Source organism: Procambarus clarkii, chromosome 32, assembly GCF_040958095.1.
Source record: "Procambarus clarkii isolate CNS0578487 chromosome 32, FALCON_Pclarkii_2.0, whole genome shotgun sequence".
Classification (NCBI taxonomy): Eukaryota; Metazoa; Arthropoda; class Malacostraca; order Decapoda; family Cambaridae; genus Procambarus; species Procambarus clarkii.
This window is the reverse complement of record NC_091181.1, coordinates 32,594,643-32,738,821: the sequence shown is the minus strand read 5'-3', so window position 1 is coordinate 32,738,821 and position 144,179 is coordinate 32,594,643. Positions and strand designations below refer to the sequence as shown.

The 144,179-nt window shown below is 46.5% G+C and overlaps 3 protein-coding genes across 3 annotated transcripts; 2 read left to right on the top strand and 1 right to left on the bottom strand.

Annotated features, from left to right (window-relative positions):
- Positions 1-46: 46 nt before the first annotated feature.
- LOC138370619 (sphingomyelin phosphodiesterase 4-like) lies at positions 47-12,459 on the top strand. The gene is made up of 9 exons (XM_069335177.1): positions 47-241; positions 1,471-1,623; positions 1,733-1,913; positions 3,203-3,454; positions 3,703-3,960; positions 4,844-5,012; positions 8,363-8,502; positions 10,326-10,508; positions 11,843-12,459. The coding sequence occupies exons 1-9, from the start codon at positions 165-167 to the stop codon at positions 12,077-12,079; spliced, it is 1,650 nt and encodes a 549-aa protein (XP_069191278.1). The 5' UTR covers positions 47-164; the 3' UTR covers positions 12,080-12,459.
- A 3,752-nt stretch (positions 12,460-16,211) lies between these two features.
- On the top strand, positions 16,212-38,397 carry LOC138370618 (clustered mitochondria protein homolog). Its single transcript, XM_069335176.1, has 7 exons — positions 16,212-16,384; positions 27,893-28,143; positions 28,328-28,471; positions 31,831-32,002; positions 32,316-32,446; positions 32,909-33,045; positions 34,989-38,397. Exons 1-7 carry the CDS (start codon positions 16,261-16,263, stop codon positions 38,248-38,250), a joined length of 4,221 nt encoding a protein of 1,406 aa, XP_069191277.1. The 5' UTR covers positions 16,212-16,260; the 3' UTR covers positions 38,251-38,397.
- A 28,745-nt stretch (positions 38,398-67,142) lies between these two features.
- LOC123759386 (cell surface glycoprotein 1) lies at positions 67,143-135,832 on the bottom strand. Its single transcript, XM_045744363.2, has 5 exons — positions 135,310-135,832; positions 129,666-129,774; positions 103,262-103,794; positions 80,404-80,514; positions 67,143-70,248 (listed from the first exon to the last, which is right to left on the bottom strand). The coding sequence occupies exons 1-5, from the start codon at positions 135,392-135,394 to the stop codon at positions 70,025-70,027; spliced, it is 1,062 nt and encodes a 353-aa protein (XP_045600319.2). The 5' UTR covers positions 135,395-135,832; the 3' UTR covers positions 67,143-70,024.
- Between the last annotated feature and the right edge of the window lie 8,347 nt (positions 135,833-144,179).

Sequence of the window (144,179 nt, the reverse complement as noted above, 5' to 3'; positions counted from 1 at the left end):
TTGCATTTCAACCTGTGACATTTTTTATTTGTAATGTTTGTCTCAGAGCTTTTATATGTAGTCATTATCATTTATTTTTTCCTCTCCATCACTCCTTAGTAATCTTTGTTATTAAATCTCAGGAGGTGTTTGTGCCATCAAGTGATCACGTGAGAGTGGTGAGGATGCTTATTAAGCATCTTCATTTCTTTGCTAATAGTGGAAAGTCCGCACAACCATCGCCTCTGGATGACTTGCGCAAGTAAGCTAAGTTGTCTTCACATTAGTACTAAACCATAACACATCCTTAATGAGTTTGACACTTTCAGGACTACATCCCTATATAATACACAGGGAAATCACACTAACATGATAAATATGAATGAACAAATCAACTGGAACACTGAGGTGACTCGAACCCACAACCGAGAGACTCCCAGCAGCTGAAGCTAACACTGTAATACAGTATTGATATACTGTGTATCAGTTTCTCATTAATATATATCACATTAGTGTGATTTTTCTGTTTCCCCAAAGTTGGTGCGTATGGTAGATGAACTATGTTGCCCACACTCGAGTGCTTGGGGATTATATGTAAAATTTGGATTTACTTCAGTAGAGGCCTCCAGACATCCTGTAATTTCAATAGAAATCTGGTTGTATAACTTAATCAAGTCAAGGGTGGTCCAGTTGTTAGCATCAGAGGCTGGGAGTCTCTCGATCGCGGATTCAAGTCATCTCGGGCGCAGTTGATTTTCTCATTTCAATGCAATCTTAACCAAAGACTTCATTCAAACTTGTATTATAAGAGAGCTGAAGCTCTTCCAGATTTGCATTTATCTTAACTGATAGTTTAAAATTCCATTTTATTTGTTGAACTCAAATTTTACAACTTTATATTTCATTTGTCATGAATTTGCCAGATATGGATTAGGTTAGGAAAGACAACAAGGTTTAGGCTGAAGTGCTAAATAACTGGAGGATTATCAGCACTTAAGAATTGCACCAGGCTTCTGATACCCCGAATTACCAGGATCCAGAATTAGAATCTGGCTGTCTATGAAGTGAGGGGTAGCTTGGGGATCAAAGATAAATCCAAAAACTTTGAAAAACTCCCACAAGATATTCTGACTGCATAAATACTATAAAACAAACAACAGTTTGAAGAAACTTAGGTGACCACTTTTCTGAGGAATGTGTGTTTTGTTTGGTTCCACCTTGTTTTGGGTGGCGAGACAAGTAGTAGTTCAAACTTCTGGGCATCAGGCGAAGGCCATCTGTAAAAGTTGGTGGGTTTGACCTAGCTGCTATAGGATGCAGTATAAGATGCAAAGCTATAGGATGCTGAGAACTGCAAAAGCATCAGGTACAATAATTGGGAGTTGAAGCTTGAGAACTGGAACTTGTTCCAGTTAGGTAAGCACATTATCAAGATATTTTTGGCTTAAATTGTAATATTTGTGTTCCCTTTAGTTGTACCCTTTCTTTTAGGAATCTGTGGAGCATGTATCGGAAGAGCCTCTACCAGTTCCTTCGTCATACCTTCAGCCATTGGCCCTTGGATTCCTCCTTTAGACTGGTACTTGAAACTTGGCTGTCCTATGTACAGCCATGGAGATACACAGACTATTCACCAATTAATAGGTTAGTTTCCTTATTATTTTGGAACAGAGTAAAAGAGAGAGCTCATAACATTTGATATCCAGTATCATTATTTAATTTGCCGGTACACATGTATTCTTATTTTTTTTAGAAGTCCAACGCAAGGCTGTAGTGACTATGAATCACAACGTTCTGTGGAAGGAAGGTGGCAGGGTTTCATTGCTGAGAATCTCCTGTTCTACACTTTACTTTTCAACCACCTCATGTGTCGATTGTTTCGTTTGGACTTGTCAGCTCCTAAGAATGCTCAGATTCTTTTTAGAGTTACAAAGGTTAGTAGTGTATAAACATTTTATGTGAATTGATCAGCTATGTCTTGTCATACTGTATTTTATTTTATTTGGTTGGTTGTTTTACATATGAACAAATTTGTATTGCAACTTTGTGCAAATGTAACAAATTGTTGAACATAATTGTTTGTACACTTGATGTATTAGATTCAAATATAAATGGGTGTTATCAAAAGTGGTGATAGTGCAAATCCTGGTGTAATGGGCTTGCTTTGACCACCATAATCAGTCGCTTAAATCCTCCTACTTGCTTACTTGATCGACTCTTCTTAATCTTCTTGTTCTTTATCATTTTGCATGTTTGGTTTGAATAATGATCTTATAATGATCTTGAATTATGATGAATAATGATCTTCTTTGGTTTTAAATTCATTACAAATCAATTTTCTGTCATTTGTTTTGTTTAATATAGATGTGATAAATGATGGGTTATGGATTTGTACTTAAATGTGCTTTAGGTTTGACCTTTTGTGGTAAGGTTTGTGGTAAGGTCTCAAACCTTTATATGCATTTCAGTGGATGTAAAAAGTTTATTTCCTTTTCTTTTTTCTGGAGGGAGTGGTAAGAAGTTGCCTGATGAATTGGCCTCATTCTATATAGCCCATTCAAGGGAAGATACACTAATCTGATTAGATTTTAGGTTTAATGACAAAAATGCTAGTTGGCAACTTGTCATTAAGTATTGCCATTTTTGGGGGGCAGTCAATGCTGCTTGAAAAATACTCTTAGATGACTGATTTCTTTCAAATAAAGCCCCAAATGTAGCTAATAATCTAAGCTATCTAATGGCAGGATAGTGCCTGGGGTATTCCACTTAAAACAATATCTCACTGATTTAACTCTATTTATTTGAACTCTTTATTTCCTTGATATAACCTTTCAACTTAAGATAGCACCCCCCAATACCACGAGCCTCCACTTTTTCAATTAGTTTTTGTGAAGCACAGTATCAGAAGCTTTGTTTAAGGTAAGGTATGTAACATCAGAATGTTTCCACTATCAACTGCCTTGAATATGCTGGAATAGAACACCTTTTAACTATTAAAACAAAACAAACATTTTCAGAATATATTTTTTCTTGCACACCAGCTGGTTGTCATGTTAATAGAGTGACCAATGCAGGAATTAAAGATTTGCAACTCTTCACGATTCTGCTACTTTGCTTGATTTATGATTTATTCAATATATAAGCCAAGGGCTCACTTATTCTTTAAATTCTCTTGTGACCCCTGTTGTTCTTTTAGAATTTAAATGTGCATTTACTTTGGCAGGTTTTTTCTCAGATCAACCTTGGTTGCCTTATTCGTGAAATTGAGGAAGCCCTTGAGGATCCACACTTCATGCACCGCTCCTTACTTGGTGGAGCGTCTCACTCCTTAGGACATCACGGAGGATTTGCTGGAATCCACAATGATCAGTTCCCAGCACGCTCTCTTGCATCTGTTGCTCGAGGGCATATTATGGAGATGGAAGGCCCTAGTCATTCATATCATCCTATGTTTAGTGCGGACAATATTGCTACGGTAAGAAACAATTGTATTTCTATACTGTATTTATTATGACCATTTCATATCACATGTGTTCTCTTGAAGCACTTTCATGTATTTTGGCACTTGCCCAATAATGTTTTTGCATATTACCTGTTAGTTTTGTTAGGTTTTTGCAGAGTGAAAAACCAATACAAAATTTACAAACTTGATGGGATGCCAATATATTCGTAGAATTATGAGTTATAGTCCTGATTTTACGTGACATGTTCCTTTATTGACAGGTGGAATCATTACTAAAGCATATACGACGGGCACACGAGGCAGTAATTAGGGAACAACAGCAACACTTCAGAGCCTGTGCAGCTGGAGTTAGTGATGATGGAAATGACAAGGTGAAAAAAGAGAGCTGGTTGTCAAGTGTCATCAAATACATCTTTGATTCATCATCTCCAACAGAAGATGAAATATCGAGTGATGACATCAGGAAGACGGTTATTCATTTGGAAACTGCGCAGAGACAACTTTCGGGGATTTTCAATGTAAATACTGTGTGTTTCTTGTATATTATTAGGTATATAATATCTATATATAACAGTAGGCATCATTTCCTTTGTCTAATAGCCAGAGCATATTTGTATATTTTTCTGATATTCTACAAAGGAAATTCTACACTTGGTGAAATTAACATATTACTGCATGTTGATGACATTTATACTGTACTTATTTTATTCAGACTTAGTTTTGCCTATGTTAGGCAGAGTTGAGGAATAATATATGTACATGTTTAGGTTAGGAGTGGTTGTCACTTTGGTTTTTGTTCACATTTTTGTACTTTTTAATATTTGTTATAATATATTTATCAGTCCAGTTTATTTTCATGTATCTTTGCAAAAAATTGTTTTCATATGTTTATTAAACAGTCCATAACTATTAATCCATTAGTTAAATTACTAAAAAAATTGGGATTTGGTTGTGAAGACTAAACCAGATACCAGAAGATGAGGAGACGACGATGATTCGATCCATCCTGGACCATTATCAAGTCTATTGTATCAAGACAGTCGACTTGATAATGGTCCAGGAGGGACCGAAATGGCGTCGTCTCCTCGTCTTCTGGTGTGTCGTTTAGTCTTCATATCTTCAGCCACGTTATTGTGACTCGTCGTCTGCATTGCAATTTAGTTTATTAGGCAACTCTGAAATGAAGTGACAAAAATACACAAAGCACAAACTATAGACCAGTGTCATTAATATCCATTCCATGCAATTAAAATCTTTGCTCTTTTGCTTGAACATCCATTCCAGCAATTAAAATCTTTGCTCTTTTGTTTTGCTCTAAAAATTCATCACCTCACTATAACTAGTCAATAATTTTAGCTTTCATGTTCCATAAAATAATATTACCCAATATATTGTTTTCAGATACTATTGCCTCTAGAATATGGACAGATGACCAGTGACCTCGAACCAGGATATCATGGCACTAATCACTTGGATTCCTTTTACCAACCTAATCAGTTTAAGACTTCAGATGACCATGCATCTCCTCATTATGCCAACTCTCCAAAGGGTCCTGTTCTTTCTAATTATGGTGAGTTTCAAACTGTTTAGCAGTAAAGTTGAAAAAAATTGTGAAAATAAAAAATTCAGAAAAGTTACCTACATCATATTTGCCCTCCAGGGCATACAACTGGCACATGTATATATTTTGCTCATGAAATGGACAATTATATAAAATTGTATGTATGTGAGTAACTTGAGTGCTTAGTCATGAGAAGATAGTTTTTACCATTGGCTTCCATAGGTATGGGATGTACATCACACACAGATGCACGTCTCAGTGCATGCCCTTTGCAATACAAATTAAGATTTATGTCCACATTAAACGTGCCCAAAAAATTTAAGGAACAGCCTCAAATGCAAATAATAGGCAAATTAAAAGCATTTAAAAACTTAAAAGGAGTACACATTGTGTGGTGTTGCCCCTCAATCCATGCAGTTTCAGACATGAGAATTTGTTTTTAACAAATTGGTGATGTTCCACAGAGCTCTGTCCTAGGACTATCGCTGCTTTTAAATTATATTAACACTTTCGCGCTCCGTGGAAACTCGCGGTTGACAGGGGGATCGTGGCCCCTCCGTGCGGGTAAGCGCGCGGTGACACTCAAATGTGTATACTCGTTCCAGTTTTCTCACCTTAATTCTCGCGCTACGTCGCTCATTCTGGTATCATTGTGTTCGCAATTAAATTCTCTACAGGTGTGTATAAATATAATGTCCAAAAGCCTAGCGTGACTCCCAACAGCAAAGCGTAAAGTCGGCAAAAACGCACAAAATCAGTAACATGTGCATTCTCGTTCCATTTTTTTACCTTAATTCTCGTGCTACGTCGCTCATTTTGGTATCATTGTGTTCGCAATTAAATTCCCTACAGATGTGTATGAATAAAATGTACAAAAGGCTGGAGTGCCTCCCCGCAGAAAAGCCTAAAGTTACCCATGAACGAGCACCATTTTGTACATTGCAACCTAATGTTCAACTCGTTCAATTTGATAACATCAAATTTCGTGCTACGTCGCTCGTTTTGGTATCAAATTGTTCACAATAAAAAGGCGATTATTTTAAAACTAGTCCCAGAATAATAGAGCAATAACTGGATTTTTAACAAATATTTTAATTCTGGACGCTAATCATCACAAATTTATTTATATCTTTCCAGTGTTCTGACATAAATATTTGTGTTACATCTTTCATTTTGGTATCAAATTGTTCGCAATAAAAAGGCGCACATTTTAAAACAAGTCCCAAGATAATAGGACAATAAATAGAACTTTAACAAATATTTTAATATTCAGACCATAGACCTATTTATAATATTTCAAGTGTTTGGACATCAAGTTTCATGTTATATCTTTGATTTTGGTATCAAATTGTGTGCAATCTAAAGGCGCTTATTTTAAAACCACTACCAGATTGATCTGATAAAATTTAAATTTTTAAAAAATATTGTAATGAGTGACGCAGTATTGCGTCGTTGGAACACATTCAGTAGAAAAATAAATGACGAATTATTCAGTCTGTGGAACGCGAAAGTGTTAATGTCCTTACAGAGCGAGTGAGCTCCATACATGTCTGTTAATGATGCAAACTTAATGAGAGCAAGAACTGAAGATGAATGTAGTGTACTGCAGAAAGGTCTTAACAAACTTCAGGAGGGGTTAGATAAGTAACTTTTGGAATTCATTCCAAATAAGTACAGAGTAATGAAAATGGGTAAAGGAGATACCTGGAGTGGGTTTCAGGAGTTTTTCTACTCCCCAAGCCCGGCTTGGGGGCTAGAGACCTGTATTTAGCTACTATGTAAGGCAGTTACAAGAAACAACAAGAGAAAAATCCTAACATTAATACCAGAAGCTCATGTGAACAGGATAACATCAGTAGTATATGGAAAGTTAGCAAGCATAAAAAATGTTGTTTAAGAACGTAAACAAGAAGGCTTTCATGTCCATACACACTGCCTATGTAACACAATTACTTGAGTATTGAGCTTCGGCATTTAATCCACTCCTTGTAAAGCCTAAACAAACTTTAGAAAGTACAGGTTTGCAACTAGATTAGTACTAGAATTAAGAGGTCTCAGTTATGAGGACAGGTTAAGAAAACTCACCCTCACAACCATAGAGTAGAGAAGAAACAGAGGACATTATGAATACTGTACAGTAAATGCAAAATATTGAGGTGGGGAATAGAGAGTGGATAAAGAAAGTCTATTTAAATTAAAAAGAGGTAGGACAATGGGACATCGGTGGAAGCTGGATATGCAATCCAGTCGGAGAGATGTAAAGAAGGTCTCCTTCCCTGTATGGGTGGTAGGCAAGTGGGATGCATTGAAGGAAGAGGTTGTTGTAGCCAATTCCATCCACAACTTTTAAAAAGAAATATGATAAAAACATTGAAGGTGAAGGAAAGACTCATTGTGTGTGTAAATGTATTTAAAACCAAATTTTAAATTTTTATTAATTCAGGAAGCAAAATTAACTAATCTCATTAATTCACATAAACACAGACCTTGTGATGTCTAGAGTGGGGATAGAGAAAAGAATTATCAGGGGAAAGCACCAAGCCATTATGACCTACAGTATATAACACCTAAGAGTGGGGATAATGATTCCATGGAACCCTGCCCACTGTTCCCAGAAATCGGGATAATTGAGCGTTCTTCTGAAACTTTGACGTCCCTGGGAAGCCAATCACATCTAACGATGCACACTAAGTGGGGTGCTCTTTCAGGATTATAAACTCAAACTCCTAGAATCTTGTTCACAACATTGTATACAGTACCTTGAGAAAAGATATAGATTACATCCAAAAATTTCCCTCTGTCCTAATTTTAATACATATTTACAGAGAGAGCTGGACACTTTTATTTTTTAATGCTTTGTTAAATTGTTTTTTAATTGTTAATGTTTAACAATTCATAATATTGTTTGTGTTGCAAGATGTGTCTGCCATAAAAACCAAAGAGTGCTCCCTTCTATTAGCTGGAATCAAAACATATCTGGTTGGTGTATGTCTATGACTGAGGGTTACTATGTTCATGTTGAGGTTTGACTTACTCCGTCTAGTGACAGTTTTGCTTCAAGTTTTCACCATAGGTCTATATTTAGCAGGATTTAACTAGATACGTTAGTGAAGTCTGGCCTGGCCTTACCATGTTATTTTGGGTAGCAATCCTATTTGGCAAAATATTAATGATTCGGGTAAACTTTTACTCAGTTTAATTCCCATTCAAGTAACGGACAAAGAATAATTTGATCCCACAAACCTAATCTAGTTTAAACTGTACATATATGAGGATTTGTGATTTTTTAATCTTGCTTGTACAATTTCTTACCATTCCTGATTTAACTTACTTTATCAAGGTTTTGACTCACATTTCAGGTCGTTACCAATTGATGTCAGGGCTCCGGAGACGTGATTTAAAATATGAAGGAGATCCAGATTTAAGACCAATCTGCACCTTTGAAATCCCCTTCCTTGTACGCTGGTTATACTCTCTTGCTGCACTCATTAATTCCAAAGTAAGTTTGTATTCATACTGCAGTTTTTTTTTTTTTTTTTTTTTTTTTTTTTTTTTTTTTTTTTTTTTTTTTTTTTTTTTTTTTTTTTTTTCTTCAGTGATATTCCTGTACAGGCCCCAAGCCTTTAGATAGCCCGTTAAGTGTTACTCTTTTCTGTCTTAGGCAGTGGATGAGTATTTATGTCTCATACATTTGCTTCAGTAAGATTATGTCTAGTGTGTTTGACTTCCTTCTCTCTGTAAAATCTGAGCTGAAATCTTATTTCCTTTGTAACTATAATGTTAATGTTCCAGTGGTCTGTTGGCAACTTCTGCCCATTGCTGACATTTCCTCTCTTCTTCTGGAGCTTTAAACCTATTTCCCATGCATATGGATATCCAAGCCTGATATCATGTAAGTGCACTACTGTTTTTCTATTGTACCCTTTCATCAAAATAAGTGGTTAGTAGTTGGTTAATTCTTGTATCGACCCGCACAGCCTGATGTTGCAGCTTCTGCATTATGGTCACTGTCCATCTTCTGCATGCTGTATCTTTAATTTTCTTAATCTGTTCTAGACTCACTCTTAGTTGCAAGTTTTGCAGTGTCGTTCCCTTGTATTCGTACATGACTTGGCACCGACTCTATAAAGAGTTTGGCAACTTTGGTATCTGAGTGTTTGCATTAATGCTGTAACATTTGTGGTCAGATGATTGTTGTCATATAAGTATACTTGTTGCAAGGTTTCTTTGGCAGTTCTTGAATCTGTATGATGATGATGTTGTCAGTGTTCAGCAAGAGCATGTTCCAAAGTCTTTTGAATAGCTAGCATCTCTGTAAATTTGAGCACCCGTGTTAGTCTCCAACTAACTATAGAATTTCCTACCTTAACTGCAGCTCCATATTCCTGTCTCTGCTGGTCTACTGATCCATCTGTGAAGCACTGTATGTGAATTTTTCAGATACCATGTTTGCTTATATATTCCCCTGTTAAATGATGCATAGGAGATGGGGGTTAGCCTGATTCGTTTTTCCTTGTAGAGCCATACTTACAAAGTCTGCTGTTAATTGTTCTCAATGGGCTTACATAAAAAAGTCTGCATGTAATTCGTTGACACATTTCTTAGTAATTGTATTTGTGATATCAAATGCATTAATAGTGTTTATTGCACAGTGGGGCCACCTGTTATTATTGGAAGTTCTTCTGTCCCAAGTTAGTGCTCCAGTGATTATATTTTTAAGTGAATTCTTTCTTTGCCTAGTATCTTAGCATGCATGTCCCTTATCCTTTTTTTTCAACTAAAATGTCAAAGTGGCACCCCAGGGAAGGCCTAAAGTTTCAGTTGGATAGCAAATAAGTGTCTCTGGGATCCCACTCTATTGTGGGTACTGATGGCTTAGTAGGTAGAGCTGCAGGTTGTGCTTTTTGCGATCTGCAGTTTGAGGCTCCAATGCTGCAGGTAAAAAAAATTATTACAGTATATATATATATATATATATATATAATATATAATTATAGTGCAGGTTACAGTTTATATAATATATATATGGGCAGTTTATATAGTATATATAATGTGTATATAATTATTTATTACATTTTCAGCACAAAACATGAACTCTTTAATGTTCTGCCATTGGTGCAATATAAAATGTAATTTATTTGTAAAGCTTAGGATGCAACTGAGAATAGTTTACCTTTTCTGAAGATGTTCTAAAATATGCAGTGAAGTATAAAGAAGAAAATCAAGGAACCTAGAAAAAGGTTTCCTTGATTTTCCTAGATAGATTTCATTTATTTTTGTAGTCAAATTTGTATCCCTTAACACTATCTCCATTTATTACAGTATGGGAAGGAAATGGTTAGTGTTTACTCCAGGCAAGACCCAGTTGGTTATCTGGCAAAAGTGTTCCTCAAGGGTCCAGAGACAGTTTATGAGTATCACAAGAACAGCTCTGGTTCTCCACACTCTCGCATTCCTAAGACTCTTCCACCAAGATTAAGCTTGAGATTTCAGGCCAGCAAACACGTAAGGAATATTGGGCAAAATCTTGAAGTACATTTGTTTCTTGAATTAATACTGCCCATGCTAAAGTTTCTGTGTACTGTAGTAAATTTTAATTAATTTGTATTTGAATACTGAACTAATCATCTTACCTCTTTTGTATAATACACTAGATTTTGGAAGTGATTTGATGGCATTGTTAAACAGATCTTGGCCCGACTTCTCTCTAATTGTGACCATCTGTTTCCTGTTTGTCCAGTACTCCCTTACCTAGTTCAGTATCTTACTGGTTATTCTGTCTTACCTTTTCATTTTATGCATGCATTTTATGGAAAGAATATGAAATGCTTTCTAATAGTATAGGAAAATGCAGTCTTCATTCTCTTGGCACTCTGGTGACCTTATCTTAGAGATCTGTCAAGTTTTTCGTGCATGATTTTTTTCTCTAAACCGCGTATTGTTCCTCCAGTACTTTGTTTGTCTTCTCCAGTTGCTACAACATTCTCCTGGTTATTTTTTCTAGTATTTTACTAGGATTGTATGTTAATAACACTGGTCTATATTTTTTGTTATCCCCTTTTTTAATACAAGGACCACTTTTGCAAGTTCTCCAGTATTGTCTTATTGAAGATCCTAGATAGCCAATAATATAGTACTTCTGCAGCCTCCTTCATTAGCTGTGGTGATACCTGGTCTGACCCTACTTCTTTTGTGGTCATTTAGGTGGTCCTGTTATCTTTATACCTGCCTGCACTTTAGCAGTTATTACACAGTATTTTCTAGTGTTGCTTCTGATTGTCCATCTTCTCATCCCCTTAGTTTCCACCCTGGTTCTTTTTTTTAGACCAGGTAACTCTTGTCAAGTACATCACACACATCTCTGGAATTTTCCTTAGTCTTCCTCTTTTCTTAGGAACTGTCTTCACAACTCATTCTTTGCCTGGTCCCCTTCACTAAATTTGCTCACACCTTTCCACCCTACCATGGGGGTCCTTTGTTGCCCAATCTATTTCCATGATTAAAATATCAGGATATTAAGTGGTCAGCCAATGCTCCCCTTGCCATGTTATTCATGACTTTTAAGCACATTTTCATTATTTTCATTCTAGTCTTCTCCGGGCCTTCTGCTATTTAGTGGGGGATTTGTTCATTACCACTATCACTGTCATCTTGTCTCCACTACAGTATTGCCATTCCTAGTAACAGTACAGATAATAGTACTGTAATAAAGAAATTGAAAAATAGTATTATTTAAAGGATGGTGGTTAAATTCAAGAATAATTGCTAGTGTACCTATACAGTATAATATTTTTAGTGAAAGCTGTACATTGATATTACAATTTTCACATTTCTTGCAGGCCATTGGATATGAACTGGGATTTGCTCTTCTGTTTTATGTCTTGGGCATGTGGGGCTTGCTTGTGAAGATATTAGTAACAGCAGCTGCTGTTATTTCTGTGCCTGCATACATCGCTCACCGTTACATGGTTAAGCACCAGCCAGTAAGCTCAGAGCATGAAGAACACGATGAACAAGAATGGGAAGAGCAGCAGCAGCGGAGGGTTCCAACATCGTTGCCACTACCACAATTGTGATAACATCTCATTTAGTGCATGATGATGCAAGCATTTAAGTGGTAAAATGAGTGCAAAGGCTAATGTATATTGTAAATATAATGATGAAAAATTGTGGCATCTTTTTATGCACATTTGAAATTGGGACATTCATCACATTTGTTTTGTTTCCTTAGATTACAGCACATGTATTTATCATATAATATTGCCACTAACAGAACAATACTCATTGGTATTTTTAGGTTCAGCAAAAGGAGATTTTTTAATGAAAAAATATAAGTATCATTCATATTTATTGTTCTTGAAAGGAAACAACATTGACCATTGTCTTTTAAGTAAATTTTTTGTATTGTTAGAATAAACTTTTATATTATCTTTATTAATAAAGAAATATAAATTTGTGTAAACAACTTCTTTACCTTTTTAATACATAGATGTCTTCATTGTTGGAGTTCTAGTGCATAGAGCACAGGGAAACATAAATTTGTATTAATTCGTGAGAAATAAGATTTATAAACAAATTAAAGCAATTCAATAAGCTTCATTCCATTTCCTTCTAAATATATGTACTGTATACAGTATATGATTGTTTTATATCCTAGTGGGACATCTTGCATGCATAGCAGTTTCTGGATATTATAGACCTTAATGTAAATATAAACGCGTTAATCACGTAACATTGTTGCATTTTTATAGTTGGATTAAATATACAGTTAACACAATGCAACAAAAGACAGAGTTTAAATTGTGTGCAATTTATGGACTGCTTTGAGATAAATTATTATTGTATGTGAAATTAATGAACAGCTTCCTTTTTCTAACCATATTAAATAGATAATTGAACCTTAAGTTACTTCTGATCTGACTTAATAATAACCTGACTGTTACAAGGCATTACTAGTAGTTCTTATAGCAAAAGTTGCCGTTATGCAGTACTTGCACTTATTTTCTGAGTAATTGTTGTCATAAGTTGAAACATTAGCTTAAACTGCACCTGAGAAGGAAGAGATTCAATATTATTGGGAAATATATTGGGTTAGGTTGAGAGTATTCTTAAGAATAATCAAGCAAACCATTGTTTATATAATAAATTCTTTTGGGTGAAATTTATAAAAAAAAAAACGCTTAAATTTTGTCTGCAAGATAGATAATCTTGTAAATAGATTTGTATAAACACTTGTGCCAATTAATTGATTAGATGTCTCTGGGCAATATTAATGTAATTTTAACTTTGCGGCAATCGCTTCATGAAAGGTGTTGACCACTTCGATCAAATGGTCAAATATTACCAATTCACAAGGAAATGTCACAAGTGGACCAAGAAGATAACGTTTTATTTTCTGCAAATGGCTTTGCATAATGCATTTGTATTGTACAAAAACAACACAAGTGATCGCAGGAAGCTAACATTACTACAGTTTCACGAAGTGACAATTTGGTCCCTATTGAAATGGAACACGGAAGAATGGCCTCAAACAGCTACAACATCTACACACTTGGTGCATGCTCCAGACCTAAATGAAGACACAGGTCCTGCCTATGCTGCCGCCGTGTCAACACCTGGACCATCTGGTGTGAAGCGGCCTTTGTTTACTTCAACACCTCAAGCTGAAGCCTCAACTGTATCAGAACACGAGATGTCAGGTACACAGCCATTTGACGAGACGGTTGTGACAGATGAATTTGACTCAAGTCTTCCACCTCCTCAGAAAAGACAGGGACGTAGTGTTGATTCAGAAAATCGTCTGAACTACAAGCTGAAACATACAATTGTCAAAACTGCCCAAACGACGCAGATGTCACGTGTGCTCCAGGTCCGGTAAAAGGAAGGAGACCGGCATAGGATGCAAGACCTGTAATGTTGCACTCTGTGTTATTCCCTGCAACACCAATTACCACCGGAAAAGGGTGTATTGGGTGGCGAAGAAGTAACCACCCGCAACAACTTCACTCCACCTATAAAACATCTGTTGAGCAACTTCAGGAATGTTGACCTGAAGGAGGTGGAGTGGAGAAAAAATGCTCAACTTATTGTTCTACAAACATCTTTCCCTTGGTAAGTACACATAATTGGTCTAAGTTTTTATAGTCTAATTTATTGTGACTACTTTGACACCAGAATGAACACTGTATCACATAAACTGCCGTAAGTAGACTCGAAACTTCATAAAAAAATTTTTGGGTGTAGCGGGTGTGTATGAGTGTCCCAAACGGGTTACAGTTGGGTGACTTTGGGCGTTAGTATAGGTAGGGCTTCTCCAGATTTTTTTTTTATATGCATATGTCTGTGTAGGGAATTTTATTCCGATCACTGTCCAACCAAAATAAAATAGTGTGCAACAAGTATAGACTTGACAAACATGACAACAGTAACAACATTTCGTTGGTGTTTGACGCTCACGGATATGGACCAGCGTAGTTTTATATTTGGCGCCAATCTAACTTACGCTTTGTTGACCTTTTATACCTATGTTATTATAGAACATTCTATTGCGAACACATTGCTATAAAAATAAAAAAAGTATAAACTTTAAAAGCATTGCATCGCACATGTGTCATCGCGTCTGAGATACTGGCTAAGCTTTGGCCACTTCCCACACTCTTGCGGGTGGCTCGCGACCATGATTCTACATTTATAGGCATATGTCTGCGTAGGGAATTTTATTGCGAGTTCAGTGATACCAAATTTAATGCTGTAGGACAAGTGTGGAGTTGACAACTATCAAAAGAGTAGAAACATTTTGTCGCTGTTTGGTGCTCACGGCGAGTGATCTACGTAGTTCTTTATTTCGTGGTGGTATAGCTCATGCTTTAATGATATTTTATACATATGATATTCTAAAGAATTTTATTGCAAACACATTGCTACCAAAATGAAATACGTAGCTCGAGAATTAATGTCAGGACAGTGAAAAGAGTATACACTTTTCGGTGTTGCCGCTCAAAAGCCCAAAACGCCGGGCACATAATGTGAGTTTTTTTTTAATGTTTGCCGGGAGCGCGAAAGTGTAATTCTTAATTAGTCAGTCTTCCGTGTTTATTTCCCTGCCGATTTTTGTATCGTCAACGAAAATGAGACTATTTGTTTAGCTTAGGTAATTTATTATGCACCCAATTAGGGAGCCGGTCGGCCGAGCGGACAGCACACAGGACTTGTGATCCTGTGGTCCCGGGTTCGATCCCGGGCGCCGGCGAGAAACAATGGGCAGAGTTTCTTTCACCCTATGCCCCTGTTACCTAGCAGTAAAGTAGGTACTTGGGTGTTAGTCAGCTGTCACGGGCTGCTTCCTGGGGGTGGAGGCCTGGTCGAGGACCGGGCCGCGGGGACACTAAAGCCCCGAAATCATCTCAAGATAACCAATACCCATCTTGTGGGCGGTAGTGGAAAGGGTTACAGAGGCACATAATGGGCTCAGGGACTAAACACCCCAATTCATTTAGCTAAGCAAGTTATCTTGATGAGGAGACTGTACTTGTAGTCGGTCTCGCACCTATGATGTTGATGTAACAATATACATTAAGTTTTGTAACTAGTTCATCAAGACTGTAACTTGCTTAGCTATATGAATTTTGGGGTTCAATCCCTGAGCCCATTATGTGTATCTGTAACCTTTTCCACTACCGCCCACAGGATGGGTATGGGGTGCACAATAAGTGAACTAAACTAAAACATTAATAATTATTTATTATTATTAATTAATTCATATAGTTTACAATTTACCTAAAATTTACATTTATTTAAAATATCCAACACTCTCCATAAGGAATTTTAAATATTGAAACTTTATTATAAAACCTGCCTATAAGGCGGCTTTTATTAGCAATAAGAAGCATCTGAAAAGTAAGTACAAGCAATTAGGAAAAGTTTGAAAATGTACACAATAGTTGGCGGCAGGCGAGCCTGGCGATGTTTGAAGCAGACGACGCACCAGGCTGGTGCTGTGAAGGGACCCTTCCACATTCACTTCCCTACCCTCTCTCACACGCTTCTCCTCTACACATTCACTCAAATCTTATCCACGTCGTTGTTTTGAATTTTCCTATTTTACTAAGAATCACCATTACAATAATTAAGCAGGTGTACATAGGTGACAAATATGTTATATAAGATGAATGGTTGGTGTCGGTGTCCGGGAGGTCCCTGCGGCGCTCCCCGGGCGCTCTCCCACCAGTCCCCCACGTGAGAGTGTCGCGAGCAGACGATGGCCCTGGAAAATGGTATTGAATCTGGGCCTGGCACTGAGAATGAAGAAAGTACAGCTGCCAGAGACGTAGTAGAGGAAAGCAAGTTGAAAGGTGGAGTGAGGGAGAGCCAGGAGACGACGGGTAAGTGTTCAACAGGAGGCAAGAGGCGGAGAGAATAAGTCTGCCGCTGCTCTAGCAGACGAAAGCCGGCGAGTACGACGCATTCTGTGAATGACGAAATCCCTCTCAGCTGTAATGAAGGTCGCGCTCCACCCGACAACCACGCTACACATATATATATATATACCTTTCACTGTTATAGGGTTTGTCGGTACTGGCAGGTGTGTGTGACTAGTGTGTAGCAGGTGTAGGTAGAGCAGGTGTATATGTAAGGTGAGGACCAGCAGCGAGAAATCAGCTGATGGTGGTGGTGGGGCCCGCCTGGGAGTGGGGCCTTGAAGCTTGCCCCGGCTGTTACCAGGCTCAACACGACCCTCTACTCCCAGGGTTGTTTTTATCTATGTTACTTTAGGCGCTCCCTGACTGTACATTGTTAATCCACATTAAATGATTAAATTATGGAACCCAACGTCTTAAAGAATTAAGACTATTCGCCTCAGACTGGGTTTAAAGGGCTGCACAGTATATGTTTTTTGTCGGGACCCTGTTATTTCCAGGGTATTGGTTTGTGGGGCGAGTGTAGCTGCATTTAACACTACATTTTCTAGAATCAGCAAATTCAGACTTACTAAAGAAGTGGTATTATGAATTTTCAACATGCAGCTATTGGTGTATTTGCAGTTTCTATACATTTCTATGAAACAGCCGATCTATAAATCAGCGTTATACGATGAAATACTTTTCAGATAATCTTGATAGGTATAGCAAGAATCTTGATATTGGTGCGTGTCTGATTCGAGGTTAGGGCAAGACGCTTAGGCTAGCCTCACTAAACTTTACAGGGTGACTGGTCATTGTCTGGGGATGGTCATAAGCGGGTCAAGTTTGAGCCCCATACACCCCCCCCCACTTTCGCATGTAATGGTGAATAATACTAATTTCTAAACTTGCTAAATAAGGCTATCCCCCACACTAAAATTACAGGGATGAAGGCTTAAAAGGTAATGGAGGGTAGGAAAGGTGTGTAGTTAAGATGGTTACAGCGTAGAAGATTGTGTTGGGATGGTTACAGTAATGAAGATATCATAGTAAAGATGCTGCGTCCGTCACAGGAGCAACGAGGAGTACCCCAATTAGTAACATTACAATAGGCCTATTGTATATTTTTGATGTTTGGATGCAAGTATGCACATATTAATTTCGTAATAGAGAGTCGATGTGAAGTACATGCAGAATATTGGTATTGCTACCCTGATAAATTTATTAGCAACCCGGAAATCACTAGCTGTGCGTTGATTCAGGGGGGGGGGGGTCAAGGTCACCATGGCCCGGTCTCTGACCAACCCTTCTGGTTGGTCTGGTCAACCAGGCTATTTGATGTGGCGTCTCGCAGCCTGACATTTGAATCATAGCCTGATTTATCAGGTGTCCTTCGGAGGTGTTTATTGAGTTCTCTCGAACACTGAGGGTCGCCAGTTATGCCCCTTATGTGTAGTAAAGCGTGTTAAACAATCTCGGGCCTTTGATGTTAATAGTTCTCTCTCGGCATTCCTATTGCATCTCTGCTTTTCAGCGGGGTGAGGGGAGGATTCTGCATATCCTGCCATGCTTTCTGGTCTCGTGTGATGTTATTTCTGTGTGCAGCATACTATTAAGTACTTTAAGCAATGGCATCCAAGAAGGTCCTCACCCCTCCCTCCTCTCTCTCTAAAGAGTTCAAACTGTGATACAACACACACCGCACAATATATGGTTCACCTCACGGTGTCCCATAGTCGGGGCCAGGAAGTCTGTACGGTTGAGCGACGGTCTCGCTTCATGCAGGTCGGCGTTCAATCTGCGACCGTCCAAGTGGTTGGACACCATAAACCCGGTCCCATCCCAAATCCTTATCCTGACCCCCCTTCCAAGTGCTATATAGTCGTAATGGCTTGGCGCTTTCCCCCTGACAGTTCCCGTCCTTACCCCCCCCCCTTCGCCCCAACGCCAATTATTGACCTTTCCCAGAATGCAACCTATAACAATTGCCTAACTCCCGGGTACTTGTTTACTGTTAGATGAACAGAGGCATCAGGTGGGGAAAAACATTGCCCAAGCACTCGTCCTATTGCGGGAGTCGAACCTGGGACCTTTTGGATGTAACCTGGTATGATAGGTTCGGTTTAATTGGTTAGTGCAGCTATGACACAGAATATGATAACGTTATGCCATCTTTAAATCCATCTTGCTGTGAGGGAGATCACATTATCAGATAATGGGCGTTGGGTGTAGTCGGGTAACGGACTTAGGCTCTTGAGGCAATAACAATGGAGGCTTGCGTGCATCAGGATTAGCATGTTGGGAAGAAAGGTGGGTTGTCGACCAAGGTTACATTATATTCCTAAGAGTTTTGTTCGTGTCATCTGAGGCCCTAAATATAAAATTTAGAAGGGGGTTGGAATTGTTTTGTAACGTGTTATGTTCTATACTAATAATTATTGGATTTTATGTCCGTTACAATGAAAATTGGTTTTAATATATACGGGATGAGTGACGCTGGTCAATGAACTAGCTCTCCAGGGCTAAAACAAAATACAAAAAGTACCGTCATTCGTCATAGGCGGTGGTGGAAAGAGTTGGAATTGAACCTCAATATTCGTTTAGACAAGCAAATTACATCACTGATAAAGGCTAGCATATGCATCGCCAGTTCATTTAGAGTTTAACTTATAGGTAGCTTACAGAGCCACACATCGGAGCTAGTCATGTACCTTCCAGCCAGTGGACTACAGGTTATCCTACAGTGGCACATAACGGGTTCATAGACTGAAAGCAACATTCAACAGCGAGCAAGTTGCAACGTAGATGAACTAGTTTTTAAGCTTGTCACACAATGTACGCGGCCACTACAATGGGTTTCATATTACAGTTGGCTTTTTTCTCGATTAACAATTATGGATCCCGGGAGGGACAAATGTTTAGACACGTTTCCTTTCATCTAATGCTTCTGTTAACCTAGCAGTATATAGGTACCGGGAGTTAGGCAAATGTGGGGGTTGCATCCTGGGAAGGATCAGAGTAGTTCCATCTTGCGTGGTTGGGGGTGGGGGGGGGGAGAGGGAATACAAGTGTTGTATACATGTGCAGATGATGAGTCACTAACGTGGGCTGAATACTGCGTATGATGTGCAAACCATACATCAGAAAATGAAGAATCGACAACGTTTGTCAGTCCTGGGCCGAAACGTTGTCGACACAACTTAATGATACAAGATGGGCCTAATCGTCGGTAGTTTCTTAATTTTCTGATGAAACATGCGCGGATGCGCACTTGCCTAGATGCGAATGTAATTACCTAAGTGTAGTTACGGAATGAGAGCTAGGGGTCGTGGTGTCCTTTGTTGCTAACTCATAAAACGTTTCTAAACTACTTAGGGTTTTGGCCTCCACCTTCTCTACCACTGTGAAAGTGAATTTTCTTACATTTCTTAGACAGCTTTGTTTTAAATCTACAGCATCTTGTTCCTGAAGTTCCAGGTTTCGGGAATTCTTTCTTCAAAAGAATCTTTTGAATTCTAATCGAGTGGATAGAATTAATCCAAAGTCGTAATGGAACTGGTAGATGAACTGTGTCAGCACGAAACTATCGAATGATCAATGTAACCTCATATATCTGTATGTTCATGGAGAGAATCCTAGGGAAGAGGAATTACATTTGCACAATATAGTAAAATAAACATAATCTGGTTTTGTTAACAATAAATCCTTACTCACATTTTTGGAGACGGTAACCAGCTATTCATAAAGTATTTTCCAGCAGACGTAGTGTATGTGGACTTCTCCAAAACTTTTGATAAGGTACAACACTAGACAAGGAAATTACAAGTACATGGAATAAATAGTATAGTACTAGAATGGACAAAACGGGTTAAAACAAAGAAAGCAATGATTTCGTCCTAAATGAATCTGACTAGAAAAATATGGTAAGTGGGGTACTGCAAGGTTCCAACTTAGGGCAACTCATTTTTTGTTGATTACATCAGTATTATAGATGAGAATAGTGTACACACATTATTTAAAGCCTGGCCTCAGGCCGGGCTTGGGGAGTAGAACAACTTCCGAAACACGTTCTAGGTCACACTAAGATTTATAGTAAAGTAGGAGGCGAAAATGACATTGATGCCTTACCAAGAGATATATCTACATGAACTCCACAAACTGTCGGAAGACTGGTCAATTCTTTTTAATATTGAAAAATGCAAAACCTTGCATGTAGGGCGTAAGAATGAACATCACAACACTATCATGCAGCAGATTGAAGAAAAGAACCTTGAAGTCAGAATCCACCAGTCATTGAAAGTTGCATAACAAGTGGAATCTACAGAATAGCCCGCCAAAACCCTAGGAATAGTCAAGCGGACATTTCTTTTGAAGGAAAAGAAATTGGTTATTCAATTGGACAAATTTCTGGTGCGCTGCTATTCGACGTGGGGGTTTATATTCAGCATTTTAAGTCAAGTCTATGTTGACTAAGTTGGAGGATCTTTATCCAGAAAGGGCGTATGTAAAATACAAGGGGTCAACGGCTTCAAGCTCGATAAGTCACATTGTAGGACAGAAAACGGGAGATACTTTTTTACCCAGTGTTACAAACCCGTGGAACAGTCTGCCCGTCGAAGCTGTAAATGTCAAGTCATTACTATACTTAACATCTACCTGAAAAACATTGCACGAAACACGTTCCCTAACCTGCACATTAAAATAGGGGGGGTTCATTTGTCAAGCCACCTGCTTCCTGCCCCCCGTCGAGACCGCTAGATGGTGGCTCTCGGGGTAAATTCACGTAAAATAAATATTTACTGCTACGTGAACGAATTAAGTTAAAGGAAAGTTGCACAACCATTTCTGTAGGCTTGGAATCCTGTTCACAAGTTGATTGGATGTTGGGAGGCAGGACCAAAGAGCTGAAGCTCGAGCCCTTCAACTCAATTGGATAAAAACATAATGGGCAAGAGAAGTGTATTAGCACGGTCACAATTAGGGTTGCCATGTTGTCGGCTTTTAACAGACCCTGTGACCAGGCTGCCCTCAATGACCTGCCGGTTTGCCATACAAATATTATTTGTATTTTTTATTTTATCTAGGAAATGTTTGTATCATGACTACTCATGGGTATGTAATGATGTTTCAATATCCTGGTAAAGTTTCTAGGTACAGATGAAGCAAATAACACTAGTGTGAAACGCGACAAGAACTGTTCAGTGTTTATGCTGGACGTTATTCCACCACTAACGTAGCGTGCTGGTAGCAAATTACCAGGAGTATACCTGGAGAGGGTTCTGGGAGTTTTACCCCCAAGCCTGGTCTGGAGTCAGGCTTGACTGCTTTTGCAGATTTCATTCTATGCTGTTACGGGTGCTATAGTGACTAATGAAAATAGTATAATATAACAATAATATCTGGTGATCTACCAGTAACCCAGCCACTAATTTGTGTAATAGGGCTGACCATATATTTACACTGTATAGTCTAACAATCCCTCCATCTCCTGTAGACTAGGCCCAGCCACCAGGGATAAGCTATCACAATTTCACCCATCTAGAGATACAACCATCCACTACATACTGGACACGGTATTTATAAAGTGGGGTAATATAGTCATTTATTATCATAATGTCAACTCCACATAACTCCCAGCTGTTGACATATACTCTACTACCAATATCTCCCTTTGATAGAGATAATATAGGCGTAATGGCTTGGCGCTTTCCCCTGATAGAGATAATGATTTACAAACTAAAGCTCGGGCACGCCCACACACTTATGATGGAAGTATAGTTTAGGTCTACTTTCGTAACCCCAACAGGTACACTAAATCCTCTCCAAGTTTACTCCTACTATATAAACAAAAACTTAAGAGCACACCTGGAGTTGCACATTAAAATAGAGAATATGTAATAAAACCGGTATTCAAAAGAAACGAACCTGACTTAAAAAAAAAACCCTCTGCAGTGACACAATGATCTCCCAGCTCAGCCGCCAGCTACAATTGAATCTCCGTTGCCTCAGGCAACGTCGGAGCAAAATATCGTACCATAACTGCCTAAGTTACCATTTTATTAATTTCCACAACTTTTTTACCAAACACAGTTTATAAATGATATAATCTCCTGGCTTGTTTAATACTTTATTTACTAACTTGTATCTCTTCAAACCAACCAGTAACTTACAAGTTATACATTCTTCATACTCAGCCCTGCAGGCTATCTGTCTCATGCTCCAAAACCTATACTTTTTGGTTATATGCAAATTACATTTTTTTCTTTTTTTCCTCAAAAAGACAGACCCCTGGTCATAATATATGCAACAAGTCGAACGTCATCATGTGTTAGAATTGGTATATAGCAAAGTACTGTACTGCTTTACATGCAGAAAATGGCATTGTTAAAATTCTTGTAATCTTTACATTCTTTTAAACTTCCTTTTTTTTCTCTTTCTCTCTTGCCTTATATAGACTTGTATACTTGCTACGTCACCACTTGATAAGGGTCCTAGACGGACCCAAACGCTGTCATTTTCATTTCGCCCGTGGCAGCTGGGTTATGCTATTTTACATACGTCCACGGCAATTTGAAGCCTTCTATTGAACTGGTACACTGTTGAAGTTGAATTTACTTCACAGAGATGCCAAAGGAACTAAGCAGTTGCATGCTTTAGCGGTCCGCTCCAATTTTAAGACTAGCAGGATGCTTTTTACTTTTCTTTCCAAAAGACTTTATTTTAATGCCTGAACGTAAATGTGGAAAATATTTGTACAGTATTTATTATGCAAGTGACAACCCTGGTCACGATTCATCGTTAATGGAAAGAGATTTATATCCTCAAAAGAAGAGTAATAATAGTAGAAAGGTCATCCAGCCTCTCCATAATCAGAAAATATGCAAAGCTAGAGCGATTCGGCGTTCTTTGGTTATAGCGAGGAAAATCTCCAAGCCTGAAGGTAGCTTTCGTGGAGGAGTCGACGTGGGGGTTTATAGTGCAAGATAGCTTCCTAGAGGATTTGCCCAGCCACTTGGGCTGAAAGGTAGAACGACGGTCTCGCTTTCTACAGGGCGGCGTTCAATCCCCCAACTGTCAAAGTGGTTGGGCAGCATTCCTTCCCCCTCCCCCCCCCCCCCCGTCTCATCCCAATTCCTTATCCTGATCCCTTCCAAGTGCTATATAGCCGTAATGGCTTGGCGCTTTCCAGGAGGATTTATTAACCTGCCGATGCTACTAGTCATCCCAGCTTGGCGCTTCGTTTGATAATTACATGTTACGCTGTCAACTTTTAGGCTATCCTTAAGTGCTTTATCACAACGTTCAGATGTTAAGTCTAAAAGGTTACTGTGCCGATAAGGCTCGTCATCGGAAAAGTGATCTTCCTGATTAGGACTTGCCGGCAGAATGACTGTCGAATATATATTTCAAGTTTACGCAAATGCTGAATTTGAGTACATACACATATTCGCAAATGAGTTTGTTATAAGCTGCTAGAAAAATAATGCACCTACTCGGTAGAACGTCTACTGAGCTTGTAAACTGTTTAATGAATGTAACCAAAGCCGTCAAAGATTGGAGAAAGATGTACACGTTCGTAAGTACTTGCGTAAACCGCTTCATGAATCTGGCCCTAGGGGTCTGGGTGTGAACAATGAGAAGGTAACTCAGGACATGTGGAGGATAAGACACACAAGTGGACAGAAAAGCAGTGAGGGGGAATGTAAAAAGTTTGACTAAAGAATATCATGGGTCGACATAAGTCAGGGTAACTACCCAACACAACTAATACATAACACGTACTACTCATAGAAGTAATTAAAACAAAATAGACGATTTAAGTGCTCTTGTGTGCACAAACTACAGTATATTGCATTAACCGAAACTTAGATGAATGTAGAAGACGGAACTAAATGAATGTAGAAGACGGAACTATGGCTGAAAATCAAATTAAGGTATTCAAATTAACGTCAGATAAGGGGGGTGGGGGGAGAATAGTATTATGTCGGAGAAAATTTAAAATGTAGTATCAAAAGGGGGAATTAAAAGTACCACAAACTGTTTGGATAGAAATAAATGGAAAATAATTATAGCCTAATAATAGTTGTACATTGGCCACCAAATCTCGACAGAACAGAGGAAAGACATATATTGGCAGATAGATGCTGTATACAATAGGTGACTTTAATTTGAGTAGAATGAACTAGGACTAATATAGTACATAAATCTGCTATTCTGGGCCTAGAAATATTTAACTTTTTTTAAATTTAATTTTTTCCGGACTATAAGTGAATACTGCCAAACTACCATCTTATTGTCTATTACATAGACAATATGTAATTGTCAACCAGATCAACCAGGCTGTGACTCATACGTCAGGCTGCGAGCAGCCGCGTCTAACAGCCTGGTTGATCAGTCCAGCAACCAGGAGGCCTGGTCGACGACCGGGCCGCGGGGACACTAAGCCCCGGAAGCACCTCAAGGTAGCCTCAAGGTACATCATATGTACGATGGTCCACATAGTTACAAAACGTACTAATTAAACAGGAGGATGAGTTTTCTTTTAGTACTCAAATATGCTGATCAAATAGCCAGTCGGACGATGTTTATTTGTGAGTTAATTATACGACGCGAACCTTAACCCTATGGCTGACTTGGCGCGGAGCTCTGACATGTGCTACACGATGAGGCGCAACAAATCTTTGACTTTATATTATAGAGGGAAATAGTGGTTTTAATTAAGAGACGAGAGCGGCGGTTGTGTGTAGATAGTGATGGCGCTGGTCAAGTCATGGGAAATAGAGTGTGTGTTTGTCGGTTCATGAGCAAGCAAACTATAGTAGTTTGGTGGGACACTGGGGTGGGGGTGGCACTCCGAGCCTTACACACTACACGCCCACGGTGGCTTTATTCTCTCTCAGCAGTAGTTAAAATTAGCTGCCTAATATGTCCGCTCGCACGCGCACCTTGACTCTATACTCCCAACACTGCACAGTCTGTTATTATAATACTTAAATGAATATTTAAGTATTATGAATACTTAAATGAGTATTTAAGTATTATGATATATTAAAAATAATTTATATTTAATACTTAAATTTATAGTACTACTTCAGTATTATTTAAGCCGGCGGACAGGAAGTTGCCGGCTTCCTGTTCTCGTAAATCAGGTATAAGACCGCTGCTTCAGACACTCTGATTGGCATTCTAAATATGCGTGTTAGTGGTTTTTCCAAGACTGTTCCACTTAATCACCAACATAGACATGTTCACTACCCATGATATCTTAATGTATTTACAGTATATAATACATATGTATGAAGATCATTACATTATTTTGTAATAATCTCCCATCTCTTGAAGCCCATATATTGATGTGGGCTTCAGGAGACAGGTTCGGTGTAATATCAACTCCTAGATCCTTCTCTGCCTTTACATTTACTTGAGTTGAACTTTAGTAGGCATTTGTTGGACCATTTCTTCAGTTTGTTTAGGTCGTCTTATAGCCTCTTGCTATCTTCCTGTTTTAATCGTCCTTATAATTTGTGCATCATCAGCAAACATTGGGAAGACACGGTCAATTCGCTGTGGGAGAACCCTCTGGGAGATCGTTTACATAAACAGTAATGTATAATATATACAGTATAATGTATATTATTTATATTATATATATATATATATATATATATATATATATATATATATATATATAATATTATATATTATATAAAATAAATAATGCGAATAAGCCTGAATGGTCCCCAGGCATACATGCAACTGAAAACTCTCACCCCAGAAGTGGCTCGAACCCATACTGCAAGGAGCCCTTTGCACTTTGTCGAGTTGATTATGTGCCCTGTACACCAGTTGCATAGTGCTCCTGACTGTCTGGGTTCGAGTCATGTCTGGGGGTGTGGAGTTTTCTGTTGCATATTGGCTTGAGGGACCATTCAAGCTTCTTTGCATATGTATTTATATAATATGTATTATTTATATAATATGTATGATATATATAATATGTATTATATATATACAAACATAAGCATGACAACCCATACTTATCTGTTTGTATAATAGATAAGCACCTCTCCACACCCACCCAATAGGTGGGGTTAAAGGGTGCACCCCACACCTGTTTGGTGGGTAGTGGCGGTGTGCCCCACACCTGTCCCATCCATATTATACCTATCCATTTTTAAATTTAGACAGGTTTCACTGGATATAGCTGCATATTCCGTATTGATTATTTTCTTGTTTAGGGCTTCTCTCCCTTTAACTAAACAGTAAGATGCTCTTGCATCTTGGTTTAATTGGAAGAGAATTTGTAATGTCATAATTGTTTGAGGGATATTATTTGATAAAGCCCTAAATAGGAAAATAATCAACATAGAATATGCAAACATATTCAATGTCTAAATGAAAACTTGCTGCCAGTATACACCGTATTTTAATATGCATGTACAGGAAGGGTGACAAAGTATGCAAGTGTTTATAAAACACAGAAATCACATTAACGTGATATATATGTCGTACCTAATAGCCAGAATGCACTTCTGAGCCTACTATGCAAGGCCCGATTTGCCTAATAAGCCAAGTTTTCCTGAATTAATATATTTTCTCAAATTTTTTTCTTATGAAATGATAAAGCTACCCATTTCATTATGTATGAGGTCAATTTTTTTTTATTGTAGTTAAAATTATCGTAGATATATGACCGAACCTAACCTAACATATCTTTATAGGTTAGGTTTGGTTAGGTAGCCGAAAAAGTTAGGTTAGGTTAGGTAGGTTAGGTAGTCGAAAAACAATTAATTCATGAAAACTTGGCTTATTAGGCAAATCGGGCCTTGCATAGTAGGCTGACAAGTGTGTTCTGGCTACTAGGTACGACATATATATATATATATTGATGCAAAAATCCACTGGAATTTTAGGTGGGCGTGAACTTACAACCCCGGCATTGCCAAGCCACATACTCTACCACTAAACCACCGTTACTTGTCAAAGACATACAACCGGAGTGCTACCGAAATCACCGGAAGTTTGGAGGCCCCCCTACTGATGCCAGTTCAAGTGTTTACGTATGACCCACAAGCACTCGGGTGGAAGGGCAAAGTAATCCTACACCTTACATCCCAACTTCAGAAACACACAGAAAAAACTTGGTTTTCTAACTTGTAAAAGTCAGCGGTGGCTTAGTGGTAGAGTAAGCGACTGGCAATGCCGGGGTCGTAGATTTACACCTACCTAAGTATTTATATTACTGTGTTCTCTGTATGCAAGAGATCCCTGGCATAGGAGCCAGGGATGCTGCCATTAATCTGCTATGAGCTAAACATACAGTAAAGTACAGTAATTGTTTAGGAATTTAATAAATTATAAGTTTTCACATCAGGGCATATGTATTATTTATTCTTTGTATGTTAATATATTCATCATACAGTATTTTATATCAAAAGATATGGAAATTAAATAAAAATTGGGTATTAGCTAGTGCTTTTCTTCTTTCAGCAAAGGCTAATGATTGTGAAGCTGGGGATGGCTTTGAAAAGGCAGAGACAGAGACACAAGAAAAGTCAGGGGGAAACACAGATTGTAAAATTGTAGCAAAGTGTGATGATGATGAGGATGATGATGAAAAGGTTCAAGATGATAAAGAAAAGGATGACAAAAACAAGGAAGAAAAGGATGGCTCTTTATCACAAGAATATGGATTTACAGTCAAGATTCGACCCCCTACTGGAGATCAATTTGAAATCCAGGTAGGTAAAACTATTGTGCGAGTTTGCCAGTCTGTGATTTCTATAACATTTTTACTATAATTCTTTTGCAATGGAAGGCATTCTTACACAAGTGGACTTCACTGTATCTAAAAAGTGACTGTTGTGCTTAAAATAGTTTAGCAATATCATGATGCAGAATTGACTTGTTTAATTTATTAAACAGGTGAGCAGCATGGAACTGGTGTACGAGATCCACCAGCTCCTGATGGATCGTGAGGATACCTGCCACCGCACCTGCTTCTCACTGCATTTAAATGGTCAAACTCTGGATAACTTTGCTGAGCTAAAAAATGTTGAGGGTCTTAAGGTAAATAGCTTAAATGACGTAGTGTATCACAATTATACATCATAACTGTTAAATACTGTAATGCATGTTTATAATGTTTTGACAGCTTTCCATATGAAATGTCTATTGGTACCATCATTGCATAAAATATTCATAGATTTTTTTAATGTAGGCTTAAATTTGGATTGTTGCATGTGCATTGTGTTAAATCTGTTACACTAGGTAATCACACGCTTTCATTAGCATCTCTAATGCTCGCAAGCCTTTGAAATGATTGATTTTCCATAATTTTGCTTTATTTTGTGTTGGGTTATATGTCATACTGTATATCTAATGTATATGTTGAATGTAATAAAACTCCCTTTTCTGGTCATCTCTTGATAGCTCCCCAAGTGTAGTGCTGGTACAGTCATGATTTTGGAAGATGCACTATTCCTCACTCACCTTATTTCTAGAGTCAGAACCAGAATCTGACTTTCTGTGGGAGGAGGGGACTTTAAAGATCATAGATCAATCCAAAACCTAAAAGTCTCACAAGATATCACAAGTACTGTACAACAAAGCAAGCATTTGCTTAAAGAAATTAATAAGTACCCCAGAGATAAACACTAGTGGTGTGCTCATCCAAGTCCTCCAGAACTCTTGTCAGCCTGTCTCTTCATTCGCAAGCCACCTAAACCAAACCCTTCCAACCACATGAACAAGAAGGGAACAGGGAAGCTACTGAAATGTCAAGGAAACCAGCCAAAGCAGCATGCAAATAACCAGCATAGAACATCAGTTGCTAGAGTTCAGCTTGACCTACCGGAGACCAGAGTCAGAGCCTGGTTTCCTCATGGAGGTGCAGTGAGCAAATGACGTTCTGCCATTTCACTGGGAAAGCATCTAGAAAGTCGGCTAAGCTCGAGTGATACAGTTGAGGGACAATCATCTTGGCGATCATTTTGCTTATTTCTGTGTCTGTTGTCTTTCTCCAGTTTTTGTCTTTTCTTTGTTATTGATGGTTGCTTTGGCTAGGGCTGCATCATTTGTTGTGTCCAGTGGTGGCAGTTTGTCGCTGCCTGCATTCCTCCAGCTACACTCGCACACAGAAGTATCGAGAGACGAAGTGAAAAATGCTCAAGTAAGAGCAAAGCAGTTGGCCCAGATGGAGTTTCACCATGGGTTCTGAGAGAATGTACACCTGAGCTCAGCATTCCATTTCAACTGATTTTTCAGGCATCCCTGTGTACAGAAGTTGTAGCAGATGTGGGGGAAAAAGGCTAACATAGTTCCAATCTACAAAAGTGGCAGTAGGCCCCCTCAATTATAGACCTATGACATTGACAAGTGTTAGTCAAAATATGGGAAAAAATAATTAAAACTAAATGGGTAGAACACCTGGAGAAAACTATATAATATTAGACAGTCGGTATGGTTTTCGATCTGGAAGATCCTGTGTAACGAATTTACTAAATTTCTATGATCGAGCCACAGAGATTTTACAGGAAAGAGAAGATTGGGTTGACTGCATCTATCTAGACCTAATAACGGCTTTCGACAGAGTTCCACATAAGAGGTTGTTCTGGAAACGAACATATTGAAGGGGTGAGAGGTGAGCTTCTAACATGGATGAAACATTTTCTGATAGAAAAAGGAGGGCAGTAATCAGAGGCAATGTATCGGACTGGAGAAATGTCACAAGTGGAGTACCACAGGGTTCAGTTCTTGCACCAGTAATGTTTATTTCTACATAAACGATCTACCAGATGGAATACAGAATTATATGAACATGTTTGCTGATGATGCTAAGATAATAGGGAAGATAAGAAACTTAGATCCTTGTCATGCCCTTCAAGAAGACCTGGACAAAATAAGTATATGGAGCATCACTTGGCATATGGAATTTAATGTGAATAAATGCCATGTTATGGAATGTGGAATAGGAGAACATAGGCCCCACACACCCTATAAATTATGTGAGAAATCTTTAAAGACTTCTGATAAAGAAAGAGATCTAGGGGTGTTTTTAGATAAAAAACTATCACTTAAGGATCACATAAAGAGCATTGTGCAAGGAGCCTATGTTACACTTTCTAACTTCAGAATGGCTTTTAAATAAATGGATGGGGAAATACTAAAGAAATTGTTTATGACTTTTGTTAGACCAAAGTTGGAATATGCAGCGGTTGTATGGTGCCCATATCTTAAGAAGCACATCAAATGTTCCGGGTTCGATCCCCAGTGGAGGCGGAAACAAATGGGCAGTTTCTTTCAGCCTGATGCCCCTGTTCACCTAGCAGTAAATGGGCACCTGGGAGTTAGAAAACTGCTACAGGCTGCTTCCAGGGGATGTGTAACAAAAAAGAGGCCTGGTCCAGGATCAGGCCGCGGGGACGCTAAGCCCCGAAATCATCTCAAGATAACCTCAAGATATCCAGCAGATAAGCTGTGATTACCAAACCACACATCAGAAGATGGAGAAATGATGTTTCGGTCCGTTCTTGACCAATATTAGGTCGTGTGTGATGTCTTGATAATGGTCAAGTCGTCACACACACCTGCCTTGATAGTGTTCCAATATGAACATAATACTCATATCTTTATCTTCTGAAGTGTAGTTTGGTCATCATATCTTCAGCCACATTATTGTGACTCATCATCTGCAGTAGATAAGCTACTTTAAATTAAGGAAGTGTTTGCTCTGTATACAGTTCAGTATAGCATTTACATGCATTATATTGATTCATTATGGTACTGTAAACCAAGTGCTTATAGTATTGAATCGTTGTATACATTTGGGTGCATTAAAGGGTTATTTAAGGGAAGTATATATCTGGCATGATGTAAAGTACAGTGCAGTGCAACCTCGTTTCAGTGAATCCCTGGTTGCAACTTGCAATTTTCAGGCTGGATTTACTCGCCCACTTTACCACATGCACATTTGATTTGTGCTTTGCCAAAATGTGAAGATGCTCAGGTTTGCTTAGGAAGCATGGCCTGAATTCACAGACCTGTGGGAAAGTTGCCCATAATATGATTGACATTAAAATTTGGTTAGATGAAATTTGCCCATAGAGTATGGGAAATATTAATGTACGAGTGGTAATTCTGAATGTAGTTCTAATCATTTTTTTTTAATATTTGTAGAAGGAAGCAACAGTAGAAGAAACAATGTATATTTCTTGTACATTTTGTAAATGTCTCACAGATGACCCCTGAAGGCATTTTCTAATTGCAACGAATCCCTCACTCAAATGAATAAGAGTTGGTCCCATATAGTTAACTGAATCGAGGTTACACTGTGCACATAAGGAAACCTCAATTTTTTTAAAGAAAAGATATGATGAAAGTTTTCTTTTGTAATACTTCATGCTTTATAACATTACTTTGCATTTCAGGAAGGGTCAGTGATAAAGGTTCAAGAAGATCCTTACACAGTAAGAGAGGCCAGAATTCACGTTCGTCATGTACGAGATTTACTGAAGTCTTTGGATCCCATAGATGCCTACAATGGTGTCGACTGTGCCTCTTTAGCTTTTCTTAATGCTGTCACTCAGGGAGATATTTTGGGTGAGTCTGTTATAAATTATAGTACAGTACATAAAGGACAAAGGGGATAATGTTTAACCAAAAGAGTATAACTTTGTAATGAATTTGATAGTTTCCTGGAGATTTGGGTATGTGAGGGCTAAATTAGTGATTGGTCAGTGTATAATCCTGGCTTGCCAAGGCTAGGATTTTTCTTCTTACCAAGGCTTCCAATGCTCCAACCTCTTTCCTAACCTAGCTACTACATTTTAGTTTTGCCACCACATATTCCTTTTGTCAGTCATGTATCTGAAGTATTTAAACTTCAGTTAATTCTAGATGTCTGTCTTTTCAGAAAAAAAGAAAACTCCAGTAGAATCGGTGGACTGTACGCCTCCAAAATATATCTTGCCAGGCTGCAAAGATCATCCCCTCACCCCTCTGCAACCTTTTGCTAAGGAACAGAAAACTCCACAGTGCCTGAAGGTAAAGAATTGAGTATATATGTATAGGTTTCTTATTCATCACTGAGTGGGAGTGGCAACATATAGTTCAGAGGTCCACAGGAGTTTACCTGTGGACTATCCTCTGTTCCTAATAAAGAAATTGGTTTGATAAACAATGTTAACCATGAGCCAAAAGGTTTTCAGGATAGGATGACTGGCCATACTGGACATTCCCTTTCTACTGAGATTGGTTCCTTGGTTACGTCTGAGACTGAGTGGCAATGGCTCTGGCACTAAGTGCATTAAAAATAATTATATGGTAAAAAAAGATATCTGAAAAGAGTGATTTAAGACTAGTTGAGCATCTTCTTTTTCTTGTGCCTGGGTTATTTTGGAGCTTTATCTGGTTTTAGAAAAATATTTTTGGAGTCTCACTAATGCATTTGTGAATAGCACTCGCTTTTATCACACTGTTTTGTTTATAATCCGGTCCATTTTGCAGGTACTTACGATGAGTGGGTGGAACCCTCCTCCTGGCCCTCGTAAACTGCATGGTGATCTCCTTTACCTGTATGTGGTAACATTAGAAGGAAAACATTTTCACATTACTGGTTCCACATGGGGTTTTTACCTAAATCAGTAAGTGTAATTTTGATTTTGATTTTTCTTCTGCCACATGTAGTAGTATTTCTTCAAATGAAGTGTATAGTGGTACACTTGTACTGGAAAGACCCAGTACAAGTGTATTAAAACCAAATTTTCAGATGCAGACTACATACTTTCTCAGGGTGCTTTAAACTGTTCAGAACAAGATTGTAGGAGCTTGCATTTATATGTCTGGTATCTATCACTAGACGTCGTTATGATTACGCTACCCAGGGACTTGCTAAGGGATGCTGCAGTTTCAGATGACTGCTCAATTGTCTTGGTTTCTGGGAACTGTAGGCAGGGCTCTGTGGAAATGGTATCCCTGCTCTGAACACCACAAGGTCTGCTTGTATGAATTAATGAGATAAATTTAGCTTCATTAAGAATAGTTTTATAGTTAATCGGATCTACTTTACAAAACGTTTACTGCCCTTTAGTGTCTCTCTAGAATCTCTAATTACTCCCTTCTATTAAGCATCTTTGATATTTTAGCAGTTACATACAATTCTACTATTGAAATAACTTGCTATAGTGCTTGAGTGAAGGTGAAGGAAAGATCCAATATGTACAGTATGTGTAAATGTATTAAAAACCAAAATTTTCAGAGGTAATTTACATCCTTTCTCAAGGTACTGTATACAATGTTCTGCCAAGCATTATAAACTGGGTCTTTCCATCACTTTCACTCTTATTATTATTTATTAAAATGCCAACAATGGTTAGCAATGTCATTATTCCTATCAAATTAATTTTGTAACCGTAATTTAGTGTTCAACTTTTTTTTGTGTTTTCCCCTCTTCAATAAACCATGATCAGTCTATTTTATTATATAAATTTATCAAATTAAAAACTGTTATCAGGATGGCGCTGTGCCTAAAATTAGGGACATGCATAGTATATCGTGACATTTTTCATAGTCTGCTGGTAGTGTGTGGGGACATTATGCTTCCTTTGGATTTCATTATCACACCCACCTTTGTGGCTTAGTGGTTTGTAATTGTGGAAGAAAATGTATGTAGTTATATATAAAGTGTGTGTATAGTATAATAACACCAAAAATTGAATATTTTGTTCTAAGCCAATAATATAGTAAGCATGATAGTGAATGCCCAAATATATTTGGGCATTTCGATGTTCTGCAGATTTTATTATATAAATTTCTCAAGACACACACACTATTGAATTATATTAATGTAGAAAAACAGAAAATACTAATCAGAAACATTGGAATACAGGTAAATATTTACAAAATATATTCACATAAACTCAAGAGCCTGGCTCAGGGCCAGCATTACAGGATGAGAGCTGTGCTGGTGGTGTCCCAGTCTTCCCAGCACTGTCATATAATGCTTTGAAACTACTGGGGGAACTGGTGGTTACCTTACCTTGAGGTTACCTTGAGGTGTTTCCGGGGCTCAGCGTCCCCGCGGCCCGGTCGTCAACCAGGCCACCACCAGGTGGTGGGGAAGTGAAGCTATGTAACTACTGGGGTCTCATTCTCTCCTTTGTTTATTCCTTCCTGTCAGTTTTATCTTTCTTACCTTTCTGGTGGCTATTTCCTCAGAGTGATCTAATACCTGCTTTCTGCACCTTTTTGAGAGGCACATTTAAGCATTTGATCTCCAATAGGTAGTTAATGACTCATAAGGGCTTGGTGTGATTTAATAGATGTGGAACTATGAGTGGCTAGCAACAAGGACCCAACAACCTTGGACTCGCCAGAAAGAGGCATTTCATTACATTCAATGCTGGGATTGTAGTGAATGTTTACAGTTTTTATACTTTTTTGTAGTTTTTTCTCTATAGACCTAAGAATTTTTCTGTTGGTATGCACTCATTTTGGGTATTGCTTAGTTTTTTTATTTACTGATTGGAATTTTCTCTAATTTTTATTAAGCCATAACTATACTGTACCTTTTCCATGTATGTTTCAGAATAACAGAGGAGGAGTTCAACCCCAAACCAGCAAACCCTTGCTATCTGTGCCACTCGCTCATTGATCTTCTCAGCTTGTTGTCTAATGCTTTTAAGCGCAATTTTTCAAACTTGCAAAAAAAGCGAACATCCAGACATCCCTTTGAGAGAGTGCCTACCTCTTACCAAGTATATTCATGGGTATCTCCTTCCTTGGATCATGGTATTGATGCTCTTCGGGCAGAAGATGCTTTCAGTAGCAAGTTGGGTTATGAGGAGCACATCCCTGGTCAGACAAGAGATTGGAACGAAGAGCTGCAGACAACCAGGGAACTTGCTCGTCGCACACTACCAGAGCGTCTGTTGAGGGAACGGGCCATCTTCAAGGTACACAGCGACTTCGTTGCAGCAGCAACAAGAGGTGCCATGGCTGTTATCGATGGCAATGTGATGGCCATTAATCCAGGGGAAGATCCCAAGATGCAGATGTATATATGGAACAATATTTTTTTCAGTCTTGGTTTTGATGTTAGAGATCACTATAAAGAAGTGGGTGGAGATGCAGCAGCTCATGTGGCACCACGCAATGATTTGCAAGGTGTGCGTGTCTATAGTGCAGCCGATTTAGAAGGCCTGTACACCTTGGGGACGGTTGTTGTAGATTACCGTGGATATCGTGTAACTGCTCAGTCCATCATCCCTGGCATTCTTGAGCGTGAACAAGAACAGTCTGTTGTTTATGGCTCGATTGATTTTGGCAAAACTGTAGTTACTCATCCAAAGTATATGGACTTGCTGCAGAAAGCTGGTCAGCAGTTGAAGATACTTCCACATAAAGTTCTGAATGAAAAGGGTGAAGAGATTGAGCTGTGCTCATCGGTAGAATGCAAGGGAATCATTGGCAATGATAGTCGTCACTACATCCTTGACCTTTTACGCACGTTCCCTCCAGACGTTAATTTCTTGGTTTCGGATGATATTAATTTAAGTGCAGCTTCACGAGAAATGGGTTTCCCTATTGCTCACAAGCACAAGTTAGCTACCCTGAGGCAGGAATTAGTTGATGCCTTTGTGGATAATCGCTATGTGATGTTCCTGAAGTTTGCTGCACTTCACCTTCAGCAACTTAGTAATAAGAAGAAAGAGGCCAACAGACTTGCTGCAGTTAAAGAAAAGGAAGAAAATGAAAAAGAGAAGGAAAAAGAAGAAAATGATAAAGGTAAAGATAACAAAGACATAGAGGCTGAGGAAGCAAAGAAAATCGTTGAGAATGTGACCGAGAGCATTGCTGCCGAGAAACAGGTAGAGGAAAATACAAAGGATATTATTAAAAAAGCTGCTGCAGCTGTAGGATCCTTGAAAGAGGCTGACTTTGAAGTGAAATTTAATTTGGATGCTTTTTCTCCAGGGATTTTGCATGTTGATCCTCAAGGTGAAATGCTGAAGAAAGAAAGACAATTGATATGCGATGCTGCAGGATTTTTAGTGAGTGTGCAGTTGCCCAGCCTCGTCCATGATCTAAAGGACCATACTTCGGCTCCTACTGATGGCACTACTTTATGCGAGGCCCTACATACACGAGGTGTAAACATCCGATACTTGGGGAAAGTTGCTGATCTCCTGGCCAAAGTTCCTGGGTTGGATTATGTATATACCATTGCTGTAGGGGAACTCATTGCGCGGTCTGTCAAACATATTTTTACAAATTACCTTCAGTGTGTTGAAACTATTTGTTTATCATCTGCTGTTGCCCACTTTCTTAATTGTTATCTCTCATCTTGTATCAGTCCACACGCATCTAACAAAAATGATGAGCTTCTCTCAAAGAAGAAAAGAAAGAAACACCCATTTAATAACAACAGCACCTCACAATGGGCAGCGTATTCGCCAAAATCCCTCTGGACTCGCATTAAATTGGAACTGAAAGAATATTATGATTGGACCTTGGAAACTGACACAGTAGATAGCACGATTCAGAAGTACGGACTTCAGAAAATTGCTCTTATGAGAACTTTTTGTATGAAATCAGGTGTTCAAATACTACTTCGTGATTACAACTTTGACACCAAATCTCAAGAAAGTTTCCATGAGCAAGACATTGTAAACTTATTTCCAATTGTAAAGCATATCAATCCCCGAGCTACTGATGCTTTCAACTTGTATACAGCTGGTCAGAGCAAGACGCAACAAGGATTCTTGAAAGATGGTTATGACCTCATCAATGAAGCTTTGAACCTCTTAAATAACGTGTATGGAGCTATGCATCCAGAAATAGCACAGTGCCTTCGTATGTTAGCTCGCTTAAATTATATCATGGGTGAATATGTGGAGGCCATGTCTTTCCAACAGAAAGCAGTACTTATGAGTGAGAGGGTGAATGGCATAGATCATCCATACACCATCACAGAATATTCCCATCTGGCACTGTATTGCTTTGCCAACCAACAGGTGAGTGTAGCTCTAAAACTGTTGTACCGCGCTCGCTATCTGCTCTTGTTAATCCACGGTGAAGTTCACCCAGAAATGGCATTGATTGATTCTAATATTGGCTTGATTCTCCATGCTGTAGGCCAATATAATCTCTCTCTCCAGTTCTTGGAAAAGTCTCTGGAACTCTCTATCAAATTTTACGGTGAAAGAAGTTTAAAAGTTGCTCTCGGTTACCACCTTGTTGCACGGACACAAAGTTGCATGGGCGATTTCAGAGGTGCTCTAAAAAATGAAAAGGAGACTTTCACCATATACAAGACTGAACTTGGACCAGAGCACGAGAAGACAAAAGAAGCGGACGAGTGTTTGCGTCACCTGACTCAGCAGGCAGTTGTCATGGCAAAAAAAATTAGTGAAGCATTTAATGGTCGCAGTACTCTTGGTCTCCCACCAATTCAGATTCAACCACCCTCCATGAGCAGTGTGTTAGAACTTCTCAATATCATCAATGGTATTCTCTATGTTCAGATCACTCCTGAAGAAATTGAGCGTGTACGTGCAGAGTTGGAGAAGGGTCAAGCAAAAGCATTGAAAGAAAAAAATACGACTGAAACTCTATGTGGAAATGACAAAAATGGGGAAAGTGATGGAAAATGTGAAGAGAGTGATACAAAAAGTGAAGAGAGTGACACAAAGAGTGAGAAATGTGCAACAAAGGATGAGAAGAAATGTGAGGAGAGGGAGACAAAGAGTGAAGAAAGTGATGCCAGAAGTGAAGAAGATGAAAGTGTGAAGGCAAATGAGGAAGTTGATGTAAAAAGTGAAGAGGAGGAAGAAGCGGCAAGCAGGTGAAAATTAAATGTAATAAATTTGTTTATCAAGTTATTATTCACTCTTTGAATTATGCATAATTTTACTGTTGAAAAAGAGGGCTGCAAAAGCACAATTTGGTTGAATTAACTAGCTCAAAAACAATGACCTCTTGTACACACAGCTGCTTCATGCAACGTACCAATGCCTCATGACAGTTCCTTAGTGTGTGGAGGTAGGCTGTGATTGAATTCACAGCAGAACAGACGGTTCACGTCAAACGTAGTCAAATGTTGTAGTTCATATATTAAGTTTTTATTTTGTATGAAGCCTCTAGTTTTGTATACATACTTAGCTGCAATTGATGTAATATAGTAGTATTGGTACTTTATGGTCTTGTTTGGTCGAGATGATAGAAATGGGTGACATTCCACTGTACAGTATGAGCCAGTATATGCAAGATATTGGACAGGTGTTTGGGTATGCCTACATTGCCTGTTCAACATCATGCAATATTTATGAAACTCAGATATGTTTTCATTCTTTTATACAACCATTTTGTCATTAAACCCATTGTTACTTTTGTTGAGGATAGCTTTTTATATTTGGTCTACACGGGTTGTTAGAAGTTCGCAGTTTTCACACATTTAAATATATTATTAAATTTCTAAATTGTTTAGTTTTGCATTGTAAATGTTTTCTTTATGCAAAACACTTTCAAATACTTTCCTCCTTAACCATGTAAGTCATTGGTACCGACTTTCAGGCATTGTGGTTGAAGGTCTCGATGTTTCTCTGGTGCTGAAACTGAATTATTTTTTAATAAAATGTTTGTGCAATAATTTGTCCTTAAAATGACTGGCATGTAATTATTGTAAATAATTTAGCTGGCTTTTGACTGAAAATTTTATTAAAGAAGTTAAATGAGAGTAACTAGTGTGACTGCTAATCTCCACTGTTAAGCACAACCCATGGCTACTGTGTTTTGTATATCAAAGTGGTAATATTCAGTTATAAAAAAATTTAGTACAAATTGAGTGCTTCATAAGAGTTTGTTAGTGGTATTAAGAGCAGGGTGCAGCATGTTGAGGATTCTTGTACAAGAACTTTCAGAATGTTTTGGCCAAACTGGTGAAACCACTGGAAGGATGTTCTGGTCTTGTCTGTAGACCTGAAGAGTTTGAACTTATCATTGCAGATATAATCACTGCTTTGTTGGGTCATGTCTAACTGCATTTAATCAAAAATTGTAATTGTTTTTTTTTTACATAATAAATTTGTATATATATGTGTACATACACTTGCCTTAAATTCTCATTTAAAGTGAGGTTGGTAAGTGAGGGTAAAGACAAGGTGAAGGGTCCTTAATTTCCTGCAGCTTTTAGAGTGCCTTGTTGTATTTTGAGTTGCAGGAAAATTGTGCTTAAAGCAGTGAATTATCACTTTAAGCTTCCTTTCTAAAAATTGATTAAGCTGTACGATAATGTTGTATAAAGAGCTTCGTGCTCCTGTAATAAAGAACTGTAGATAATAAACATTGTTAATAGCCATATTTTGCAATCTACCTTACAATATAACTAAGACCAAGATTTTTAAGAAAAAGTTTTCTTCACAGCTTGTGGATTTATTAGGTTGTAGAAATTAGTTGAACTTTCCCGAAAAAGTTTTGAATTGGTCAAGAATGCATCATTATATCTTTGCAAAATCAATTTGTAAATTCTAGTGATAATTTTAATATAATGACATATAGCATGTTAAAATATAATATAAATGCATATAATAAAAAATGTAAATTGCTACTTCCTTCCCCCTTTTTTTTTAATAGCTATATTTTTGAAAATGTTTCTCCCTTAAAGGGTGCTGCTGTCTTGACTTGGTTGAGGGGGGGGGGCTCATGTGCACTGCCCACAGGTAGGTGTGGGGGGGTGGCTCCTGTTTCCTTCTGCCTGCCGTGACGGTGCACAAGCAAATTATACCCCATGTATTTCCCATGCACTTAGATCTATGTATTCCCCACTGTTCCCTGGTGTGATGTCGAGCCTATCCATCAGCTGCCGCCCGTGGGAGGGCAACACGTCTTTGGTGGGAGATGGGTTACAACAGGGAGATTGCCAATAGCAGACTATTGATACTCTGAACTAATAAGATTATGATGTTTTTGGCAATTGTAATGCATATATGAGCATTTGTACCTGAATGGAAGAATTGTTAGTGGTTGTTGAAGTCATCTGAGAGTGTTTGTGCCTGTCTAGGCATTTGGTTGTTGTTGGTTAGATTTTTTATGTAATATTCGAACTAGTAGGTTTGGGAATGCTGTCAGTGTTAGATAACTGGCTGTTTTTGGAAGCTTGTTTGGTTTTTTCATCATTTTCTTGGTCTATTTTCTTTTGGGGCATTTAGGAGACTGCAATGGATTTGTCCCGTACAGAACACATTTAATATTTCAAGTACAGTCCTTTAATTGGTGGGTGGCTGAGCATATACTACATCTGCAAATTTGTTCTATGCATTGTGTAAATGTTATTTTTAAAACACTTGTATGTTACACAGTTTAAAATTTTGATATTTAGTTCGGTGCAGAAGCATTTTGAACTCCTTTCCTGCTTCCTTGGCTTCTTCTGGTGTCTCAGTGTAAGTTGCAGTGTGTGGGCATTGATTTATCATCAATCTTGAGGACTCATGACTGTCTTTTTCAGTAGGCTATCAGCTTGGAATCACTGGCAGAATTGGTGAGATGTTAGCATTATGCAGTGCAGCCAGTTTTTCTAATTTAGATAATTGGAAAATATTCATTAGGGAGCAATATTACTGTACATCACCAGTATTTGATGGCCACAAAAATATATACTCATAAGCCTTCGATAACAAGTGCAATTAGGGAATCGATTAACAAATGGAGATCGCTATTTAGGAAGCACTTCTTAAAAGAGGCTTGTCACTTTTGGAACACTATAGGATTTAGAGAAACGCTCTTTAACACATTACTCTTAGCACCTTCTTTTGAAAATTACTCACTTTAGCAAATACTCGAAGAAGCAAGCAGGGTGAGTATCCCAACCAATAGACAGGAGCCTAAGTAATTACGGAAGTTTTCAAAAGGAAATCTGGTGGAACCAGAAGCAAATCATTCATGATTACTTCAGCCCTGACCCATAACAACAATTCCTAAATCTTTCAACAACTATTGCAGTCCAATATTAACTAGCCTCCTTGGAACCTACCTGAGGTTATCTTAAACGACTCCAACTTATCCACCCACATACGGCGTCACATATTTGATACTCAAGTAATCTAGAATATCGAAGAATACAGTTTTTAGAACATTTTCCCACATCATGCAAGTAGGAGGTGCAGTTTTGCGTCCTGCTCACCAGAGGACATCACTGCCAGTCACGTCTCTACAAAAGTGGTAGTCCTGGTTACAACATGCCTTTATTGGTTACTAGTTGGAGCACCCGGGTTTCACTTTCCCCCCTCTCCCTCCCCTTTCCTCCAATCGCCTATCTTTCCCCCATCTCGTCTCTTCTGTGCCCTCATAAGTGCCCTGTTCTGTGCCCTCATTTGCTCATAAGAACAAGGTAACTGCAGAAGGCCTATTGGCCCATACGAGGCAGCTCCTATCTATAACCACTCAATCCCACTCATAAACATGTCCAACCCACGCTTGAAACAATCGAGGAACCCAACCTCCACGTTACGCGGTAATTGGTTCCACAAATCAACAACCCTGTTACCGAACCAGTATTTACCCAAGTCTTTCCTAAATCTAAACTTATCCAATTTATACCCATTGTTTCGTGTTCTGTCTTGTGTTGATACTTTTAATACACCATCATAAGCATCAGTTCACACTCCTTTGATGGTGTGAACTGATGCTTATAACCTGTCGGAAGAACAAAGACTAGGTTTAGGTCAAAGACAGGGCAGCACTGACCCAGATAATCAAAGGGTCAGTGTACACAGCCGACCAGTCGCTGTCAGACCATTAAGCTGCCAGTTACCCCTTGACCATCATGCAAGGCGGACGTGGCCTGTCCTCAAGACATGTATGTTTGTGAGTATTATATACATGCATATATTTATTGACTTGTGGTAAATTAATTTCGTTACAAAATGGCTTCGACTAGATCCAAAGACAAGTTGTATCTATTGGTTGCCTAATTATTGACTCCAAATTGCCATATTTTGAGCCTAGTTTTGCATTTCCACCTGAACAAGGAGCCTCTTGCCAGACTTGCTCATTTCTGATTCAACGTTTGGAGACAATTTGGCAGCGAAATTTAAGTTCAGCAAGACTAGGTTGTTAAAGTTAATTCTTTTTTTTCAACGTAGACTGGACTGTAGCGTGGTTCATGTGGTGTTGGGTGTAATGGTTCTGTGACAGTCACAGTCGGGTGAGACAGCCCCTTCTCATAAACAAAGCCTAATGCTCATTAACCCACCCGCCAAACCCCTTGTTTATGAATGAAAAACTGCACATTACTCAGCTGATGACGTCCAAACAATATCGGAACAAGTGCTTTGTTGACATCTGTTCAAACCACAATGTTATAAATACTTCACCCACGTACTACAAATACAAATAATCGCCAACAGAACCTAAACACCTAACGTAACCTGCGCCTAGTTATACATAGAATTGTAATGCATAATAATATTAATTTACAAGAACAAACCAATTTTTAATACACTGTTAAAATTAATGAATGCGTCTGGGGAGGACGACCGCTGTTTCAGCCAGCCTAATGTTGATTGAGGGATGGGTTCAGTGTAATTAGTCAGGTGAGAATTCTTAGTATAGTTATGAGACAAGAGGTCATTGGATATAATTATGGTTAAATAAGCTATTTCTGGCGAGGTTATACTAACACCCATGGCCGTATTTTTAGAACACTAACCAATCTTGATTCTTGTAACTTAAAATATTGGCTCACGCCTCATGTTGACTCGAACTGTTTTCTGTGTTGCTGTTTTCCATCTTCCTGCTCCTAGATTACCGGGCCTTTGATGATGTACTGAATACCGACCTTTTCCCCATTTTTTTGTTTGTCCCTTAATTATTTTCCTGCCCCCCTTTTTTTCCACGGTGGAATTTTGACAAGTATCTCTTGACATTTTTTGCCATCTTCGCCTATATTCCGTGTACATCTGCCCTTCTTCAGGTGCCCTTCTCTCCATTCGTCACTTTCAACTACACGTATTTAATGCTGTCCGCAGCTCAATCCCGCGCTGTGCCTCCTTTGGCACAAGAAAGTACTTTCCTTGGTAATTATTATTATTATCATCATTGAGAAAATCCACTTTGGCAATGAGGTGGACGCGAACCTGCGACCTTGGCATTGCCAAGCCACATACTCTACCACTAGACCAGCGATGACTTGTAAATACCTTACAACCGGATTTCTACTGAAATCACAAAGTTTGGAGGCCCCTACTGAAGCCAGTCCAGGTTTTACATATGACCCACAAGCACTCGAGTGGAAGGGCAAAGTGATCCTACACCTTATCATTAATCTGGACTGTGTTGGAGGTGGTGTTACTGTGCAGTCTGTGAATATACCCGACACACACTGACGTGCACCAGAATCTTTCATCTATATCTATAAACGGAATGTTTGTTTAGCTGTCCAAGATTGCAGGCCCAGACGCCTGAAAGGGTAGCCTCGCCAAATTTTTCACGATGACAAATGATCAGTTTGAAAATGTCATAGGGCAGTCGAAGCTGGTCACAGTGCCCCTCCCTCCCCCCCCCCTTTTTTTTAAGAAGGATCAGTTTCTATTCCAAATTCCAGTAACCTATGAAATCTGAAAATGGGTTTCATTTTGCAGAGTTTTTAAGTTTTTATGTGGTCATATTATACCAAATCACAACGTTTTAAAAAGGTGTTACAATTTTGTTACAGCGTTGCATGAAAGCACTAATTGCAAAAATAACGTTGTGGTAATGTGTGGTTATTGGGACTATTCTGAGAAAAACGGGAGGGAGGAAATGGGAGATGTTGCTGGGAAGGGAAGAAGAGGGAGGAGAAAGTTGTTGTTGTTGTTATAGATTAAGCTACTCGGAACAAGTTTCAAGTAGCACGAGCTATGGTGAGCCCGTAAGGAGGAGAAAGTGGGAGAGGGGAGTTAAATTGGAGAGGAGGAGAGGAGAGGGAGGGAAGCGAGGAGAGATTGGTGGAGGTGGGGAGGGGGGAGACCCGGGTACAACTGGGTACCCCATCTCGGAAAACTTCATCCTAAAATTTTGAGTGTCTTAACAGAAAATGAGAATATATAGAGGAGGTAAATGTAACGGCACAATTAAGTGTATTTGTGTACTATGTAGACAGTAAGGAATGTACTTATTATATTTAGTATTAAAACGTACTGTCTGATCGGAGGATGCGATGCCCATCTAGTTCTGTTAAAAACAGCCAGCATTGAGGCCGGCAGGGTGCGCCGTGCGGCCGGACAGGAGAGTTGGTATCTCCACTGTCAGTGCCGACGCTCCTCTCCTCCTTATTTGGGGGAAAATTCAGAAGAGTGTGGATGAAATTGTTCTTAATGTTGTTCCGGACCTTCATCTTCGTGGTTCAGGTGGTACAGAGCCGGTGTCAGTCGCTAATTAGTTACATCGACACTTGTCGGTCATTAGCATTGGTTCTCTATAGTATACGTCCTTACCCATGAGTTCCATGTCGAGTCTTGCCCTTTGGGAGGAGGGGTGTTGCATGGGCGTGTCGTGTGCTGGAGGGCGTGGGGGCGTGCTGTGGGGCGTGCTGGAGGGTGTGGGGCGTGCAGGAGGGCGTGGAGTGTGTCGTGTAAGTGTTCATTTATCTCTCACTCTGCCTGATTCCTGGTTACCTGGTTATAACCTGATTCAGGTCCTCGTTTATCATGGACTCTCAAGCAGGAACACTCCCAGCTCTGGCAGCTGACGCAGTAATCGCGTCAAGTCACCGACTTAGCCCTCTCATCCTTGCATAAAAGTCACTTGTGAACGCCCCTGAACTTGCAAACTTTTACGCCAGTAGGTAAACAAAATTTGGTTCTGAAAAAATTAAATTTGAACGAAACGTATTTTTACTGAAACAAAACTGTGTAAACATGTAAATGAGAACGACTGACATACTCCTCTTTTGTTGATGTTTTGTTCGTATTTACAAACACTACGAAACGCCCAAGAAACTTTAAATTTAAAATTAGTTCAATCACATAATCCATGTTGCTGAAGTCATGCTCTCCTGTCATGAAGTCAGTACAGCCAGAAGGCGCCGCCCGTCCCTTCTACGTGCTGACGTAATTTAAGACAATGTATCGTAACGTGTCGTAACAACACTGCACGCTGAAACTCACTACGTCATTGTGCAGCGTCGAAGCGCTTTTGGCTAGATGTTAACGATGTGTCAACTGTACTCCAAGAGCAGGCGATGAGTCACAATAACGTAGCTGAAGTATGTTGACCAATCCACACACTAGAAAATGAAGGGACGACGACGTTTCGGTCCGTCCTGGACCATTCTCAAGTCGATTGTGTACAATGTACTCCATTTTGTCAATGTACCCCAAGACCCTTATCTGTGACCATTACCTTGACTCCGCCCAACCTTGACCAGACTGCTGTCGAAGACGTGACATTAATGTGGGAAATGTCTTTGTTTACATGTTGTTGCCACAGTGCTAAAAAAAAAGGTGTTATGAAAACTGGGAAGTTGAGCAAGGATCGGTGTTGCACCACAAATCTGTTGTGGTCGGAGGTGATCAGGAATCATGACCATGCGAGCAAGCGTTATATATCAGTGCAAGTCTACCTTAGGAATCTAATTCAACATTACATGACAGAGCTGGGCAGAATAATTCATTAGGTGTTAGCGTGCAGGAGAGTGGTGGCGGGGAGCGCTGTGGGGCAGTAAAGTTGGAGTGTAGCAGACCTGGGTGTCAACACACCTGTTTAACACACCACGACATAAAATAAACGTCGCCGACACTAACGCCATCGTAAAGGATCCAATTTAGATAAGATTTTGGCAACAATGACCATCAGTGTTGCATACGACCAAGATGCTGCAAATTAACAGCGTTGAGAGTAGCGGCCGCCCGGGGACTCTGGTCAGAGGCGCGTCTTCACGCGGGGCGTTGTCTAAAGGTAAATGTACGAGGTATTTGTTATTTAGCGTCAGTCTCGGCAACAAATACTTCCTCTGCGCCAAGTACAAAATATATATACACTTGTCTTTAATGGTTTACCGCAGGAATACTGGCCGGCCTTAGCCCTCTGCGGTAGTCTGCCTGGTGGTCACTCTAGCAGCATGCCGTAATACGAAGGGTCGTATAATTTTTATATTCATATAAGTATACCCTTATATAAATGTTTCGAGGAGTTGAGAGACGGTCTTGGACTTCAGAAGAATAGCAACATTGTTTTATAGTTCCTTATTTGTTTGTATTATTTCATTCATGGGAACTAGTACTACAGAGTTGAATTGTCCTTGTGATACAGGCTTTTGTTGCGTAGAGGTAGAGAGATATATAGATGGATAGATAGATGAATTGATAGGGGGATAGCTAGCTAGAAAGATAGTTAGATGTTGGTATTGGTGGCCATGCTACCATTGCTTACCTATAGTGACTGCTGGGAGCTGAGCTTCAGCGACTGAAGCGCCATCTACCAGCCTTGTTGTACCTGTTGTATCCTATTTTAACTTTCCTGACATTTGTCTTCTGTATCGACTCTGGACCAGTTGTGGCCAGAGGTGGCTTCCACAACTTGTTTCGATGCATTCCACTTGTTGACCACCCGTACAGGTTACCAGTATTTCCTTCGACTTGTTTACGTTTCCTGCTTCCACCTGTGTCCTCTTGTCGGATTTTCTGTCGGTTCAAATAAGCTGTCTACTTTGTCTATTCCCCCTCGGTATCTTGTATATTGTGATCATATCGCCTTTCCTCCAGAGTTAGGATTTCCTTAATCCAAACCTTAACCCATTTAACCCTTAAGTTTCTTCTCCATAACCCATCGTCGCAGCTCTCTTTCAGTTCTAGCTCTAATCTTGTGGTCAACTTTTGCATGTTTTCAATTTAATCTTTTGGGTTTCCCGCTGTGCGGACTGTAAGATAGTACCTTTGTATTCTTGGTCTTACACAGGCTGTATTGTTTGTCTTTAAAGTTGTCATTGAAGTTTCGGGCAGACCAATCCCACAAAATTAGAAGAGCAGTAGTCCCAAGCCTCGTGGGACCCCACTCGTGGAACCCCCACTTGCCACATCCCTCCTGCTTGACACACACACACACTCGCATCCCTCTCACTGTGACCCTTTGTTTTCTGTTCTACAGGTGCTCTCTTAACCCGTCGAGAGCTTTCACCGCTTGTGTTCCCATCTTGTACACCAAGCTATCACGAGGACGAGTCTCAAGGACTGACTGTGCCACGAGTGAGGAACATTTCCAGCCGTCGTGTTTCTCGAGTTTTGGTGATCATGTTAAAGAACTCGATCAGGTGAGTCAGACAAGACTTTCCCTTCTGAATCCTCGCTGACCTGCTGGTGAGTTTACTCTCTCAAAGTGTTCCTTTATTATTTCCATAATAATGTTTTCCTAGTTCTCTACACACAGAATACTTGTCATGATACTGGTCTGTAATGTACTGCCTCCTGTCTGTGGTTGTTGTGGTGGAGGAGGCAGTTGTGGTGGTTGAGGCGTTGGTGGTGGTTAAGATGATTGTTGTGGAGGTGGTTGGTGGCGGGTTGCCTGTGGCGTGCCAGGAATGTGCTCATATATGCTACTGATGCCTGCTATGTCATGGCAAGAATGATACAGAAATAGAGGCTGAGAGTGGGCGACTTGGCCGGGGGAGTGGGCCAGGGGTGGGGCAGGCCAGGCCAGGACTATAGTGGGGGCCAGGGGCGGGGCAGGCCAGGCCAGGCCAGCACTACAGTGGAGACCAGGAGTGGGACAGGCCAGGCCAGCACTACAGTGGGGGCCAGGGGTGGGGCAGGCCAGGCCAGCACTACAGTGGGGGCCAGGGGTGGGGCAGGCCAGGCCAGCACTACAGTGGGGGCCAGGGGTGGGGCAGGCCAGGCCAGCACTACAGTGGGGGCCAGGGGTGGGGCAGGCCAGGCCAGCACTACAGTGGGGGCCAGGGGTGGGGCAGGCCAGGCCAGCACTACAGTGGGGGCCAGGGGTGGGGCAGGCCAGGCCAGCACTTCAGTGAGACAACACCGCACATACCCACCAGGCTGTAAGCCGCTCCTGTACTAAGTACAAGTCGTACAATGTCACTTGAATGGTCCTTCCCAAAGGCCTCACTTTAGTAATATTACGACACTGTGTACAGTTAATGGCTTGGCACAGGGCCAGGTGGGAGGGCGCGGGGTCTGGGCGCTGGGGTGCCAGGCAGTGAGGGCTGGGGTGCCAGGAAGTGAGGGCTGGGGTGCCAGGCAGTGAGGGCTGGGGTGCCAGGCAGTGAGGGCTGGGGTGCCAGGAAGTGAGGGCTGGGGTGCCAGGCAGTGAGGGCTGGGGGTTATTTGGTGGGCAAGCGCTGGGGCAGGGGGCCTGGTGGAAGGGGAGGTCAGGTGGGAGAAGTGGGCGGGTGCTGGGGGCCTGCCGGGAGTGTGATGTGTCATCAATCAAACCAGAATATCAGCATACCTCCTGATGCTCCCAGCGAGAGCCATCACCATGCACTGTACGAAGGCCCGGCGAGCCAACACATCAAAGGAACAGTCTGCAACAACAACAACGACGCCCCATTAGAGGCCCCAATATACAAGCACCACAGCAACATCCCCCCCCCCCACACACACACACAGTGAGCTTGGTCTCGAAAACGACGCTAATGACGAAACTCGCCGCACACACACATACTCAGGGTGGACCACTCGTGCACCCAGGACTCGGGTAGTCCCCGTCAAGACTGAATAGTTTCCGACGTTAGAGGTTCATACGGTAGATCGCAAAAACCCTTCAAGAAAACGTACTGTCTAAATTACTGTGATCCTTCAACCACCTCCAAGATCTGCGGGCTCACCATAGCCCGTGCTACTTGGAACTTTGTTCCAGATAGCGAATCTTTAACAACAACAACCTCCAAGATGTTCTTTACGCCTTCTTTATGTCAATACATTTCACTAAGAGTCAAACCCCTCCACCCCCCACCCCCCACACACACGAACGCAGAGTGATAGACGGTTGGAACAAGTTAAGGTAGACAAGGTAGAGTAGAAGCACACTTGCACTCCAGCATCCGTGGTGAGATGATGGAGGCTGGTTCAAGAACACAAACCAGATATAATAATATACAACTTATAACACACAAGGGACGAGCGCGAGAGACCTCGGAGGGAACTTGAGGACGACTTGCAGCGTTACTGGAATACCCTGGCAGCCAAGGGCCGCCAGATTCACGAAAGCACTTACGAACCTGTACATCTTTTCTCAATCTTTGGCGGCTTTGTTTCCAATTATTAAACAGTTAATGAGCTCCGAAGCACCAGGAGGCTGTTTATAACAATAACAACAGTTGAATGGGAAGTTTTCATGCTTGTAAACTGTTTAATAAATGTAACTAAAGCCGTTAAAGATTGAGGAAAGATGTACACGTTCGCAAGGGCTTGAGTAAGTGTTTTCGTGAATCTGGCCCCAGGAGAGACTCGTCAACGAGGCGACAACTGAAGTCATAAACGACCTAAAAAAGTAATGGAAAATAATTATACAAATTTCAAAATAAATAGTCCATTATCTTCGACAATCACCCAATTTAAAAATGATTGTTGGCAGAATATTGGGACTCAAGATTAACAGGAGTAAAAAATGACTCGAGTGACAATAAATATAGAAGAGCCGCATACCCAATACCCTCCAGTACTCCACATACCCAATACCCTCCAGTACCTCCACGTACATTTAAGAAACCCAACAAGGAAAAATTACAAGCCGCGCAAAACATGGTACTAAGCAGAGCAGCAAAACACCGTCTGCCATATGACGAGGCAGTTCAGGAACACCACGAAGCCCTGAACAGACAACCCGACGACCCACAAATCTGAAAATAATGGAATTGACTTTTCGATCGGTTAAGGACTGTTATCAAGTCGTGACCGATAAGTCGTCACTTCCATTACTTTTAGATTAGTGGGTTGGGCGTGCAATTCTCTGCCCCCTTTATTGTAACTTGTAGTGTCCAGTGTGTGCTCAAGACACCACACTGCTACACCAAGCCTCAGGAATGTAGATTACCATCGAAATGTTAGAGAGACCTTTGTAAGATGATTCGCCACACTGCCACAGCTTGGATCACACAGCCCAAGAGCTTGGATCACACAGCCCAAGAGCTTGGATCACACAGCCCAAGAGCTTGGATCACACAGCCCAAGAGCTTGGATCACACAGCCCAAGAGCTTGGATCACAGCCCAAGAGCTTGGATCACACAGCCCAAGAGCTTGGATCACACAGCCCAAGAGCTTGGATCACACAGCCCAAGAGCTTGGATCACAGCCCAAGAGCTTGGATCACACAGCCCAAGAGCTTGGATCACACAGCCCAAGAGCTTGGATCACACAGCCCAAGAGCTTGGATCTACTCGAGGGCCATCAAGGTCCACAATACATTATTCCAAGATGAAATACAAACTAGAACCCCTCCCGCCCCCAAACAAGAATATGAAACACATCAAAACATATACACAAGGTTTTGAATGTATGGGTGAATGCTACACTATTCATCTATATAGACACTCGCATGTTGAAATGCATAAAATACACTCGCAGCTCCCTGAAAAATAAGAGATCAAGCTCAACTCTATATTTCATATATCTTCCACACACCAACTTTTCTTTCACTTGGAGGAAGCTCCCTGAAAAACGGTAGACGGTAGAGTGACGGTCACGCTTCGTGCAGGTCGGCGTTCAATCCCCGACCCTCCAATGGGTTGGCCACTACTTTCCCCGTCCCATCCCAAAATCATTATCCTGATCCCTTCCAAGTGCGATATAGTCGTAATGACTTAGTGTTTTAACTTAATATTACCATACCTTCACCTCTCAATCTTGTTTATACCCCCCCCCCGTCCCCCAAAGGGAAGGTTGGTATCAATGAGGCGGGAAGGGAAGTGTAACTGCTCCTGTGCCAGGTAAGTTACGGGCTCACCATAGCCCGTGACTTACTTGCAACTTGTTCCGAGTAGCTGAATCTATAACAACAACAACAAGGGACGTGTAGATGCCAGAGGGCTCCCAGCTGGTGTGGTGACCCTTGTCTGGTTGCGGCCTCCACAACATCCACGGAACAGGTTTAAATTCACACCTGTTCCACCCCCCTCTTCTCCCGCCACCTCCATCTTCCTGTCACGTCTCCCTCATCCTCCAACACACACACACGCAGAAAAGGGAGATTCTCTCTCTTACGTGAGAGCTAGAGAGTGCCTTGGAAATGTACAATGGGAGATATGGGCTGATAGGGGCATGCTGGCTGGCCAACCACAGTAGGGGCTGATCTAGAGTGGGGTTCCACCTGTGGTAAAATATATGCCACTGGGGACAGATCTGGTGTCGATTTACCTGTTTACACCGGCAACAGGTAAATCCCGCGACATGACACCTGGCTGTGTCACCTGGCTCTGGCCACCCTCAGGCAGCAAGGTGTGCCACTTGGCACTACTGAGACGATATACTGGAGAGCTTCAGTGATCATCGCTGACGCAGACGCTCTGGGACCCGAGGACCCTACCTATGAACCTCCCCGACCACAGTCGTGTGAGCGAGGCATCCCAAACATTCGCCACGCCAGCTTCCAGACTATGAATGAGACACGAACCTGCGCAGTCACTGATGCCCGAACACACACGGACAAAATATCCTTGCACATTAATATACAAATGAGAATACTTGCAATACAATCTAGACATTTATTATGCACCCCATACCCACCAAGCAATACAATTAGATGTTGAACATAACATTGTGTGAGAGCTGCGGTGGGTGCTGGCCGGCATGGTCCCTGTTGGACAATATCAGCACACAATATGACCCCTCTGGACACATGGTGTGTCCACTGGTCACACAACTCTGTTGTTTGTGCTTTTCATTGTTTAAAAAGATATTTCATGTTTCACAAAAGTCTAAGTGAAGCTGTCTGCGACTCTTAGTAAAGATGCATCATACCTAAGTGTAATATCCTGAAGTATCCCATGAACTTATTCCTCACCTGAGAGTCGTGTGAGGACAACTCCCTCACAAGTCTCCTGCCTCACACCTGCGTGAGATGAGCTGTGTGAGGCAGGAAAGCTTTGCTGGCGTCAGCAATTTAAAGATGAATGAGAGGATCAGTGCTTTAAATATTTTTTTCCCCAGTTTTTTAATCGTTCCTTCGAGTAGAGCTTAGTGTCAAAACCTGCTTTAGCTGCAGACAAGCTTAGTCTGGGAGGTAGGAAGTCCGGGCTTTCAGACCTACTTTGCCTGCAGCGTCTGGCGGGGAAATGTCAGCAGCTGGTCCCGTTGCCGAGGCCTGCAGAAAACCTCGTCTCTGGAGGGAATGTTGATATATATGTGAGGGACTCGAGGAATGTACTGACGGAGCGGCCCTGGGGACGCTGAGTGCCGGCCGGGGCCACAGACTCCCCTGGTATGGTGGGCGAGATGCCGCGTCAGACACTGATGAACGCGACACACCGGCAACAACAGCAGCAGCAGCAGCAATACAGTAGCGATACAAAAACAGCAGCAAGACAAAATTGGAAAGTGTTGCCGCCAGACTTAAAACCAGGGGGCCAGTAGTCGTGAAACAAGTGCAGTATGCAACTGGCTACAAACATGGGTGTAATACACTCTACACCACGGTCGGCAGTGGGGGAATATTGTGATTGATGAACACCTATGTTAGTATTCGCCTTTATCTTGATCTTGTTAGGTTCCATTTAGATTATCCTGTACAGTTTTGGTGGCCATACTCCAGCATGGACATAGGTTCACTAGAGCACGTGACACAGGGACACGGGTTGTGTGTCCTGCAGACACAGGGACACGGGCTGTGTCCTACAGAGCTTACCACCCTCTCCAAGCCCAGCCGCTGTGTGTTTACCTAAAGATAACATAAGAGTCAATTTCCAGCACTACAACACCCGCGCTTCGTGTAAATTAACATTAACTTGTGGCATTAATCACCCCAAACAAAAATATATGTCATTAATATTTTAGATCACGAGTTTAGCTTAAATGTTTCCATGTGTGAAAATATGAAAACTTAAAATATTTATTTCTTTATATATTAATAACGTTAAATAATAATGATCTCCGCCCAGTTAGCTTAACATGTCAGTGATAGTGATATTTTATCAGTTTATAATCGAAGTCAACGATGCGAGATGAATCTTGTAATGTAAAAAGTACAGGAATTGTAATATTCCACACACAACTTTTATAAAGGTATATTTCAGGTGTTTTATATATTTCGGAAGTCCTGACGTCCACTGAGCAAAGCTTAGACGGCCGACAATGTCCAGTAAGAACTCTGGTGAAGTTTACTGGAGAGATGAAGGTGGTTGGCTCTCGTCTCTTCAGTTCAGTAAGTGCTTGTTTACACCTTCTGAGCCCTGACTTGTAGCTTAACAGTCTTGGAAGACAACTTTGGGGTGGTGGTCTTGGAAGGTAGATATTGGGCCATTAGTAATGTTTTCTTAGTTGAAACAGGATGTTTGTGTTAATATCTTCCTGTCAACAGTATTATGCTTTATGTAGCTGCAGGGAAGGTTCTAGAACACGAAGGGGACGAAGACGACGACGCCTGAAATTTGGCGGGAAAGCAGTGTTGTGGAAGACGGTGACCTGGACGGGGCCAAGCTGGTGCTCGGGACTCCTCGCTGTTCCGGTGGGTGGCGTCACTTGGGGAAGACTTGGTCCGCCCTTGTCCTGGGGAAGGGGGGGGGGGACACAACTTGAAAATGTATTGGAGAGGCTATATTTTGTAAGACTTAGTCCTGGATGGAAACTGTAGTTGTGCAGTTGTCTTGGATGGTAGGTATGGAAATACCAATCACTGGTGAGGGAAGGACACGAGTCTTGAACTATGTTACAGTGTTTTGTTTCTTTACGATAGGGTCTCAAACAATGGTGGGAGGAATTACGTTGTCGGTGGTGACTGGTTTGTAATGGAGACGATGCCAAGGATAGTTGAAGTCTGCTCAAATAGCTGGAATAGTGGGAAAATATCCCGACTAGAAACTATCCTGTTTTTATATCCCCGATGCATCGGGTGTGGAATTGTTTCCGTTCCATTCCCAGTACAAGAGAAGACTCGAGGCCGGGGGCGGGGGAGGGGGAGGGTGATAATCCACATGATGGCGTGGACTGTGGCCATGTGTGTTTACTAGTTGTGTTTTTACGGGGGTTGAGCTTTGCTCTTTCGGCCCGCCTCTCAACTGTCAACCAACTGTTTACTAACTACTTTTTTTTTCCCCACACCACACACACCCCAGGAAGCAGCCCGTGACAGCTGACTAACTCCCAGGTACCTATTTACTGCTAGGTAACAGGGGCATTCAGGGTGAAAGAAACTTTGCCCATTTGTTTCTGCCTCGTGCGGGAATCGAACCCGCGCCACAGAATTACGAATCCTGCGCGCTATCCACCAGGCTACGAGGCCCCCTTTGTGTGGGACTGTGGCCATGTGTGGGGCTGTGGCCACTACACGGTCCGGTGTCGTCCCCACGCAGTACTCAAACACCACACATGTAAAAGTTGTTTGCCTCGCGTTCATGGATAAATGTCGTGTTTAGCAACCCTGTCGCACATGTGGGAGACGTCGGTCTGGGGGAGGGTGAGGGGGTGAGGTGGCGGAGGTGGGGGGGTGGGAGAGAAGAGGGGAAAGGGGAGATGGAGGGAGGGACTGAAGGGGGAAATTGGGGTTGGGGAGATGAGAGAACTGAGATGAAGGTGTTGAAGTGAGGGAGGGAGGGGGGGGGGGCTGATGTAGAGAGGCGGGGGTGGGGAGGGGGTGATGTAGTGGGGAGGGGGTGATGTAGGGACGTAATGGAACAGACAGACACGCACCAGGTCCGCCATACAACAGTCCGGACTCAGGTGCAGGAGAGTACTACGTCTCTCACGTTAATAATGAACACATTTAGCGCAGAGCTCAATATAAAATTGTAATGAGGTAATTAACAGCGATTATTTATGCGTGGCTGTGATTTAGTTCTCTGTCAGGTGTTAATGAGTGACCTGCCGCTCTGGACACGGGCGCCGACCCCATTAATTCATGAGGTTTTCCCCGGATTAAAACAAAAAATCTCCACTCATGCTTTTAGAGTAATCCGTGAAATTTTCATGAGATTGATTTACTGGTGGTAGTAGTAGTAGTAGTGGTAGTAGAAATAATAATACTGTTTTAATGAGAAAATCAGGAGCAGTGAAGAAGATTCGAACCTGCACACACTTGGTAATAATAGCAACAGTAATCAGTCTTTACGGTAATCAGTTTACTAAACTGGTTGTCACTACGTTACTCAACTGACTGTCGTCGTGTTTACTGAGCTGGGTAGTCTGGTGGCCTGCCTCCGGAACTTTCTCGAGCTTCGATTTTGTTGAAAAAGATGAGGCTTGGAGAGTGAGGCTTCATGATGCGTGTGGTGGAGTGGTGGTGGTGGTGGTGGATTGGGTGGTGGGTTGTGGTGGTGGAGTGGTGGTGGTGGTGGGGTGGGTGGTGGCGGGCAGTTCCCACGCCCACTGGGAGGGCTTCCAGCAGCCACCTGCCCGTCCACACCCAACACTGGCTCTGAGATAATGACTGCCGCGTGCAGACCGTGTTTGGCACTCGACCTAACTTACGACTGGTGATCGTTCAGTGACTACGCCAGACGCAGGCGAGGTGAGAGATCCATGTACCTCCCCGCCACCCGTACGACCCTACTTGTGAGAGGCCAGTACGACGCTGCTTGTGAGTGAGAGGGCAGGTTATTGTGGCGGGTGACAGGTGTGTGTGTGTGTGTGTGTGTGTGTGTGTGTGTGTGTGTGTGTGTGTGTGTGTGTGTGTGCGCGTGCGTGCGCGCGTGTACTCGCCTAATTGTGCTTGCGGGGGTTGAGCTCTGGTTCTTTGGTCCCGCCTCTCAACCGTCAATCAACAGGTGTACAGGTTCCTGAGCCTTTATCATATCTACACTTGAAACTATGTATGGAGTCAGCCTCCACCACATCACTTCCTAATGCATTCCATTTGTCAACTACTGACACTGAAAAAGTTCTTTCTAATATCTCTGTGGCTCATTTGGGCACTCGGTTTCCATCTGTGTCCCCTAATGTGTGTGTGTGTCGCCCAGTCTGGCTGGTCGCTAGTGTGCTAGTGGTGGTCGACGCTCCTGTTGCCCACTGTCTTCACCGTAACCACCACCTTCACTACCAGCAGCCATCCTCACCATCTTCACTACCCTGGCCCCACCGGAGACCTCACCGGCAACCATCCCTACACTCCCTACCCTCTCCAACCTTCCCGTCATCACAACCTCTCTCTTAATCAATAACCTATCTACCTTGAGGTTACCTTGAGGTGCTTCCGGGGCTTAGCGTCCCCGCGGCCCGGTCGTCGACCAGGCCTCCTGGTTGCTGGACTGATCAACCAGGCTGTTAGACGCGGCTGCTCGCAGCCTGACGTATGAGTCACAGCCTGGTTGATCAGGTATCCTTTGGAGGTGCTTATCCAGTTCTCTCTTGAACACTGTGAGGGGTCGGCCAGTTATGCCCCTTATGTGTAGTGGAAGCGTGTTGAACAGTCTCGGGCCTCTGATGTTGATAGAGTTCTCTCTCAGAGTACCTGTTGCACCTCTGTTTTTCAACGGGGGTATTCTGCACATCCTGCCATGTCTTCTGGTCTCATGTGATGTTATTTCTGTATGGAGGTTTGGGACCAGCCCCTCAACCTACATCAGACAAAAACATTTAATCATGTAGAAAATCGGGAGGATGGAGTCTGGTGTGGAGCGAGAAAGGAAATTTGTATCATTTGTTACTTCGCGCGAACAGAAGGCGTAGGGGGGCTCGACCCCGACCTGCCTGTGAGCCTCCGCGAGCCAGCACCAGTCACCCTGCAGTGTTGTGTGAGGCTTCTGCCCGCCACCCTCGAACGAAGAAGGAAGGAATTATGAAGGGAAAATGCCAAGCCATTATGGCTATATAGCACTTGGGAGGGGTCAGGATAAGGATTTGGGATGGGACGGAGGGAAGGAATGGTGTCCAATCACTTGGACGGTCGGGGATTGAACGCCGACCTCTGCATGAAGCGAGACCGTCGCTCTACCGTCCAATGTAGGAATGGACATTCACTTTTACAGGTATAGCTGTCTTCCCTCGTTATAATGTTGCTGGCATTCCAGTGTGACAAGATTAGCATGAGGGTCGGTGTCCTTGGGAAGGGGGGGGGAGGAGGAGGAAACCGCTGTGCTGGCAAACAGGTGTTGCAGGGGTGAGTCAGCTGTGTTTCTTGTTGACTGTCACCTGCTGGCGTCCCTCCCCCAACACCCCTCCCCTCCCCCTGCCCCAACACCCCTCCCCCCACCCTGCCCCATCACCCCTCCCCTCCCCATCACCACTCCCCCTCCCCATCACCACTCCCCCCACCAGCCCCGACCAGGACTGTATGCAGTAAACAAAGACGATAATGATGCAGGTCTTGGGTTATGGGAAGCCACAAGACGCACCAGACTACCAGGGAGAACATCTTCCTTCTTTGTGTATAGTGTTGAGACAAATTGTAATGACATTGATAAAATGCCAGGGTGAGGGCCAGGGGAGGGGGCGCACGCCAGGGTGAGGGCCGGGGGAGGGGGCGCACGCCAGGGTGAGGGCCGGGGGAGGGGGCGCACGCCAGGGTGAGGGCCGGGGGAGGGGGCGCACGCCAGGGTGAGGGCCGGGGGAGGGGGCGCACGCCAGGGTGAGGGCCGGGGGAGGGGGCGTACGCCAGGGTGAGGGCCGGGGGAGGGGGCGCACGCCAGGGTGAGGGCAGTATGAAGAGAGAGAGACGGGAGCAACATGGCGGCGGTCAGTGTGCTGGTGAAGGCGAATAAAATAAGTGTGGGAATGAAGGAAGTTCTGAGAACCAATAATGTCACCGGGCGTGGATGGTGCAGGTTCCGGGAAGGTGTTCCGTTGGCGACGCTGGTGGCGACGTTGGTGACAGTAATATAAGTAATCTTGATTGCTTTACCTTTCCTAGACTAAAATTATCTTGCCCGGCCCTGAGGCGGGTCGTCTTGTAGTTGCATAATCTTGAAGACTCGCGCTTGAAACGAACCTATTAACTATTAAAGAGCTAATTGCCTTGTAGGGATAATAAGTTGGCCGTCTTGACCAACCCGACGCGAGAACAGCCAGCCCTTGGTATAAGGTGCCGTTCTTAGAGTGGGTTGTCATATGGTGACCTTTGTACCTGAAGAATGACCGTGTATGAAAAGGTGTCGTCTTTAAACAATTATTGTGAGATCTGGAGATCTTTCCTTGTTAAGATTGCTCAATAGCTCGGTCAATAGGGCTTCGGATTCACACGCGTGGAGTCCCCGGTTCGAGACCCCAAGTGAATCGAATAAGGAAGGCTTCTGACTCTTTGGATTAACCTTTACATTCTCTGTAGACGTTCAAGGGAATTTGTCCGTTCTCTAGTACGGAGACTAAAACTGAACTGCATGATCTAAATGGTGCCTCGCAAGCACAAGATGGAGCCGAGGAATAATATTAGGCGTCTTGTTGCAAGCTAAACGTCTTAGGTAAAAGGGGGGGGGTAGGTATTCTTAATAAGTTTTCATAGTTAATGTACACTGTAAGTAATGGGACTAGAGCGGCGCGACAAGCGTGACAGAGCCATGACACATGACAGCATCACATGTCAGTCACACATGGAGGTGTGGTCCCGGGCCACTGTTTACATCAGACAGCTGGGCTTCCAGGAAGAGTGGCGGTGGCCTGCAGGCTGTGATCACATATATTCGTGTCATTTCTCCTGGCACCACTTTAGTTATGCAACAACGGAACTTTTAGTCAACCGAATATAAATGTAATTTATCTTAATTCGTAGAGAAGTTTTATGGTTGATTTAAAGGATAGAAGAGTCGGTTGGCAAAGAGAAACCTCCCCTAGAGAAATATTTAAGGTCGGTGATTGAAACGCGAGGTGTTGACGGCTGTCACTCTGCCGTCTCCTTGATGGCTTCCCAGAATGGTAGGTGGTGTTGGAGGGCGACGTGTTGTTGGTGGGTCGAGGACCACCAGGTCGTCCTCCTGCGCTCTCAACTTGCCTCTCGCCAGGCAAGTATTCACAGGAACTGACGCAACACGCCATTCTTTCTCGTACTGTGCATCATAACTCTTTCTCCCTTGTTTAGACAGGACCAAACGACTTCCGACTCCTGTTACAAGACTTGGAACTTTCCCGTCCCAGAGCTCCTGGTAAGCCTTGCTTGCTAGTCTTCCCTGGAACACGACCCGCCAATTGGTTGACATCCAGGTACCCAATTTCTGCTGGTTACCTAGATGTTAACTCCTTCACTGACCTGCGCCGACGGCTGCGTCACTGACCTGCGTCGACGGCTGCGTCACTGACCCGGTGGTAAATACTAATGTTTAATGCTTCTCCTGGGTCGCGGGAGCGGCCTGCTTAATTATGCACACTTGATCCTGCCTCCAAGCAAGCTACTCTCGTCTTGCTTCGCGTTAATGAGATTGTTGCGTACTAATTTCTTCATGTACAATACATAGCTATTCGATATACTTGCTTCTCACACAAGATACTGGCCCTGCGTCACAAGCACAGTACTAATGTTGCGTCACATCAACTACTTTTCTGGTTCGCACACCGCTTGTTCTTGCTTGACGCACACTGCCTGTTTTTGCTTGATGTACACCGCCTGTTCTTGCTCGAAGCACACCGCCTGTTCTTGTTTGACGCACATCCTGTTCTTGCTTAACGCACATCGCCCGTGCTTGCTTAACGCACATCGCCCGTGCTTGCTTAACGCACATCGCCCGTCCTTGCTTGACGCACACTACCTGTTCTTGCTTGACGCACACCCCTGGTTTTGCCTCATGATCACCAATTTTCCCACATGCTACAAGCATGCACTCTGGCCGCCTCTCTGGAGGTTACGGGGTCAAATACATTCTTATCTATGATGTGCGATGATAAGAATCCCTTTATAGACCAGCAGAGTGGCCACCCACCCCATTTTTTCCCCTATTAACATAGTCTAGGGTAGCTACATGTTTCTCTGTGGACGAGTAAGGGTGTTCTAACACATTTACGTACATCTGCCGTATATGCAACTACCCTAAACTATATAAATCCCCCATAGTTTAGTTATAGTATTAGGATATTAAGAACAGAATTAATATTGTGATTAAAAAAATGCTTCAGGCACCTCATACCGGCAGGTGTGAAGGGTCTAATGACACGGGAGACATCCCCCGTCACGCAGGGTGCAGTCGCACCTCCACAGATCTCTAGTATCAGCTCTTGATACTGGTAATGGCTGCAAAGGGCTACCACTTACGGGCTATTCATGCTCGTGCCACCTTTAGGGTGGCTTAATCTTCATCAATCATCGGGTCTAATGACTGGACATTCAGTAATGTAGTGCGAGAGATCATGCCGGAGTTCCTGCTCACGGAGGGTTGGGAGGTCCGTCACCTGTAGCCACCTGCCACAGGTAACGGTAACCCATCCTGATTCCTGGCAACCACTGTGTCGCACAGTCTGGTGCACGTTTTGTGCTGCTCATATACATAGGTTTCGAAGGTGAATTGATCATAGCTTTTTTTATACTGGTGTAGCTGCACTCGGCCAGTCTAGGGGCTCAAGCTGCCACATTTGACTTATATACAACAGAGAGGCATTCTGAGGGGCTGTGGAAGACGCCATTAAATATAGAGATTACCTGGTTTTCGTTATATTATTAGCCAGCAATAAATCAATTTCGGTAAAAGTTCTCTTTTGCGCTACTGTAGCGAGGGTAAGTGAGGGTGGCAAGTGTTCACCTCACTACTGTAGCGAGTGTAAGTGAGGGTGGCAAGTGTTCACCTCACTACTGTAGCGAGGGTAAGTGAGGGTGGCAAGTGTTCACCTCACTACTGTAACGAGGGTAAGTGAGGGTGGCAAGTGTCCACCTCACTACTGTAGCGAGTGTAAGTGAGGGTGGCAAGTGTTCACCTCACTACTGTAGCGAGTGTAAGTGAGGGTGGCAAGTGTTCACCTCACTACTGTAACGAGTGTAAGTGAGGGTGGCAAGTGTCCACCTCACTACTGTAGCGAGGGTAAGTGAGGGTGGCAAGTGTTCACCTCACTACTGTAGCGAGTGTGAGGGTGGGAAGTGTCCACCTCACACAGGTGTTACACCGGGGCTCCTCAGTGAATGTTTGTGGGGTAAATCGAAAAATCGCTGAAAACTATGTTAAATATGAAATATTTCTTGGTGATTCAGGCCTCCATCAGGTCCTCCTGGGCGGGAGGGAGGGGGCTGAACCCTCCCTCGGGTCCTCCTAGGCGGTGGAGGAGGACTGAAGCCTCAGTGGTTCCTTTCTGACGTCAACACGTTGGAAAGGATCCACTCTCAACCTAAAAATGCCGCGGCACTTGACAAATGACTGGAGACTATTAATGATGGTCCATGAACATAATTAAAACAAAAATTTGGAAAATATTTCAATGTAAATAGCAGGAGACTCCATGCACCGCCCTGGACCCCTGGCAGTGTTGATTTATTAATGCGTGTCTCGCAACTGTGGCCGCTCTTCACTTAGACGCGTACAAAAGAATGGTGGCAAATGAAATCCCAAGAACTAGGAACCTTGCATATTCAAAAATAAAACAGAAAAGTTAAACTTTCAGTCTCGAGCAAGAGTCAGGAGTGACATGACTGAAGTGTGTAAATGAATGAAAGGCTTTAATGTTGATATCAATGAAATTTTTAACTGTCTTCACAGAAGTAGAACACGGAACAATAGACAAAAATTGGTTTAGATATAGATAGCCCTGGGTATTTATCCTTTGGAAATAGGGTTGTTGATGTATAGAACAGATTACCGAATAACGTAATAGATGTGGGATCCTGTGATTGATTGAGGCTTATGATAGCCTAGTCGCTATCCCTCATTCGTGAGTGAGTTTGGGGCGATGTGTACACGTAGCGGGCGACACACAATGGGTGGGGCCAATACCCATTTATTGATCCTGTTTCCTGAAGTTTTGTATTCTTTTATTTTGCTTATTTTGTCGCAGATCTTTTTCATCTTGCATATAGATCTTGTCACACTGACTCACGGTCGACCATAACAAAAGGAACAGAATAAATGTTGTTCTGTTGTGGAAACTTTCGTAGTTATCAAGCTGCATTGGTTTTGTACTGACGTCCACTCTGGTTCCTGCATTGACATCAACTCGACGTCACCGGAAGACCAGGTCTCCGGTGACGTCTCACCTCCGCACCTGTTTGGAGGACGTCTGAAAAAAATTAATCTAGGTATGTACAGGAAGCCTAAAGCCATATACAGGTATTTTATTATAGTGATACACTTTTCTGGAAGATATTGTCAATGAATATTTTTTATAATTGGTGATTTGCCAGTGATATACATATTGGTACCCCTGTGTAGTGGCCCTCGTCACTGGTGTTGATACCTCCGTGTAGTGGCCCTCGTCACTGGTGTTGGTACCTCCGTGTAGTGGCCCTCGTCACTAGGTCTTGAGCGAGGCTTCAACTCTCACACAGAGGAGAAGACTCGAGACTTATTTGTGATCTAAAAACGTTCCTGCTAAGCAGAGAGAAGTGTGAAATATGCGCCATTGTTACACAAGCCACAGTGCTCATGTTCGTGTAAGGTGCGGTGGCCAGGCCATGCGCATCACAAGCTTCTCCTGCATGATAACAACACACTACAACAACAACAACAGATAACATGGCGGTCCGTGTGGCTTGCTTAATACATTGTATAAATGAACCGCCGAGGAGGAATTTCTTTTAACTTTTTATGTTGATGCCGGGCTTAAGCGAGTGTGTTGACATGTTTCTCATGGCGTGCGGTCCGTCAGGCTGTGGCACTGTGCCAACATTCCGTGCCACTGGCCGTAAACTCGTGCACAACCTTATTAATGTATATATTACTTTCATTTTGGTACAGTTGAGCCCCAGTGAGTAGAGGCGCCGGGTGCTCGCTGAAGCCCCCCGACGGTAGCAGGCACCGGAGGGAGCGTGTCAAGACGGTAACAGGTACCGGAGGGAGCGTGTCAAGACGGTAGCAGGTACCGGAGGGAGCGTGTCAAGACGGTAGCAGGCACCGGAGGGAGCGTGTCAAGACGGTAGCAGGCACCGGAGGGAGCGTGTCAAGACGGTAGCAGGTACCGGAGGGAGCGTGTCAAGACGGTAACAGGTACCGGAGGGAGCGTGTCAAGACGGTAGCAGGTACCGGAGGGAGCGTGTCAAGACGGTAGCAGGTACCGGAGGGAGCGTGTCAAGACGGTAGCAGGTACCGGAGGGAGCGTGTCAAGACGGTAGCAGGTACCGGAGGGAGCGTGTCAAGACGGTAGCAGGTACCGGAGGGAGCGTGTCAAGACGGTAACAGGCACCGGAGGGAGCGTGTCAAGACGGTAACAGTCGAAGCACTTTTCACTTCACTTAACCCAGAGCTGTGTTCTGCCAGTGGATTCTCCTCATTGTGCGTTTAAGGGTTGAGCTGTGGCTCTTTGATCCCGCCTCTCGACTGGTGTATAGGTTCCCGAGCCTATATGGTTGTCATATCTCAATTTGAAACTTTGTATGAAATCTGCCCGTTGCATTAAATTTTTTTCACTAATCTGACACAGACAACAGAAATTCTTCTCTCTCTCTGTGGCACGTTTGAGAGTACTCCATTTGTACTCGTGTCTGTGAGCACATGATCACAGGCGCCATATTTACTCTGTCCACGGAGAGAGTAATATATTGGTGTAGCAGACGTGTGTTGTGGCGAGAGGGCGGCGAGGGAGAGACACACAAGATCCCGCAGGCTTGTATGGACTTAGGTGGGATCTTCCCATGACTGTCACAGCTCGGCTTCCTGCCAACATGTTCGTACCTCTTAACTCTCACCAGGTGGGTGAGGGGGGGCCCGCCAGGTGGGTGAAGGTGGGCCCGCCAGGTGGATGAGGGGTGCTGGTGAGCACCCTGGATCATCACATATTCATGTTATCTAACAACATGTACATCTAACTACCTTCACATAAGAGACTTTAATCATCCCTTGATAAATTCTAAGAACCTCGCGAAGACGCAGGAACATGGAGAGAAAAATGAATGAAAGCAGCAAAGAGAAACTGTCTTATCTAACATGTCTTAAGTGTCCTCATGAATGAGGCGTAATGATGCAGTCTAACTGGACCCGACTGTCACAGTGTACAAGTCGGATGTATGGAAGACAGTGCTAACCCCTCTTGGGAATGTTGTAAACAGGAATGACGGAGTCATGACGGGTCAGAGAGTTGATGGCTGACTCCCCCAACTGGGAAGCTGAGTGAATAATAGGCTTTATGTCACGAGTACAATACAACTATGAACTCAAGAGGGAAGATCACACGAGATGTGATGAGAGTTCACGTCTAATGAAGTGCAGTTTTCACCGAAGAGTTCATATGATCTTGGATGTGTGTTCAGTCACATGACGAGTGACTGAGGGGTAATTACTCGACCAAACGTACACACCCATACTTGCACACTGCTGTGCACTCCTGTTCACTCCTGTCCATTATGTACGTTAACCTCTCGGGTCGGAGTACCATCGTGTCCGGTGTCTCTGGATAGGAAGTCGCATTTGTAGTTCAGATAAAGTATGCGGGCAACTACACGATGCCTATACTACGAGATACAGGAGGCATCATTAGACTTGAGTGTAGCATGGATGATGACCACCATTTTAGATGCAGCGACGTAGTGCAGAAGATGGCCAGAGGTCACCCTGACCTCGCCTACCCAGGCTGGGAGGAGCGCCATTTTCACACTCCCCATTGACGTCATGCGAGCCCAGGGAAGAACCAGTCATTTGATGGGCCAATATAGAGGCTACATTTTGATTGGCGGATTCTTATAGGGGTTCAGGGAAGTGAATGAGCAATATTGGCGCAGTGTGTAGGGTTTGTGTGCTAGCAACTAACTCACTCCTCGGCTGCCGTCTGCGCTAGACGTGTTCCTCTCTTGGGTCCACGCGGCAAGCGGCACAAAGTACATTGAAATGAGGTAATAGCGAGGGCAGTCGCGGTCCTGTCGTAAATACACTGAAGCATCGGTATGTTCGTTCTCCAGTAATTCCTGCTCGTGTGGTCCCTGGAGCGCAAGCAGTCCAGATGACACTGTTGCAGTGATGAGGTCGCCTGTGGTCACGGTAGCGTGCTGCGTCACCGTGTCAGCTACATAACTATGTCAAATTTCACTGTGTAGTGTTTGTCTGATATTCGTGGTGCCCATCTAATTGAAGTAATTCATCTTTGTTCCGGTAATATTTCTAATGCTTGCTGAGCGAGTATTGAACAACCGTGGGGACCTTCTGATGTCCATACAGTGCTCTCTGATTGTGCCTATGGCGCACCTAGTCCTCACTGGTTCTATGCTGCATTCCTTCCGTATTTTTCGCTCTAGTATGTTGTTATTCTACTGTGCAAATTTGGGACCTGGCGCCTCCAGTATCTTCCATGTACAGGAAGATATTGGAGCGTATTATCAGTCGGATATTATTTGATACCTCTACTCTTCTCTCCAGAGTCCATTTTGAGTTTAGAGTTATTTCCCAACTGAGTTAGAGTTTGAATTATTTCCCATTAATTTAGATGTTTAGATGTGTGCGCGCGCGCCGTATATATTCTCTGTATTCCCTCTAATTCAGAATTTGTGATTTAGATAGTATTAGCATTGCTGTGGGGGGGGGGGGGGTCTCTGGATTTGACCGTTCTCATAATCCGTTCTATCATTTTCCTGGCCGCCGTTATATTTGTTCTGTTATGTTTACTAAATGTAAGATCGTCAGACATTATAATTCCCAGATCGTTTACATGTTGCTTTCCTTCTATGAGTAGGTCTGATTACGTCATGTACTTTGCATTTAGTTTAAGTTCCTCATTTCCACCATACACAAGTACCTGGGACCAGATTCACGAAGCAGTTACGCAAGCACTTAGGAACCTGTGCATTTTTTCTCAATCTTTGACTTGCTTTGTTTACACTTATTCAATAGTTAATGAGCTCAGAAGCACCAGGAGGCTGTTTATAACGATAACAGTTGATTGGGATGTTTTCATGCTTGTAAACTGTTTAATAAATGTAACCAAAGCCGTCAAAGATTGAAGATGTACACGTTCGTAAGTACTTGCGTAACTGCTTCGTGAGTCAGGCCCCTGGAACATATCACCGTTGAAAATCATGTTATTTTCCGTTGCCCAGTGAAAGAATTTATTAATATCTGCTAGTAATTTTTCAGTGTCTTCTACAGAGGTAATTTTCATGCTGATTTTTTATCATCTGCAAAGGATGACACGAAGCAGAATCCAGTATTTTTCTCTATATTTAATATGAGAATGAGAAAAAGCAGCTGTACAAGAACTGTGCCCCGAGGCACAGGGATTTTTCACTGTGCTTTGACTTGACTTTATTTTCTCGATTGTTACTCTTAGCAATCTGACAGAGATTTGAAAACCAACGTCCCACTTTACCAGTTATTCCAGTGGAATAACAGGCAAAGTGTGCCTGTTATCCCACTGGAATAACCTGCTATTCCAGTGGAATAACAGGTAAAGTGGTTATGTTTAACGGGTAAATTCATCAAAATTGGTTATAGTATGCCAGTATGTCTATACTGGTGGCCCATGTAGAGTGTGTCAAGAGGATGGACCTTTAACCGGTTGTTGTCTCACAGTTGCTACCGGTACTGTGTCCCGTGTGGCTGCATCAAAGGCAAATGAAACACAGGAATAAAATGTAAATAATTTATTGTGTAGTGGTACATACAGGAGGGGAATGGGGGGAGGGGGAGAGAAGGGGGTGTTAGCACCCGCTGGTTACTGGTGTGTGTGTGGACCCTTGTCGGTACCCTGCTTCCCTTGGGGTCCTTGTTAGTGAAGGTGTGGTCCTGGCCGACACTGTTGGCCCCTGGCCGACACTGTTGGCCCCTGGCCGACACTGTTGGCCCCTGGCCGACACTAACACACTTCGCATGTTGCAACAACCGTCACAAACTGAACAAAAATAAACACTGAAATGTTCAACAAATCCTATAAAGCTACCGAAGATCGAAGTGGATTCTGTAGCGAAGGATTCAACAACTATTATTTTTTTGGGGACAAGCTGACCTGCCTGTTGCCCCCAGGGGAGGGGATGAGGGGGGGGGAGGGTTCACCCTGCCTCCAAGCACTCCAAGTTCACTCACGGGGTAAACATTAATCCACAGTATATCAAAATATATTAATAAGTATATTATAGAAAGGAGTATGCTTTTGATACTAAGGATGGAGAACACTGAGGTGGCTGACCTTAGAAATGAGAAAATATAATGATTTAGTGATAGTTAAAGTTCACCCATATATATATATATATATATATATATATATATATATATATATATATATATATATATATATATATATATAATATACATGCATATCTCGACGTCCATGTATACATAGGAGTTTCCAGAAGAAAATATTGTTCACAACTTTGAACTATTAAAAACTCATCACCACCAGATTTTTAGTATACAACTTTGTGATAAGAACCTTCCTTAGTTCGGCATACAGCTGGAGAGAGAGGACAGGGAAGGGTAATATTGTCATAAATCTACTCTATAAGTCTGGTCCAGTGCTAGTCACCGGCAATGCTTCATATAGTGACCATTAACTAAAATATATATATATATATATAATGATTACAAGCGCTAGGTTAAACATGAGATGAGATCATGTATGTATATATTGAGAGTCCGTGGCCCAACCCCTTAGTATGTGACGGGCGCCCACGGCGGTGACAAGACTGTGTGTGTGTGTGTGTGTGTGTGTGTGTGTGTGTGTGTGTGTGTGTGTGTGTGTGTGTGTGTGTGTGTGTGTGTGTGTGTGTGTGGCCTATTTTCTCCTATTCCACACTCCATAACGAGGCATTTACGCATATTAAATTCCATCGGCCAACTGTTGCTCCATACACTTATATGTCCAAGTGTTCTTTATTCGTGTTCGAGTACTGTTGGCTGCCTTAACCATATAATGTACTCATCTCTTGCTAAAATGTTCTTCAGTATGTGAGTAAAATTTAGGTTTCAGTCCACTTTGGATGAATAGCTATGAGCAGGACTGGCCCTGATCGGGGCCGCTAGTTGTGATGGCCGCCAGCTATGTTTACACTACAATGTTGGAGCTATGTGACTGTAGAGGGTGTGACTGTAGAGGGTGTGACTGTAGAGGATGTGACTGTAGTGTGACTGTAAGGGGTGTGACTGTAGAGGGTGTGACTGTAGTGGGTGTGACTGTAGTGGGTGTGACTGTAGGGGGTGTGACTGTAAGGGGTGTGACTGTAGGGGGTGTGACTGTAGGGGGTGTGACTGTAGGGGGTGTGACTGTAGGGGGTGTGACTGTAGGGGGTGTGACTGTAGGGGGTGTGACTGTAGGGGGTGTGACTGTAGGGGGTGTGACTGTAGGGGGTGTGACTGTAGAGGGTGTGACTGTAAGGGGTGTGACTGTAGGGGGTGTGACTGTAAGGGGTGTGACTGTAGGGGGTGTGACTGTAGGGGGTGTGACTGTAGGGGGTGTGACTGTAGGGGGTGTGACTGTAGGGGGTGTGACTGTAGGGGGTGTGACTGTAGGGGGTGTGACTGTAGGGGGTGTGACTGTAGGGGGTGTGACTGTAGGGGGTGTGACTGTAGAGGGTGTGACTGTAGAGGGTGTGACTGTAGTGTGACTGTAGAGGGTGTGACTGTAGGGGGTGTGACTGTAGGGGGTGTGACTGTAGAGGGTGTGACTGTATAGGGTGGTGGTGAAGGCCTGTCAGCCGCCGCGAGGTACCGCCACATTACCAGGTAGTTGTAATGCCCTCTACACCTGCACACACACAAGATAAATACGTCACACTTGGACCAAATGTATTATTAAACGTACTATAATATTTATTCAAAAGTAATTATAACAGCTCTGTTCCTAATCAAAATAGTATTAACAAACAACAATAAGATTTTGATCACAGTTATATACACAAAGCAATATATACATAATGTATGTACAGAATGTTTACAAATATATACATTAAATACATCGCATATGCCAAAAATGCAATGATTCGCAACGTGTTGCCAACAAGCCTAAATACAAGAGAAGAATTGAGATTGTTGTGGTGCGATAGCGTTGGTAGGGACGAGCCTCTTCCCTAGCAGTAGGGAGACTTGTTCCCGCCTCCACAGTCCTAGCCAATCTCGCGTCTAGCACATATGTGGTATACCAACCATGGCTTGTGCAGCTGTCCTAGGAACCCTAGTGCAGCCTCACATAATGAAAAGTCTTTCCTAACGTGCTGTGCTTTTCCGCAGTGCGGCGTTCCCCAGCGGTGCAGCAGACTCCTTATGGCGCTCAGGAAGGTGGCGATGGCGTGTCCTTGACGCTCCCTGCCGCCCACCTCCACCCAGAGTGTTTGTGGGTGCTGGTGGGCGAGTGTGGTGCAGGTGGGGAGGTTCCTGTGTGCCTGGAGCGCTGATTACACCCACCCACGCGCCCTCACCCACCAAAGGCGTAGAACAGATTTAGACTTGAATGGAATAGATGGTCGTAGCGACGCCACGTGTACACCTGAAGAGTTTGAAACAGGAGAGGGCGAAGTGCTCACGTAGAGATGAGGCGAGGCGCTGGCGGCGGCGGCGAGGAGCGGGTGGGACTCGGCCGGCTTGCCACACCACCACTACCGCCGCCCAAGCCTGCTCCGCCACTGCTGCTGTTCCCGCTGTTGCTGTTGCTGCTACTGCTGCTGTTGCTGGCGGTGGAATCGCGACGTTCTGCCTGCAGTTTGACCCACGTCTCCCCCAGGGCCTTGGCGAAGTGGTCGTCAACTGCAAAGAAAAACGAGGGAATCAGTAACAATCAGAATCCACTCAGACGGAGCACGCAAGAGCGCTCTCAGATTAATGACCTGGTGTCTCAGGTTGTTCAGTTTTCTCAGGGCTTGGACAAGGTGGTGATCAAGGGGTGGCCCAGGATCATGCCCAGGGCGTTGCCTAGGGCCGCTCCCACTTCCAACACTGCCCCCCCCCCACCCCATCCCCAGTGCCCGGCCTGCCGCGGGCACCACTACCACAAGGTTCACTCCGTCCTCTTATTATGCCCGGCCCGTCATTACTCTGCTCTCAACTCATTGATTAAATGTAAAACTGCCCTAGCTGCTGCTGCTGCGTTTGCTGCTGCTGCTGTCGACTAAACTAGTACATCGATGTGAATTACGAATCTCTGGTAAGGATTGGGGGGTTACACTTGCTGTGGCGCCCGTCTCGCTACTTATACCACACTCCAGGGTTGCAAGATTAATTATTGGTTATCTCACTTGCAGAGACGACTGTAAAGCTTTCGTTCGACCCGACAAGTCTCCATATATAACACTTCAATATCCAGTGTGGCGTTTAGAGGACAGCAGCCAACAAGCCCTCCAACACTACGTTAGAAATTACAGAGAACCATTCACCACGAAATAGCCCGTGATATTAGTGATCCAGCGACAGGCAGGAAACCTAAGTTGGGGTTATCATGGGTTCCACAACTTGATGTTCTCATAACACCGCAGTAGCGGGGCCGCTTCCAAAAAAAAAAAAAAAAAAAAGAGCATCTCGGTGGGTACTTTTTGGACCAGAGGCACAGAAAATATTTTAAGATCAGATTCATCATTTAGCGTTAAAATAAACTTCTAACAAAATATGTTGAGTGTAGAATATGGTTGATATAAAATATGGGGCCATAAATACAATTTTAGAACACTGTGGCTGCATCAGGGTTCCTTTACACCAGCAACTGCCAGAAATATTATCGGAACAAACAAGTTTCAAGAGGGAACTCGACAAGTTGGTGAATGACGCGGTGTATCAACCAGGTTGTAGTGGGTGTGCGGCCTTGCAGTTATCAAGGGAAGCCAAGCACTAAGAACAAGCATACGTTGACAAGCCACTAGTGAGATGGTGGCCCCCTCACGTTACCATCCATAACCAGCTGCATTTTCAGTAACAAGATATGCGAGTGAAGTTGCAACATTTGCAAGTCATCATAACATTACCTCGGCGTGTTTGAGCAAGTCTCGCCCACAACCAACAAGAAGGCTTCACGGGGAATAGTCCATGTGAAGGTGTGTAAACGTGTGTAATAATGGTGCTAGAAGCACCTGGTTCTTTGGCTGGCCTGCACCCGTCACCTGATCTCTAACTGCATTATGTCGTTGCTGAAATGTTAGTTTCTTCGCCAAGAACTGTTGTTATTAAGTGTTACAATAGCTATTTAATGAGCAAAAGTGAAGGTTGCTAGGAACCATGTTTTCACAATATTCATAGTCACAGATAGTCACATACGTCACAGTTGTTACAGAAGCGTACACACCGCCTACAGAAAATTGACGGTTTTCGGTGAATTAAGCCACTTTGTACTTAATGCACATAAACATATTTAAGTATACAACTACTAGATTATCTTAAGTTGACATACAGATGGAGGAGAGAACAAGCAGAACACCGAGGTAATATAGCAGAGTGACAGGCTTGTGAGAGATAAGTAATTCCAGTGATTGCAGCTCAAGGCTACATAGAGACCCGTGGGGCTGATGACCCAGTGTATGAGATATTACACCGAGCACGTTGCAGAAACTATTTGTATAGCGACTGACGATCTCCAAATAACATACACCAGACTCAACACGTCATTCACAGAAGACCAACGCCACAGGTCCTGGATGTCGTAGTTAAGATGATTGAGGAAGATAAAACTGAAGAGGACATCGCTGTGTTTCGGATACAAGACAGAGGCGAAGAATTGCACTTTCCACTGAACCACTGGTTCAAGTGGAAGGTATTAACCAGTGGTTAAGAAATCATTCACATGTGCTAATGAAAGACATGAGAGAGTATGGAATAGGAGGACCCGGGTGAGGGTAGAGGAGGGTGTACCTGAGGACAGCCTCCTGACGTTCCCTGGTCCCCCACACCCAGAGCCTCACCTGAGGACAGCCTCCTGCCGTTCCCTGCGTCCCCGCCTCGACAGCCTCACTTGGCGTTCCGTAAGAAGCGGGCCGGGTTTAGTGTGTAGCGGGGGTGTGGAGAGCCGTGTTCTGGTGTCTCGCACAACACGGTCTTCCAAGCGACTGTGATGTAGTTTTCACTAGGGGAAAAAACTGTGACTTCGCCAATGTTTCTTCATTGTTTAAACACGCCTGGGGAAAAACCATGAGCTGTGATCAACAAAAATAGCGAGAGGCTGGTCCACGTCTGTTGGTGGTGGAGGTCTTGGTCCCTGTGGTCCCTGTGGTGCCTTGCACACGGGCGTGGCGTGACGGCTGCCGATGTTCACGCAGCATGGTAGTTACCCTTGACCAGGAGTTGTCTACGAGCCAGTAACGTAGTGTCCCTGCGAGTTGTCTCCCCGTCACCTCTACATCTACCAATTTCCTCGTCAGCGTGATAACCACATGAGGAGGATGACGACGTGGAAGATAGTGACGAGGCAACAAAGATGATGGTGATGATAATGGAGAGGGGAGGAAGGAGGGAGGGGGTTAGATATTACATCGTAAACGGTAGGTACGTGTTGGTATGGTGGGGAGAGATTAGGGTGGGTGGGGAAGCAAGAGTAGGAGAGCAGGCAGCCTTCCGCCAGGGCCGCCAATGCCCTACACAACCCTGGGAGTTCCGACCATACACGCCCGAGGTGGAGTGATTCCCCGCCCGCAGCGCCGCTCCGGGCGAGTGGCGTGAGGAGGAACCATTTTTTAGGGAGGAGGGTAAATGTAAAGACGATGGAGAGGCACAGGTGAAGGGAAAGTTTAGAAATGGGAAATATGGTGTGAGTTATGAAAGCAGGCGGACTGTCCGCCTTGCTGACGATGTCTGGGTGTTGGCAGCTAAGCTAAGCTTGCTCTCTCTTGTGTCGGGGAGCTGTGAGTGTGTGAGAGGTTCTTTACATGTATTTCAGCATATATAGATGTCTATAGATGAATGCTGTGTAGCATTTACATATACACACGCCGAAGCTTAGCGCCCCCCCCCCCCCTCTCAACTGTCTGACAGCTGAGTGGACAGCGCTTCGGATTCGTAGTCCTGAGGTTGTGTGATGTTCTCTGTAAGATTCTTTATTGTATTTTTAGTTTTCTCTTCTATTGGGGGAGGGAGTTCTGGTCAGTATTTCATCTGGTCATTATGTACTGTGGGGCTGGGATTTCATTGCTTAGATGGAGGCTCTTGGGCCACCAGCTGTGGGAGCGGGGCGTCTCATCTTGGAGTAATCTTTCTAACATTTGGTCCTCTAACATTTCGATGGTGTTCCACACCCTGATGGCTTGGTGCTGTAGTCTTATATCTGGTGGCTGTATGTTCAGGAGTTCATGGACCTCCTGGATTGTCTGATCATATGGTGGCCGGTGTTTTGCTGCTCTCCTTAACGCCTTATTTTGCACTGCTTGCAGTTTTTTGCATGTTTTCTTTTAGCTATGTAGTGGTACTGAAGGCTGAACCACCGCCAGCCTCCCACATCCGGACCATCACCTACCCTCATACACCACTACCCCCACCACACCCCCCCTCACACCCCGGGGCAGTCGACGGGGCCAGGACGCACCAGCCCGGGGTAATATTAACATAATGTGCCCAGGTGAGAGGAATTAATTTGTGTTGGGGTGAGAAGTTGGTGAGGGCGCGGCCAGCCTTGCTACCGCCCACGGCAGGCTCTGTACTCGCCTAGTTGTGCTTGCGGGGGTTGAGCTTCGGTTCTTTGGTCCCGCCTCTCAACTGCCAATCGACTGGTGTACAGGTTCCCGAGCCTATTGGGCTCTAATGGTGACGCCCTCTACATTTGAAACTGTGTATGGAGTCAGCCTCCACCACATCACTGCCTAATGCATTCCATCTGTTAATTAATGACACTGAAAAAGTTGTTTCTAATGTCTGGGGCTCATCTGGATGCTCAGCTTCCACCTCTGTTCCCTTGTTCGTGTATGAACGTGCTAAATAATTTGTCTACCCTGTCAATTCCTGAGAGAATCTTCTAGACGGTAATCATGTCTCTCCTAACTCTTCCGTCTCCAAGTGACGTGAGGTTTAATTCTATTAGTCTTTCCTCGTAGTTCATGCCCCTCAATTCGGGTACTAGTCTGGTGGCGCCCTCTGAACTTTAACTAACTTCGTCTTGTACTTGACTAGGTACGGACTCCATGCTAGAGCTGCATACTCCAGGATTGGTCTGTCATATGTGGAATATAAGGACCTGAATGATTCCTTGCAAGTGTCTAAAGGCAGTTCTTTTGTTGGCCAACCTAGCATATGCTGTTGATGATATCCTCTTGATGTGGACCTCAGGGAACAGGTCCAACATAAAGATACCAACATCAAGATTTAAGATACCAACCCCCAGATCTTTCTCTCCTGATTCTTGAAGGATTTTATCACCAGAGTTCATCACTTTGTATCTGGCCTCCTGCTCCTTACACACATTTTCTTTACTTTACACTTGAAACAGGTCATCCTGTTTCATTCTGTTCCTGTCTTAATTCTTCTCATAATTTTAGCATCGTCAGCAAACATAGTCTTCAGCCTCTTGGGGGACCATTGACATACATCAGAAACAGGATAGGCCCGTGTACAGAAGCCTGTGGGACTCCGCAGGTGACACCACGCCATTCTGAGGTCTCAGCGCTTACAGTAACTGTTTTCTGTTGAGGTACTCCTTCATGTGGGTGCTCGTTGGGGGGAGGACGCCTATGAAGGGGGAGGCGACTGTGGGGAGTAGGAATCTTCTCCCTCGCTACAACACACAAACCAAGACATGCTTCTCAAACTAATAATGGTAAATAATATTGTTAAAGCATTACTGGTAGATCATGTCAAAGTGAGAGGCGTCGCTACGCCACACCTCGCAGCTCTCAACAGTATAAATAGAGCGTAACACGGTGACGATATTAGGAAAATAAGAGTCGGAAACAATGTAATTATCTATTCAAATCTCAACTATTTTGTTATACCACCAGTGTATATTAATCTAAGTATTAGGACTGTTGCTGGTCGTACCCGCTGGGAGGTGGAGGACTACACCGGGCTGCTTCTGGACTTCTTTATCGCAGGAAACACAGATCTACACAGCAGAGGTCCCACCTGCTCTGATCTCTGCTGTGACATGAGGCATCGGCCTACATGCGCGCCACTCGCGGCTCTGTAGTTATGACGTCAGAGGCTTAGCTGCTTTGTGATTGGCAGACGTTCGAACCGTCTACAGTTTGAAGGCTTGACATGAGCATGTCACACTATATGCTAGGATATTATATATAGTGAATATATTTATGTTCTTATTTGCTGGTATCAAGTGTTTAGTACAATAAGAAGCTATCAGGCGAGGCATCTGCCCTGGTGATGGCCTGTCGCTCTAAAAGTTGGGAAGCCCAGTTACTCTGGCGGTGTGTTTATCCGGGAGGGCCCAGCCGGCCGGGCGACACCCGCCTGGCGTCTGGCTCGCCCGCCACGGGTGTGAGGCTGCCAGCGATCACGATGCCAAGAATGTGTCGAGCCTCAACCGCTTCCCTCATGCTATTTGCCACTTCAAACATATTTCCCGGAGGAGAGGGTGAGGGAGGGAATTATTTGTGATAATTAGCATGAGAGGGTTGGGTGAGTTAACCACTGACTCACTTCCTGTACAACCTTTTATATAACCTGTGAGACGAGCGTTTGTGTCTCAACCAGTGAGCACAACTACGCTCTCACATTATCCATTCCTGTACTCGTCTAATTGTGCTTGTGAAGGATCAGCTTCGGCTCTTTGGTCCCACTAGACTGTTTATCAACTGATGTACAGGTTCCCCGAGCATATTAGCTCTCTTATCTATAACTGATACTGTGTACTCGACGGAGGCGCTCTTCACAACCTGGTTTCTTATTGTATTCCAGAATAGAACCCTATATGTGTGTGTGTGTGAGCACGTACGTACGTACACTTGTACGTGCGCACGCGCGTCGAGGCCCACACCTGTACAAGAGGTGCGCCGTGCCAACACGCAAGCACAACACTGGCTGGGACCGTGTCACCAGGGGTCCGCTGGCAACACTCCCCCTTCACTAAGACAAAGAGCACACATCCATTTTCCCATCTCTTGAAACGTCTTCGAGAAGCCGGCAACACACCAAAGTATTCCGGCTTAGCAAGTCTTAAGTCATCGCCTGAGTTTAAGGTTGCATGGCTCGGCGTATGGTTCTCCATGGTTGGGGACAGGAAGCCTGGTAGGCTTATTGTGGTCCCCTCTAAGCCAGCTATTGTCCTTTCCCGCCATGCAACCCATCACAGTTCTATAAAACACTTGAGCAGAGGTGGTGAGATATATCTCTCATAATGAGTTTGTTTCTGTAGGTTTAAACCCTTCAGGAATAATTCCTGTCCGAAGCCCAGGCACAATTATCATTGCCATAATAACTTAGGGTAAGTCTGGAAAGTCGTATACCAGTCCTCTTCCCCCAAGTCTGAAAAGTCTTTTCCTTAAAGATTATAACCTTCAAGACAGCCGTTCACCCGCTGCTGTTCTATTTATAGGGGGAGTCTGCTGTTCTATTTATAGGGGAGTAAAGTCTGCTGATTGGATGACCTTTCGTTATCTGTTATTTTTACTGAATTGAGTATTTCTATTGCAGAGCTTCATATGATTTTGTCTGCTCTACGACAGTTACTTTTCATGTGGCAATGTTTGATTGTTATTGTGGTGGGCTCTCCCGGGGCTCTCGCGGGGCTCTCCCGGGGCTCTCCCGGGGCTCTCGCGGGGCTCTCCCGGGGCTCTCGCGGGGCTCTCGCGGGGCTCTCGCGGGGCTCTCGCGGGGCTCTCCCGGGGCTCTCCCGGGGCTCTCGCGGACCTGCGCCTTTGATACTTTACAATTCGTTATCAAAATCCAACATTGACTGTTTTTCATCTTTAGCAGAAGGCAAGGTAATTATGAGGAGAAGGCGCTAGGCCAGTATGTGACTATACAGCACATGGAAGGAGCTGGATATTAACATAAGACAGTCGAGGTTTGCCAGCCATCTAGACGAAACCTCCGGTGACATCACGGATGTCGCTGGTAAAGAAGCCTGTCCCATCTCCCAGGAACCAATGCCTTACTCGGATGTCTACTTTCATTCTTAACGCGATCTGCAACCGTCGGAGAAATTGTTAGCTGTTCCTATTATGGGCTCACCATAGCCCGTGCTACTTGGAACTTTTTGTTCCGAGTAGCTGAATTTACAACAACAACAGCTATTCCTAGTAACCAATTACTCACCATTAAGGTGACTCCTCCCCCACCTGGGCTTGTTCCCGCCATCGGAACAGGTTGGAGAGGTAGGGCGGGGGAACTTCTCTCACTAGGCTACATATTGTCATCACACGATTAACTCGCCGGCACTTAATGACAGAAGGCCCCGGAGCCCTCCGTCGCCCGCCGTCGCACGCCGTGGTGGCGCCAACACTGGCCGCTCCTCCTAGAATGTCCGGTTTTCAGGGAGGTGACAAATTTTCCTTTCCCGCCATACCTTTGGTCGGTTGTCCCTCGATAAAATCGTCTGAGAATCGGATTCCTTCGACAGGGCTGATCTTACCTGAATTTACCCGCGAGTCACATCTATCTACTCGCCTCGACGGGGACAGGAAGCAGGTGTGTTGTCAAAGGCCCCCCTTCCCCACACCCCTGTTTTTCCTGAGGCTCTTTTTTTTTTGCCTTGTGTTTCTGCTCTCAGTATTAGCAGAATACCGAGAGCAGAAAGGTATGTTTGACCTTTTCCATATTGTGTGACAGAGAGAGCGCTGTGGAGCCTTCCGGGCTCGGCGCTCTCTCAACATTACTCATCTGGCAAGTGACCTTTTTCATGATATTCACTTGACCGGAGTCCCATGTGGACTTGACGGCACCTTGTCAAGCTATTCTTATTTTTGTTTCATATTAATGTATTGTTTAATTTGTTAATGATTTTGTGGTATAAATAGAAAGAAGAGGACCTTTTATTCATATAAAATAGAAATAGGTAATTTACCCACCACGAAATAGGCCGGATGTTATCGGCTGTTTTTATAATTATATTGACGTGAACGTTTATGGTCGGGGGACCCCAGTGTATGGTCGGGGGACCCCAGTGTATGGCCCGGGACCCCAGTGTATGGCCCGGGACCCCAGTGTATGGCCCGGGGACCCCAGTGTATGGCTCGGGACCCCAGTGTATGCCCGGGGACCCCAGTGTATGGCCGAGGGACCCCAGCGTATGCCCGGGGACCCCAGTGTATGGCCGGGGACCCCAGTGTATGGCCGGGGACCCCAGTGTATGGCCCGGGACCCCAGTGTATGGCCCGGGACCCCAGTGCACTGTAATATGTGGAGAGTGAAAACTTATCTTAGTGCCACTTCCATTGTTTACCATGAATGTCTTATATTGCCACTGGGTAAACCAGGTCAGTTCTTTCTATTCATGAAAGCAAAAATACAATTCTTATCCCCACGTAGACTGATGGAGACAATACTGGGAGAAGGGCGAGTGTCGCAGCGGAAGGACTAAGCGCTCAAGAGAGTCTCAGGACCACGACTCATAATAAAAGTCAAGTCTTTTTGCCAGATATTTTACTCTTGTGTGGCCGGGTTAAACTTCTGACTCTCGTCCTCAGCTTTTCTCGGACAATATAACAGTACTTGGGACGAAAGCACCGTCTTGCTCCGCCCTCGACAGCTCCTGAAGAAATGGCGCCAAAGTAAAAAATTGTGGTAGATCAGTGTTGGAGGTGGTCCTTGAGGCGCGCGCGCGCAAACACAGCTGCTGTGGTTATCTGTGGACAAGATAAGAGGAGTAGGTGAGGGCCGCGGTGGAGAGCTCTTATCTGAGTGGCTCATCCACACGGAGGACACCCCGTGGCCACACTGCCCCAGGGGACCCCGGGAGGACACCCCGGACACAGTTCCTTAATGAACTAACAAAGCTGAGGCCGGGCTGCGGCTAGGTTAGGTACGGGTGTTCAAGTACACCGTTTCCTGTCTGTTGTGGCAAGTCTAGAGGACGGGCGACGCTGGTAGTGCTTGCACGAGACTGTCTTGGTAACCGATGGGTAATGGGTGCATGATAACTGCCTGCGTGATGGCTAAACGAAATTAAAACTGGCATTTAACCAGTTTACCGTAAATGTAACTGGCTTAGCGTGAAGAAGACTGGGGGTTGAAGCGACTGTGTGACTGTAACCTTTCCGCCGCCCCCACGGGACGAGGATGAGCCCCGTAATACTCTAATTCATCCAACTGGTGGGTTTCTGCCCGTGTAGTGAAGCACCATTAGGCTGCTCTGGACCAGCTCCCGGATAACGGTGCGTGTTTACCCGTGTGATGGAAGACGCTGGCCAGGTGTGGACATGTGGCCCCTGGCCCACACCGTAGCGGCCGGAATGTCCAGCACAAGAGTAGCAAGCAAGCACTGTGCTACCGCCAGTGTTTCTTTTTGTTCACACCTTCCATAAATGGCGTGCGGGAATGCACAAAGCGGAGCCGGAAAGACTTTAAGTGGGCGACAGGTCTTTTGAGCGGATGATGGTGAGTTGTGGCGGCCGGCCAAACACTGTCTCAAGCTACGCCACCACATCCCTCCACGATCCTCGGCTTAGCCCGACAAAAACATTTCTAGTCCACTCGGAATTCGAAAGGTTTCAGGCAGCAGTGTTGAGGCGCGAGCGATGCGGGCCACGCGCGTCGGTATAACAAAGACGGAAAGAAAGACCAAGACGAGAGGTGATTAAGGACGGTGACGTCAGAGGGAGGGAGGGAGGTTAGGGGGGAGGGGGGAGCCTCTTACGCTGCCCCAACGTTTTTTAAGAGAGTTATTTTAATAGGATGGGCGTTGTAGCGCGCGTGAACAATGTTCAAGAGACAATTGGGGGGGGGGGAAAGCCTGAGTATTTGAAGTAAGAGTTTAGGCAGTGTGGCGGACGAGGCGAGGTGAGCTGCACAACACAGTAACATCAGCTGGGATGTGCTAATTACCTGAGTCAGTAGAGGGCGGTGACTTCGGGGTGGAGGAGGCGAAGAGCTGCTGGTAGTCCTTGCCCAGACTGCGGCGGAAGTGCTCGTCGATCTCCGGGTCCACCGGCCCAGCTGAAACAACCACACAATAGTTAGGGGGCGAGAAGTGTCACATATATTTAAATATGATACGTTCCTTGATTTGAGTCTTAGATTCTCGATCAAGGCGGAAACAAATGGGCAGTTTCTTTCAACTGATCTTTCTCTTCACCTAGCAATAAAAAGTACCTGGAAGTTAGAAGACAGCTTCTACGGGCTGCTTCCTGGGAATGTGTGTACTCACCTAGTTGTGCTTGCGAGGGTTGAGTTTTGGCTCTTTGAGAGAGAGAGAGAGAGAGAGAGAGAGAGAGAGAGAGAGAGAGAGAGAGAGAGGGGGGGGGGGGAAAGAGAAACGAGTAGTAGATATGATATAGGAAAATAGGTCGGGAGTCGGTACATTTTTTTTTTTTTTTTGAGATATATACAAGAGTTGTTACATTCTTGTACAGCCACTAGTACGCGTAGCGTTTCGGGCAGGTCCCTGGAATACGATCCCCGCCGCGAAGAATCGTTTAAAGAGAGAGATTACATTAGACAACATTAGACAACCAATGATTAGAAAGGCGGGGCCCAAGAGCTAATAGCTCGATCTTGCAATCATAAATGACAAATAAATAATATGAATAGTACACACACACAGGTATTGCGAACGAGACTTGGCAAGAGTGCATTAGAAGAGTGTAAGAGACAAAGGGGCGCGGAGGGAGGATGGAGAAGGGAAGCAGCCTGGCCAGTGTAGGGAGGGAAGGTCGCTCCCAGGACTCAGGGACGCGCCACACCTGCAGGAATGTTGGCGTGACCTACAACCACCACCACCACCTCCACACACACCCCCACCACCACAACCAACAGACAGTACCACCAGCAGCAGTACCACCACCAGCAGTAGCAGCAGCAGCACTAGCAGCAGCAGCAGTAACAAGCCCAGGCCAGCAGGTAATCACAGTCCCACCATGGGATGCGTATTTGCTAGCAGCGATGCTGATGAATCACGGATGATGGCAGCCTTCATTTTCTGCTGAAGGTTGAGGAGAGCGGAAGCAGGAGGTGTCGGGCTGCTTCTCGCCCAACCCTCCCGCCAGCTGGCCACCACGCCGCCAGTCACACTCCACCCCACGCAATGGCTGGAGTTGTATAATAACGTTCTCTCACCCTCCTTTGTGATAATTAAAGTAGAATAAGGGAATCTGAACGGGACTGGTCCCGACAAGCAAATAACTCTGGGATTATTGATGTTCAAACATCCGCTGGCTCCCGTTTAGTGGCTAGGGTTGGCTGCCAGTCAGGGATAGGGGGAGGGGGGGGGGGTAGGCATCAGAACCTGTACACCAGTTGATTGACAGTTGCGAGGCGAGACCAAAGAGTCGAAGCTCCACCCCCGCAGGTATAATTAGGTGAGGAGTGACCTCAAACATGCCAAGAATGCCGCGACTGTCAACATCTGCGAGATATTTGCTCTCGGGAGGGAAATAAGTGTGTGCTTATCTAACAGTTGTTACGTAACAGAGTTTACAATAACGTGTTGAGTGCTCGGTCCACGTCATTCCAACTGACTGTTGTGTAATGCAGTCAGTCCTGACTCTTTCTTCTTTGGTCATATCTACTTGTAAAACTACGGATGGAGGCAACCTCTGCTCTTTCTCATTCTTGTTTGTTCTCCTTGCATAGGATTTACACTGATCCCATATCTGTTCATCTGGGTCATGACGACCAAATCTCACGTCAGAAACTGAAGAGACGAAGTTACGACTATTGTAACTGAGAAACAACCCGGGTTCGGTCATACAGTTGTCTAAAGCATATAGTACAAATAAATGATGAGGAAAGCTTAGGAGGGAAAGGTGAACTGCACATTCTTAGATCTTGAGAAGGCTGTTGATACAGTCCCCATAATATAATTTTAAGACTGAGAACTGCGCTGATAAACAAAGTCGTATGGTGTGTGCAGTTACCTACTGGGACGAAGAGGGTCTTTGCGAGAGAGAGACAGACCCAGGACGGAGAGCGGTAACGAGCGGTGCGCCGCAGGGCTCTGTAATGGGTTGCCAGAGGTGGTAGTGGGCCTGGCACACCTCTCCAGGGCCACCAAGCGTCCCCCGCGACGCCGCCTTCAACACACTAACAGCAACTTCATTAGCATTGGTAATATTGAGATTCTGCAGCAGCTGACTTTGCGTCAGGCTTCCCGAGTCACTAAGACTGGTGGCGTGGCGAGCACAGGTGGTGCTCGCACCTGAAACAAGTCCCACTAACAACACTCATTATAAGAGCAGCAGCAACAAGACCCGCCGCTACAATATGTAAGTTGTGGTTACGTTATTCATTGTAACTTTCAGGCTGGGGAGTAGGAGGCCGTCTGGGTGAGGTCAGGCAAGACGTAGCAGCGGCAAGGAAGAGCACCTGCTGGATACCTACTTGATAGGGTTCTGGGAGTTCTCTTACCCCCCAAAGCCCGGCCCGGGACCAGGCTTGACTTCAGAGGTTGGTCCAACAGGCTGTTGCTTGGAGCGGCATGCAGGCCCACTTATCCACCACAGCCCGGTTGGTCCGGCACTTCTATACAAAACTATCTAGTTTTCTCTTGAAGATGTCCACGGTTGTTCCGGCAATATTCCTTATACTCGCCGGAAGGATGTTGAACAACTGTGAACCTCTGATGTTTATACAGTGTTCTCTGATTGTGCCTATGGCACCTCTGCTCTTCACTGGTTCTATCCTGCATTTTCTTCCATATTGTTCACTCCAGTACGTTGTTATTTTACTGTGTAGATTTGGGACTTGGCCCTCCAGTATTTTCCACGTGTATATTATTTGATATCTCTCTCTCGTCTCCTTTCTAGCGAGTACATTTGGAGAGAACAAATCCACAAGGGCCGTGACGAGGATTCGAACCTGCGTCCAGGAGCAGGTTCACAAGTCACATTTGGAGAGCTTTGGGATGGTCCCAATAATTCAGGTGCTTTATCGCGTCTATGTATGTCGTAGCAGCAGGGAAGAGTAGGAGCAGGGAAGAACAGCAGCAGCAGCAGGGAAGAGCAGGAGCAGCAGCAGGGAAGAGCAGGAGCAGCAGCAGGGAAGAGCAGGAGCAGCAGGGAAGAGCAGCAGGAGCAGCAGCAGCAGCAGCAGGGAAGAGCAGCAGCAGCAGGGAAGAGCAGGAGCAGCAGCAGCAGGAGCAGCAGCAGCAGGGAAGAGCAGCAGCAGCAGGGAAGAGCAGGAGCAGCAGCAGCAGGAGCAGCAGCAGCAGGGAAGAGCAGCAAGACGCAGGGGGCTGCGGCCGACCCGAGCTATGTCTGGTATGGCGCGTCTCGACCCTCACCTCCGCCCTACGACTACGTCACTACTTCAGAAACGACCCGCCAACCACATCTACCACTCTCCTCAACACACACACACCCGCGACACACATTATCGCTAATATTAACCATCCATATACATCTTCCTGTGCCTAATAAGGAAATTATCAATCAGCTTAAGGGCAACGATGTTGAGGTTAAGGCGTCCAGTGAAGACGAAGCAAGAGCCACGTGCAGGGCCCGGGAGGCGGGGCGGCATCTTGGGCACGTGGGAGCCCGTCTGCCCACCCCCCCAACGCATGCCGCCTCCCTGCACCAATAACCAGATGTATTCCTCCCTCCTGCAGGGGAACCCCTCACTACCACTGTCATGCGCGGCCACACGCCTCACGCACGCACGCACACACACACACACACACACGCATACGCATGCACGCGCGTACGATTGTAGAGAGACTTAGGGACATAAACAGCAACATGGGATCAGGGAAGAGAGGGAGGGGAAATCTTGCCTAATAAAGCAACAAGAATAAGGCAGGACAGGGAAGGATGGGTAGACTGCATATTTCTGGACTGCCAAAAAGCCTTTGATACAGTACCGCACAGGAAATGGCCATTGCAGTTCAACACGAGCAAGTGTAAAGGTATGGGAATGGGACTAGGTGACGGGCGACTAAAGGGCCAGTACGCATAAATAGGATATCGACAGCAGCGTACTCTACGCTAGTTAAAGTTGCATCGTCATTCAGAAACCTAAGTAAGGAGGCATTTAGGGCGCTTGCTTTGTGTTTGCGTGTACTCGCCTAGCTGTGCTTGCGGGGGGTTGAGCTGGTGCTCTTTGGTCCCGCCTCTCAACCGTCAATCAACTAATGTACAGGTTCCTGAGCCTACTGGGCTCTATCATATCTACACTTGAAGCTGTGTATGGAGTCAGCCTCCACCACATCACGTTTGTGTGTGTGTGTGTGTGTGTGTGTGTGTGTGTGTGTGTGTGTGTGTGTGTGAGTGAGTGAGTGAGTGATCACCGTGCTCTGTGTATGATCTCCAGATGGCACGATCCTTGACACACATAAAACACCGCCTGCTGCTCCCTCGCCTCTACTGCTTGTTTATGCCTCTTGCTCCCCTCTCATTGCTTTCTCTTGCTCTACTTCTCCTTCACACATCTGTATTCCTCTCTATTTTCTCCCTCCCTGTGCTCCTGTTTACCCTCCACCACTCGCTTGACCTTTCCTCGCTGCCACTTGCATCGTTCACACCTCACACTAGTGCTTAGACCTGACACTCCACCGGGACAGTCTCGTCCCGGAACTGAGAGGTATGAGCTACGAGGAAAGGCTAAAGGAGCTGAACCTCACGTCCCTGGAAAACAGAAGAGTAAGGGGAGACATGATAACCACCTACAAAATTATCAGGGAAATTGACAGGGTGGATAACGACAAACTCTTCAGCATGGGTGGAACATGAACAAGGGGACACAGGTGGAAACTAAGCATCCAGATGAGCCACAGAGACTTTAGAAAGAATTTTTTTCAGTGTCAGAGTAGTTAGTAAATGGAATGCATTAGGCAGTGATGTGGTGGAGGCTGACTCCATACACAGTTTCAAATGGAGATATGATAGAGCCCAGTAGGCTCAGGAACCTGTACACCAGTTGATTGACAGTCGAGAGGCGGGACCAAAGAGCCAAAGCTCAACCCCCGCAAGTACAACTAGGCGAGTACAGTTGGTAAACCCTCGATCTAACCAACTGTCTGAAAGGTGGGTCTTAGTGGGACTCCCCCCTAGTGTATGACTTTTTTTTTACCCCGTATGTCTGTGTGGCTCCCCCCCCTCCGTTTGTCCTTAAATCTATACCCTTCCCCCTGTATAGTGCTGGCTCCCTGTCCCGCTGCTCCCTGTACGGTGCCCCCCCACACTGACCCTCGTCTGGCTCCTCCCCCCCTCCCTCCAGAGGCAGTCAGGGTGTGCCAGGAACGCCGAGGGGGGACCGCCCCAGGATCCCCCCCCCCTCCCTCACGTATCTACACTTGGGCCTAAGATCAGGCCAGGCGCGCCACACATCCAACTTGGCCCTAATAAACCGCGCGCCTCGCATCGTTCCCTTTTCCGTTCCTGACACGAAAATCGCCGAAGCGATCAGGCCGGATGCGTTTAATGTTCGTTTTCGCGTGGAGAGTGACACGGGGAATGCTGCCTTTGTAGTCTAGAGGGCCGTGTTTTACCGGGTGTTCGGACCGGGGACTTGGGCTGGCCCTGGGGAGGGGAACTGTGTAGTGATCCAGAGTTAGTGCCAGACATCTCCCTCCCCCCCCCCCACTTAAGGGCCAGGGTGCCAGCGCTCCCACAGTGGTTGGTTGCTGCTCAACCCAATCCTTAAGTCAGTTGTTCACCCCTCTATGTCGGCCCCTACACCCCTCTCTATACAGGTTGGAGTGTAGTGTAGATAATTCTACTCCAGTCCCCCTGGTTGATAACTTAGTCGGTCCCCGCCCCCTTACTCCTCGGTCCCCGCCCCCTTACTCCTCGGTCCCCGCCCCCTTACTCCTCGGTCCCCGCCCCCTTACTCCTCGGTCCCCGCCCCCTTACTCCTCGGTCCCCGCCCCCTTACTCCTCGGTCCCCGCCCCCTTACTCCTCGGTCCCCGCCCCCTTACTCCTCGGTCCCCGCCCCCTTACTCCTCGGTCCCCGCCCCCTTACTCCTCGGTCCCCGCCCTCTTACTCCTCCGTCCCCGCCCTCTTACTCCTCCGTCCCCGCCCCCTTACTCCTCGGTCTCCGCCCCCTTACTCCTCGGTCTCCGCCCCCTTACTCCTCGGTCTCCGCCCCCTTACTCCTCGGTCCCCGCCCCCTTACTCCTCGGTCCCCGCCCCCTTACTCCTCGGTCCCCGCCCCCTTACTCCTCGGTCCCCGCCCCCTTACTCCTCGGTCCCCGCCCCCTTACTCCTCGGTCCCCGCCCCCTTACTCCTCGGTCCCCGCCCCCTTACTCCTCGGTCCCCGCCCCTTTCTCCTCGGTAAGCGTACATGAAATGAAACACAATACGTACAGTGTACGTATGAAAGCGTACAGTGTACGTATGAAAAGGTAGTGTCAGGAACTGTCAAGTTACGTGATACTGAAACTCTCCATCTCACAGGATGGTTAGTCAAGAGCCATGCGATCCGTAGTCGTCACTTGCAAGATTTAGATGCCTTGTGAGGTCCCATCTTCCACGACACCAGAGTGGATAAAGTCATTGCCAGGCTCCTGCAGATACCTCATGCCTGGAGCCCAGCAATGGCTTTATCCACTCTGGTGTTCTAAATCATAAACTCGTAAAACCTACGCCATAATCCGCTATCGAGGACCACCTCCAACTGTTTCAATTAAACACTCATTTAAATCGGCAGCGCCGCGGCCAGTGGCAGACAGGCATCTCAATAGCGGGGATGTGTCTTACTGACGCCTGGCTGCCCACGGGGGCTGAGATAGCCAGATACCCCACACTCCTCCTGAATGGTAAAGCACCCATTAACCCCCTTCCACACTACAAGCCCCACACCCCCTCCCCTGGGAACCTATCTTAGTTTTCACACTGTGGTCAATGCTTCGCCCCTTTGTCAGGACCAAGGGGGCGTTGTCACCAGACAACGAAGCGCCCCCACACCTCAACAGGTGACACTCATGACACCAACACACTTAAGTGTAGATGAGTGTAAGTGAAGACACACTTAAACGCGGGAGACTCAGATAATGGGGGCGGGAATGACACCAAGAGATAATTGACCGACTCGCAAGAAAATGATAATTCCGCGCAGTTTCGACATCACAAACTAATCTGCCGGGGTTGTTAAGTGGGCCAGCAATTACTCGACGGTTTGCAAGTGTGAGCCGGGGGTCGAGTGGCGGGGGGACGGCAAGTGGAGGTACTCTCTGAGGCTGCCACAAAACCCCAAAGCACTTGAGGGGTTTATTACAGGTAAACTGAGCGTCGGGTGGCGGTGTGTTAAGGAGGCTGGGAGACCGTGCGCACCATCTTGGGTTTACGGTCTTCACTGATGGACGTCACTGTTAATGATGTCTCTCATGGACTTCCTAATGATGTCTGTCGTGAACACTTCGTGTAGCAGTTGCTTCATATTTGTGTGTATCTCTGACACTTGTGTTCTTTGTACACACATTCTTATGAATTCAATTATTATTATAATAGCTACTACTAATCTGTGCTTCCTGGGATTCCAAGCATTGGTTGGGTTTAGGTTTAAGGCCTCTCAACCGCAGGAGGGTGATACGACCACCACAACAGCTTACTGAACCAACCAGCTAGTATACTTTACTCCTGAACATTGTCCAGGACTAAACTATACTGAGTGTACATACACCGAGAGGCGGGATACACAGGTGTATATATTCCTGGATGACCTGATGGGATAATATCCAGAACACTGATGCTAACATTGATAGTTGATGATAATGAAGGCTGATAATATTAATAGATGATGATGATGGGAGAGGCAGAAGGAGACACGGGAGGAGGAGACACAGGAGGAGGAGGAGGAGACACAGGAGGAGACAGCCAGCAGGAGGGGGGGGGGGTGGTGGTGGGGACCGCAAGCCAGGCGTGCCAACCGCCAGGCCGGCCGCATGCCACAAAATCTTCACATTACTTGGCTTACATGTAATTTACCTGTAGTGGTGTTCGAGAAGCCTGCGCCACCATCCTGGCCAGGCTCGTCTGATGGTAACTGTTGCTTGAGAATGTCACCCATATAAGGCAGCTCTTTATATTCACCCAGACTGGTACATAGGTCTAGCCTACGCTTGAAACAATCAAGCGTAGGTTGATTGTTTCTAGGACAGTGTTAAGAGATTTGATACTTTTAACATTGTCCAGCTGATACCTTAGTAACGCACTGTTGTGTTCGGGTCCAGGCTCTTCAACCCTAGGGGAGCCGGTCGGCCGAGCGGACAGCACGCTGGACTTGTGATCCTGTGGTCCTGGGTTCGATCCCAGACGCCGGCGAGAAACAATGGGCAGAGTTTCTTTCACTCTATGCCCCTGTTACCTAGCAGTAAAATAGGTACCTGGGTGTTAGTCAGCTGTCACGGGCTGCTTCCTAGGGATGGAGGCCTGGTCGAGGACCGGGCCGCGGGGACACTAAAAAGCCCCGAAATCATCTCAAGATAACCTCAAGATATCTCAAGATAACCTGCGAGGTGTGGGGTGCCAGGTGTGGGGTGCCAGGTGTGGGGTGCCAGGTGTGGGGTGCCAGGTGTGGGGTGCCAGGTGCGGGGTACCATGTGTGGGGGTACCAGGTGCAGGGTACCAGCAGTTGGGCCAGAGGCAGGAGTGGAGTCCCCCTCTGATTAATGGTGGTAGTAGTCAAGTGTACTCACCTAGTTGTGTGGTATAGATCATTACCCAGGGAGGCTACCAGGTGTTGGCAGCGGCGGTGCTCCCACTTGAAGCTATACCTTCAAGCTATCCACCGTCCCCCCCCCCCAGTACCTCTCATTACACCCATTCATCTAGTGCTTTATCTGCTGGCCGCTGCTCCCCCAGTTCATCACACGCGTGACCAGTTCTCATTAGAACTCTGCGCCCGTCTGCCTCTTCACACCTGACACTTGCCCGACACCTGACTGTGGATATACTGACCATATACTCCTGTGGATATACTGGCCATATACCAGAGTACTGGACACAATTCGGACGTTATTAATACCTGGCGGCTTTTCAATACAAGGGCAGCAAGCACGGGGAGGGGGGGGGAGAGGGTTCGGACCATGACCAGGCTCACAAGTGTTTGTCTTGCGGCCGCCAGCAGCGTGTTGTTGTGATGACGTCACGGGGCGCCATTGGCTGGAAGCTGGGTCCACGCAATTTGTTTAAATTTGTATGCAAGTCTTATGTAGATTTTACGATGTCTGCAGTAAGCCTTAACATTCTGAGGATGCAGGCACTTCTTACATAAAAATTACTGTGAAACTTTAATGTAATAAAGATACTGGAAATATCTCTGGTGAATTCCACCAGTGTTTGTGCTGCTTAGTGCTAGACCAACGGGTGGACTCTGGAGACACATGATGGTACTGTCCTGGTATATGATCACACGTCCACTAATACCAGGATTTAACCATTAATACAGGATGAAAACGTATTAATATGATTATATTGAGATTAGTGCCCTTAAACCAAAAACTAGTAACCATATATATATATATTATATATATATATATATATATATATATATATATATATATATATATATATATATATATATATATATATATATATATATATATATATATATATACGTATATGCCTTATATATACACGTATATGCCTTATATATAACTAGTGTATGTTTTCTTTATATGGAAATATTATTGTCATTACGATTACAAATGATAAACTGATCTCTTCGCATTATTATTTAACAGCAATTAAAAATAATGCTAAGACGTGGCCACTTCCAACTAGACGTCATGAGTGTGTATTTTTAGTTTAATATATACACCTCAAGATGCCTTTAAGGACATAAATGATGGCATGTGATGCCTGGCCCCGGCCTCAGTCTCCAAGACCTCACGCCTCGAGTATACTCTCCCAGGCAAGAAATGTTAAGCTTCCACTTCTTAACAGAACATTACTGGTGAGTGCTGCGAGGAGTCGCGTCCCCTCGGCACCAAACACATTCAAATATTAGTCTCTGGTGAACTGACTTCAACAACAGTATTGCAGTCCAGTTGACCAGACCACACACTAGAAGGTGAACGGACGACGGCGTTTCGGTCCGTCCTGGACCATTCTCAAGTAGATTGTGCAGTCCAGACCGATGGGGAGGAAAATGATCAGAATAGAAAGACCAGCTCGCAAGATCTCCACAGAGAAACGTTTCCTTTTAGCAGAGCTAAAACAATTGGTCTTGCAAGATTTAGTTGTAAATTGACTGACTTTGGTATCAAAATGTATTGGAAATGATATTGCAGTTAAATGGCTTTTAAGACGCCGAGATGATGGCTGCAACTGGTGGTCCCACTGTGTAATGATGTCTTGAGGCTCGTTGACGCGAGGCACCGGTCAACTTGCCTCTAGGGACACTCACCACCCGCTCACTAAAATGTTGTTATAGATTCAGCTACTGGGAATAAAAGGTTGCAAGTAGCACGGGCTATGGTGAGCCCGTAGTGGACTTACCTGGCACAGGAGCGGGGTTATAACTTGTGTGTTGCACTAAAATGACTATATTGACTATGTGTAGTCAATGGGTGTGGTGGGTGTTATTCTCCCAGGAACCAATACTTCTAATGTTTGCTGGGAGAGTATTTAACAACCCTTGATGCTCTCTGAGTTTACTTATGACAACTCTACTCGACGGTTCTATTCTGCATTTCCTTCCGTATCTTTCACTCCAGTATGTTATTCTACTGTGCAAATTTGGGACCTGGCCCTCCAGTATCTTCCATGTATATATATTGCTTGATATATAGCGTCGACTTTCCAGAGATTACGTTTTGAGAGCGTTGAGACGGTCCCAATAATTTAGGCGTTTTATAGTGTCTAAGCGTGCCGTATATGTTCTTTGTATTCCCTCAATTTCAGCAATGTCTTCTGCTGTGAAAGAGGAAGTGAGTACCGAGCAATACTCAAGACGGGACAGCACCAGTGATTTAAATAGTATTAGCATTGCTGTGAGATCCCTGGATGTGAACGTTCTCGTCATCCTTTCTATCATTATCCTGGCCGCCGCTATAGCTCGGTTATGTTCGCTACATCTCGGGTCCTCAGACATCATAATTCCCAGAACTTTACATGTGTTTTCCTTCTATGGGTTACCTACCATGATTTCGGGGCTTAGCGTCCCCGCGGCCCGGTCCTCGACCAGGCCTCCTCTTTGATGGACTGGTCAACCAGGCTATGTGGTAAGTGTGACTGTGTCGTGAGCCCTGCGTGTCGTATAAGCTGCTCGTTCCCACCATCCCTCAGGTGGTAGTTACAGTAGCCGGGGTGAAGGGGATAGGCCTAGCCACAGACAAAGGCAGGAGTGCGGGCTGCTCACACTCCACAATGTGCAGGTTGTGCGAGCGGGTGGAGGGCAGGGCGGAGGGCAGGGCGGAGGGCAGGGCGGAGGGCAGGGTGGAGGGCAGGGCGGAGGGCAGGTCGGGCCCGGCCGGCGTAGCACAGTAGCTGCTCATAATACCCGGGACAAGAGAGAAACACTACTGCATCTATAATACTATCTCGGGCCTGGGGCGGACGCCAGTATCACTCTTACGCTCCCTCCACCATAAGGGTCATTATACATCCCCCTCCAGCTGCGGCAGCTGACACTCTTCCTCGGAGGCCCTCGGCGTACACCTCAAGATGGCCGACCCGAAGTTATCGCTCGCTGAACGAACCAATTCGGGATGCTTTTTATCCCGGGTTCAGGGTGGTAGGAACCACAAGGCGAAGCAAACAGAGAGCGGACTAACGTCAGTGGAGAGGAGCGGTGGTCACAGGTGGGGGCTGTTTACAGGTGAAACGTTGCCGGCGGCCATTGGTCGAGACGGAGCCACGCCTGAGGCCTCGGCCTTACTGGCGCCTCCCTCACTCCCGCCTCGCCACACTCGCGCCCTTGGGACAGGTACACCCACGGCTGCTTTTCCAGCACCACCAGTGGGAGGCGAAGTGTGTTATTACGAACCACCACTCGATGGTCCACATGACGCAATTGGAGCTGTGATTATGAGCTGTATGTGTGGGTGGCGCAGGTGCGCTTGGCCGCGTGCGGTGGGATGCGTCCCTGCGCACCGCGAGATGGCGCAGACGTTCAGGGGGGAGGTGGACGCATATCACCCCCCCTCTCTCTCTTTCTATCCACCCCAACCCACCCAAAGTTGTTGTTAGATCATATAACTGTGGAGTATAGTCTCCCTGGGCCAGCCTCCCCCTGGGGAACCTCACAACCTCTAACTCCTCCTCCCACGCTTCTTCAGCAAGTCTGTTGACATGATTCTCCCAACACGTTGCACCTACCAGTTAATAACGTCAACCCAAGCCGACCCAAGCAAGCCACTCCAGCTGCTGCCGTGGGCGACCCAAGCCACTCAGCCCCCGGTCCAGACTCATAGAATATTATATTTAAATAGAAGTGCATAGTGTCAGTAGCCCAAGCACTCGAGTATAGCGTGGCGAAAACGCTTGGGCACTTTACAGATACCTGAAGTGCTTAAATCCGCAGATATAGCTATATATATATATATATATATATATATATATATATATATATATATATATATATATATATATATATATATAATATATATATATAATATCTCTCCCTCCCCAAGAACACCCCAGATCCCCCCATTGTATCCTATATTGTTTATATCCTTCTGTCACGTCTCCATTCTTAGACGACATCGTTTTTCCAAAACTATCGCTCTCTATGTATGTTCCCCCCCCCCCTCTCTCTCTCCCTCTTTAAGTTCCCCTCTCTACCCCTCATCCACCCCCTCTCTCTACCCCTCATCCATCCCCCCTCTCTCTACTCCTCATCCACCCCCCTCTCTCTACCCCTCATCCACCCCCCTCTCTCTACCCCTCATCCACCCCTCTCTCTCTACCTCTCATCCACCCCCCCCTCTCTCTACCCCTCATCCACCCCCTCTCTGTGATGTATCTCTCTCTCTCTCTCTCGAGAGAGAGTGGGGATCGTTGTAATGGTGTGTGATAATTGCATTTTTATTCATGCAGGCATCTTGCACACGCGCGTGCACTCAGGCACGCAGGCATGAGCGCACACACGCACGTATGTACAAGTTTATTTAGCACAGGGGGCACACCACAAGCGGACACAGGTGGAGACTGAGTACCCACATGAGCCACAGGGACGTTAGAAATAACGTTTTCAGTGTCAGAGTAGTTAACAGGTGGAATGCATTAGGCGGTGATGTGGTGGAGGCTGACTCCATACAGTTTCAAATGTAGATTTGACGGAGCTTAATAGGCTTCAGAACCTGTACACCAGTTGATCGACAGTTGAGAGGCGGGACCAAAGAGCTGAATCTCATCCCCCGCAAGCACAACTAAGAGTACAAGATTCAGATACACCTCCTCCTTCGTCTTTGTTCCCTGAGCACTATATGTTCTACCCCCCCCCCTCCCTCCCCTCTCTCTCTCTCTCTCTCTCTCTCTCTCTCTCTCTCTCTCTCTCTCTCTCTCTCTCTCTCTCTCTCTTTCTTTCTTTCTCTCTTTCTTTCTTTCTCTCTTTCTTTCTTTCTCTCTTTCTTTCTTTCTCTCTTTCTTTCTTTCTCTCTTTCTTTCTTTCTTTCTTTCTTTCTTTCTCTCTTTCTTTCTTTCTCTCTTTCTTTCTTTCTCTTTCTTTCTTTCTCTCTTTCTCTCTTTCTTTCTTTCTTTCTTTCTCTCTTTCTTTCTTTCTCTCTTTCTTTCTTTCTCTCTTTCTTTCTTTCTCTCTTTCTTTCTTTCTCTCTTTCTTTCTCTCTTTCTTTCTTTCTCTCTTTCTTTCTTTCTCTCTTTCTCTCTCTCTTTCTTTCTCTCTTTCTCTCTTTCTTTCTTTCTCTCTTTCTTTCTTTCTCTTTCTTTCTTTCTCTCTTTCTTTCTTTCTCTCTTTCTCTCTTTCTTTCTTTCTCTCTTTCTTTCTTTCTCTCTTTCTTTCTTTCTCTTTCTTTCTTTCTCTCTTTCTTTCTTTCTCTCTTTCTTTCTTTCTCTCTTTCTTTCTCTCTTTCTTTCTCTCTTTCTTTCTTTCTCTCTTTCTTTCTCTCTTTCTTTCTTTCTTTCTCTCTCTTTCTCCTCTCTCTCTCTCTCTTTCTTTCTCTCTCTCTCTCTTTCTTTCTCTCTCTCTCTCTCTTTCTTTCTTTCTCTCTTTCTTTTTCTCTCTCCTTTCTTTCAAGGTCAAGAAGGGTCAAGGGTCAAGAAGAGACCATGTGAGCCAAGGCCTTCACTATGCCGCCACCGGTGCCGGGGGGGGGGGGGGTGGAGGGTGAGTGCCAGGGGGGGTGGAGGGTGAGTGCCAGGGTGGGGTGGAGGGTGAGTGCCAGGGTGGGGGGTGGAGGGTGAGTGCCAGGGGGGGGGTGGAGGGTGAGTGCCAGGAGTGGAGGGTGAGTGCCAGGGGGGGGGGTGGAGGGTGAGTGCCAGGGTGGAGGGGTGGAGGATGAGTGCCAGGGGGGGTGGAGGATGAGTGCCAGGGGGGTGGAGGATGAGTGCCAGGGGGGTGGATGAGTGCCAGGGGGTGGATGAGTGCCAGGGGGGTGGAGGGTGAGTGCCAGGGGGGTGGATGAGTGCCAGGGGGGGTGGAGGGTGAGTGCCAGGGGGGGTGGAGGGTGAGTGCCAGGGTGGGGTGGAGGGTGAGTGCCAGGGTAGGGGGTGGAGGGTGAGTGCCAGGGAGGTGGAGAGTGAGTGCCAGGGAGGTGGAGGGTGAGTGCCAGGGGGGGGTAGAGGGTGAGACAACACCCCCACGCCACCATGACTCCTCCCTCCTTCCACCCTGGTGTGCTAATTGGTACTCGAACACACACACACACACACCTGCCTATACATATGCAGGGGTGTATGGAGTGAGCAGTTATAGCTGCCTTACGCTGGACCTGCCTCCCCTCGACCCATCCAGGATTGCGGAGACACCTGCTGGAGCAGGAGCCCCGAGGGAGACGTGGCGTGACGACCTGGACCACTATATCTGGCGCAGGTGCGGGGGTGAGGTGAGGGGTCAATTAGTGGCGTGACCTGGCGGGCCATATTAGCATCTCTCACCCCCCCCCCCCCTCACACCCAGCTCTCGTCTCCACACCCAACCCTGCTATCATCTGACACAAGATGTGCATTGTTGACCAGACCACACATTAGAAGGTGAAGGGACGATGACGTTTCGGTCCGTCCTGGACCATTCTCAAGTCGATTGTGCAGTTCACAATCGTCCTGGACCATTCACAATCGACTTGAGAATGGTCCAGGACGGACCGAAACGTCGTCGTCCCTTCACCTTCTAGTGTGTGGTCTGGTCAACATTAGCCACGTTATTGTGACTCATCGCCTGCAGGATGTGCATTGTGTGTGTGTGTACAGATTCTTGAGCCCAGAAGGCTCCAGAATCTGTACGCCAGTTTATTGGCAGTTGAGAGGCGGGACCAAAGAGCCAAAACTCAACCACCGAAAGCACAACTAGCTGGGTGAGTACAACTAGGTGCGTACACGCACACCAGCAAGCACAGATAATGTGTGTCGACCCACAGACAAGTCAGGTGGGGGACTACTTTAAATTGTAACACCTCAACACGGGAGACTTCGACGCCCTGGCCAGTACTGATCCAAACACCCTTCCCCAGGCCCACCCCAGGAGGACCCACTGCTGCCACCCACAGTTACTGTGACCCGCGGCCTCCCACAGTTACTGTGACCCGCGGCCTCCCACGTGTAATGTTCTCCTATAATATTCTTTATTCTCACTGTGGCCACGTGAGGACAGATACGGATGGATTCATGGGTGTATTTATCAGTCAGAAGGGGACAGTTTGGGAAATACTGTCCCGGAACCTCTTCTTCACTTTACCTCTGTTATCCACCACCAGGAGACCTTCCTCTGTGACCCACCGTTCTTCGTGACCCACAAGTACTCGGGTGCCCCATCACCCTACACTACCCCACCCTCCTCTGCCCCCACACTGCTCCTATCACCCTACACTACCCCACCGTCCTCTGCCCACACACTGCTCCTATCACCCTACACTACCCCATCGTCCTCTGCCCACACACTGCTCCCATCACCCTATGCCGTTGTGCTCACTAACCGAGTGCACTATATGTAGTGAAGCATACAGCCACCCGTGTCCACGGAGGACAGATGAGGCTGTATACACACTGGCCGCCGTCATAAATGAATGGCCGCGTCTGTGGTAGAAAATAAACTACACGAAAAAAGCTTCTCCGACTTGGGATCGTGCGTGGGCCAGGTGGGCGGCCCACCGTGTGCCCGGTGGTGGGCCGCCCTAGCCTCGCACCGCCACCGCGGCTCCCACCGCCATATTTGGCTCAACCTGCTGCCCCTCCCCCCCCCACCTACCAACCCCTCAACATTTACGCCATTACTTGTTTTTCCGATCTTTGCAGCTTTTTAATGTTTGGGTGTTGTGGTGGGTAGCGTGGGCGGCCCGTATGGGTGGCGGGCGGCGGCGCCGGGCGGCCTCCACTCGCTGGTAACTCAAATAATAAAGAGGAGACTGAGCGGTGTGGGGGCAACAGCTCGCTCAGCGCCGTCATGAATGGACGTAACCTCTCACGTTGTCGTCGCTGCCCGTGTCGTGGCTCCTGGCTCCTTCCCGCCATCACAACTCCCCCTTCTCACCTTTTAATTATTCCACGGGATTGACGCGAAACAAGGCGGGATGTGTTGAAGGGCAGGAGGGGGCGCAGAGGGGGCCCTCCAGGGTCCACCCTCCCTTCACCCATGCCCTTCACAATGGGATCATGAATGGATGAGACGCGCGTACACTCCGCACACTCACCCATCTTAACTTCTGCCCCCCACCACCACCAGCCTCCTCCTGCACCTCTCACCGTTCATGCCACACCCTCCAGCATCTCCAGGTGAACCTTGTGTGTGTGTGTGTGTGTGTGTGTGTGTGTGTGTGTGTGTGTGTGTGTGTGTGTGTGTGTGTGTGTGTGTGTGTGTGTGCGCGCGCACCCTGTGTGTGACCTCTTGTAGCGCCTGGCTCCCTGCCTCCACCTGTTGCTGCTGCAGTGGGTGGAGGTGCGGCCCACGCTGCCTCCCTCTTGACACGTAATGAGACCTGCCCGCGGCCTGAGCATGTCCCTGCAGCAGTCGAGTCCCCCGGGGGCATGAGCCTTGGCAGTCCTGCCCCAGGCTGTTGCTCAGCGTGCACAGTTCGTCGGGAACACAGGTGCGCTTGCACAGTGCGCTGCTAACTCTGCCGCAGTGGGCCAGGTGTTCACGCATCACCGTCTTGTCCAGTCACAGGGTCGCATCCCTGTGAAAGGAAGAACCTGCCAGGCAGCTCATCTCTAACTCTTTGGTTCTTGTCGGTATAGTCATGCAACCCTGACTACCACTACTAGCCACTACTTCCCCCACCTGCAACCCTGACCACCACCACCACTAACAAACTATCACCAGTTGATTGACAGTCGAGAGGCGGGACCAAAGAGCCAAAGCTCAACCCCCGCAAGCACAATTAGGCGAGTACAAGACAAATGTAAAGGTCCTCACAATTACCCAAGCTACCCGAAGCTTCCTATCATTATGTAAGTAATGAAGAAATATGATATATTTACTCACTATAATGTTGATGCTGAATGTAGAAGATTTTTTTTTTTGTTTTTGTTTTGTTTACTCTGAATTAATATAATTTTATAACAAAATTAGACGAAACTAAGGGGGCAGGTGACGCCATAGAAAGTCGACGATCCGAGCGACAATGTTGTGGAGCGACTTATCCAAGATATATTGTTGAATGTAGATTATATTAGATTTGGTCAGGTACAGGAGGCTGATATGGCAGCACACACACACTCCAGGTAACAATTATGTTACCTGGAGTGTGTGTGTGCTGCCATATCAGCCTCCTGTACCTGACCAAATCTAATATAATCTACATTCAACAATATATCTTGGATCAGTCGCTCCACAACATTGTATAGCTTGGCTCATCTACTTCCTATAGCGTCACCTGCCACTTAGATTAGGATAATTTGGTTATATAATATTTCAGAGTAAAAATATGTTTTTTCCATGTTCTACATTCAGCACCTACATAATAGTGAGTAAATATATTACATTTCTTCATTACTTACATAATGATAGGAAGCTTTGGATAATTAGACGGACCGAATGAGAGAGAACAGGAAGGGATAATAACAAATAAGATGATGGCATTCGTAGCAAAGAAACTTGCAATGCAACACGGCTGTTGCTCTGACTCCTGAAGGAGGTGGAGGAGGCAAGCAGAGTCAATCTCTGGTTCAACAGACAGTGCAGAGCAGCAAAGGAGAGGACCAGAAAAGTGTGGACAATGTACGGAGAACTAGGAACGGAAGACAACAGAGATGTTTGGCCAGCCACTTGGGCTGGACGGTAGAGCTAGACGGACTAGCCCTCACCTACCCTGACAGGCAAGTACTGATAGGAGAGTACTACCAGTTTTTACAGCAATAATTAAAATACTTGTTTAGCTCGTGATGTGGTCATGAGTGTAGCTTTCTTGAACCATGCCTCGGATGCCGCCGCGGGCGGTGACCTCTCAACCCAGTTTCTGACCTCTAGCATCTCCTGGCCTTGCTTTTGTGACCCTCTGCGGAATATCCTGGTATTATCCTGGGGACGGGCGGGAGAGGGGGGGAAGGGGGGCAGACTGCAGGTTCGTGACCCGACGCGCCAAGAGATTTGTTGTGTGTGTGTGTGTGTGTGGAGGATTGGAGGGCGTCCGGTGCAGCCAGCGTGGTGCGGGTGCTCCCCCCACCCCCTAACCCACCTCACTCACCTCCCACGCAATACTCGTCTTCAAATACACACACACTAGTAGTAGATGAACCGCCCACGCTCCTGTCTCCCGAACACCAGTTTGTGTGCGTTCAATAAATTAACTTAGTCGTGTTCTGGAAGCGTTCTCATGTTGACATTAATCCCCTGTGGATGCAGTTCAAGCATGTTTATTGAGACAATAAAATCTCGAAGGGATAGAGTAGTTTAGGCTATTTCTACCCTCCTTAAGATGAACTCTCTCTCATCACCAATGCTCATAGTAATGAGGTTTGCTTTCGTTTCCGATTTAATTGTCATTGACCTTCCTAGTCTCAGCATTGCGTACTAAGCTCCCAGGAACTGAAGTTACATCTGAATAACGAATATACGAACGGTTAAGGAGGCGCTGAGCGGCCCCACGGATGTCTACCCTCAGTAGAGGTAACCCAGTGGTCCCAGCCGGTAAATAGTCCAGTGCTCTATACATGTGGCTCCATACACGTGGCTCCATACACGTGGCTCCACACATGTGGCGTGTGAGCGCATTACCACAGGACGTAAGGAAACGCGCCGGTGCAGAGTCCTGTGCTTCACCAGGATATTTAGAAGTAAACATTAAGTATTTTGTCAACCACATTATCGCGGAAATAAACATTTCACTCACTTGGGCACTAGGAGACTCGAACTCTCGACCCCCACTAGCGTGACGCAAAAGCTCTACCTCTATTGGAGCCGTGTGTGTGGTGCAGAGGTGGCGCTTTTGCCTCACGCTCGTGTGGTCGAGAGTTAAGCGTCTCCTTGTGTCCAAGTGAATGAAATTGTCAACGTAACTTGTTCCATGTAGTGCGTCAGTGTACCGTGCTGTAGTGCGTCAGTGTACCGTGCTGTAGTGCGTCAGTGTATCGTGGTGCAGTGCGTCAGTGTACCGTGCTGTAGTGCGTCAGTGTATCGTGGTGCAGTGCGTCAGTGTACCGTGCTGTAGTGCGTCAGTGTACCGTGCTGTAGTGCGTCAGTGTACCGTGGTGCAGTGCGTCAGTGTACCGTGCTGTAGTGCGTCAGTGTATCGTGGTGCAGTGCGTCAGTGTACCGTGGTGTAGTGCGTCAGTGTACCGTGCTGTAGTGCGTCAGTGTACCGTGCTGTAGTGCGTCAGTGTACCGTGGTGCAGTGCGTCAGTGTACCGTGCTGTAGTGCGTCAGTGTACCGTGGTGCAGTGCGTCAGTGTACCGTGCTGTTGTGCGTCAGTGTACCGTGTTGTAGTGCGTCAGTGTACCGTGCTGTAGTGCGTCAGTGTACCGTGCTGTAGTGCGTCAGTGTACCGTGGTGCAGTGCGTCAGTGTACCGTGGTGCAGTGCGTCAGTGTACCGTGCTGTAGTGCGTCAGTGTACCGTGGTGCAGTGCGTCAGTGTACCGTGCTGTAGTGCGTCAGTGTACCGTGCTGTAGTGCGTCAGTGTACCGTGCTGTAGTGCGTCAGTGTACCGTGCTGTAGTGCGTCAGTGTACCGTGGTGCAGTGCGTCAGTGTACCGTGCTGTAGTGCGTCAGTGTACCGTGCTGTAGTGCGTCAGTGTATCGTGGTGTAGTGCGTCAGTGTACCGTGCTGTAGTGCGTCAGTGTACCGTGCTGTAGTGCGTCAGTGTATCGTGGTGTAGTGCGTCAGTGTACCGTGCTGTAGTGCGTCAGTGTACCGTGCTGCAGGTGGTGGTGGTGGTGGTGGTGGTGAGTGTGTAGCGGCCCGGCCCACCTTGCCAACACTGGGCTGGTGGGTGGTGCCATCTGACTTAAAAGGGTGTGGGCGTGAGGGGTTTGTGAGGTCTTCCCGAGAGGGCGGGCTTGGGTGGCCTGGGCTTGTGTGGGGTTGGGCGGGCTTGTGTGGGCTTGGGTGGGATATGTGGGCTAGGTTGAAGCGCCGACTCCCAACCTGCAAGACGAACCACAGAGTATGACAGCACGGAGAAAGAGCCAAGCTGTTCTCCCGCTGACAAACTGGACTGGACTTGCTCAGGGGCGCAGAAATCACTAGAGAGGGGTGTGTGTGATATTGGTGCTGTTGTTGGATGGTTACGAGAAGCCGAGACACACGTGCAACCTCTGGTAATGATAGGAGCCAGTTGCTACAACCTTCCCCCCTCCACACACACACACACACACACACACACACACACACACACACACACACACACACACACACACACGCGTGATACACCATAGTCAGTTGGTACAGATCTGATGATGATCTGTTCTGCTCAGTCAACAATTTGTAAGTGTTGGCAAGGCAGAGGCGACACCCGGGCTGGACTAGCGGCTTCACCACAAGAAACAGACGTGTATACAACTAGTACAGAGTCTTAAATGTTGGTGATGGCCGGCGCCGCCAGAGTGCGGCCTCCCCAACCGCTCCCACGCTGCCTTCCGCACTTCATTTGCATCCCGGAATGGAAAGAGGAGCGTTACGGCGGAGGTGGCACCTGCAGCCGCGCTGGCCAGCCTTCCTCGCTCAGGTCGCCCTCTCCCCCAGCTTCCGGAGCAGGCTAATAAGGCCATGTGGGGTGGATCTCACCTGCACGGCCAGTTGAACCAGGACGCGTCTGCGCACCACCGCCGCCGCCGCCAGCTACACTCCCCGCACCATCACCACCACCCTCATGCTGCACTTGCTGGCCCTCTCAGACCCGCCCTCACCCCCAGGACCTGCTCCTGCGTCAGGCCCCTCATGCTGGGGCGGCCTCCTGCATCACACACACACACACACACACGGGATCCAAGAGTCAATGTTCGATCCTGCAAGCACAAATAGGTGAGTACACACACACACCTCACAGCCAAGTACACAGCGCTCTGGGGTCGAAAACCTAAGGGCCCGGGTTCGATTCCTAGCCGAGGCAGAAACAAATGGGCAGAATTTCTTTTACCGGATGTACCTCTTCACCTAGCAGTAAATGTGTACCTGGGAGTTGGACAGCTGCTACGGGCTGTGTGTGATAAAGAAATATGTCAAAATATTGATAAACGAAAAAATGTCAAGAGTCAGTAAATTAGACAACCGACGGTTAGAAAAGTGGGATCAAAGATCTAAGAGGTGGATCCAGTAGGCAGAAACAGTAAAGACGGTTCAGTTGCTATACCTATAGAGAAACAAGACCGGGCAACGATCTCCCAGAGATAATGGACTCATTCTTCTCGATGTTTTCTGGTGATGTGAAAATTATGATGAGGGATTAAGACGGGAAGCCGGCAAGACGCTACAAGACCACCTGACAAACTGAAAGAATCGCCCAACAAATGGCTACAAGAGTTTAGCTCGAGTAAATGTAAAGTAATGAAGCTAGGTGGAGGGAGCAGGAGCCCAGACACAAGGTATTAAATTGTACAAGGACTAGGAGTCGATATTACACTGAACCTGCGTCCTGAAGGTCATACCAAAAGGGTATCATCAGCGTCGTATGCGAGGCTGGCTAGCATCAGAGCGGCCTTTATTAATTTTCGTAAGGGAGCATTCAGAATCGTATACCACATGTCAGACCAATCCTGGAGTATGCAGCTTCAGCAAGGACTCCATAATTAGTCAAGCAGAGGATGAATTTGGATAAAGTTCAAAGGTATGCCACTACAATAGTTCCAGAACTACGAGGTTTGAGTTAAGAGGAAAGGATAGGTGAATTGAGCCTCACATCGCTGGAAGAGAGAAGAGTCAGGAGAGAGACATGACTACAACACACAAAATCCTCAGGAGAATTGATAGGGTGTAGATACAGACAGTTGAACCCTTGGCCTTATGATCATTCTCTTAAGGTGGATTATATTATCAAAGACCAAGACACAATCATCACTAGCTCCTAGTTGTATTTCATATTCCAAGTTCTCGATGTTTTCCTCATTCTGGGTGAAGATCAGGTCGTGTGTGTGCGTGTGCGTGTGCGTGTGCGTGTGCGTGTGCGTGTGTGTGTGTGTGTGTGTGTGTGTGTGTGTGTGTGTGTGTGTGTGTGTGTGTGATGTTGAAGAACATATGAACAGAGCCAACATTGACACTCACCTTGGACCACCTTGCGTAGCGACGGCGTCTCCTCAGCGCGAGGGGCGTCCCTGTGGGCGGGGCTGATGGGCGTGGCGGGCAAGAGTGGGCGTGGCATAGACCCAGATTCCCGCGCCCTCTGTTGGTTGAGGTGGGCGGTAGCCACGCTGTACGGGGGCGGCAGATGGCGTTCAGAGTAGGCAGGGGGCAGGTCCCGGTGGGCGTGGTGCGGCTGCAGGTGGGCGGGTTCTGCGGGCGGGAGGTCGTGGGCGGAGAGATAACGGGGCGGCCCACAGGTGATGACTGTGGGGCGGGCGCGGGCGGGGGCAGGCAGGTAGGTGGGGCGGGGGTGGTATGGGGGCGGGGAAGGGGAGTTGGAGGTGGGGATGTGGTGGGGAGGGCGGCGGGCGGGTTGGGGTGAGCGACGCTTGGTACTCATGTCCAGGGGGACATCGTCGTCCATGTGGGCGTAGTAGGCGTGGGCGTAGAGGGGCGCCGGGGGCGGGGAGTCCACCACGTTGATCTCGTCTTCGCTCGAGCACCCACGTTCAGGACTGTGGGAGAGAACACGCCCATGATAACACTCACAATACACAACCAGCAGGAACAACACGACACAAGAGCTGAAGCTCAACCTCCCCGTCAAGCACAACTTAGGCGAGTACACAAGAAGTCATCATATGTTACTTATACTAGAGACGTACAGCAATAAGGTCAACCAGCCTTTATGGAGCGGTCACCAGTGGACCCCATAAGGGATATACTCCACCCGATAATATTATCACTTTAAAATAAATGGAAACCATATACATACACGAGACTGTCAACACAACCTCGGGGGGGAAGTTTAACTCAAGACCTCTGACATCAACACGCGGGAAACACTCACAGCTCAACACGGGCAGTGTTGTATCCGCATACAACAGCCAGTGTTGTATCATCATACAAGAGCCTACATCACACAGGTGTCGGCGTTAATTACACGAGTGTCACACCTAAGCCGACCTAAGCTTACTGTTCTCTTCCTCCGTCTTGTATGTGTATAACTCCTGAGATATTACGGGCGTGGGATGTTGTGCTGGCTGTGAAAGGAACACATACAATAGTACACTTTTATGTACAGCAAAAATACAATTTGCTGTAGGATTTACGAAGGTTCTTGACACTCCAGGGGGCCTCGCTGGTCCCGAAGGTGTTATCGTTCATATGCAATTGAGACACTCATTGTGGTGTGGTGACGAGGTCACATGTGTGAGACGGCCTCCTGGGCGGGGTCACGGGGTCAAGGTCACCGCCAATATGAGCAGTGCTTGCAGTCGTGGAGGAGAGGAGAGCCCCACTCCCAGTACACGGGGAGGGGCCCCCAGTACACGGGGAGGGGGCCCAGTACACGGGGAGGGGCCCGTGTAACAAGTCACTGACCTACTTGTCAGGGGGGAGGGGAGTCGTGAACCATCGCCCCCCCCCCCTCCACGGCTGAGGATGTCCCCCCCCTCCCTCACACACACTCCCCCTCCTCCTTGTCTTTCTCCTCCCTGCCCCCTAACTAAGCTACATGCTACTACTAAACACACACACATATATATATATATATATATATATATATATATATATATATATATATATATATATATATATATATATATATATATATATATATATATATATATAATATCAACTGACAAGTAGATCCCAGCTAAGGTATTGGTGTCGTCTCCAGCACACACTAGCAGCCAGGGCTTACTTCACGAGGCTCCATGAACCCTTCCAGGTCAGAGACGGGGTACTAGGCTCCGTGAACCCTCTCAGGTCAGAGACGGGGTTCTCGGCTCCGTGAACCCTCCCAGGTCAGAGACGGGGTACTAGGCTCCGTGAACCCCTCCCAGGTCAGAGACGGGGTACTAGGCTCCGTGAACCCTCTCAGGTCAGAGACGGGGTTCTCGGCTCCGTGAACCCTCCCAGGTCAGAGACGGGGTACTAGGCTCCGTGAACCCCTCCCAGGTCAGAGACGGGGTTCTCGGCTTACTACGGAACAACTGACTTCTCAGTTGGGAGGCGCAGAGCCCAGATGAGATGAGGGCTGGATGCTGGGATGTGATGGCTGACTAAGTGGTCCTGGTCGGCAGCCTCTCACCCGCCTGCATAATTACACATTGTTTCGTGCTTGTGACACTTGATGGTAACTCTTAGGGGCTTCAGGTTTATCCATACATGTGAACCTAAACACCCTTGAGCGTGTGCACGTACACACACACACACACACACACACACACACACACACAGTTGTAGACAGTTGGAACAAGTTAAGTGAGAAGGTGGTAGAGGCCAAAACCATTCGTAGTTTCAAAGCGTTATATGACAAAGAGTGCTGGGAAGACGGGACACCACGAGCGTAGCTCTCATCCTGTAACTACACTTAGGTAATTACACTTGGGTAATTACCTGCAGCTACCCACACATCCACCTTGAACACAAGTGCCACTAAAGTCATGTAACTTGCAGAGACAGAGGCTGGCCTTGCAACACTAACCACAGGTATCTCTTGCACGGAGGTCAATACCAAAGGTATCTCTTGCACGAAGGTCAATACCAAAGGTATCTCTTGCACGAAGGTCACTACCAAAGGTATCTGCAGGGGAACACTGAACACTGCAGATCCTGTCTGGGTGAACACAGACATACACATATTCTAACACCCGGCTGACTTATACACAGAGATTCTAACACCCGGCTGACTTATACACAGAGATTCTAACACCCGGCTGACTTATACACAGAGATTCTAACACCCGGCTGACTTATACACAGAGATTCTAACACCCGGCTGACTTATACACACACCATAAGAAATAACGAGTATCACCTGTAAATTGCTAGAGCGACTGGTCCAAAGCAGGGGCTAGATTCACGAAGCAGTTACGCAAACACTTACGAACCTGTACATCTTATCTCAATCTTTGGCGGCTTTCTTTACAATTATTAAACAGTTAATGAGCTCCGAAGCACCAGGAGGCTGTTTATTACAATAACAACAGTTGATTGGCAAGTTTTCATGCTTGTAAATTGTGTAACTAAAGCCATCAAAGATTGAGGAAAGTTGTTCCCATTCGGAAGTACTTGCGTAACTGCTTCGTGAATCTGGCCCCAGGTTCGTACCCCACCTGGAACAAGTGTATTTAGTCTCCAAACGTATTCGAATGCTACGCTATGGCAGAAATCAAGAGAAAGTATATTCCTAGATTATCATGGAGTATTTGATATTGTTCCACACAAGATATTCCTACTCAAGCAAGAAAAGCCAGCTGCGGTATCCGCAGGAGTGGTAGAGTAACCATTGACTTCCTTTCACTCGGGAAGGAAGCAAATGGTGACATTGTGAGTGGAAATAAGAAAGTGGAAAGAGTGAGAACGAATGGCGTTGCAGAGTGGTCAGTGGTAGGAGCCATCCTGTTTCTATTATATGTTGAGGCCTGGCGGAGGCTCCCTCATGTTAATGCTTGCCGATGACACAATGGGCTAATGTGAGGGGGAGAGACGTCCCAGTGAGGGAGGGAGACGTCCCAGTGAGGGGGGGGGGGAGAAGACCCAGTGAGGGGGGGAGAGACGTCCCAGTGAGGGGGGGAGAGACGACCCAGTGAGGGGGGGAGAGACGTCCCAGTGAGGGGGGGGGGGAGAGACGTGACAGTGACAGACGTCTCCTCCACACCTAAGTAGACACAATAGACAAGACATGATAAGGACACTTTTCCTCGGGAAATAGACAGCGTCAACTGAGAAAGGAGGCGTGTTTAACACTCCCCAGCCAGCACACGCACCGTAAATCTGGGCACAGATGAGTCACGGGGATGTCAGGAATGTGTTTATGGTGAAGATGGCGAGGTTATCAGGTGAAGTAGTGAGAGGGGGAGATAGCAGGCGCTACTGCTCCAGCCTCAACACTCTAGTATCATTACACACACACACACACACACACACACACACACACACACACACACACACACACACACACACACACAGTCTGAGGGAGGAGAGGTAAACAACGATAGGCAGAGACGGAAGGAGTAATCAAAGAGAGCTAAGGACAAAGAGAGAGAGAGAGAGAGAGAGAGAGAGAGAGGGGGGGAGGATGGGGGAGAGACAAGATGTGTGACTCACCACACACACACACACACACACACACACACACACACACACACACACACACACACACACACACACACACACACACACACACACACACAGTCAGCTACACTTGATCTGACAATCTAGTTACCGCTGTCTCTCTCTCGCGTTATCTCCCCACTTGACCAGTCTCTAAAATGTGACTCATTGCTCCTCACTCCCCCACCCCCCCCATCTCCATGGCAACCCTTCCTATGCCCTCTTCTCAAGGCTCAACTGATGTTTCCTTCTGTAAACACCCTGATAGACAGATAAGTTGTCTAAATGATCTAAATTAGATTCTTCTGTATATGAAGGCTGACTTGACGAGTTAACACACTATTATACTCGAGAGTAGTATAGCTTACACACACACACACACACACACACACACACACACACACACGTAAAAAGGTAAAAAGGAAAAAGATACAAAGGCACGCTACATGATGACTCCCGGAACTGAAAAGCAAGAGTTACGAGGAGAGACTAAGAAGCGTTATACATGCCAAAGCTAGAAGACAGAAGAATAAGAGGCGATATGATCACTACTTACAAAATCCTAACGGGAATTGACTAAATTGACAAAGAGGAATTACTAAACCTGCACACAGAAATCACAATAGCGTATGCATCAAATGAACAAATCGAAATGAATCCTCGTCACGGCCCTTGTGGATTTGTTTCTAAACCTGGCCTGACGAAACTATTGGATAAGTCATATAGACCTAAGGGTAAAAAGCAGTTAAGGAGCTATAGTAATGAGGAGATACACAAAATGGAGATCAAGAGATCTCCATTTGATTTGAAAGAGATCAAAATGGAGATCACACACAAACTCAAACCAAAATGGACATCAGCTACGGGGGGCGACAAATGGTCATAAAAGAGAGAAAAAGATGAGAACTGGGGAGAAGGTAGACGAAGAAGAGACGGAGCTGAGGGAAGCGAGGCAGCAGCACCAGACCAACACTGTCTAGGGTCTCTAACACATCGCTAAGGAGCGCCATGACATCGCGAATGTAGTCTTGTATGGGAGAGACGAGTGGCTCTGAGCCTTGGTGAGCTTGAGCCCAGTGTGGCTGGCGTGCACCACACGAGGAGGGATGCACATAGTTATCAGAAGCCACGGGTGGAGTGGACACACTTTGTAACCAAGATTAGACGAGGCTCGGTAATGGTACATCGCTCTGTCAACAATTGGGTAACTAGCTTCACAAGACTTGTCACTTGCTTAGCTAAACGAACTATCGGGTTCAGTTTCTGAACCCATTATGGGTTCAGGAACGGGGCCAGGAATGTGAGGGGCCGCAAAGGTACCTCTGTAACCCTTTCCACCACCGCCCACGGGATGGGTATGGGGTGCATACTAAAGAAATGAAATGAAAATGTACCGTCAACAAACTTCTGCTTCTCCCCACAGAAAACGGCTGTGGGGAGAAGCTGTGGGGGGCTGTGTTATTTCTAAATAACATTAAATGCAGGTTGACATATATGGGAGACGGCGCTGGACTACCTTATACAGAACACCAGACCAGACAAAACCGAAGGGTCATAGAGAAGAAACACGAGGACGGAGAGGTGTGACAAACGCAGGTCCCTCAAGACTCGGTTCTTGGATCCCGCCTCTTCTTTATTTTCATGAATGGCCTTTCTGAGGAGCCAAGATCTTGTACGGTAATTTTGTAGATGCTGCCAAGCTGATGAGTAGTGTAAGACATAGTGAGATAAGACTACGCGATATTACATAAGAACCTACACGAATTACGCGTCTGGGTAGGCAAGTGGCTACTAGAGTTTAAAAATAACAAATGTAAAGTAATATAGTTTGTGAGAAAGGAAAGGATGCCAGTAGCACACTACACTGTGAGAAGACAGCAGATGCTGGGGGAAGGACCTGTGAGTGGACGTAACACTAGTACATGTCAAACGACCACACCCAAGCACGGCATTTAGGAACCTGGATAACTTATCTTTTATATCATTATATACAGCATACGTCAGACCAGTTCTAGAATATGTATCGGTGGTGTAGAAAACCCAGCAACTTGCTCTAAGATTAATGCCGTAGATAAGATAGCTATGAAAAAAAGATTAAGAGAATTTGAAATTGATGTCACTAGACATGTTTGATGACAACATGTAAGATACCGAGGGAAAAGGATTAAATGCAGAGAGACGGACTTTTTCCAGATGAGAGGGGAAGCAAGAACTGGGAAGTATAACAGATGAACGCTGGAACCCGGCCCGGGCTAGTCTGGGATACTATTGTTTATTCTCATACTTTGTCGCTAGCAAGACACTGATGCTGCCTTTACCCTGTCGTAGCTCAGTTGATTAAGGCAGTGTCTGGGAAGCTCCCGGACGCAGGTTCGAATCCTCGTCACGGCCCTTGTGGATTTGTTCATTGATGCTGCTCTCCTAAACCACAGAGAAACTATACCAATGTTATACCATTCCCGTCTCCGAGGACACCGTCCCATACAGAGGCTGGGAACCTGTCACACATCACCAGCAACCCGTGGACAGGTTGAGAGATCAACAGGAACGCCAGAATGAATAAAGCATGTCGTCTGCAGGTGTGTGTGTGTGTGGTGTTGGGCTCATGGGGTCCAGTGACTTGGCAATGCAATAATGTAATGTTATGGAGTGTGACCCAAATATCAGAGTTTCCACACGAGAGTTGAGGAGTGAGAGATGCGTTACTGGCGCCCATCTGTCACAGGTAACGGCAACTCCCCTAACATGATCCTAGTAATTACATTGTTCCGTGCGCGTTTAGTGCTGCCCATGCACATAGGTGTTAGATGTAAACACAGCACAGCTGTGTGATGTAAACAAAGGACAGCTGTGTGATGTAAACAAAGGACAGCTGTGTGATGTAAACAAAGGACAGCTGTGTGATGTAAACAAAGGACAGCTGTGTGATGTAAACAAAGGACAGCTGTGTGATGTAAACAAAGCACAGCTGTTAGTCCTGCTCATCTTGCTGGCGGGTACACTCAGGAGCGAAGGATGATGATCTGTTATGATAATGACCCGGATGATGATCTGTTATCATAATGACCCGGATGATGATCTGTCATCATCATAATGACCCGGATGATGATCTGTCATCATCATAATGACCCGGATGATCTGTCATCATCATAATGACCCGGATGATGATGTCATCATCATAATGACCCGGATGATCTGTCATCATCATAATGACCCGGATGATGATCTGTCATCATCATAATGACCCGGATGATGATCTGTCATCATCATAATGACCCGGATGATGATCTGTCATCATCATAATGACCCGGATGATGATCTGTCATCATCATAATGACCCGGATGATGATCTGTCATCATAATGACCCGGATGATGATCTGTCATCATAATGAATCGGTCACTCCGTAGTGGTGTACTTCGGTCTACAACAGATGTGGCCATACAGTGCTATCCAGCATGCATATTACTGATATAAATTTCACATTTTCGGCTGTCTCACATAGACGGGGTCAGAGAGTAGCTATATTGTAACACAGTAACTGGACGTTAATGAGCACTTATCTTGGACCTTACCTTGGACGTTAATGAGCACTTAGCCACAAAAGGTGATTAAATTATAATTACGTCACATATATATTACATAATTGTTACATTACGTGGTCAGTCTTGGGTACAATATGTCATCGAGTGTTCCTTTATTCAGATAAAATTTACAGAGTTCGACATATCTTAACTCGTGGGCCGGAAGTCAGTCGATATGAGTCATTATACAATGTCGTTCAAGGGAATGTATGCGATTGTACTGAAAAAGTTGACACATGGTGTACTCGATATTTTGAGTTTTGAAAGAGCTGCCAGATACGTCTATATCCCAGGCGTATTCTGGCCACTATAATATCACATTGCCGAGTTCTTGCTTGATTAGTTCCATGTATAAATGTCTCCTCACGGTATATACATCATTATGTTTAATGCTACAGCTTGCACCTCTCTGTGAATTCGTTTAGTAAGATTTTCATCTGATATTTGTTTCACTGCTCTCTTTGTCACTGCTACTGTGAGAGGCCGCAGGTGCGGTGTTGGAGGTCGGGGGCCAGGAATGTGAGAGGCCGCAGGTGCGGTGTTGGAGGTCGGGGGCCGCAGGTGCGGTGTTGGAGGTCGGGGGCCGCAGGTGCGGTGTTGGAGGTCGGGGGGCCAGGAATGTGAGAGGCCGCAGGTGCGGTGTTGGAGGTCGGGGGCCAGGAATGTGAGAGGCCGCAGGTGCGGTGCTGGAGGTCGGGGGCCAGGAATGTGAGAGGCCGCAGGTGCGGTGTTGGAGGTCGGGGGCCAGGAATGTGAGAGGCCGCAGGTGCGGTGTTGGAGGTCGGGGGCCGCAGGTGCGGTGTTGGAGGTCGGGGGCCAGGAATGTGAGAGGCCGCAGCTGCGGTGTTGGAGGTCGGGGGCCAGGAATGTGAGAGGCCGCAGCTGCGGTGTTGGAGGTCGGGGGCCAGGAATGTGAGAGGCCGCAGCTGCGGTGCTGGAGGTCGGGGGCCAGGAATGTGAGAGGCCGCAGGTGCGGTGCTGGAGGTCGGGGGCCAGGAATGTGAGGCCGCAGGTGATAGTAACGCCGCCTGGTGTTAACGGACTTTTCCCTTGCGTGACGCAACCAGCCCGCAGGTTGCGTCCTTCCAACTCAGCCTAACCGAACAGTTATGGATTGGTTCCTAGTCAATCCTCCCCAGGTTGTCACGTGGTGAGTGTATCATGAGTACGGTGTTTATATGTGTGTACTCAAGTGCTTGCGGAGGTTGAGCGCCGGCTCTTTGGTCCCGGTCAATTGGGGTAAAAGTGCCCGAGCCGATTGGGCACTTTCGTATCTACATTCGATTGAAACTCATACCACTCCCCCTCCTCGTGTCATACCGCCCCCTCTTCGTGTCATACCGCCCCTCTTCGTGACATACCGCCTCCTCTTCGTGTCATAACGCCTCCTCTTCGTGTCATACAGCCCCCTCTTCGTGACATACCGCCTCCTCTTCGTGTCATACCGCCCCCCTTTCGTGTCATACCGCCCCCCCCCTCCCTTGTGTCATACCGCCGGCAGGAAGCCTCGCCAATTACTCTAAGCGACACACCAAGGTGGCGGCGGAAGGCAGACCGCCAAACACAGGTGTCAAGTGTGCCGGCGGTCAACGGGAGCCGGTTGTGGCGGCTTTCCCAGAAGCTGTCCGGTAACCTGGCCGCGGTGACGTCAATCAGGGTCCGGCCAGGGCGGCCCTCGGGTCTTGTAAACACGCGCGCCAGACCCATCATGTGCCAGGCATTTCCCCAGCTGGTGCGTCGCCGCCCACACCCCGGGTGTTGCGTGGGTCGCCGCCCTCACCCCGGGTGTTGTGTGGGTCGCCGCCCACACCCCGGGTGTTGCGTGGGTCGCCGCCCTCACCCCGGGTGTTGTGTGGGTCGCCGCCCACACCCCGGGTGTTGCGTGGGTCGCCGCCCTCACCCCGGGTGTTGTGTGGGTCGCCGCCCTCACCCCGGGTGTTGCGTGGGTCGCCGCCCTCACCCCGGGTGTTGCGTGGGTCGCCGCCCTCACCCCGGGTGTTGCGTGGGTCGCCGCCCTCACCCCGGGTGTTGCGTGGGTCGCCGCCCTCACCCCGGGTGTTGTGTGGGTCGCCGCCCACACCCCGGGTGTTGCGTGGGTCGCCGCCCACACCCCGGGTGTTGTGTGGGTCGCCGCCCTCACCCCGGGTGTTGCGTGGGTCGCCGCCCTCACCCCGGGTGTTGCGTGGGTCGCCGCCCACACCCCGGGTGTTGCGTGGGTCGCCGCCCTCACCCCGGGTGTTGCGTGGGTCGCCGCCCACACCCCGGGTGTTGCGTGGGTCGCCGTGGTGTGGGCGCCGCACGGCACACGCTTCTTACCTAACACATGTAATCTCTCGCGATGATTCATAAGACTATTTTCATCCATTCCCACCCGAGTGTGTTGGTCTCCCAGCCGGTGTAAGCTGCACGTGTTGTTCTCCCTCAGAACTGACACTTGCTGAGTTGATTGATGAAGATTAAGCGACCCAACAGGTGGCACGGGCATGAATAGCCCGTAATTGGTGATTTAACATCTGGCTCTTATTAGGGCCCTAAATGACCTGACTATTGATTGTTGCCCTCGAAGGCGGCTATAGTTTATTGTGCACCCCATACTCATCCTGTGAGTGGTAGTTTATTGTGCACCCCATTCTCATTCTGTGAGCGGTAGCGCAAAAAAGATTACAGAGGGCACAAAAGGTCTTTATCAGACCTCAACGGAGATTATTACATTAACAATTACATCTTATCTTGCATACCTTATAAATATAAAGTCAACTAGTTACAGAGATTGTTCCATCTCAATAGCTATGTATTTACCGCAGTCTTAGCAAGGGCGTCAACTTTTATCATGTTCCTGCAGGCTAATGTAAGAGGGACTCCACAACATTTATAACCCCCTTATTAAGTGTGCGTATATCTATGTCTGGCTTCGGAGACGAGCACGTTATTACTTGACTGTAAACTATTTAATGCTAGTGGTGAGGAAAGCGAGTCAGAAATATTTATATTTATGTATATATACAAGAGTTGTTATATTCTTGTGCAGCCACTAGTACGCGTAGCGTTTACATTTAAGCTGTCTACTTCAGTGTTGTCAATAATGTTGAGTGCTACCAGTGTACCTCTTCCCCAGGCATGGTGGATGCCAAGTTGCTGACGCTTGTATCCTCTTCAACTGTGCTGCCATCGGGCTGATGAGCAATGACAGCACTTCCTGCCCTCCCTGTTAGCTGTATTGAGTGACCCGTCAGTGTATATGGTCTCTGTGTTGTTGCTTTTACTGTGTATATTGTCAATGTGTTCTATGGTGCTTAATTTAGCAGCAAGCTCAACATGAGGGTTGTTTGTGATTAGTTTCTTGGTGGGGTTATGCAGGCGTCAGGATGTCAAACAAAGGATTCCACTGTCAACAAAGGATTCCACTGTCAACAAAGGATTCCACTCTCCACAAAGGATTTCTACTGTCTGCCAGGGTGGAAGGAAGTGCTGTACTCTTTTCATCTCTACATACAGCGTGTCGTTCCACTATTTTAACGTGAGTGGCTGTTCTTTGAATCCATCTGGAATCACTAGTTCCATTGGGTATGTGTTCTAACAGTTCAGCAGATACAATGGGGCTTTATGCGCCCCACTATAGTCCTGAGAGCCTTGAGTCTCTCTACATTGTTCATGTAACCTTTTTCACTGCAGTTACGGACGGCTGCTAACCTGACCTCACCTCAACACACTTGGCTCTGACTCTGGAGTAAAGGAGGCGCGTGTTAAGAGCCACAGTGAGGGAGCCAGCAAGCCAGTCTGCCCTACGACACGGCTGCACATAACCACCTCTGGGTCTCCCTCTACTGATCCACGACTCTCGCTGCTGTTTTGGTCAGCACTTGTCTGTTGTTGACACTTCCTGAACACCCCCCCCCCCTTCACTACCACCACCACCACGCTGCTGGTGCGTACCGTGCACGTAAAGGGCCTTGTTAGACCCCCCCTCCCCCACGTAATTATGACCGGCCGCGTGTCACAACCTCTCGCCACACAACCTCACCAAACAACACTGATGTTGTTTGCCATCTTAATCTCAATTACCAGCCGCCATCACTCTCTCTCACCAACCACCACTGTCTCTCACACACACACACACACACACACACACACTCACACTCACACTCACACACACACACACACACACACACACACACACTCACACTCACACTCACACTCACACTCACACTCACACTCTCACTCTCACTCTCACTCTCTCACTCTCTCACTCTCTCACTCTCTCACTCTCTCACTCACACTCACACTCACACTCACACTCACACTCACACTCACACTCTCACTCTCACTCTCACTCACACTCTCACACTCTCACACTCTCACTCTCTCACTCTCTCACTCTCTCACTCTCTCACTCTCTCACTCTCTCACTCTCTCACTCTCTCACTCTCTCACTCTCTCACTCTCACACTCACACTCACACTCACACTCACACTCACACTCACACTCACACTCACACTCACACTCACACTCACACTCTCACACTCACACTCTCACACTCACACACTCACACACTCACACACTCACACACTCACACACTCACACACTCACACTCACACTCACACTCACACTCACACTCACACTCTCACTCTCACTCTCACTCTCACACTCACACTCACACTCACACTCACACTCACACTCACACTCTCACTCTCACTCTCACTCTCACACTCACACTCACACTCACACTCTCACTCACTCACTCACTCACTCACTCACTCACTCACTCACTCACTCACACTCTCTCTCTCTCTCTCTCCCCAACAAGGCCTTGACAAGGGAGCCTGGTCCACGCTGAAGGGAATCACTAGCTACTAGTATCACCAGTCCCAGCTCCCACTAGGATAGCCAGCACCACCGTGGCACTATCTCCCACCAAGACTGTGGCACTATCTCCCACCAAGACTGTGGCACTATCTCCCACCAAGACTGTGGCACTATCTCCCACCAAGACTGTGGCACTATCTCCCACCAAGACTGTGGCACTATCTCCCACCAAGACTGTGGCACTATCTCCCACCAAGACTGTGGCACTATCTCCCACCAAGACTGTGGCACTATCTCCCACCAAGACTGTGGCACTATCTCCCACCAAGACTGTGGCACTATCTCCCACCAAGACTGTGGCACTATCTCCCACCAAGACTGTGGCACTATCTACCAGCACCACCGTGCCGTCAGCAGATGCAGCATCGAACAACACCTGGATGCTGCAGAGAGCATCCAAATGGATCAACATTTACAGACCGGAACGGTCCAGTGGTGCCCCTCTGGACCACTCACGAGTGCTGATTGGTATTTCCTCACACCGGATTGGTGTTTGGGGGCTACAGGCCACAAATCTCGCACTCCCTTACGTCCTCTCAATGTTTGCTGATGATGCTAAAATTATGAGAAGGATTAAGACCGAAGAAAACGACCAGAGATTACAAGATGACCTCGACACACTGAAGGAATGATTTAAAAAGACAAATTGCGGCTCTAACAGGCGCCAAGTCATGAAAACGTGTGTATGGAGCAAGGCATACGGCTCCCAGAAATCCTTTGAGAATCAGGGAGAGTGAGAGACAGACAGAGACAGACAGACAGACAGACGCAGGCAGGCAGGCAGGTAGAGGCTGACGTAGCACTGTTGCCACTCTCAGGCAGGAAGCCGATACTGTTATCAACGTTCCCAAAAATTATGACCATCGACACACAAGGAAAACATCCGCCATTTTGGAAATTCCCGCCGACCACCCTCGTATTATTTGTGTGAATGTTGGTGGCGGTGAACCCCTCGCCCCCCCCCCCTACACCTACACAAAACACCCACATCACACAACAGGGTTCCTACGTACACACACACACACACACACACACACACACACACACACACACACACACACACACAATACAAAGCGTTATATGACAAAGAGTGCTGGGAAGACGGGACACCGCGAGCGTAGCTCTCATCCTGTAACTACACTTAGGTAATTACACTTAGGTAATTACACACACACTCTCTCCATCAACTAGTAATCAACTAGGTGAGTACATCAACTATGATTGGTGAGTACATCAATGTACACCTATGTACTAGGTGAGTACATCAACCTAGTAATCAACTAGCAGACTATGAGATCAACTCGGGAGACTATGGAGTTGTGCTCTGGTTGTCGGTCTGGAGTGGCCTCTCCAGGGCACACAGCCAGGGTAGGTTCCTACTGTAGAACATCCTCTGTAACTAGCTGACGTGTAACTATAAGGTGTGAAGAATAGATGAAATTGTTTATGTAACAATCTAAGATGAGGTCTGATAAAGACCTTTTGTGCCCTCTGTAATGCTTTTCCGCTACCGCTCACAGGATGAGTATGGGGTGCACAATAAACTAGCCGCAACAATCAAATCAAAGAGAAGCTGTCACCCAAGCAGCAGGTCCCCCCACTTGCCACGGCGCCGAAAATCTCCAATGGAAAGGCAAACGCCAATACGATTGGTACCAACGCCGTCGCACGAACTGTCAGAACGAGGTTGAAGGGACCTCGTGCCGGGACCAGCACGGCCCCCCAAGTGCCGGGATCAGCATGGCCCCCAAGTGCCGGGACCAGCACGGCCCCCAAGTGCCGGGACCAGCACGGCCCCCAAGTGCCGGGACCAGCACGGCCCAGCTGTGAGGTACCAATGGATCAAATAGCAGGGGCGCGGGAGGACGGTGAAGAGCCGTCCCTGGCGGGAACTCTGCGAGTAACGTTCCAGAGTCGTGCTCGGTGATCCACCAGGCCAGCGTGTGTGTGTGTGGTGCGGTAGTGGTGATATTATGGTGGTGTGGGAGGGGGGGGGGAGCCACGAGGAGAAAACAAGTGAAGCAGGCAGGCGTGCCGTGCCTGGAAGGTGTCAGCTGTGGAGTGTGACGGACACGCTGGCATTTCCTCACTACGCTGTCACGCATGACTGAGAAACAATCCAACACCTGATGCTGCCACAGCTGGCACTGTGGTCCACCTGGCCCAGACACAGCTGGCACTGTGGACCCACCTGGCCCAGACACAGCTGGCACTGTGGCCCACCTGGCCCAGACACAGCTGGCACTGTGGCCCTTCCAATTCACACCTGGCGATGACTTACTGTGTGCTGGGTGAGGTGTGTGTAGTATCAGTGCCTGCCAGGGTGCCAGGCTCCTTGTGTGTTCACACCCGATGCTTGTAGAGCCATCCATAACTGGCACTACCTAACTACCTCCCCCCATGTACTCTCCCCTCCCCAGGCACTGTGCACTCTCTCGTCTCCCTCGCCTCCCCACCAGCCTGGTGCTCATGCAACCATCGACCTGTGCATGCTTGCCTCCCCCGCTCCCCCTCCTACAACCTACAATTACTGATTAGTTCCCACCCCCCACCTCGTTTGCTATGCTCGTCCCCCCATTTATTTATGCACGCTCCATCGGAATTCCTGTCACTTGGGAATGTTATTAATGGGTTCTGTACACTTTGTGGGGCGCTCTGTGTACACTTTGTGGGGCGCCCTGTGTACACTTTGTGGGGCGCTCTGTGTACACTTTGTGGGGCGCCCTGTGTACACTTTGTGGGGCGCCCTGTGTACACTTTGTGGGGCGCTCTGTGTACACTTTGTGGGGCGCTCTGTGTACACTTTGTGGGGCGCTCTGTGTACACTTTGTGGGGCGCCCTGTGTACACTTTGTGGGGCGCCCTGTGTACACTTTGTGGGGCGCCCTGTGTACACTTTGTGGGGCGCCCTGTGTACACTTTGTGGGGCGCTCTGTGTACACTTTGTGGGGCGCCCTGTGTACACTTTGTGGGGCGCCCTGTGTACACTTTGTGGGGCGCTCTGTGTACACTTTGTGGGGCGCTCTGTGTACACTTTGTGGGGCGCCCTGTGTACACTTTGTGGGGCGCTCTGTGTACACTTTGTGGGGCGCCCTGTGTACACTTTGTGGGGCGCTCTGTGTACACTTTGTGGGGCGCCCTGTGTACACTTTGTGGGGCGCCCTGTGTACACTTTGTGGGGCGCCCTGTGTACACTTTGTGGGGCGCCCTGTGTACACTTTGTGGGGCGCTCTGTGTACACTTTGTGGGGCGCCCTGTGTACACTTTGTGGGGCGCTCTGTGTACACTTTGTGGGGCGCTCTGTGTACACTTTGTGGGGCGCCCTGTGTACACTTTGTGGGGCGCTCTGTGTACACTTTGTGGGGCGCTCTGTGTACACTTTGTGGGGCGCTCTGTGTACACTTTGTGGGGCGCTCTGTGTACACTTTGTGGGGCGCCCTGTGTACACTTTGTGGGGCGTCCTGTGTACATTTTGTGGGGCGTCCTGTGTCATGTGTACACTTCGTGGGGCGTCCTGTGTCATGTGTACACTTCGTGGGGCGCCCTGTGTACACTTCGTGGGGCGTCCTGTGTCATGTGTACACTTCGTGGGGCGTCCTGTGTCCTGTGTACACTTTGTGGGGCGCCCTGTGTACACTTTGTGGGGCGCCCTGTGTACACTTTGTGGGGCGCCCTGTGTGTCATTAGTCTTGTTCTTTCCGCCTTTAATTTGAACACTTTCACGATTGCCCTGAGAATCTTACATGTCGTTATCATTTCTCCTTTGACTTCTACTCTCAAGTGTAAAGTTCAGCTTCAACCTGTTCCTCAGAGTGCAAGCCTCGCAGTTCTGGTTCGAGGCTCCTTGCATACCTCAGGACCTTTTCTAATCATATCTTGGGACTTTCCTCCACACTGGGTATCACATAGGTCGTGAACATTACCCTGAAGGCTTCCTTCAATAGGTTGCTTAATGTTTGACAGTTTACCATAAGTTGTGTGTGATGTTGTCATGTTTAGGCGAGTCTCTAGTGTCAGACTACGGCTTGTACAAGCTGGAAGATCCTCCTTTTGTGCAATCCAGGAAGTCTTCTCCCTCTCCAGTTCTCATTGCATTGCATTTATCTGGATGGAATTCTAATAACCAGGTCGTGCTGCGCCTTGCGTTATAACTCAAAATTATTTTGCATCATCTCCCATGCCCTGAAATGTACGCATCAACTTCCTCATTCCAAACATTTACGTATATCAGGGACAGTATAAGGCCCAGTACTGACCCTTGTACCAGCACTAGGCTCTAGTGGTGTTACAAGATAACAAATAAGTTCTTAACAATCCAGAACCCCCCTACTATCACTATCATGGTGTCCCGTTATCGTCCTTCTCTTGCTTCAATCCTTCCAGTAAGATGGCGAAGCAGGACTCGCCCTCTCTGAAGCCGTGCTTCTTCTGCTTCATAAACAAGGTCTGGCTCATCTAGAGTCCAGAACTCGGAAGATTGTGTAATGTGTTTAGTAGTCGCGTGCTGGTGTAGGAGACGCGAGGCTCTGGGTTACTGGAGCCAGATTCACGAAATCACTTACGAACCTGTACATCTTTTCTCAATCTTTGGCGGCTTTGTTTACAATTATTAAACAGTTAATGAGCTCCGAAGCACCAGGAGGCTGTTTATAACAATAACAACAGTTGATTTGGGAAGTTTTCATGCTTGTAAACTGTTTAATAATTGGAAACAAAGCCGCCAAAGATTGAGAAAAGATGTACAGGTTCGTAAGTCCTTGCGTATGTGCTTTCGTGAATCTGGCCCCTGGCTCGCTGTGTCCTCTGTGTCCTCTAGATACTGTGTGTATCTACTGTTTTTGTTTTTCTTAAGGGCTGTGTTTTGTAGTGTTGTGGATCGTCACCAGGTGAGCATACCTGTTTGTGGGTCAAGAATTAGATCTGTGTGTGTGCGTGTGTGTGTGGGGGTGTGTGCGTGCATGTGCGAGGGGTGGGTGGGGATCCATGGTAGCGCGCACTGAGCTAGTCATCATTGTGTGGAACATCAACGCTATTGATTTTGCTCAGCGAGCATGTATGCGCATACACGCATACAGCACATATATGAGAACATGTATACATGTTCTTTGCTGGTCGAGCGGTAGCTCCCCATCCCCGGTTTTCCGTTATAATCCGTTAGTCTGGAGAGTCGTGGTGAACACACAGGTTCACAAGAGTGTGAGGGGGCCATGCCTGCCTGCCTGCCTGGCTCCCTGCCTGGCTCCCTGCCTGCCTGCCTGCCTGCCTGCCTGCCTCCCTGCCTGCCTGCCTCCCTGCCTGCCTGCCTGCCTGCCAGCCGCCCTAGCTTACTTCCAAGACACTCTTCCGTCTCCAGAGCTCCTTCACTCTTCTCGCCTTCACTCTCTCTATATTGTGGCAGCCAAATACTGATCTGTGCGACGCTTTTCGTCTTAAGAGGCAGGTGTACTCTATAGGGTAAAACACCTTGGTTTCAATAATGCCTAATAACTTGTTAGGGATGGACAAAATTCAACACTTGTACAAATGTGTGGGAAACACTTTTATTCCTGGCGAGACGCACTTCATGGTCCACGTGTGGACACATATTAGAGAGACCAGAATGTCCAGTTCTGACCAGTGTCCGCGAGGCCAAGACGCGATGTGAGACGCAAGACCAAGACGCAAGACCAAAAAGCAAGGCCAAGAAAAGGCCAAAAGAAAGGCTACGACCAAGCAGCGTAGTTCAATACTCAAGATTATCCCCCCACAGAAAAGCAAGACTGAAACATGTCCATTAAACTACGAGATCAGACCAGCGTCTCACACACAGTAAGAAAGACCGTAGGGAAAGGGGGCCACGTTTCGGACCGTCCTGGACTTGCTAAGGGTCCGTCACGGACCCAAATCCCGTCACTTTCCAAATTTTCAGCCCCGTTACATTATCTGTAAACAAAGATATCTCTCATAAACCTTTGTAAGGGGTCACATGTCAACACTTGGCCTAAATATAAACAATATGATAAAATCCTCCAGAGGTCCTATGCCTAAGAGGAGCGTGGCACCGGCAAGAGGAGCGTGGCACCATGACGAGCGTGGCACCATGGGAGTGCTGCGGTTGTCACAAAGCAGACATGCAGAGCCACAAGAGCAGAGAGGGAGGCAGCGGGTTACACAACAGTAGTGACTCACTTGTCACCTCTACCGTAACGGGAGGTAGGTGTGTTACGTGAGAGGGGGGGGGGGAGAGCACACCTCACCTGACACTCACACGCTGCCACACACCTGGACACGGACACACATGTGTACCCTGCATCACCCCATCACACACATGCCTTGAGGGGAACAGTGCCCCCCCCTCTCCCTCCATGCCAGTCCTCCTCGCCTGGATCTCTTCACTCAAGCTAAATAGTTTGTTTTTTATTTACTCTGTCAATTCCTAAGAATTTTGTAAGTGGTGGTCATGTCTCCTGTACGGGTCTGGCATGTGTGGTGTACCAGGCATATTCCTCTGATGATATTCTTTTGAAGAGAAGTGTTGAGAGAGTGAACTGCAGGACCACCGCCAGAGTGCATGAGGGACCACCGCCAGAGTGCATGAGGGACCACCGCCAGAGTGCATGAGGGACCACCGCCAGAGTGCATGAGGGACCACCGCCAGAGTGCATGAGGGACCACCGCCAGAGTGCATGAGGGACCACCGCCAGAGTGCATGAGGGACCACCGCCAGAGTGCATGAGGGACCACCGCCAGAGTGCATGAGGGACCACCGCCAGAGTGCATGAGGGACCACCGCCAGAGTGCATGAGGGACAGTGAGTGAACCCCCTGATTAGGCTTCAGTGGAAGCCTCAGGAACCCTGTACATTGTTTTGACCATGTCGTGGTGTAGTGGTGTAGGGCGTGTGCTTGGGAGTACTCAGTGTGCGGGTCCGAATTCTCTTCATGGCTCCTACTGACTTTCTATAAGAGTCCGGCCCCTGGCGTCTGGTGGGAGGCGACGCCACGGTGAGGGTCCGGCCCCTGGCGTCTGGTGGGAGGCGACGCCACGGTGAGGGTCCGGCCCCCTGGCGTCTGGTGGGAGGCGACGCCACGGTGAGGGTCCGGCCCCTGGCGTCTGGTGGGAGGCGACGCCACGGTGAGGGTCCGGCCCCTGGCGTCTGGTGGGAGGCGACGCCACGGTGAGGGTCCGGCCCCTGGCGTCTGGTGGGAGGCGACGCCACGGTGAGAGTCCGGCTCCAGGAATCAAGGCGAAGCTTTAAGGAAATAACACTGAAACATAACAGCACCGAAGTGAAAGTTGAGTTTCTCTCGCATCGTGGTTATGAGTAATGCTTGGGGGGGGGGAGCCTTGTGAGGGAGGGGGAAGTCTTGTGAGGGTGGGGGAAGCCTTGTGAGGGAAGGGGAAGCCTTGTGAGGGAAGTGGAAGCCTTGTGAGGGAAGAAGGAAGCCTTGTGAGGGAAGAAGGAAGCCTTGTGAGGGAAGAAGGAAGCCTTGTGAGGGAGGAAGGAAGCCTTGTGAGGGAGGAAGGAAGCCTTGTGAGGGAGGAAGGAAGCCTTGTGAGGGAGGAAGGAAGCCTTGTGAGGGAGGAAGGAAGCCTTGTGAGGGAGGAAGGAAGCCTTGTGAGGGATGGGGTGCACAATAAACAGGCTGCGTCCAAGGGTCGCCAGGAGAACCTGGAAAAGTTCAACATATAGAGAGAGAATATCCCAGTAAGTGTAGCATAGTGGTGGTGGGTCCCCGGGCGGCGGGGCGGCGGGGCGGGGGTGCTGGCATCGGTCTAGACACCACAACAACGCCCAGATCCAAGACAGAATTGAAGGCAGTGCCAGGACACACACACAACCTGCAGCCTTCACCACTCCAGGCTCCATCTCCCAGCATTGGTGGGAGATGTGTCCCACCTACGTGTCCCCCTCACATGCTGGGGGTGGGGGGCACGCTCCATCTCCCAGCATCGCCAACGCCTCAGGCCTCACCAGGTATAGACCAGCTGCTACAGAGGACCACCAACCCCTGCACCAGCTGGCCAAGTGTGCTAGACAGGGCACAAAACTCCCCCATCTGCCCTGCTGTTAACTCTTCCCCCCCCCCCCCCCCCCCCGTGAGGCCAATTACTGCCTTGTCCGCGCACACACACGAATGCTGCCCCCCCCCCCCACTCCGCCCCACCTCGCCTGCAAGTCAACATTCCCACAGCGGCAGGTGACCTTGGGCGACTTATCAGTGGGTAATCTGAATCGAACAGTAGCCTGGTACACGGCTAAAGATGATAATTACGGCTGGGCTGGGCCCCCTAGGCCATCATGCTCAGTGGGTGCACGCAAGCCCCTGGGCCGGCCAAGTGGTGGTGCGGCCCTCTTAACTCACCATCCCAGCCCTCCACAGTAGCCTCGTAATGACAGTATAAGAAGCCAGCATTATGGCGGGGTTTGTGGGGGCCAGTCACAGCTCCGCTCCTGTGCCAGGTAAGTTCACTACGGGCTCGCCATAGCCCGTGCTACTTGCAACTTTTTTGTTCCCAGTAGCTGAATCTACAACAACAACAGGAGGCTTGTACTGGGCGGGCACAACCCTTGGGGAGCTCTTCTCACTAGTGGTCGCGCAGGTATTTCCGGAGTGACGCCACCGGCCCCGTCAAAACATGCCAGCGCCTCTCCTTCTGCGGCGACTGGAGACTATTGCTAGGGTACGAGGCTAGGCGCGCCAAGCCGCCCTCTTCGTAGCCTCGTATTCAATCGCCTAAGCCCGGCTTGGCTTCCTGAAGGCCTCCTGAAGGCCAAGCCAGGCTTAGGGATTACGTCATCTCTAAATGTTGACGAATGTCTCGCTACGTCTAATTATATGACGAATTAACTATGTCATGCCTATCAGACGAGAGCACATGTGTGGCGCAATGCATACATGCGAGTGTATTTGCCAGCGCACATGTGGCACGCAGGCGAATGAGTTGGTATCTTGTGAGCCAAGTGTGTGTGTGTGTGTGAGTATGTGAACAATGCTGCACTTCACGCCCCAGTTACCGGGACTGGAGCCGACTGACTCACCCACCAGAGAAATGGCTCCAGACAATGTTGTTGTCGAGACCACCACCTCACGCCCCGGGGGGAAAGTTGTCGAAATGGTGGGGGGGAGAGAGAAGGTTGGGGGGTGGCTTACGTCCCCAACCCTCCTCCCCACCACCTCGTCGTCACCCCCTTCATCGTTAAGGCCCCATCGTCCCCCTACTCTCTCTCTCCTCGTCATCGTCACAGCTCTCCTGACTTACTCAACCCGGGCCAGCGGACTACGAGCATCTTCTCCTGGGCCCCCAACCTGTCCAAATGTCAGTCATGGGCTGCTGACGACGACACGGCCTGCTGCTGACGACGACACGGCCTGATGCTGACGACGACACGGCCTGATGCTGACGACGACACGGCCTGCTGCTGACGACGACACGGCCTGCTGCTGACGACGACACGGCCTGCTGCTGACGACGACACGGCCTGCTGCTGGCGACGACACGGCCTGCTGCTGGCGACGACACGGCCTGCTGCTGGCGACGACACGGCCTGCTGCTGGCGACGACACGGCCTGCTACTGGCGACGACACGGCCTGCTACTGGCGACGACACGGCCTGCTACTGGCGACGACACGGCTTGCTGCTGGCGACGACACGGCCTGCTACTGGCGACGACACGGCCTGCTGCTGGCGACGACACGGCCTGCTGCTGGCGACGACACGGCCTGCTGCTGACGACGACAGAAGTCGTCTTGACACGGAGTAAAGGTGGTGGTGGTGGAGGGGAAGGGATGGGGATTTAAGCTGCCATAATTCATACCAGCTCAGTTGGAACTATGACTCAGCCCGCCGGCCAGTGTCACTTACTCATGATACTGGTGAACAACCACTAAGCCAACCTAATCTCCCTCAATTGTGTGTGAATGAGGAACGTCAGGCGCAACCCAGTAGGGGGCAGGGAGGGAGAGGGAAGGGCCTCCAGGCGATACACACCAGAATGATAAATATCCGAGATAATTCTCAAGACACTTGAAGGCGGTCCTTGTGTTTAATTACATGTTGAAATCCACCCGTTTTTTTTTGTAATTTTTTTCGCAATATGAAGGGTTGCTTGCGCATGCGCGTGGAGGAGTGAGTCACGTCAGCCCCCCTCCCCACCCCCCCCCCCTGTCAGGTAGACCGCCAGTGCTGGCCTCAAACGGTCGAAAATCCTGCTTTTGTATTTTATAAAACAGACCTTATTGCTTTTTGCGGCTTGGTCTCCTGTTGGCCAGGCGCCTCTTGTGCGGCGGTGAGGCATGAGCGGGAATATTGTGACAGTCTGGTTACGTGTGCACCGGGGGCTTATTTTAGCTCTCCTTGAACCGCTGGCGTGAGAACCCCCGCTTGGCGGACCGCCGTAGAACCGCACACGTCACGTGAGATATCCGCCACGTCAAGAGAGTGAGAGTGAGTGAGTGTGAGTGAGAGTGAGTGTGAGTTATGTGTGTGTGTGTGTGTGTGTGTGTGTGTGTGTGTGTGTGTGTGTGTGTGTGTGTGTGTGTGTGTGTGTGTGTGTGTGAGGGCAACGCTGCTACCTGCGCAGCCTGTTATCCTGCGCAGCCTGTTATCCTGCGCAGCCTGTTATCCTGCGTAGCCTGTTATCCTGCGCAGCCTGTTATCCTGCGCAGCCTGTTATCCTGCACCTCAAATTTAACACCCCTGCCTCCAGCCCTTCTTCCCCTCCCCCCCCCATGCCCCCCACACCCCCCCACACGTCCCCCCCCCCTTCTCCATCCCAGACACCAAGTGTAAATATTTACCCATGACTCACTGCCAGGAAGCGTGTGCTTGCGTGTGTTCGTGCCTGCCTGGCCGCCGGGGCAGATGAGCGTGCGTGCGTGTGTGTGTGTGAGTGCGTGTGTGAGCATGCACACAGCGTGGAGTGCTTACTTTGATGCACTCTTGTGCGTGTGCTTGCACGCTCCAGTTTCACATTATAAGTCCGGAGGTTTCCAGCAGACGCCTGCTTGAGGTAGTGTCTGATGCCGTCATCTCCTTGCTCCTGTCGGCTGGGCCATTTACAGCAGACCGTACATTCCCCCCCCCCCCGATTCCTGCCTTGTGCTGAGAGGTCTGTATCTGTCTATCTCTGTCTGTCTCTCTGTCTCTCTCTCTGCCATATGTTCCATCACCTCTATTACACACACACACACACACACACAATCACCTGTTGATTGACGGTTGAGAGGCGGGACCAAAGAGCCAGAGCTCAACCCCCGCAAACACAACTAGGTGAGTACAACTAGGTGAGTACACACACACACACACACACACACACACACACACACACACACACACACACACACACACACACACACACACACACACACACGTGGCGTCCCACAGGGCTCTGTACTCGGTCCTATCTTGTTTCTGATATATGTAAATGATCTCCCGGAGGGTATCGATTCATTTCTCTCAATGTTTGCTGACGAAGAAGACCTAGACAAGCCGAAGGAATGGTCAAACAAATGGTTGTTAGAGTTTAACCCAACCAAATGCAATGTAATGAAGATAGGTGTAGGGAGCAGGTGGTCAGATACTAGGTATCATCTGAGAGAGGAAATTCTTCAAGAGTGAGAGAAAAACACTTGGGGGTTGACATCACGCCAGACCTGTCCCTTGCAGCCTATAGCAAAAGGATAACATCAGCGGCATATGCCAGGCTGGTCAACATAAGAACGGCATTCAGAAACTTGGGTAAGGAATCATTTAGAACTTTGTATACCACATGTGTCAGGCCAATCCTGGAATATGCAGCCCCAGCATGGAGTCCATATCTAGTCAAGGATAAGACTAAACTGGAAAAGGTACAAAGGTTTGTCAACAGGACTATTACTCGAGCTGAGAGGTATGAGCTACGAGGAGAGACTACGAGAATTAATCCTCACTTCGCTGAAAGACAGAAGAGTTAGGGGGGACATGATCACCACATTCAAGATTCTGAAGGGAATTGAGAGGGTAGATAAAGACAGGCTATTTAACACAATGGGCACACGCACTAGGGGACACAGGTGGAAACTGAGTGCCCAAATGAGCCACAGAGATATTAGAAAGAACTTTTTTAGTGTCAGAGTGGTTGACAAATAGAATGCATTAGGAAATGATGTGGCGGAGGCTGACTCCATACACAGTTTCAAGTGTAGATATGATAGAGCCCAATAAGCTCAGGAACCTGTACACCTGTTGATTGACGGTTGAGAGGCGGGACCAAAGAGCCAGAGCTCAACCCCCGCAAGCACAATTAGGTGAGTACACACACACCAAGCCACAAACACAACTCTCACACACACACACACACACACACACACACACACACACACACACACACACACACACACACAGACACACACACCACACACACACACACACACACACACACACACACACACACACACACACACACACACACACACACACACACACAACCCACAACCACACACGCCTCAGTATATCACTTGGTGTCAGTAAGCCTGGCGGGACCGTCCAACACCACCACCCCAGGTCACAGTCTCCTCAGTGTAGGCTGGTATGAAACATCACACATTAAGGATGACTGTGGTGCCTGGGCCCCGCCTTGAAGGGGCCCTGTAGCAGTAGCAGCAGCTGGTGCAGGGGTGACGCCATGGTGTGGGCCCCCGGCGGTGGGTGGGCATGGAGTAGGGGGAGTGGGGGCAGAGACCCCGTGCCCAAGCATAGAGAACTGAGCCGGGTAATACCCTGTTGTCGCTGCCCCTGGTTGCTTAACACGCCTGCTCCAGCATATATGTGTGTGTGTGTGTGTGTGTGCATTTACATGCGTGCGTGTGTGTTTATTTACTATCTCTATTTACTACTAGTACCTGTAGGTTCGAGCTGTTAGCTCTTGGACCCCGCCTTAGCGTCTGTTGTCTGACTTGCGACCTATCATATTTACAACCTATATTTCTCTCTCACGCGCGCACACATTCCCAGGAAGCAGTCCGAAGCAGTCGTCTAACTCCCAGGTATCTATTTACTGCTAGGTGAACAGGGGCATCAGGGTGAAAGAAACTGTTCATTTGTTTCTGCTTCGGCCTGGAATCGAACCCCGGGCCCATAGGCTACAACCCCAGAGCGCTGCCCACTCGGCCGCTAGGCCCTGTGTGCGCGTACATACTCACCTAGTTGTGCTTGCGGGGCGAGTTGTGCTCCCAGCTTTGTCTCTTAAGAAATTTTTTCCTAAATTTACTTTCATATTTTGAATCCACACTGGGGCTATACATAGGCCTACGTGTCACACTGGGACTATACATAGGCCTACGTGTCACACTGGGGCTATACATAGGAAATGGCCTCGTTCTTTTAATTGTCTCGACTGACCTTATTTGCTACTGAAGCTGACCTTATTTGCTACTGAAGCTGCAAAGTTTGTTTTTAATATATATATATATATATATATATATATATATATATATATATATATATATATAATATATATATATATTTGTGTGTGTGGACAGGCCTATCATCTTCCCTAGTACTAGCCTACAGGCACAAAAGTAGAGTTACCTGAACTGTACACTAACTCTTGCCAGTGCCGGGAACAGCCTTGTCGCAAGTCTAGTGTGGAGCAACAGCCGTACAAAGAGCCACCATCAAGTCAAAACATCAACCCCAAACCAGTCACAGCCGCCGCTCCTGTGGCAGGCAAGTCCACTACGGGACTTGCCTGGCACAGGAGCGGCAAGCAGCCATAACCTGCGCTGCTCGCAACTCCCCCCCCCGTCCCGCGCAGCTGAATCTAACCCAACATCAACACGCAAGAGTAACACTCACCTGGGTGTGGTCCGGTGGGGCGGACGTACAAGGGCCAGACGCTCCCTCAGACGCTGGTCACGGTGGGCGCGGGTAGGCAGCTCCTTCCCGCCGCCGCCGCCCTCGCTCTCTGCCACCACACAATACATATATTAACACATATATAGCCGCCATTTCGCCAGTCCTGAGGGCCAAGAAACGCCAGTCAAGCATTCCTTGATCGGTGGCCTCTCTCGGCTCCAGGCCCAGCTGAGGAGTCCTTCCTCATGTATAATGATACAGCCCTGGGGTATATGATACAGGATACACTATCTCTGTGTATATTTAAAGAACATTCTGTATTATTCCTATTAACCTCCACAAGCACAACTACGTGAATACACACACACACACACACACACACACACACACACACACACACACACACGGATTAAGAAGAGTTGTGACAGATAAGGATTGTTGGATCCTCCATGAGGACTTGAACAGGTTGCAGAGATGGTCAGAGAAATGGCTACTGGAGTTCAACACGAGCAAATGTAAAGTCATGGAAATGGGATTAGGTGATAGGAGACCAAAGGGACAGTACACAATGAAGGGGAACTGCGTACCTGTGACGACTCGAGAAAGAGACCTGGGCGTGGACGTAACACCTAATCTATCTCCTGAGGCACATATAAATAGGATAACAACAGCAGCGTACTCTACACTGGCAAAAGTTAGACCATCATTCAGAAACCCAAGTGAGAAGGCATTTAGGGCGTTTTACACTGCCTACTTGAGACCAGTCTTAGAGTATGCCGCCCCATCATGGAGTCCCCACCTGAAGAAACACATAAGGAAACTGGAAAAGGTTTAGAAGTTTGCGACGAGGCTCGTCCCAGAGTTACGAGGGATGGGATATGAAGAGCACTTGGAGGAGCTGAACCTTACGACACTAAAAAAAAGAAGGGAGAGGGGTAATATGATAGGAACGTATAAAATAGTCAGGGGAACTGACAAAGTGGAAATAAACGAAATGTTCACACACAGAATAGTAACAGAACGAGGGGACATGGGTGGAAGCGGGAAACTCAGATGAGTCACAGAGATATCAGGAAGTATTCTTTTAGCGTGAGAATAGTTTAAAAAATGGAATGCACTTAAGGAACAGGTTGTGGAAGCAAACTCTCTTCATAATTTTAAAACGAGATATGATAGGGAAATGGGACAGGAGTCATTGCTGTAAACAACCGATGGCTAGAAAGGCGGGATCCAAGAGTCAATGCTCGATCCTGCAGGCACAAATAGGCGAGGACAAACAAATAGGTGAGTACACACACAACTCTATCATTCCCACAAATAAACCTGAGGCTTGTATAAGGAAAGGGGGTTGTGGGCGGAGTATAAATAGTGTGTGTGTGTGAGTGTGAGTGAATGAGTGTGTGTGTGAGGGTGTGGCTGCCACACGGGGCGGTGTCAAGCGGGTGAGCCGAGCTGGGGAACACACACACACACACACACACACACACACACACACACACACACACACACACACACACACACACACACACACACACACACAAAATAGTAACACAAAATATATACAAAATAGTAACAGGAATTGATAAAATCGACAGGGAAGACTTCCTGAGACCTGGAACTTCAAGAACAAGAGGTCATAGATTTAAACTAGCTAAACACAGATGCCGAAGAAATATAAGAAAATTCACTTTCGCAAATAGATTGGTAGACGGTTGGAACAAGTTAAGTGAGAAGGTGGTGGAGGCCAAGACCGTCAGTAGTTTCAAAGCGTTATATGACAAAGAGTGCTGGGAAGACGGGACACCACGAGCGTAGCTCTCATCCTGTAACTACACTTTGGTAATTACACACACACACACACACACACCCCACACACAGGGAGCTGGTCGGCCGAGCGGACAGCACGCTGGACTTGTGATCCTGTGGTCCTGGGTTCGATTCCAGGCGCCGGCGAGAAACAATGGGCAGAGTTTCTTTCACCCTATGCCCCTGTTACCTAGCAGTAAAATAGGTACCTGGGAGTTAGTCAGCTGTCACGGGCTACTTCCAGGTGTGTGGGTGGGGGGTGTGGGAGGAAAAAAAAATAGTAGTATAGACAGTTGATTGACAGTTGAGAGGCGGGCCGAAAGAGCAGAGCTCAACCCCCGCAAGCACAATTAGGTGAGTACACGCACAACTTCTCTACCAATACCCAGGCAACAGGCGACACCTCCCCCCCCCCACCCCACCTCTCCTTCCAAACACTCCAATTAAGGTCCTTTGCTGCTATTTCTTAATGAAGGCCGCCGAGATCATCCCTGAATCCTGAATAAATTAGCATACATCCTACACACCTGCTACAGTCATGTGTTATCCTACACACCTGCTACAGTCATGTGTGTTACTGTGTGCCACAAACACCACACTGGCACCTACACACACACCTAACACAGGTAGAAAACATCCACACGTGAATTACTGTAAAAAGCTAATATATATATTGTTAATATTATATATTATGTATATTACTTAGGACCTCTATGACAAGACCAGGGTTCGAATCTCCGTTACCCCGGGATCACACCCCCCCCCACTGGCGTACAGAGCACCATAACCACTTCACCAGCATTTTTTATTAGGGATTGATTAGTCACGGAGTTCATTACCCCAAGCTCCGTGACTAACCAACCCCCGGCGACACTCGTGGTGCACCGGGCTTGTCCCAGGCTTTGTCCCGGGACTGATTGTTCTTTCAGTCCTCATAGTCGATGGCTGTGAGGTGATGCCGAGAAAATACAAGCTTCAACTATAAGCTTTACAACGCCAATAATGCTGTCATATATATGTAGTTAAACATGTTTCAAGAAACACCTGCTGCCCCAAGTATATAAACACACACACATTTTATATAATATATATATAAATATATATATATATATATATATATATATATATATATATATATATATATATATATATATATATATATATATATATATATGTTAGTATTACCACGTAGCATTACCACAGTTGGTAGTATCACGTTAGTATATAATACGTTAGTATTAACTCAAAAATCATCATCATACATAATATAATGGAAAGCTTATAATAATTTCATAAAAAATTAATATATAACTTTAAAAAAACTCGGCTTATTAGGCAAAGCAAGCGTTGCATAGTATGCCAAGTAGTGCGTTCCGGCTATTGGGTGCAAATAAATATATGTACATATGACAATGGCAGACCACGGTGAAAGGACTAAAACAGGGATTTCCTTCAGTACTTCTGAAGATGTATAATGAAGTATGAAAGTACTTAAGGAAATTCCTGTCTTAAATCTTCCTTCGTGGTCTGACACTGTCACATTGTTCATCACGTGTTAATTTCTTCCTGATTTACACACACACACACACACACACACACACACACACACACACACACACACACACACACACACACACACACACACACACACACACACATTTAGAAAGAACTTTTTTAGTGTCAGAGTGGTTGACAAATGGAATGCATTAGGGGGTGATGTGGTGGAGGCTGACTCCATACACAGTTTCAAGTGTAGATATGACAGAGCCCGATAGGCTCAGGAATCTGTACACCTGTTGATTGACGGTTGAGAGGCGGGACCAAAGAGCCAGAGCTCAACCCCCGCAAACACAACTAGGTGAGTACAACTAGGTGAGTACATTTACAAGTTAGAACAAGTTAGGTGAGAAGGTGGTAGAGGCCAAGACCGTCAGTAGTTTCAAAGCGTTATATGACAAAGAGTGCTGGGAAGACGGGACACCACGAGCGTAGCTCTCATTCTGTAACTACACTTAGGTAATTACATACACACACACATAATATTCCACATTAGCATGGGTGGTATTCGCACAAAGTGGACATGTGGAAGCTGAGTACCCAAATGAGTCACAGAGACATTAGAAAAAACTTTTCAGTGTCAGAGTAGTTAGTAAATGGAATGCATTAGGCAGTGATGTGGTGGAGGCTGACTCCATACACAGTTTCAAATGTAGATATGATAGAGCCCAGTAGGCTCAGGAATCTCTACACCAGTCGATTGACGGTTGAGAGGCGGAATCAAAGAGCCAAAGCTCAACCACCGCAAGCACAATTAGGCGAGTACACACACGGGGATTACCTAAGGGAGTACTTAAACAACAGGAAGTAGAGAGTTACTGTGAGGGGGGGAGGGGTTGAGACCTGTGATTGGTGTGATGTCACCAGCGGAGTCCCGCAGGGTTCTGTACTCGGACCTGTCCTGTTTCTGATATACGTGAATGATCTTCCAGTGGGTATACTACTCTCAATGGTTGCTGATGAGGCCAAAATTATGAGAAGGATTAAGACAGAGGAGGACAGCATGAGGCTACAAAATGACCTGGACAAGTTGAAGGAATGGTCTAACAAATGGCTACTAGAATTTAACTCAATCAAGTGTAAAGTATTGAAGATAGATGTAGGAAGCAGGAGGCAAAACATAAAGTACCAGTTGGGAGATGAAATCCTTCAGGGATCAGGAAGGGAGAAGATCTGGGGGTTGATATCACACATGTCCCCTGAAGCTCACATCAAAAGGATATCATCAGCGGCGTATGTGAGGCAAGCTAACATAAGAAATGCTTTTTAGAAACTTGTGTAAGGAATCATTCAGAACATTGTATAATTCATATGTCAGAGCAATCCTGGAGTATGCAGTTCTAGCGTGGAGTCCACATCTAGTCAAACAAAACGAAGTTAGAAAAAGTTCAGAGGTATGCCACCAGGCTGGTTCCCGAGCTGAGAGGTAAAAACTACGATGAAAGGCTACTAGAATTAAAGCTCCCGACATTCGAAGACAGAAGAGTTAGGGGAGACATGATCACCACCTATAAAATTATCAGAGAAATTAACAGGGTGGATAAAGACAAACTATTTAGCATGGTTGTTGCGCGAACAAGGGGACACAAGTGGAAACTTAGTAACCAAATGAGCCAAAGGGACGTAAGAAAGATTTTTCAGTGTCAGAGTAGTTAACAGATAAAAAAATGCATAAGGAAGTGATGTGGTGGAGGCTGACTCCATACACAGTTTCAAATGTAGATATGATAGAGCCCAGTAGGCTCAGGAACCTGTACACCAGTTGATTGACAGTAGAGAGGCGGGACCAAAGAACCGAAACTCATCCACGGAAGTACAATTAGGCCAAAACAAACACACACACACACACACACACACACACACACACACACACACACACACACACACACACACACACACACACACACACACACACACACGTGATATGGTCATCAATAATACCCCGGTGTTTACCTACACATGTATAAAAACCTGAGATAATCCCCCGTCACAGCAACACTGACCTTCACAGCCAAACATTACCTACCTATCTTAAACTCCACAAAATTACACATGTACAAAGCAATACTTGTAGGTTGATATGCGCGATTATAGAAGCACTATAGCGGTAAGATGCAAGTGTTTATAATGATACAGAGTTAAGTCTATTACATTTATATATATATATATATATATATATATATATATATATATATATATATATATATATATATATATATATATATATATATATATATATATGAGAGAGAGAAAAGAAACCTTGAGGTATTAAGGAGCTTACCTTCCATATACCATGGTTGCCACACTTTGGGTGAGGGCCGATCTCTCTCTGGCATCACCACCGCCATACTAGTCATATCTCGCATACTACACTATACAACGCGATCTTCACAGCCAATACCAACACTTTAAAAAAAATATATATATGTAAATCCACTCAAAATAAGTGTTTGTTTTTTTGGTCAATGTTTTGTGACAGTCCGCTTTCGTACACGGGAGGCGACACTGGTTGTCGCAGCTCAGGAGGAGGAGGAGGTCACGAACTCGAGCACAGGCTCCGTAGCGCTGCCTGTCAGACGCGCACACCTTCACTGGACGGCCGACAACCCACTTGTGTTCTCATCAATGAAGTTAAAGTCTTGGTCGAGTACCGGCAGTTGACGAAGACTTGGAGATTTTTACTCATCATTTCGATCACCTGAGCGATAGAGCGAGAGTAGTAAAGTAATAATGGAAGAAAACTACTCTAAGCTGGCATGATGAATCTATTTTATTGTATAATATATTTCTCATTGTAGTTGTAGTAGAATCCTGTTAGGGTTCTAAGTGAATGAATGTATTTTGGTAGTCGATAAGTGTGGGTTCCGAATTTTTGATTTGTGAAAGCTGTACGTTGTACAGTGACAACGCCGACATGCTCAGCCTCTGGGGAAATAGTGGGTTGTGATTGGAGGGGCGCGTAAACTTGCAGCCAATGAGAAGTCCGAGTGCGGCTAGCCTCTCACAGGGGTCCTCCGAGGTGTTCCTGGTATGCCAGGAATGCAAAGTTCGTTTGTACGGCCGCTCTTTTGGGGAAACCTTCATTATAACCGAGTGACGGAATGCGGTTCGACGGTGGCATTTAAAAAGCGTCAACTATCCTTCCATCAGGGACACGTAGACTAGACGCACATTCTTCCCCAACCGCACCTCAGTTTACTTTCTAAACCGCGTAGCGTTCTGAGGTAAACTTTGTTTTGTTTTTATTCTCACAATTTTTTTCCCGCGAAAGGCGAGTTTACTCATCCTGTGAGTGACGGTGCTCAGAAATATTCCGCCATATAGTGACAGTATTGGGCAGCGTCACTCATCCTGTGAGTGGACACACCGGGGAGACATGATCACCACATACAAAATTCTCGGGGGAATTGACAAGGATGGATTATTTAACACGGGTGGTACACGCACAAGGGGACTCAGGTGGAAGCTGAGTACCCAAATGAGCCACAGAGACATTACAAAGAACTGTTTCAGTGTCAGAGTAGCTAGTGTGGTGGAGGCTGACTCCATACACAGTTTCAAATGTAGATATGATAGAGCCCAATAGGCTCAGAAATCTGTACACCAGTTGATTAACCGTCGAGAGGCGGGACCAAAGGGCCAAAGCTCAACCCCCCCACAAGCACAACTAGGTGAGTACCGCCATAGTGACAGTACTAGTAACGCCACTCATCCTGTGAGTGAACACACCGCCACTCATCCTGTGAGTGAACACACCGCCACTCATCCTGTGAGTGAACACACCGCCACTCATCCCGTGAGTGAACACACCGCCACTCATCCCGTGAGTGAACACACCGCCACTCATCCCGTGAGTGAACACACCGCCACTCATCCCGTGAGTGAACACACCGCCACTCATCCTGTGAGTGAACACACCGCCACTCATCCTGTGAGTGAACACACCGCCACTCATCCTGCGAGTGAACACCCCGCCACTCATCCTGCGAGTGAACACCCCGCCACTCATCCTGCGAGTGAACACCCCGCCACTCATCCTGTGAGTGAACACACCGCCATACCAGCATGTACAACTCCCCCTAACAGCAAGAACACCCGCTGGGCTGAATTCATCCCGCCTTATATCGCGTTATTTCTGGAATTGTTTGTAGGAAAGAAAAGTCTAAATGTCATCATCTGAGGTCGACTCTGCCAGAACATTTGTTCCAATAAGTGTCGCGATGCCGTTTAACAGTGACACTTACCAAACCCAGTCATTAACACTTGATTGTCGCGAGTGTAAACACAGCCGCCGAGCGTGAAAATGAACACACTTTCAGCGTGGCGGATTAATAAAGCTGTTGTGTCTGGCGCTGGGCGCTGAGTGGTCGTAAGGTAATCGCTGGGGAGCTGAGAGGGAGGTGATAGATAACAAGTTGATGTAGTGTAGGGGAGGCTGCGCCTTCGGCTGTCTCTCTTTCTTGCTTCATTCATTTGTCGAGCGAGTCCTGTGGGGTGCCAGTCCTGTGGGGTGCCTGTCCTGTGGGGTGCCAGTCCTGTGGGGTGCCAGTCCTGTGGGGTGCCAGCCCAGAGGCGTACAAGAAACATGCAACCAGCTGCAACACAAAGCTATAATGGCAGCAACATGTTAATGAGAGGCTGCTATAAGGCTCATAATCAGTATAAGCAGCGCGAGGCTGTCACATTAGCCTCGTCGTCTAGCGCGTGCACTCTGTTTTCACTCGCACCTTTTTTTTCCCCTCCGAGTACGAGGCTTAGCGGTCAGGAGCCAGAGTGAAATACGAGCGTGCGGCCACGTGGGTGGGAGTTGAGGTTACCCCACACTTAGCACTGGTCGGGTTTAGTGTGTGTGTTTAAGTGTGTGAAGGAGTGTGGCAGCATGCCAGGTCTTTGTCACCCATCCTCCTAATAGCATGTCGTATTTTGACGTATACTCTCCCCTAAGGGCCAAAAACTATCGTACTAGAAAATGGCAGCGGCTCGCTGAATTGACGTACTGTCCCGTTTTCTGTTTTTGGTCCTCTGGTAGGTTAGGATAAGGGGGCACTTTCGTACGACAGTTTCGCGACGTTGGGGCACTTTAGGAGGCTGCGTCAGGACCCCCCAGGGATCACTGAGCCAGGGAGAGGACCCGGAGCCGAGATGAGGGAGCATCATGTATAGCGTCTGTTCCAGAGGGAAGATGTGCAGCATCTTAACGGGTGTCCAAGGCGGCAGGAGAGACAGCGGCTCTGAAGAATAACCTGTTCACAGGCGGTACGTTAGTGATAACGCTGTGTGTGTGTGTGTGTGTGTGTGTGTGTGTGTGTGTGTGTGTGTGTGTGTGTGTGTGTGTGTGTGTGTGTGTGTGTGTGTATGTGTATGTGTATGTATGTGTGTGTGTATGTATGTGTGTGTGTGTGTGTGTGTGTGTGTGTGTAGACGAGGAGAACACTGCGTGCACTAGACCGTGGGATGGAGGTAATTACCATAGCCAGGTTGGAGATGTTACCTGTGGCAGGTAGCTCCATACAACCCCTCCCTCAATCCAGAGGAAAAATGTATAAATGTTGTTGAGTAGAGTGAAAGCTCTTCAATCACTTGCGGTTGAGTACTCAGTAACTCGCCGCACTATATGTGAATCAGATCTTCTAGCCTGACAGACAGACTAGAATGTTTACAAACCGTCTTAAATCACTCTCTGTGGTTGAGTGTTCAATCACCCACAGCACAATATTTACAACAGATCTCAAACCCTGTCTCTGGAGGACAGAAGGAAAATCTTGCGTCACTACTTAAGTAAGCTTTCTCAATAAGAACTGTACCACGCTCTTCAACGTTAAGTGTCCAGTCCTCACATTCCTCTGACATTATGGCGGCAGTATAATGCTCCTGGGCCTATGTTTATGTCAACAAATCTGGCTCTGAGCGTAAGACAAGCCACGCACAATGCTGGCAGGAGGAAGCGAAGCTTGAAGCCATCTTCTAAGATGAACATAAAAGTTTTGCGAGCGACGGTTCCCACACGGCGCGCTACACATGACACGAGGCCATGAAGCTGCTGGAGCTCGGTGCTACTAGCAAAACAATTGCTACCATAGTGCAACTGTTTTGCACTATCGACGCAAAACAATTTTGATAATGTTTTTTGCTCCCTGCACTGAGCTCTCTGTCAATGTTTTAGTAAGGAGTTGTGTTTTTTACTCTTTTTACGGATTATTTCTTTCATTGTTCTTTCCTCTTTCTTATATTTACTGTGCATGGTGGATTTGTAATATAATTTTACTGGAGGTGTTGTGGTTTCTGTTCTTGGGTCAGGATTGCACCACCGGTCCAAATGTCATCTTGTATTGATCTCGTGGTTAATATTAATATAGGCATTGATCACCAGTACTTGTGTTATTCTATCAAACTCTCTACTCACGTTGCTCCATTCCGAGCAGTGGGTAAGGGCTCGTCGAGTATAAGCGTTAAGAACACTGGGCTTGTATCACTGGGGACACTCACTCCTACCGTTAAGCCATAAGCCTATGGCTATAGGCTACTCAAGGTAACCTCAAGATACCTTTCTCAAAGGGAAGAAAGAAGGAAGAAGACACGAAACGGCGGGAGGAGGAGATTAAGCTAAAGTAGATAAGAGGCAGAGAAGGAGTTAGCTATAGTAAAGGAACTAGAGAGGCAACTATGCAAATGGAATAAGAAACTGAACAGAAGGAACTAGATTTAAGACAGTGTGACGTGATCTGGCATAGCGCAGTAAGTACTCTGGCGGGTGTTGTGCCAAACGCACATTAATAAAAAAAAAAAGAGAAAATAAAATAAAATCTTCTAAAATATTTAATGATAAAAAAATTTAATAACCATTTACTTTTACAACTAAAATTTAATAATGAATAATTAAAGGAAAAAAAACTTGACCCCTTGGCTAAAACACAATCAAAAGAAAAAAAATATATTCAAGTAAAGTTACGTTACTGACAAAAGGCTGAAATATGACTTTATGTAATATGTTCTGAATGCGAACCATCACCCGTTCCTCGGAACGTTAAGGTAAGGGCAGACACAGGCCAGCTATAGGAGCACCAGAGGGTTTCTGCCTGACTAAGCCGCCGGCCTGGATATATATACAGGCGGAGACGTCACACAGACCACGGGAGACATCTCCCGTCACGCAGGGCGCAGCCGCACCTCCACAGATCTCCAGTATCAGCTCTTGATACTGGTAATGGCTCAAAAGGGCCACCACTTACGGGCTATTCATGCCCGTGCCACCTTTTGGGTGGCTTAATCTTCATCAATCAGTTTGTCTGGCGTCTAGGGAGCTAGCGAGACTGGACAATAAGTTTTGGCACATAATGTTGCTGTTTCTTGATGTTAAATCTTGATGTTGGAGCATACTGATACTGAGGTCGTAAGGCACAGGCAGAATCTACCGCTACACAGGAGATAATAGTAACAATAGTTAGAAATTTAGCAGCAGATGGGTGCAGAGTGAATAAGGTTAGCTGAGAGAAGATTAGAAGCTGGATTAGGAGGTAGTGATTTGTCTGCAGGTATCATAAGTGGTATTAATTATCCAAAAAAGGGTCGAATTACCACATTTTAATGGAAAAGACCCAGAGTAATTGGTTTTGCATATTTGAGTGAGTGTAAGGGGGGGTGGGGGGTGGGAGGGAGAGTAAGGGGGGTGGGGGAGGGTGGGAGTGTAAGGGGGTTGTGGGGGTGGGAAGGAGTGTAAGGGAGGAGGGAGGGAGTGTAAGGGGGGGGAGGGAGGGAGTGTAAGGGGGGGGGAGGGAGGGAGTGTAAGGGAGGAGGGAGGGAGTGTAAGGGGGGGGAGGGAGGGAGTGTAAAGGGGGGGGAGGGAGGGAGTGTAAGGGGGGGGGAGGGAGGGAGTGTAAGGGGGGGGGAGGGAGGGAGTGTAAGGGGGGGGAGGGAGGGAGTGTAAGGGGAGAGGGAGGGAGTGTAAGGGGAGAGAGAGGGAGGGGCAGGAATGACAACACTGCAGACACTCCAACGTTCAAGATACTATCACCATTTAGGTGAGATTCCTTTCCTTCGACCTTCACCCCGGAGGAAATATATTTGTGAGGGTTGAGAGTCTGGCGCCAGACCGCTGCCGCACGCACACATGCACACGCACACACACATAGGGTGCTGGTGGCTGAGTGGACAGCACGCTGGATACGTAGTCCTGTGGTCCGGGGTTCGGTGCCAGGACCACAGGACTAAAATGTGGTTCCCATACAAAATTTCAAATGTAGATATGATAGAGCCCTGTAGGGTCAGGAATCTGTACACCAGTTGATTGACAGTTGAGAGGCGGGACCAAAGAGCCAAAGCCCCGCAAGCACAATTAGGTGAGTACATATGCACACTCACACTTACACACATACGCACACTGGGAGATGAAATCCTTCAGGAATCAGGAAGAGAAAAAGATCTGGGGGTTAGTATCACACCAGACCTGTCCCCTGAAGCTCGCATCAAGAGAATATCATCAGCGGTATATGCAAGGCTGGCAATCAAAATAACTGCCTTCAGAAACTTGCGTAAAGAATCACTCGGAATCTTGTATACCTCATACAGACCAATCCTGGAGTATGCAGCTCCAGCCTGGAGTCCGTACCTAGTCAAACACAAAAAGAAAGTTAAGAAAGGTTCAGAGGTATGCCATCAGGCTAGTCCCCGAGCTGAGGGGTATGAGCTACGAGGAAAGATTACTGGAACTAAACCTCACTACATTGGAAAGCAGAAGTGTTAGGAAAGATATGATCACCACCTATAAAATTCTCAGAGGAATTGACAGCGTAGATCAGATAAACTATTTAGCATGGGAGGTGCGTACGCGAACAAGGGGACACCAGTGGATCTTAGTAACCAAATGAGCCACAGAGACGTTAGAAAGAACTTTTTCAGTGTCAGAGTAGTTAACAGATGGATTGCATTAGGCAGTGATGTGGTGGAGGCTGACTCCATACAGTTTCATATGTAGATATGATAGAGCCCAGTAGGCTCAGGAATCTGTACACCAGTTGACTGAAAGCTGAGAGGCGGGACCAAAGAGTCGAAGCTCATCTCCCGGGATGCACTTTAGTACGACAGTTTGTTGACGTTGAGAACGGAGGCGAGGAGGTGGTGGTGAGGGGACAGGTAAGCAGACAGGTGGAGCAGCAGTGGAGGCAGAGCGGGTCCCGGGCACCAGGGCTGGTGCACCGTTACCAGCGGCTCCTCAGGCAGTACAAGGTAATGCTCTCGTGTACCCTCTGCACTCAATACTTCAAGTTCTAACACAAGAATATTATTTGTTGTTGTATGTGTGACTATGGAGAGCCGGTCGGCCGAGTGGACAGCACGCTGGACTTGTGATCCTGGGTTCGATCCCAGGCGCCGGCGAGAAACAATGGGCAGAGTTTCTTTCACCCTATGCCCCTGTAACCTAGCAGTAAAATAGGTACCTGGGTGTTAGTCGGCTGTCACGGGCTGCTTCCTGGGGGTGGAGGCCTGGTCGAGGACCGGGCCGCGGGGACACTAAAAAGCCCCGAAATCATCTCAAGATAACCTCAAGAAGATGGGGCTGGGTAAGGACCGACTCAGCCCCACCAGAACTCCTCACACCTGGACATGTTAAATGAACACATTGACTTATGCGAGTATATCCAGGGTGAGTCACACTCAAGGCGCCGGGAAGTCCATTCAGAGGCCGAGGACGACCGGAAGAAGCAGTGAGGATAAGATATTTCAGGAGGTCCTCCACCTGGGTACAGCGGCCGGCCTCGGGTTCACGTCACATTACCCAACAATATTAATACCGGGACCTCGAAACCGATTTCCCTTATGTCGGAGTCGTTCAGAGTGAAGACTAGGTCGAGTCTCGCTGGTTTATCGTTTCCTCTCATCTTTGTGGGTTCCCTGACATGCTGGCTTAAAAAGTTTCTTGTTGCCACCTCCATTCGTTTGGCTCTCCATGTATCCTCACCGCCATGCGGTTCCTTGTTCTCCCAGTCTATCCTTCCGTGAATGAAGTCCCCCATGATGAGCAGATGGGATCTATTCCTACAGGCAGCAGAGGCTGCCCTCTCAATTATAGTGTTAACTGCCATGTTGTTGTTGTCATACTCTTGCTAGGGTCTTGTGTCATTTGGTGGAGGGTTGTATATCACTGCTACTACTACTATTGGTCCTACCATTGTCATAGTGCCTGTTATGTAGTCTCTGAATCCCTTGCAGCCCATGATAACCATCTCCTTGAAACTCCATTCCTATCTCGTTAGTAGGGCCAATCCACCTCCTCCTCCTTATTACAGTGTAGTCCTGGGAAAACACCGCATTCATTATGATTCCTGAGAGTTTTGTTTCTGTGAGTCCGATTACATCTGGGTTCACTTCTTGTGTTCTTTCCCGTAGTTCACTTGCCTTGCTGGTGATCCCATCTATGTTCGAGTACATCACCCTGAAACTGACTCTCCTCTGTCCTTTCTCAGATCCTATTGCTTCCCCTGAAGCAGGGAAACAGGGAGGGACTGGGATGGGAGGGCTTATGAAGGGGGACCTGGGGGGTCTGGGGTGTGCGGGGGCTGGACGGATCTGGTGTGTGTGTGTGTGTGTGTGCGCGTGTGCGTGCGCGCTACTCATGCAGACTATTAAACAAAGGAGGTCATGACAGGCGTCACTAGACAATTGGATGGTAGACAGAGAGTATGAGTAACATCCTGTGACCACTGTAGGAACTATGTGATGCATCCTGTGTGTCACACCACCATGGTCCACCCTGTGTGTGTGTCACACCACACCATGGTCCACCCTGTGTGTGTGTGTCACACCACCACGGTCCACCCTGTGGACCGTGGTGTGTCACACAACGTTGTCACCAGGAGCTGGTCACTGAGTCCTGGACTGTTGTCACCGTCACAGACGGTAAGTGGACGTCAGATTGTCACACAAGTTAGCAGAGCCGCCCGCCCCCTAGCCCGCCCCGTGGTCATTTGGGTGTCCTGCCGCACGCCCTTGCCACAAGCCCCAACACACACGCTCCGGGCATCTTCCCCCTGCCTTAATTGCACGCCTTTTCCATGCCACACAGCCTGGCGCACGCAAAGAAAGCAGCCCCGCACGCCTCGCCACGCCGCCACGCCCTCGCCACCACGCCCCCCGCCGCACGCCTCGCCACGCCCC

Coding starts and splice junctions, on each gene's coding strand:
- LOC138370618 (XM_069335176.1), top strand. CDS start 16,261: ATGGCCCTGGAAAATGGTATTGAATCTGGGCCTGGCACTGAGAATGAA. Junction 28,144..28,327: donor GAGATCAATTTGAAATCCAG/GTAGGTAAAACT, acceptor TTTATTAAACAG/GTGAGCAGCATGGAACTGGT. Junction 32,003..32,315: donor CACTCAGGGAGATATTTTGG/GTGAGTCTGTTA, acceptor CTGTCTTTTCAG/AAAAAAAGAAAACTCCAGTA.
- LOC138370619 (XM_069335177.1), top strand. CDS start 165: ATGCTTATTAAGCATCTTCATTTCTTTGCTAATAGTGGAAAGTCCGCA. Junction 3,455..3,702: donor GTGCGGACAATATTGCTACG/GTAAGAAACAAT, acceptor CTTTATTGACAG/GTGGAATCATTACTAAAGCA. Junction 3,961..4,843: donor AACTTTCGGGGATTTTCAAT/GTAAATACTGTG, acceptor TATTGTTTTCAG/ATACTATTGCCTCTAGAATA.
- LOC123759386 (XM_045744363.2), bottom strand. CDS start 135,394: ATGCGAGATATGACTAGTATGGCGGTGGTGATGCCAGAGAGAGATCGG. Junction 129,775..135,309: donor GCAACCATGGTATATGGAAG/GTAAGCTCCTTA, acceptor GTGTGGTGGCAG/AGAGCGAGGGCGGCGGCGGC. Junction 70,249..80,403: donor ACCGCCCTCTACTGACTCAG/GTAATTAGCACA, acceptor TTTTCTTTGCAG/TTGACGACCACTTCGCCAAG.